The 144,179-nt window shown below is 41.4% G+C and overlaps 4 long non-coding RNA genes across 5 annotated transcripts; 2 read left to right on the top strand and 2 right to left on the bottom strand.

The window, feature by feature from the left end:
- Window positions 1-30,179: 30,179 nt before the first annotated feature.
- On the bottom strand, window positions 30,180-35,418 carry LOC134415061 (uncharacterized). The gene is made up of 3 exons (XR_010026912.1): window positions 35,337-35,418; window positions 33,889-33,994; window positions 30,180-30,392 (listed from the first exon to the last, which is right to left on the bottom strand). It is a non-coding gene; the product is annotated as an uncharacterized LOC134415061 (long non-coding RNA).
- A 15,400-nt stretch (window positions 35,419-50,818) lies between these two features.
- LOC134415059 (uncharacterized) lies at window positions 50,819-67,538 on the top strand. 2 transcript variants are annotated; one of them, XR_010026910.1, is made up of 3 exons: window positions 50,819-51,006; window positions 62,945-62,990; window positions 66,814-67,538. It is a non-coding gene; the product is annotated as an uncharacterized LOC134415059 (long non-coding RNA). The 2 variants fall into 2 exon arrangements; XR_010026909.1 differs by lacking the exons at window positions 62,945-62,990; window positions 66,814-67,538 and adding exons at window positions 54,732-54,922; window positions 59,918-60,048.
- Window positions 57,333-107,808, bottom strand: LOC134415060 (uncharacterized). The gene is made up of 3 exons (XR_010026911.1): window positions 107,647-107,808; window positions 106,687-106,794; window positions 57,333-57,441 (listed from the first exon to the last, which is right to left on the bottom strand). It is a non-coding gene; the product is annotated as an uncharacterized LOC134415060 (long non-coding RNA).
- A 14,190-nt stretch (window positions 107,809-121,998) lies between these two features.
- On the top strand, window positions 121,999-126,116 carry LOC134415058 (uncharacterized). The gene is made up of 3 exons (XR_010026908.1): window positions 121,999-122,309; window positions 122,999-123,125; window positions 126,050-126,116. It is a non-coding gene; the product is annotated as an uncharacterized LOC134415058 (long non-coding RNA).
- The last annotated feature ends 18,063 nt before the right edge of the window (window positions 126,117-144,179 follow it).

The following is a 144,179-nucleotide window of genomic DNA, read 5'->3' as shown; positions in this document are numbered from 1 at the left end:
TGCCTTTATCTGGTACCTTCCTTTTCAGGATCCTAAGGCATCATGAAAATGCTCAGGAATTCAAAAGCCCCAATACTGAGGAGTTTCAGAACTTTCCTCCTGCTTATAAGGTCTCAAGAAGACTAAAATATTCTCTCCAGGTCACACAGGAAGGCTTGGAGACTGAGGCAAGAATAGAGCTTCATGTCCTGGTTACCAGTCCTGTGCCCAACAAAAGGAGCAACTTCCTTGCTTTATGCTAAGAAGCATCAAAAAGTTCAACAGTCCTGCAGGTTTTAACTTAATAAAATGAATAGTGGTGGACAGGCATTTTCTGCAGGGATAGTAGAAAATTCTGAACCATTAAACCCATATTACACCGGAATTACGTGCAAACTTAAATTTTGAATAACATATTTAAAGGAATTTGGCCTAGTGTAGCATCTGCTCATGTTTCTTTTATCTGCTGCAGGAAACACACATGCACTGCCTGGAAAGAGATTTATTTCTAACATACACTTCCAAACTTTTCAAGACATTCAAAATTGGTACACTAACATTAATAAACTTCTCAGATTTAATTTGAACCAACATCCAGTTCTTAAAATTCAAGAAATTGCATCTCTAAGACATTTTGCTCATGGGACAGCATTCCATAATGTTGAGCAAAAGCCATCCTAAACATCTTTACTTACATGGATCACTTTTCAGCTGCCCTACTCTCCTACACTCTTGGGAAGAACTCAAACACAATTCTCATTCCAAGGCTCTCATTGCAACAAGTTCACCAATTATGTGGCAGCAAGCCCATTAATATTGAGATACAAAAGCATATCCCCAAGGCATTGTGGATGGAAGGAAAACACGAGGTGTAACACTGCAAAATCAGACACTGTCACTGGTCAATGCTGATGCTTTTTATTTTTAAATATGTTGGCTTCTTTGCAGAGCATTGGTAAGCACTTTTCTGGATTGTGACTTGCCAATTTCTAGGGTTTTTTCACCTTTTAAAAAAATTTCAATAGCATCTATTTGAGAGGGATGCTCTTTTGATCTGGTATTAGATGGATGATTTTCACTCTGCCAAAAAAATTTGCCCTTCAGTCAACTCAGAGCTGCTCCTACAGCAAGTCCTTACAGGAATAAGGAAATGCTCTTTAACAGCTAGAACAATCTGTACAGTTAAAAATATTTTTAGTCTTCAATCCCCCAGGAACCGTGAGTAGAACTGAACTGCAAAACAAATATTAAAAAAACCCCCATAATTTGTTGTTAGATATAATTAATATAGCCCAGCTCACCGGATTATTATAACTGATAGACTGTTTCAGTACAAATGACCATTAATGGTTTGATAATTTGTGGCAGGAAGAAAGAGGAGGAAAACCCACAAAATATTTATGGTAACTCTTCCAAAGATGGAAGAAGTTCTCTTTTTTAAAATTGCACGAAAAAAAAAAAAAAAACCAAGAAACCAATTAAAGAAATAAATGCTACGAACACTTCAAGTTTATCTACTTCAAAATATTTATCTTGAGTCTACATTACAGGAGAAATTCTGTGTTGACATAAACCAGTATGAGTGTGTCCACCAACCCAGCAACCTCCACCAGGGCACCCAGACTACTGAGTCACTACCTAAACACAAGTGTCCCAGAGAACAAACAGCATCCAATAAATTACTTCAGAGAAAACAATGGGAAAGATCACCACTGCTTCTACTTGGAAGTAGGTGGGGGAAAAAAAAGGGAAGAAAAGGAAACAAGAAGTCTGTAATCAGAGCAAAATTTCCAAGTGAAAGGAACTTAATCAGCATTTTGCTACTTGGACAAGAGGGAGAGGGGATGGGAAGAGGCAGGAGAGACTTGTGGAGTAGTAACAATCAGATTGGTAAAATGTTCAGTATGCACAAATGTCTCCAATCTACATTATGGCTGCAAGCAAGAATGAATGGAATTATATCTATCAGTGCAATGATAAGGTGACAATCAAGTGCAAAAGAAAAAATAACAAGAAATCAAAGGTGAAGGAAGTGTTCAGCTATCCAAGAATAACCCATCTGATCTCAGTATGCCAAAAGTGTGGTCAGATAATGTATACAAATTTATAGCTAGGAGCTTAGATATGTTTAGAGAGTTTTGATATTTGTTTTACCTCCAGTGAGTGAATTTATGTTCCACAGAGCAGTGGTGTTTACCACACTGCTGTTTACTTGTACCAGCAGAGTTGTGTAGACTGTGCAGTGAGCTACTCACAGACCTTTCAGTGCTACAGAGGAGCAGAACTTATTATCTCAGCCTTCTAAACTAAAAACCAGATTTTAGATGTGAATATAAATTAATTTTGTAAATCAAAAAATAAAGGACATTTAGAGGGCTAAATAGAGAACATTTTGAGGGCTAAATAAACAGATGCGGATGCAAGAGTAGTGAAGGTATTTTCCACCTTCTTTATTGTAAGAAATACCTCGAAGGAGGCATGTCAGCACATCTCCAAGATCACAAAATAGTTTAGGTTAGGAAAAACCCCTGGAGGCCATCTGGTCCAGCCCCTGTGCTCAAACAGGGGCACCTGCAGCCCATTGCCCAGGGCCACCTTCAGAGAGCTTTTGAACACCTCCAAGGACAGAGACTCTGCAGCCTCTCTGGGCAACCTCTGCTCCCTCACAATGTAAAAGTGATTCCCAACATCCAGATGCAGCCTCCCGTGCCTCGGTTTGGGGCCACTGCCTCTGTTCCTGTCCCTGTGCAATGCTGAGAAGAGCCTGGCTCTGTCTGCTTTGCAAGATCCCTTCAGGTATTTGAGCACATTTGTGCTCCTCCCTCAAAGCCTTCTTTTCTCCGGGCTCAACAGCCCCAGCTTGCTCAGCCTTTGCTCCAGACCCTTCACTCGAAGGCACACAAAACTTCCTCCATCCAAGTAGTTCCATCTCTCTTTTACTGGGGAATCCAAAACAGAACCCAGCATGGCAGATCATCAGGGGTGAGCAGAGAGGAAGGATCACCTCAGGATCACCCAGGGATTCCCTTAATAAACTTCTTTGGGCAGCCCTCCTCCTCACACAGCCTAGGATGCAATCAGTCCATTTCAGAGGGGCACACTGCTGGTTTCTGCCCAGCTTGGTATCCACCAGCCCCTGGGCCTTTTCTGGAGAGCTCCTTCCCAGCTGGGCACCCCTGGCTGGTCCTGGACTGTCCCTCCCCAGGGCAGGACTTGGTGCTTGCCTCTGAGATCCTCCAGGTGTGCAGGGCTTTGGGGAGAGGAAAAGTTATGAAACTTGGACTAAGGTGCACACTGCTTTCATTAACACCACTGTCACAGACATCTTTTATGAAAAATCCTTTTCCTCCTGAGAAGCTGACAGGCCTCAGGAACAAAATGTAAACAATGATTATCTGCTGCTGTGGAATGCAACAGGTGCATCTGGGATTGGTCTCATGTGGTTGTTTCTAATTAATGGCCAATCACAGTCAGCTGGCTCAGACTCTCTGAGACACAAACCTTTGTTATCATTCCTTCCTATTCTATTCTTAGCTAGCCTTCGGATGAAATCCTTTCTTCTATTCTTTTAGTATAGTTTTAATGTAATATATATCATAAAATAATAAATCAAGCCTTCTGAAACATGGAGTCAGATCCTCATCTCTTCCCTCATCCTAAGACCCCTATGAACACCATCACACACCATTATTTCTTACTTTCAGATACAGGCTGGGCTTCCTGAAACAGATTTTCTTTTCCTTCCATAGCCTCCCTGCCAAGGAATCCCTCAGCCTCACCATTCTCTTCCTCTCTCTCTCAAATACCAGGTATTCCCTGGAGTGAAAAAGGTAAGATTTTAGTGACGGTTCATTTCTGTTACCTTGACATTTTCTGCCTCTTTCACAGTTTTGCAGCATTTTGAGAGAGTGGGCTTAGAACAGAGAACTTAGGAAGGAAATATATGTAAAACATTTCCATAATTAATAGTAGTAAAGTCACTCAGGTATTTGTTTGCAGGATGCTCTCACGGCGTTTTTCAACAGAACTGAAGCAGCAAAAGCTCTCTGAGTTTGATGAACTGGTAGAGTCCCACTGCAGTCTCTGAAATGTCAAACTGTCATAGGAAGGACAGCAGAAAGTGTTTTCTTTTGGGTCTTCTTATCAGAAAATCTACTGCCAAAGTGGTAGCTACCAAACAAACAGCTCCTCTGACACAAATACAGCAACCACAAATTCTCTCCAGATTCCACAGGTGTGATTAATCTCTTCCAGTCCAGTTTTCTCTCCCCTGACCCCCTGCAGCCAATTCTCCAAACTCCAGAGGGCTCAGGATCTGCCCCAGGGCTGCTCACCCCATCCAAGGGCCTGGGACACCCTGCAGCACCCCAAAGAGCACTGCACAATGATGTGCAGGCACCAAAACCCACCCTAAGCACCCCAAATTACACTGTGACTCCTTTTCGTGCTCATATTGAATCCTTTGGGCAAGCTGTGTGTCCAAGACCCTAAATCTCTTTATCACATAAACGTATACATTGCCTGTCCCAAAGTAAGAGCAATTATGCTCAGCCATAAATCAGAAACTATTTGTAATTCAACAAGACACAGAGGAAAATCTAGGCCACCTCACCACAGCATAAAAAGGGAAACAAACTGGTTTGTTTCCAGAATAGGAGGGAAAGTGATTTTTGTTACAGCACAGAGTTCACTGAGAGCCCCTCAGATATTGGCAGCACCAAAAAAAATCAAAAAAAAAAATCAGCCAAAACAGAACAGACCCCTGTACCTCATATTCCCAATGAAACTTCATACACTCTGTCCCACAAAAATAATGACGCTGGATTTTCCTCACATCTTTTCCAGTGACTTCCATATTTTCAAATCCTTCTTTATACTCTGAAATATTTACAGAGCCATGATCTTTCTAATTAAGGGGAAAAAAAAAAGAAGAGGAAAGGTATCTTCAAATATTTCTTCTTTGCTATTAATACACTTCTGAAAACATTTAAAAGCTTCTCCAGATCAACATTTCTAAGAAAAGCATGAACTCAGTCACTTGGCCCAGAAAGGTGCAGGGATGTTGTAGCTCTCAACTGGCTCCTCAGGGACCAGCAGCAGTTTGAGTATATTGATATTTATTCAGAAGTGTATTGATATTTATTCAGCTTCCTCAGAGAGGCCAATAAAGCCAATCAAGGAACACAGCACCAATAATTACTCTCATTTCTACTGCCGTATTTTCAGGTGATGCAGCTTCAGGCTTTGGTGCTGACACCTTTTTTTTGATACACAACATTAATTTTGGGATTTTGCTGTGAATGGACACCCTTAAAGCCTCCTTTTGGGGCTCAATGGCTACAGTGACATGCTGTGAATAATCTCAAACAGGAGGGCTGGAACAGCTCCCTCATACCCGGACTGTTCCTGTACAAGTGAATTTTTGTCCCATGTATACAAAACCAGGAAGAATATTTATTCCATGTGTCTATAGAAACATCTGCTCAGTGTTTTTCAGCATATTTGTATCTTGTTACATCATCTCAAGCAATGATTGCACCCAAAATGAAGAGTCCTGCAGTGATTCCCAGTAAAAAAGAAGGGGGAAGATTTCAGGGCCTCCCATTCATTGTTATTTCCAGTTCTATCTCACTGGGATTATTCAGGACATCAAAAACTTATCAGCATAAACAAGGCTGATGATCAGTGATCAGCACCCTGCTCTCTGTTCTGCTCTACCAAACTGTTTTATAAACAATCATTGCTATAATTAATAAGCAGTGACATTCATCAACAAGAACTGCGCTTGCTTTCACTTATCAAAAATTAAGTATGTTACATTATATCAAAAAGATTCGTTTTAGGTTTTTTAATAATTTTAAATAGAGAAGAAATGAGAGTTGAAGTTCTCTGGGCTTTGAGAAACTGTCATTATCTTGTTCTGGTTAAAAAGATTTCAACAGCTTATTAAAAAAAATGTATCCTGTACAAATGTGAGGTATTAATTAAAATTCAAATAGCTTATTCACAGTTTTTATGGCTAGAAGCCTATTTCTTTTCTATAGCATGTCATTATTTAAATCAAGTCTTATTTAATTTGAGAACCATGGGAAAACAAAAGAAAGGAGAGGACCTTGGCAAACTGAATGAATGTCAGATTTCAAGGAAGAGTGGAGAGGAAGAACAGGACAGAGAGAAAGAAGAGGACTTTTCAAGTCCTAAAGAATGTTAAATTTGCTTAAGCAAGTCCTTAAATATAATGTCCATTGCACCTAAACAATAGGACTGAAAGCCATGATTTTGGAAGAAATTATCTCAATGACTTTCTGAATCTGTTTTTGTGAGCCAGATGTCGCACATGTGGGATTGCAAGGGACCAGCTTTTTACAACTTTTCTTAACTACTTATCTTAGGAAAACTTTATTGCTGAGTTACCATTCCCAGTTCCTTAATGCTTTCACAGAATCATTAAGGAGGTAAAAAGGCACACAGGTCTGTAAAGCATTAGTGCTTCTAACAATGTATGATGCACAAAAAGGTACCTGAAACGTTTGAGTGAAGTTGAGGACACAAAAGGCAGATGGGGCCAGACTGAAGGACCCTTGAGCACCTGCAAACCCATCTTGCTTTGTGTTTGCACAGACCACAATAAAAATCCTCAGGTATTATTCAAAACCTAGATTTCCTTCTTTTTTTTTTTTTTTTTTTTTCTAATATTTTTTTTTATTTTTGCACAGGTCAATCCCAGTCAGTGCACAAGATCATTGGCTGTTTGCTCAACAAGCAAAGGGATATTCCAGTTTACTCTGCCATTCAGCAGATGGCCACAGGCTTTCCTGCCATCTCCTATTCAACTCCAGCTTTGAGACTCCAAATTTCTTCCTGGGTTTATCACCACCATATGGATACTGGGAAAAGGAGTCTCATAACATTTGTAAGCACCACCCACCTATGATAAAAGGGGAGAAGAACTATTTTAATGGCACACCTGGGGAATTGAGGTGTAAAGAGAGCAAGGCTTGGATGACTGTGGTCATCCAACTTAAGTAGTAGCAAAGAAAATGAGAAATGGTGCCAGCTGCCTACAACAAGCTGAGAGCTGGTTCTGAAATATATAATAATAAACAATATTATTACATAATATATAATATATATATAATATAATATATATTATATAATACATATTATATAATATATATAATATATATAATATAACATAATATAATATAATATATATAATATAATATAATATACATTATATATATTATATATTATTATATATAATATAATATATAATATATAATATATATTTATTTTACAGTTATATAAAACATATAATATATATTTATTATAAAAATATATTTTTATATGTATATTTTATATATAATATAAAATATAAATATATTTATTTATAGTGGGTATAAATAAACACTAAAATGGTTCAACTGCTTCTAAACCCCCCCAGCCATGCCCACAGACTTGGGGACCCTATTTTTTACATATATATATATATATTTTTTTTTTTTATATATTACATATTATATAAAATATAAATATAGTTATTTATATTGTGTATAAATAAATACTGAAATGGCTCAGCTGCTTCCAAAGCATCCCAGCCATGCCCACAGCAAGACCCTCCCACAGACCTGGGGACCCTATTTTTTACACACACACATATATATATATATAAAATTTTATATATATTTTTTATATATATTATAAATATATATTATATATTTCTATATAATATAAATATAATTATTTATACTGTATATAAAATAAATACTGAAATGGTTCAGCTGCTTCCAAACCACTGCAGCCATGCCCACAGCAAGACCCTCCCACAGACCTAGCGACCCTATTTTTTACATATATATATATATTCATATATATTTAGTTATATTTTTATATATTTATATATGAATATATTATATATATAATAATAATATATTTATTTATAGTGTGTATAAATAAATACTGAAATGGTTCAGCTGCTTCCAAACCACCCCAGCCATGCCCACAGCAATAGACCCTCCCATAGACCTGGGCTGGGGCAACCATGTCTGAGTAAGGTGTCTCCAACCAGGAGCCAGAGACCTTCAAAATACAGCTGTCACCGACCTCTCTGAAGGACAGGAGGCTGTTCAGCAATGCCAACCACCAAGTTCTGAAAATGGGATAGAAGAGAGAGGAGCACAGCTTTCCAGCAGTGGTGGGGGACTGGACTGTCCCACAGACCTTGGGAGGGTCCCTGGGCAGCCCTCAGCTGTCCTTGAGGGAGTTGTTCTTGCTTTGCAAACTTCTCTCCTTCACAACACACCTTTCAGTACCCACAGCTGTCAAATTTCAATGTATCCCCATGCAAATGCACCTGAGCTAGTGAGTGCAAGAAGGAAGTCCTGTGGAATAAATATCATGTGAACATGTAATTAGACCCTCTAGCATGGCTAAATAATCAGAACTACAGTGAGCTAAGGAAGCACAGGAAAAAATTGATTCCAACTTTTCCAATATTTAGCACCTACCTGCTTATTTTACTATCTTATTATGCAATGTGTTTTTTATTCAGTATATTTTTTAAAACCCAAGGGGAAAAATGTAGAACAAATGCTCACAGGGAAATGGCCCAGTGTGGAACAGCTGAATCCACACTACATTTGTCTCTGTCATTTGTACTAATGGAGGGAATAATTACAGCAGTGAGATGCTCTCATCCATGCAAGCCATCGTTTTACAGTGGGTCAGCTACACAAGACATGCAGGAAAAGAAAAGGAGGCTCTGCTCAGAAATCTTTGGCTCTTCCCTGCAAGGAGCAGAGCACCTGAGTCACACACAGCTTTTGACCCATTTCCTCAGCCTTGACATTTTCTGCTTCTCTACTCTCCATTTTTTTCCTTCCAGGACTTGTTCTTCATCCACTCTTAAGCTTCCAAGCACTGGCCCTCATCATTATCCTGCTTTCCCACTGCCCCCAGCTCCTCATTTTGTTCCAGCATATAGTCCAGTTCTCCTTTGTCTCTTAAGACTTCTCTCTTAAATTCCCTGTTTTCCTGATAAAATAGCCATTCCTCACCACACCAGTTGACCTAATTATCCTTGCTTCTCCTTCATCTCAGATCTCTGTTCTGGACTCCTCAGGACCCTTGTCTCAGTGTTTTTATACAGAACAAGTCCAGCCCTGGTACAATCAGTGCCCATCAGGACCATTCCTTCCCCGCTCTAATCCACAATCTGTCTTATATGTCCACTGCAAAAAACCCAGGAATTTGCTGGAAAAGCTACAAAACTAACTTGAGGAGGGTCTTTGATCTCAGTTTCAATATCCAGGGTCTGCACTGCTATGTACAGCAGGTTATTTCCATGTTTAATTACACTTATCAAGAGCAAAATAAAAGGATGCTGCCTCACCCCCAAGTCTCAAATCCCTACCCACAGTACAGGCAAAATGGCACTAAAGCAACAGAAAACAGCCACAAACAGCTGAACATATTTCAGCTGACAATTTAATTCCTCCTCCTCAACTCCAACAAATTGTGCCCAAGGCAGAGATGTGATGAACAATTGATGTGCTGTGGTGGAGCCATGCTCTGAAGGAGAGCACAGACAAATTGTCCATTTATTCTCTTGCCATCCTTTCCTCCCCAGCACAATAAATTCTCCTCCGTGTCCCTGGACAAGGAATTAGGCTGGCACATGGTCCGTGGTGGGGTGCAGACCTTCAGCACAGTCACGGAGCTCAGGAGCTGCAGCTGGTTCCACCAAGCACACCCCAGTGAAGGGCAGCGGTGGCCTCGAGGAGCAGCTGGACAAGGCAGCATTGCAAGGCATGGATGTCAGAGTGAAGGACAAACCCAGCACAGCAGCCACAGAAACAACAAAACAAACCCCAAAAAGCAGAAAGCCTACTTCTCACATTTTCCCTTTTCCTGGTCCTGGAGCACAGATCTGTGCTGTCCTTCCCACCAGGTTCTCATGAAGTCACTGGTGAGTGATTCCTCCCTGTTCTCAACTCATGAGCCTTCCTTTAGAATTTCTCCCATCCAGCTGAGGAGGGGAGTGAGAGAGTGGCTCTGGTGCCACCTGGAACCCAGCCCAGCCCACCCCAGGGCCCAGCCCCACCTTTCCCAGCAGGGCAGCATGAGGTGGGCATGGCTCACACCATCAGACACAGCTCTGATTGTCAGCCTCAAACCCACGGGGGCCATCACAATCAAATCCTGCAGGACAAATGAAATCTGGATGCTTCCCAGATGAATTTTTTAGTTCAGATTTACAGCACCACTTAAAGCAGTTATAAAAATTATAACTTATTATAATTTTTATTGCATTTTGGAGTCACTTTATATCGCATATATCTCTTCCAAAACTCAGTTCTTTTATAGTTTTTAATGTTCTGAAAGCCTATTTTGAAAGTTTATATGAACCAAATTATTTGTGTATAATTACACTTTTATTGTTTTTAAAAGAACTCTTAATCTCCCTGACAAAAAAAATAATAATCTTTTTTGTTTTAAAAAACAAAGACACCGAGCCAAAATATGCAAGGTATTGTGCTGGCATTCCACTTCTAAAAAATAAAAGCTAAGGATACTTTTCTAACAAAGCTTTCACAAATTATTCCTCCTTTAATTAAATCCCTCTTTGCTGGAAACTAACAAAATGCCATTAAGAGCAGAAGACAGTTATTATCTTTCAGTCGTTTTCCCTTTGTATAATACATTATTACCTAAGTTTCAGTGATTCTTGCTGTGTTATCCACCTCTCCTTTAAAGAAAAGACTCTGTAACCATAGCAATACTTTCCCACCCTGGTATTATTTCCCGCTGGTTTGTTCTGGGCTTTTTGCACATAGCAACCACAGCAACCCTTGGTCCAGGCTGTCAACTTCTTCTTGGCAGCTCTTAGCAAAATTGGTGGATCTCTGAACCACCAAATATGCAGCTTCATGTTTTCAAAACAAGATCAGCACCTATCTTCTACATAAAGTGAATCTTTAAAATTGTATCTCTACTTTGTATGGTATTTCTAGTGCCACAAATGTGAGATTTTGATATTCTAGATGCTGTCTTCTAGTTCTATCACTTTCTGCAGAGCAGAAGGCTGTGGTATCTCGCTGTAATTCACCAAACTTGCAATAAAACTTTAGGGTCCTGCCTCAAACCTGCCCCATTTTTCATTGAATTCACCAGGTGTACCACCAGGTTCACAAAGGCATCACCACTATTTATGAGACATAAATACTTTGAATCCAACATCTAAACACTCAGAAACCACAGAACAGAGGGCAGATCTCAGCCACGTGCATCAATGTTTAACAGATTCCTTATATTATTTCACTGCTCATCATTTAATGCCGTTAAGGTTCTCAAGTCTTAGCAGACTATCAATGTACTTCTTGATCTCCCCTGTGGAGCTGAACTAAAGAGAAATTATTTCTTTCCTCTACAGAAGTAAAAGCACAAGAGAGAAAAAAGTGTTAAACCCCTCTCCCCATTTAAAACTGACCAAGTCTGATTTTGTTCAACAACTTTTTAATAGTATTTTAAGTTGCTGCCCAATAAGGATAACAAAAGCACTAGTAAATTCTGAGATTTAGCTGAATTTTGCTACTAGTTGAGTTAGTTTTCACAAGCTGCATAGTAAGGTAGAGTCAGTGAACTGTGGTGAAGCAACACAAATTATATTTGGGAACAACAAACAAAGTGATTTAAACCACTGGTGTTTTACTGTGACTCCTCTCATCCCACTGGAGTCAACAGGGCTTTTGTCATTAAATTCTCTGTCAAATTCTTACCCCCACTCGTAATTCTTTCCTATGAATCACCCAGGGATATTCCCTTCATGTGCTCTCCGGAGGGGGAGTTCCAGAAGTGGAACTAGATGTGCAGGACAACTTCATTTGCAAATCACCTGCTGAGAAAGGTGATTTTCTTCCTTTGAAACAAAAAAACCCCATTTGTCTCAGTCACAATGATAGAAACAACCAAAGGAAGTTGGATATGTATTAAATACATGTGTGTATATATATATATATGCACATATCCCCATATATTTTTATTTATGTATGTGTACAGCCCATATTTTTAATGTATATACAACCCCCTCCAATACTTTTATGTATATATACAAACATAAATAAAACAGAAGGGGTATTATTTATATATATATATATATCAAACAAAAATATACATATATCAAACAATTTGAATTTTTGTTTGATAGACATATATCAAACAAAAATTCAAATTACCAAACATATTTGTGAGAGCTAACAAAAAATAGAAATAAAAAAAGAAACTCACTAAGGCAGCATCAGCTAGCTAGGTTGGTTTGGGGTTTTTTTTTTAGAGTCTAAAATGCTACAGAAGAAAACTAGAGTGAAAAAAAAAATTATAAAACAATTATTCCAGGAAGGAGAGGAAAAACAAAAAATTACCCTACTGTTTTAAATGTTGCTGGGTTAAAGCACAGTCTTGTTTATATTCTAATTTATGGATGCACCAGATACCCATACACAGAAAATTTCTCTACAACCATGACCCAGCTGGGGCTGCACACCAGAAAAATACACACTAACCAGATGGGCCAAAGTAGGAATATAGAAACACATTCCTGATGAAAAAAATTTAAATCTTTACATCACTCTTGCCTGTGGGTTTTTGTCTTTTTGTAAATTTGAGTTAGACTTTTATGCATGCAGAAAGAGAACAAGAGCCCAGATATAGAAATTAAATGGAAACAAAGGTATGTCATAGCTTTCCAATAAAATCTAAAGAGAAGGACAAAAAGTTATATTTTGCTATTTTGCCTAGCAGAGACACATATTTATGAGTAACTTACATTAAATTTACTAAGGTTTTCTTTTTAAAGAAAAAGGAGGAAATTTGAAATTAGGGGTTCCTATGATTTAGCTGTGTTCACTGAAAGATAAGTATAAATACAGAAAATAGGAGTAATTGTGTCACCAGAGCACTTCAAAATTAAGACTTAAAACTAGCAAAGTGCCCTATCACTGTACACTAAAACAGTACTTTATATTTTATCAGCTGTTATGCTCAATTTGTAGGAGAATTTCCAGACAGAATCTTTCAATTGATAATCACAAATAAGAAAAAAAATAAAAGACATTTTCTTTTTCCATAAATGAAGGTGGTAATAGTTTTATTAAATTCTAATTCAAATTATGTTATTTTAACACGTTGATCAAATGCATCATGAAACTAAACATTATTTGCTTCGTTTGGTTTTATGAGGGCACAATGGGAAATGCCATTCTCTCCAATCACAGCTTGTCTGAATGCATCCACTTCACCAGTCTCTTAACAACAAATGCAATTACATTTTACTGTAAAATAATCAAATATTCACATCCTTGCACATAACAGCTATTTTGCTTTGGATGTAAACACTTTGGTTAAATTTTCTATTATTTAAAAGATGCTATTTTCTAGAAGGCAGCATCCCCACTTAGGAAACTCTGGCATTTTCTGACTCTTGATTTGACTTAAAGAGAGATCTAAAGGAAAAGGAATCACTGAGAATTATTTTAAATTTGAAATTATAATTCAATCCACAATGCTAAAGAAAATGTACTTTAAAAAAATTATTATTATTTCCTATAAACTAATGAAGGACTTACAACATTTAAAATAATATTTTGCCAAGGCGCTCTTGCCCAGAGTCACAGGAAACAACTCTGAAGACTTTTTCAGAAATTAAATGCAAAATGAAGTCAATATTTTTTCAATGAATTGTCAGGCTAAAACAACGTGTCTTTTAATTTAATTTCTGTTTATAATGGTTCAGGTTGACATGACTTTTAACAAGACTTCAAAAATCTGCTTAATGTTTTAGGTACATCTTGTGCCTCTTTTATAGACAGGTCCTTGATTGCATTCCTTATTCCCTTGCAAGAAGTTTACTTTTCTTGTTCTTACTTCATGTGTTTTGGAAACTTTTCATATTTATCCCTTCCTTTAAGAGGATAACTGTCCAAATTTCTACCTTCTGGAAGCTGTGAAAGTCTTAGCCTTAGTGTTTTTGTGGTTTTGTTTGGGTTTTTTACCTAGCAAATAGTGTCTTTTTTTAAATTGTAAAGGTCTCATTACAGTGACCTTCCAGACACAATTTACATATTTCTCCATAAATTAAGAATAAGCATTGTTTTAATGCTCGTCTACTTAAAGAATGTTTGGGTTTTTTCCCTTCCAATATCCTAAAGCCTCAGAACCATCTTTCAGAAAACCTTCTGCGACTGTATCTCATACAGGGACATCAAATGGTCCAATATCCACCAGAAAAGTAAAGAAATGTTAAAGGAATCAAAGCAGGAGTGAGGTCTGTGACAGACAGCAGGTATTGAATAGATTACGTGAGACTGGAATTTTGGGAAGTTAAAGAATATCCTTTGTTTATAAATCCATCACTACAAAAGAAAAAAAAAATCATTTTTATCCCATTCTTACTGGAAAAATGTGAACCTAACCCACAAATAAACCAGCTTTAAACTGCAACCCTGAATCTGGGCAGAAGGAAGAGCACAGCCCTGTTTGGGACATACACATTAAACATTGTGGATGCAGAGTTCCTATTAGAATATATTATCACACAGCATCCAAGTTTATCAATGCTGGCCTCAATTCAAATATGCCGTGAGATGCCTCACTAAGTGCTTCACTAAACTGAGCCTTTCATGCTATTTAAAACTAACTTAATATAGAAAAGAGCTATAGATTAACTGACACATCTATTGCCTTTTTTGTTCCAGTCACTTCTGTTTAAGTGCACTGCACTCTGGGGAACATAAAAACCTGGTGGGGGAAGGAGGGGAACCCCAGCAAGTTATGTTTGACCTGGAATTGAAAATTCAGCCACCAGACCATTCCAGACCTCAGGCTGTCTGATTCCTCCAGTCTCACGTAATCTATTCAATAGTTAAGCCTCACTCCCTATTACCCCTTAATAGTGGTTGTGCCTTTTATTGAATTCCTCAGAGCAAATCATCTAAAACTGGCTTTGAACGATCACGTGGCTCCTGGAGCTGGTTTGGAAACCCAGAAAACAAGACATGTACCAGGATCTGAGCAGCTGGCCACGAAACGACAGCCTCAGGCAGGAGCTCTGTGGTGCAGGCAGCAATGCCAGAGCCCAGCTCCCTCTCACACCACCTGATTCTTTAGCCAGGAGACCCTTCTGCGTCCTTGTGCCTTGTCAGCCAAACCTTCCCACTCTTGTGACAAGGGGAGATGCAGAGAAGAATCTCCAAGTACGGCACACGCACTATTAGAGGGATGTTGGCTACTATAAAGCTATAAATGAAGGCAGCCTGCAGAGCCCAGCTCCCCCTCACCTCACCTAATTCTTTAGCCAGGAGACTCCTCTGTGTCCCTGTGCCTTGCCAGCCAAATCTTCCCACTCTTGTGGCAAGGGGAGATGCAGAGATGAATCTCCGAGCATGGTACACGCACCATTAGTGGGATGTTGGCTACTTCAAAGCCATAAAGGAATGCAGCCTGCAGAGCCCAGCTTCCTCTCACATCACCTGATGCCTCAGCCAGGAGACCCCTCTGTGTCCTTGTGCCTTGCCAGCCAAACTTTCCCACTCTTGTGACAAGGGGAGATGCAGAGATGAGAAGTTCTCTGGGTACGGCACACGCACCATTAGTGGGGTGTTGGCTACTATAAAGCTATAAATGAACGCAGCCTGCAGAACTCGGCTCCCTCTCACACCACCTGATTCTTTAGCCAGAAGACCCCTCTGTGTCCTTGTGCCTTGCCAGCCACACCTTCCCACTCTTGTGACAAGAGGAAATGCAGAGATGAGAAGTTCTGAGTACGGCACACGCACCATTAGAGGGATGTTGGCTACTACAAAGCTTTAAATGAAGGCAGCCTGCAGAGCCCAGCATCTCCCCTGGACAAAGGCTCAAAGCAGGGAATCCTCTCCCTCCAGGGGTTTTCAGCAAGTCCCAGAGGCTGCTGCTGTCCCATGAGTAAGGTTTTCTGGCTGCTGCCATGAGTAAGAGGGGAGCTGCACACAGAGGCAGGTGGCAGGAACCCCTGGGAAGAGAAGATTGCCAAGGGCAAATGTCTGTCACAGCTTTGTGCAGAAAAATTCATCTCAGAAATATCTGTAGACATCTCATTAACTGCCTACCCCTGATTCACCCCATAGTTTATCACAGGTGTGTTTCTCCCAGGAAAAACAAACAAGCAAACAAGCAAAAAACCCAACAAAACCTCCAGTACTTACCATTTATTTGGATTTTGCTACAGCACACACATTCATGAAAACAGAATTAAAGTAACACGCGCAACCTTGATTTCAGCATTTCCCACTTCTGGTGGCCAGGATTTGTCACCTTAGCAAGCTTTTAAAAGTTCATGGTGCACATGCAAAGTTTCCTCAAATTTAGGGGAGACAAAAAAGTAATCAAATCAGGTAAAGTCCTTTTTTTTTTTTTTCTTTTGGGTCAACCTGTTGACAACTGCACACCTGAGAGACAGGGTGAGAGCATTAACACCCAGGGCTGTTGCTTGAGTCAAGCAAGAAGCTAAAACCAGAGTCTACCTTACATTGCAGTGCCCCAGGGTAGGAGAGAAAGCAGAACCCAGAAATCCTGTGCTTCAGGCAGTGTTCTGGGGAGCAGCAGCATCCAAGCTCCCCATGGTTGGTCCTCATCTTCCTCCATCTTGCCATCATCACCAGTCTGACTTAATATTTCCCTTTTCTGTGCTCACAGCAAGTCTGGCCCTGTTTCTTTCCTGCTTTGCAGCTTCTATTGCACATGAATCAGAACTGCTTCCCACCTTCATCCATCATCTTCCTCTGCTGCTTGGAGCTTTGCAGACTTGGTCTGCCTTATCCATCTGTCCCATCCTCCAACTGAATCAAATAAATCGGACATGGTAAATAAATGGGACTTGAGGTAAGATGTGCTAACACACAGAAATATCCCAAATACATTGGTATACCCAGTCCTTCTTCAGCCTCATGTTTTTCTACCTCTAAAGAGGCACAACTCCCTTCTTTTCACCCTATTTTCTGCCCCTCTCTGCCAATCAGAAGACATTTCCACAATCCATATTCCCCAACATGGAGCCTGGGTTTGTTTTGAGCCAGAACAAAAGGAATAACTTCTTCCAAGTGGTGCACAGTGCAGTTCTGGAGTCAAGGCAATTAGGCCTAAAACTGTCTAAAGAAAATGACTTCACATCCCAACTGAAGAGAGAGCATATGGAACAAAATGTAATGGAAGAATGACACAGCTGAAAACAAAACAAAGACGTGCCATATTTCATAACAATGCAGATGTTAAGATATTGAAAATATTTTTAGCATGTACCAGAGAACACAAAAAAGAAAAAACCCATTGGGAATAAGAGTTCAGATCTACATTGTTCCCCTGCTTTCATGACGTTTACAACAGTATTATTCCCCCCCACCCGCCACGAATTTAAACAGCTCCAAAACAAGCTCTTCATTTTGCCAAAAAAACATCAACATGTTCATTATTTTTAAGTCTATTCTAGTGAATACTACCTGAAGCAACCCATTCAACTCTCTGCAGCTGGTTTTCTGCCTTCAGAGGCATTTTCTCTACATGGACCTCACCTTAGTCACAATCACATTGGGCCTTTCAACTCCCCCTCCATTTTTAGTTTTGAGTTCTAGTATGCTGTACACTTAGGTCCCAGAAACTCAAACTTACTCAAAGGGCATATATTTTATTTCAAAGTCAATTTAACACTGTAGGAGTTGTTCATGTACACTCATTCCACTGTGTCTTATCATCCTTTTCCATCGCCCTCTCCTCTGGAAATTCAATTTTTTTCTTCAGCTGGGTAACCTACACATCCTTGAGCTGCTGGGAAAGGTAATTTCTCCTTTTCTTTTGCCCATGACCTGCCCTTCTGCAGGCACACAGATAAACCCTACAGTAAGAGGAAGAGCCAGCACACCATGGCAGAGCTGCTGTGGTCCCCAGGGTCACCTTGTGCCCTCCTTGGTGTCACTCTGGGCTGTCCCACCTGAACATCCCTGCTGGCCACTGGTCCTTGTGCCTCCCCAGCTCTCAATGACAAGACCAATTCCTTGCTTGGCACTCTGCTGCCTTTCTCCAAAGGGTGAAAACAAAGCCCAAATGCAGCCAGTGTGGGGGTTCTGAATTCCCCCACCCACCCAAAGAAATGGTTTGCTGGAGTAGGCAACTTGATGTCACAGGGGGACACAGAAGGGAGTCACAGTTTTGTCACTATAACTCAATTCTGCAGTTTCCAAGAACCAGCAGTTGTGGTGACCTCACAAACCGGACCAGCTGAGGAGCAAAAACTCCAAACCTTCAAAGCTCCACACCCAAAAAATGCCAAACACCACGAGGTTATACCTCCTTTCTCAGCCTCATGAACATCCTGTGAGATGTACAACACCCTGCATTTGCACTGAGGGCTCTGCACGTCCCAGCAGCACAAATTCCACAAGAACAACACAGCCAGTGCAAATCTTGGATGCTTTCTCAGACTTTCTGAACTTATGTTACACAATGTCGCAGACATCTTTTATGGAAAATCCTTTCCTTAGGATTTTTCCTCCTGAGAAGCTGAGAGGCCTCAGGAACAAAATGTAAACAATGGTTATCTGCTGCTGTGGAATGCAACAGGTGCATCTGTGATTGGTATCATGTGGTTGTTTCTAATTAATGGCCAATCACAGCCCAAATAGCTCGGACAGAGAGTCTGAGACACAAGCCTTTGTTATCATTCTTTCTTATTCTATTCTTAGCTAGCCTTCTGAGGAAATCTTTTCTTCTATTCTTTTTGTATAGTTTTAATGTAATATATATCATAAAATAATAAATCAGCCTTCTGAAACACGGAGTCAGATCCTCATCTCTTCCCTCATCCAAGAACCCCTGTGAACACCGTCCCAACACAACACAGTCTGAATCCTCCCCTGCCCCCTGGCATGGGAAGTCAATGGTCAGAAATGGCTAATTACTGCCTGGATAATTCACCCCACTCATAAGCAGCCTCACTTATCCCCCAGCAACAACTTAGATAAGGAAGGGAACCCAAAAACTGAATTTTGCTGGTGGTGACAACCCATGTGCAGAGGAGAAGTACAGAGGGTGACAACAGAGGGAAAACAGCAGCAGGCAACAGGGTGGAACTTCCATGGCCAGGGTCTGCACTGGGGAAGCCTTTGGGTAAGACCACATAAGGATTTCAGCAGCTGAGCAGCACAAATCTAGTTTATATTGGGCAGGAATAGAGAGGATGTTTTGAAAAAAGTCTTCAGGCTGAAGCTCTACAGTGCTTTTCCTGGTAGCTCACCTTGTTACAAGGAACCACCACACACCAGGAATTCCTGGTGGCTGGCAAAGCTGACCATTACTGAAACACATAAATGGGCAAAAAGGCTCATGTGAAGGCAGATGAACAGCTCTGTGCTGATCTTCACTTGCCAGCTGCCCAAAACAGATCAATAGCTCCAACTTTGTTCATGGAAAAGCCAACATTCCACTTCATTGTCAGGACAGAAATGCTTCTTGCTTCTCCCCTCCCAGATTTCCCAGGCAGCTCTGCCACCACAAGGACATGGCACAGTTTAGAGTCCCCAGGACCCATTTGCCTGCCACTGCCACCATCCATGGCACTGAGTCACAGGGTCACACCAGACTGTTTATGCAAGAGGAGCAGCTTTGGAAAGCCTGGTTTAGTCTGCCTGTCTTTAGCTACAAACTACCAGACACAGGTTTCAGAAAGATCTGCCAAGAAATTAAAACCTAGCTTGTCAGAAAGGCAGAAACACACTGCAGAAGGGCAAGCTGGAAACAGGGGAGTTCCCAAGAGGTCTTAGAGTTTGCTGAAAAAAAAAAAAAGTAAAATTTTTCTTGTTTTTCCCTACGTAAGAGGAAAGTACAGTTTGACTTAATTGCAAAGCATAATGATAAGCCAGCATATATGTACATGACTCATCTTCAAATAACCACAAAATGCAAGGAGATACAGAAGACACAATTTAGGACTTTTTTTTACTCTTAAGACTCACACAGTAGAATCAGGCCTACAGTAGTGTTACAAGACTAAGACAGCCTATAAAGCAGATTTATCTCCAGTTAGGCCTGGTATTTCCCCAAAATCCCACCTGCAGACACCAATCACACGCAATAAAGGCAAATAATGCTAATTCATGGCCATACTGCTCTGAGAGCACACAAAGCTGGTGCCTGTCTCAAACGTGGGACCACAGGCTGGACTGATGCAGGATCACTGGACCAATCACCCAACACGTGCCTGGCAGGCAGTGCTGTGGAAGAGAAGGATTAGGGCAGCCCTCAGACACCAGCTCACCAATCTTGCTCTTTCTCTGCATGGCGAGATCAATTCCAGCATGCACAGACGTCGGAAATGTACGCAGGAGGTGCTAAATAAAAGTGGGGAAGAAATAGAAGAAGCCCCAGGTGATTTAAGGGATGAAACCAAAGTGTCTTCAAGTGAGACTGGAGGGTTTAAGTCTGTGTAAATTATCAGTGAGGATAATTTGCTTGAACAGAGTACCAGGCTAAGTGATGGATTCTCTGTCATCCCCTGCAGTTTTTGCAAGATACTGAACGCAGCAGAATCACTGTAGAATATATTTCTGTGTCCTTTGGCATGCAGGATGTTTTAAAAGACAGCATGAGGATCTTTCTTGCATTGGAAACAAAATTCTGAGGGCTGTACTAAAGCTGAAGACTGAAATCTAAAGAAGATTTTTAATGTTTTAAACAAATAATGTGTTTCTCATTTAAATAAAACTACTTTCAGACAGTAAGCATTATGAGTGGGGAAAGCACAAGCATTTACAAATGCCAAGTCAGCTTGACAGAATTTTAAAGAAATAATTGAATTTCTATGAAATATTTTCTGTTCATTCTCTAATTGGGGAAAATTCATGCAAATGTCAGTCTCGCCTCCTACCAATCATGACCAAAATATTGCCTTTTACTTCCCATCAGTGACACCCCAAGTACTGGCATTTTTATTTCAAAATTTGTATGTGAGGACAAAGTTAACATATCAGTAAAAAGCTGTGGTTAGTTAGGTAAACTCCCCGTGGTAAATTTAGTTATTTCCTGATGTCACAACTTAGTAAGACAGGAAAGTCTTCTGCCAGTCTCCACCTTCTCAACATACAGCAACTCATTTCAGACCAAGAGGAGATACCAAAAGCTCCCCTTTTGCAATAAAGCAATTAATCACTGTCTGCTAACTTTCTTTCCTGCTTTTGTGCCACTTTTTAAAGGAATTCCCCACATTCTCCTCTCCTAGGCATAGCATTAAGCAAGTTATTAACATCAAATAAACCATTTAATTCTATGTCTCTCAGGATCATGGTTCTTTGCACATCTTCACATCCTTTTGTCATCCTCAATCCCCTCCCAGTAGGTGTAGAAAATGAAAATATAAAAAAAAAAAAAAAGAAAGAAAATGAAAATACATGTAGAAATGTGGCAGCAAAAAAATATGTAAAGGAAATGCAAGGTCAAGAGGGGCAAATATTAAACCCACTCACATTAAAAACTGAGAACTGCAATTAAGTTAATCTATCATTCAGGTTTTATCAATGGGTTTCAACTTGAGTTACATGAGGGACAAGTAAATATTACAAATTTGAGTTTGGAAATTAGCTTTAAAATACACAAATTATGCATTTGAGGGAATCTTTCTGAATGAGATTAGACAGTGAATATGATAAGCAAGAGAAAACAATGAATTAAGAGAGCAAAAGAATTCACAGCAAAGGCTTTGTCTGTTGTCTAGTGTCTTATTCTACAAAAAGCTGCCTGAGACCAGAGATGCCATTTACTCCTAAAGGTCCCAAAATCCATGCACAGTGAAGCATCATGGATATCCTCAGTGGCAAACATTAACTTTTGATTTAATACTTTAAACTAACTTACTTTAAATTAACTTTTAATTAATTAAATTAAACTTTTAACTAATACTTTAAATTAACTTTTTGATTTAATACTTTTGAGTCTGGAACCACTCAAAGGGATGAGGAGTAAGGCCCCCAAGATCTCAAAGCCAGCTTTGTCTCCATGGAAGTCTCATTTTTTCCAGAACAAGAACAGAAATAGAGACGTACTACAAGAACTGAATTTCTTGAGTTGTAATTAATTCATTAGTGACAACTTTGTAAAAGCACCACGTAATATTTTAACCATGTATCAGCTTCAAAAAAAATCTCCACAATCCAGGCAAGATAAAAAGCACAGATTTCTACATGGCAGAACAGGACAAGTTCCACAGAGCTGTGATGAAAATTAATGACTGTATTATGTAGCAAATGATACCAGCCACCAATTATTTGCAGCTCAAATAAATGAGAGGCACCCTGAGAAAATTCCAGCTAAGCTGTTTGGATTCTGCACTTTCCAAGTGGAAACACAACTCAAGCACTGAAGGGTACATTTTGTATCAGGTGTACACAGGTCAAGCCAACCCAGACCCTGCAACATAACAAAAAGGTGGAATTCCCAATCATTCATCTTATTTTTCTTTCCAGATGCACTGGGCTACCTTGGGCAGGGAGATCCATCAAACAGCCCTGCTGCAGCTGGAGGAGTCTCTGAATGGCAATTCAGAAAAAAAGCCCAACTTGGAAACTCAGAATTGCCCTGGAAACCCCAATAATTCTCCACAGCCAGGGAGGAAACACAGTCAGTGCTCCCTCCAGACTGGGGACAGCCTTTGGGAATGTCCCAAAGTGCCAAAGCTGACGCCCTCAAGCCAACACTCCAGCAGAAAACAATGCTGCCTGAAAGAGGGGAAGCCTTGCCTGACAAAGCAGGAGCATGAAATGGATTTATCAGAGTGGGAGGAAAAGGGTGATAATGAAGAACATTTCAGTGAGACCAGCTTGAGAGAGATTAACATTCAGTGTAAAAAAAAAATAGATGTAGAGAAAAAAAATCACAGTAAAGAGACTGCCTCGGGAGAGAAAAATGTGCAAGATCTTCAAGGTGCCATGTGGCCACATGTCTTTACCAGCAGAGCTGGTGGAAAACCCAAGTGACTAAAAGGTAACTGCAATTAGCTTGTAAAAGAGGAGAAACTTCTTCATAAGGGTCCCAGACTGAAACAGTGGAGATGGCAAAAGTAAAAGAGCATTTGAGACAATTGGAGCAGGCAACTAAACCATCTATGAACTTTAACAAGGAGGCAGAAGTATTTCTTTCCCCAGGTAACCAAGAAAACACACAGCTGCCACTCAAGGAAAGTCCTGCGCTATTTCAGAAACATTTGGTCCAAGAGATGAAACTTTTTATCTTCGATACACTTCTGCATAAAATACCAAATGTAAGGGTTGAAGATCTATAACATTTTCAGAATAAAATATTCCCCAGTTCAAATGTGGAAAATTAGATTTTGAACACATGACAACTGAGGAATAATTGTAAAATAATCTTCAGCAAGCAGGTAGCAGTCAAAATTCACATATAAAGCTGGAATCTTGTAACAAGACATTTGAAAAAATGATTTGTTAAATGGACTTTTTTAATAATACCTGTTTAGTTATTGAGCCTTTACATCTTTTGCCTGGCCTTGTTGTTTGGTTCTTTATTCCCTAAACTTTTTGTTAAATTTTTGTCCTAACCTCTGACTGCATTAAATGTGGAGAGCCTGATGGACATGAAATCTACACATTCCTCTTTTCCACTGAACAATTTCAACTCTTACTACTAATTATAAAATTCTGGCCTGAGTGCCACTGCTCACTAAGTTATTTAATGTCTGTGCTTTTTAGAACAGCTACATATTTTTCTAAAACTTCATTTTTTACACCACACTCCTCCCCAAAAACCTCACAGGTAAGTATGCTTCAATTCTAACTACCTAAGTATTTTCCATCTTCCCAGCTTTATATCATCCATAGGTTTGTCACCTCCTCACTGTGTTCCAAGGCATTAATTAATGAGACATAAAACACAAGGAAATTTCTGTGGGACAAAACTTTCTTCTATCTCAAATCATTAAAATGAAATAAAACCTGAAGTAATTGTTGAACCAGTCATAAATCAGCAATATGTTTAAATAAGTAATCCACCTGGCTCCAAATTCTTTTGAGTTTTCTAGGTTTTGCTGAATCAAAGGAGCTCCAGCAGACTTCTTGGAAGGACTGCTACCTTTTAAAGGTTTCAGAAGTCATTACAAGCACTACTTCCACTCTCCTCCATTCCCCAGCCTCAGGAATACAAAGCAATTCTATTTTAGGCTGGGATTTCTAGGTCTGTTTACAGGGGAGCAGGTTTGGGGGAGTGAAATGTTTCTTTCCACAGACTTTATTTAACAAAATATTTACAAGATATTTTTGCAAGAAATTAACAGAATCATAGAATTGTTTAGGCTGGAAAAACCTTTAAGGCCATCAAACACAACCATTAACCCAGCACTGCCAATTCCTCACTCAAACATGTCCCCGTGTCTCAAATACCTGCAGGGACAGTGACCCCACCACTTCCCTGGGCAGCTGTTCCAGTGCCTGATCACTCCTTCCACGACATTTTTTTCCTAATATGCAATCTAAACCTCCCCTGGTGCAATTTGAGGCCGTTTCCTCTTGTCTTGTCACTGCTGCCTGGGAGAAGAGACCAACCCCACCGGGCTACAATCTCCTTTCAGGGGGTTCTAGAAAGCAGTAAGGTCCCCCCAACCTTCCTTTTCTTTGGGAGCTAAAATTGAGAAAATCAGGGTTGATGAAGAAGATGAAGACTGATGAAGACTGATTCTTCTCCCATCTTTGAGAGAGATGAATGTCTTAGGCTAGGAGGAAACATCGCCCCAGAGCAGCTGCTGTGTCTGGATGCTGCAGCTCCTTGAAATTCCACAAACCCCCATCAAACAGATTCCACAAATTCCACCATCAAACAGAACCCCCTGCTCAAAAACATCTTCACCATGGCCAATAAAATCTTACACCTTTACAGACTGAAAAATTGAACAGCAAATACCCACATGGGAAAGAACTTGAGAAAACAGAGTTTAAGAAGTGGTCAGTTCTTGGCCTGTCTCTGTAAAGGATCATATGAATGTTTAGCTGGTGAGGAAATATATATTAAACTGAGTAACCCTCTCAAGGCATTTGTCACCAGCAAACTGGCACAACACACCACCTCTTAGGGTAGCCCAGCTTGCTCTGACTGAACAAACAAAAAAACTTCTTCAAACTTCATAAAATAACCCAATCTGGGTCAATGGGGAGAGCATTGTTATGTCTATGTGTTTGGTATGCTGCTAAATATTCATTCCAATTAGAAATTGTTTGTGCATGGGGTAAAGCAACCACAGAGATTATGTTTACATGTGTCAGGAAGCACCAAGATAGATCAAAATTTTAAAAAACTCCACCCATAAATTTGTTGATTAAAGGTAAAACTGCTGGGAAGCAAAGAAACAAAAATCAGAAAAACAAAACTAGAAAAGAAGGCATATCTAAAAATTGAAAAAGCAAATTGGCAATGGTTTCAGGGTCTGAAATTAGAGGAGCTGGAATTTCTGTGCATTCTCAGGAGGCAGCAGGACCCAAGGCTGTAGGAGGTGATGTCAGAAGTCGTCTGTGCCTCGCCACTGGCTCTAGAGAGACCTGATAAGCAATTTCTGATTTGCTTTGGGCCCTGGCTTCCATCTTATCAAAGGTTTCACAAGAGTTTACAACTTTCTTTGTGAGTAACACAGACTTCTTACAACCAAAATCTGAATCAAAGGCAGCATGTGACTTTCATTTTGACTTCAGAATTATTATTATTTGCATTATATAGTGCACAACCACCTCAATTATCAGGAACACTAAGAACTATCCAGATAAAAACTAACAAGTACAATCAACTATTTGTAAGGAAACAGAGAATAATTACAGTGCCTGACACCCTCCCCCCAAAAAAATGAAAAATACAAGTGTAGTTGATGATAAAAAGGAAAATAAAAAGTATGCATGCACAAGCTTTATAATACTGAAATAAACAACAACCTGTTTTCTCAGAGGATCTTGTATTAGAAAAATGTAACTGAAATAGTTTCCAAATAACTGATTCCACTCAATTAAAAAGAAAAACAAAAACACACAGCAGTGTCCACTTTCTAAGACAACACTGGAATAAATAATTGCTTGGGAAATATGCTATGGCTGGTGCATCCCCTTAACCACTTAAGGCCACACACTACAGTTTAAAGTATGATTTTAAATAGATATGAAAGCCCAAACCTCTGACTATGTTACCAGTGAAGTTCAGTTCCACAATGCCTGGTAACAAATTATTTTTAGAGAACAATCAAACCTTGCTGTTATCTGTGCTGACCCAAATCTCCTTCAGTGTCTGACTGCCACTGGTTCGGCTTCATTACCTCACTATATTAATTACTGGATAAAGAGAAAACCAAGATTTTTCCTATATTTCTTCTTTCCTTTAGTATAACATTCTACTATGGAAAATTAAAACGAAGAAATTATTCTAAGTCTGTTTTGCTATTGTTGAACAAATGGGAAAACCGAAGACCATTCAAGGGAATCATCAAAATAACTGAGCTAATGACAGGACTGATTCTTCTCCCATTCTTGAGAGAGATGAGTGTCTTAGGTGGTAAATAATTAGGTAAATAATTAAACCTTTCTTTCAAACAGACTCTACTGCCTTAATTTGGTAATTTACAAAAACTCCATATAATCTTTTTGCATGATTCTTCATTTTATTTCAGAAACATCTCTGATTTTAGTTTTTTTTTTTTTTTTCTTTTAAACAGAAGAATATTTTAGTGTCGTGTTTTAATATGGCTCTCAGCTCAATAGGTAACCATGGAAAACTCTGTGGGACAATCTCAACTTTAGTAGGAAACAGACACTAATCCATGAAACTCTTAAAAATGGGTTTAGCTGCTATTGTCTTTTCATGTATTTTTATCTTAGTATCACTGGGGGAAAAAAAGTGACCTACAAAAACCTCTAGAAAAATCAGATCTGACAGTAACATATAGGATGTGTATATTCAAAGGCCAGCTTTGACTGAGGGAGGCCAGTCTGCTTTGTTTCCTTGTCAGTCAGTGTGGACAGAGAAAAGCTCCTCCAGCAGGTAATTCAGAGCAGAAACCAGCTTGGGGTGCTCCTCATCACCCCCCGGGGAAGCTGAATTATTGTACAACCCCAGGAACCCAAGGAGACAAATATTCCTGGATTAACCCTTGTGTTCCCTGCTCCATCCACTCTGTGACTCCTTGTAGGGTGCAGCAGTGTTTGTGCTGATTCTGTTGTGTTCACACCAAGATTTTCCATTTGGAGACTCTTCTTTGATTTCATTTATTACTGGGTTGGAAGGCTACACAAGCCTGGCTTCATAATTTCTAAATACTTTTAATATTTAAACGCCATTCTCATGTCTAATGGTCAAGTTGTTGTTTATTCTGAATAACCTATTCTCTCCAAGTTCTTACTCAGTTCAAGTCTAACACAGTTTTAGTCCTTCTACATTTGGATAAGGAACAAGCCAAGGTGTAACCTCTCCATTTTTATAGGAAAGGAGATTTCATCTTCCATGTTCAAAACCTGTATTTTTCATTTTATGGTATCGATAAGCATTTTATCCTGAACCAAAATTCTCCAGTTTATTTTTGCATATAGGTTTTTAATTCAGTCCCTCTGAAGAGAAACTGCAAGGGATAACAAGGGTCCAACTTACTTTGAACAAGGACAGAAGTACAGCCAAATGCTGATACTCCAGAACTAAGAATATTAATTCCCTTATATAGGCATTAAACTCAACATATCACACAACCAAAAAGGCTGAAAAAGACCTCCAAGATCAGAGAGTCCAACCTTTGGCCAATCATCACCATATCAACTAAACCACAGCACTAAAAAGAATGTACCAGTGTTGACTATACCTCTACTATACTAAAGGTATAGTAAAGACTGGTACATTCTCCAAAATTGAACTTTTTTTGCTTTGGGAAGCCATCAGGCCCAAGAAAAAGAAAAAATCCATCCTTCTCAACATGTTTTCCTCACCAATATTTCTGTTATGCATCTGGAGTGGCATTTGGTCAGCATCTTCTGTACAAGATTGCAGTTTTTCTTCATTTCACATATTAATAACCACATCCAGTCAGGCCAAAGATACACCTGTCCTCACATTGTGTCTTCAGCAAAGGCTGAGAGCAGAGGTCTGGGAAGAGCACCAGGACAGGAAAAGCATGCAGGGATGGACTTTGGGATCCCTCTGCAGCCTCCAGGGACCGGGCTCTGTGTTCTAAGCAAGAGCTGGTGCTTTTGCACCGAGTCCACACCCAGATAATCCTGCAGCACATGCAGTGGCTCACCACTAAACTATGCACTATGAAAAAAATACCACCTCTTGTTCTGAATCTGTCACCTGATAATTTTATTTGATCCCCTCTGGGTCTTGTACTACAAGAGACACTTAATGAACATTCCCTGTACTTTTTTTTTCCCCATTACACTCCTATATAGATTTTTATCATTTTCATCTTTCTGTTTCTTTGCCAGTTTGAAGGTTCTCAATCTATTTAATTGCTCTTTATCATCACTGCCACCCATTTCTAGTTCTGTCATCTCCCCCTTTTTTTTTCCCCCCTCATTTTTCCTTTAAATCCAGGGCTCAGAAGAGCACTCTGAGGCCAAGACAAAAGCACAGGCAGTTTACAAACTGGCATAGCAGACTTCTGCTCTGTGAGCCATTTTTTCCTAATTTTTCTTTTTTTTTTTTTGACCAATCCCAAACACTTGATCAATGCTTGGATTTGGCATGATAAACTCTCTACAACATCACTTCCTTCCATGCTAATAACCTCAACAATGGCAGGATTGTTCTCCTCCACATGCATTAATTCATAGCACCAGCAGCAAGCTTCAGCCCCAGTTACCGAGCATGACAAGCTCCCACTTGGGTTCTTCATAATTGGCTTTCATTTATGCTGCTCTCATTAACTTAGAATCATTCTGCACTCTCCCTTCCAGATCACCAATGCATGCTGGTGTTAAACTTAGCACAGATCCATGAGTAACTCAATCCATCCCTTCTGTTGAACAGGACATTTATTCATCTTTTGGCCAGCAGTCTAGGACAAAAAAAAAAAAAAAAAAAAAAAAAAAAATTCCTCTTATGTCAGAGCAGTTTCATTTTGCTCAGCACCTTTGGTGAGTCGCTCTCACAAGGCTCCCTGAAACCCCAGTGTTGTGCATCAGCTAAATCACACTTACTCACAGCCTCAGTGAGCAGTGCCTTCAAAGAACTCCACCAGACCTGAGAGACTGTTCTGACTCTTTCCTGGTACACCAAACTGTCCATGAACGCTTCAGTTTTCTCCTCCATGGTATTTACCAGAAAACTGGCTGCTATGAATGCCAGTCAAACTTGTCCTGTTCTTTCCCACAGGCTTTCTGGAAGCCTTTTTTAAAAACTGGCATCACTTTTGGCACCCTCAGCTTCCCTGCTGCTGTGAACATTGTTATCTCACATGCCTTTAGCTAGAGGTGCAATATGCTTTGAGCTTTTTAGAGTTTAGTTATCTGTTGGACCATTGGCCATCCCATTTCTGATTGTTTTGAAAGAACTTACGACAAGTTCCTCTGCCTTTTACAAATCACATATCAAGCTTTAACTTGTTTTACTGTATATTTCATGCTTCTTTTGCATGAATTTCACCTTTTTAAATTTTTTAACGAGTTTTTGCAAAGTATCTTTCTGTTCCTTACATCTTGCTCAACCATGCTAAATATCCATCAAAACTTTTTTAAAGAGTCAGAGAAGCAGGTTTTAAGAAATAGGCATTTTTGGTTTTTTTTGTCTCTCCAGAATGGCTGCAAGTATTTTATTCTCTTGACAGGTCCTCTTACCAGGCTGTCCACAGGAACCTTAATCAATGTCCTGCTTGATACCTTCTCTATGGTAGATGTGGACTGTCAATAACTCACTGCAGAACTAAGCCATCAACCCTTCCATTTTACATTCCACTCTTCCAACATTTGCATAGAAACACTTCTATTCTGGTCTGCCTGCCTGTCATTCTGTGCTCCAGTCTAAACAGAGCCTAATTTTCCAGCATCTTGACTGTTCTCTAGGTGCCCTTCATCAGCTTCTGCCCCACACTCTTCAGCCACAGCCAGTGTCACCCTGACCTGTGTGCCTTTCCTCAAGCAGAACATTGGGATCACACTGCAGACTGATGCTGCACAGCTCTTTATTTATTCCTTTTACCCATGGAATTCAGGTGCTGCTTCCAGCACTCTTTTGGGAGCCTTTATGTCACCAGCACTTCTCCACCATGAGAAGACAGCCCAGACTCCTGTTGCTGTGTGCCACTTTGGCATGTGGTTGGGAGGTCACCAAGTGCTCCCTTCCAGCACTGGTTACAGCAGGAGTTGTCTCTCCATCACCTGGAACCAAGACCATACAATGGAATTTTTAGGGCAAAAGGACGCTTGGCCATCACCTGACAGCAAGGTCTCATCTACAGCATGAGATTTTTTGGATATAATTTCAGGCTCACTTCTCCTTTGCAGGATTGATGTCCTGCTGCATTACAGCTCCAGTGGCAGCCTCCCTGGAGACAGAGGTGGGAATACCTGCCTGGAGGTTTGCTTTACACATTTGCTAATTGAGAGTATTTTCCTCACAATTTGCATGTTGTGACTTTCACAAGAGTTCAGTTGCATTAATCTGCAATGAGCATCTTGCAGTGTCATAACTATCCCTCTGGTTTAACAGCTGCTTTAATACTGTTGAGGGCAAGTAAATGCTTCTTTTTATGCTTTTTTTTTGTTTTTTCTAACTGGAGATCTGATATCAATCTCTAGCCTGAGAAGCCAAAAGGTTTATGCTGAATGGCCTCATACACACTCCTTGTGTTTTAGGTTTATTCTCATTGAATTCCATTGAAATTTTCACTTTGTGTCTCTCCCTCCAGAGACTTCGATTCAGACTGTCCTCATCCTCCTGGAAGACACTGGTTTTGTAAAAATCTCAAACAATTCTAGTTATTTTCTTAAAATCCATCTTTAATACTGGACTGGTTGGTGCTTGTGAAAGTTTAAAGTATATTTATTTTGAGAAATGTTAATAACTTCTCTGCCTTCCATTCAGCATCTTTAATCCATTCCTCAAGCTCCCACAAACAATTTTCAAGACAATCCTACGAAAGTAAAGAGGGGTAAGAAAGTTTATTTTTACTTGTGTAACACTCTGGTATCATTAACAGCCATTTCCCATAACTGCTGGGCAATCATGCTTTATAATCTAACAGATCACAGCCACTTTATGGTAGCATGAAAGGACTGATTGTGCAAGCCCTTAAACACTGCTTCCCTAGGACACAACCAGCCACAACTTTTAGCTCAAAACAGAGGCACAGAATTAGTTGTTTTTAAGATGCAGCCTCTTCTGCACTGCTGAGGGGAGCTGTACTTACAAACACACCCTTCACCAAATCAAAGAGCATTCTACATAACCAAGACTTGCTGATTCAAAGTGGGACCTCACGTGCTTAGATTCCAAATTTAGATTTCTTACTATGAATTCTACTTTCAATTACCCCAAGTCTGCTGCATTTTGTTGGCTCTGATGTACACAGCTTTCGACACAAAAGAAGTCTTGAGAGCTTCCACACACACACACTGTCACTGCTGTATTTATAGGCAAGATGCTCAAACATTTGCATTTTATTGTAAGGGGTAAATTGTGCCATACAGTACAGAAAAAATTCAATACTGATTCACAAAACAGCCCTGATTTTTCAGCTGATAGGAAATGGTTCTAATTCCCTTTCCACCATCAAATCTAATTTAAAGTAACCCACTGTAGTGCAAATACATCAGATACTCAGTAATCTCCTGTAATGGCAGGGAAATTCATCACAAATTGCTGAATGTTATGAATCATCTTGTGAACACATAACTGCCATACACTGAAAAAGGCGCTTTAACAAGTGATTTCATTCATTTATGTCAATACTTCATAATTAGCACAGAGAAGTGTCTGTAAATGAACTCTTGAGCATCACACTGCTTAGTTACCATTTTTTTTAAATATTTTCAGCACTTGATGTAATGGAAGACCCCATTTAAATTTTGTGCCAATGACAAATGACATTTTTATTTTCTCTTCTAAATGTGTTAGCAGAAGCTAATGAACTGAACAATGTTCAACAAAGCCATAAGCATATGCTGACCTGTACTACATAAACAGTTCCACTGACTTTATCAGGGATATTAATGTGAGTTTTTGACGGGTATTCAAACCCTGTTGCTCAATAACATATAATAATAAAAGAACTATTGGTTTATATGGAAGTTAGTGCTGGTGCTCATTCAGAAGTAACAGCTGACAAGACAAACATTGACAGCCAGATGCTTAGAAGAGCTCTCTTCTGCACACCAGCCTGAAGACCCAGATTTAGCCACCTTTTCATTTGTAAGCGAAGAACTTTGAAAGCTTTGCAGGGTATTCTATCCAAGGCACACAGAATTTTGAAAGCATTATGATGTACCAAAAACCAGGGTCTCAAAATTCTCCAACAAAGACTCAGCTTTTCTACAGAGACCTAACAATTTTACAATTTCAGGGCTTGAGTGCCCAAAAGCCATACCTGGACTTTGGTTTTCTGGTCACTGCTTTAAGCACTGGGTGGAAATAATTAATAATTTCTACTTGGGCTCCATAATCTCAAGATGCCAAGTCACTAAAATTTAACAGCTTAGTGGTGACAGCTGGTTGGTTGTACCTGTGGGGCGCACAGCCTTGGCCCATTTTAACAGCAAAATAAATAATTCTCTCTGCAATTTCCTTTGCAATTGGGCATAACCCAAACCATGCCCAAGGCCAGTGCCTGCCCAGGGGCTGACACAAGGTGGCTTGGTCATCCATGGGAATCTGCAGTAGAACTTCATTCTCTCAGGAGCAGCTGGAAGGTTTAGGCAAACTGCTCTCCTAGGCCAGAGAAGGAAGTGCAAGACTATAAATATATCCATGATCACAGTGATAATTCCACTTTGACGCTTCTTACCAGGATAACTTCCCACTCATCAGTTCTAAAAAGTCCTCAAGCCCCAGCTTTGAGTTTGTCTCATCCTCCATGGCTCCCCAGGAATGCAGAGCCATGGACTAATTTGCACAGGCTGTGCACACCAAGGTAAACATGCAAGAAAAGCTTTGCCTTACTCTAATGTTGCTAATTAATGACCAAACAATTATTAAAATAATCTAATATTTCCCTGTGCTTTGAAATAGGAGACCTAATCTTGAGCCCTTATTACATACTGCTTATTTTTGCTTTTATTTCTTAATTGAAAACAGTGTTGCCTTTTTTTTTTAATTTCACAAGATTTAACCCTTAACAAGGTATACATATCTCCTCTGGACACTTATTTGAAATTACATGTAATGCTTAATTACATCTTCTTAACTCTGCAATTTTCCTCACACTTTCAGTCCTTCAGTGCTCATTAAAATCTTTACTGATAATACATCCAAAACAACCAGACATGCAAACTTTCTAAGGATATCCAGGCCTGTAACTGCTGCTAGGTTTATCAATACAAAATGCATTTATTTAAAGGGATAAAAAAAAAAAAAAAAAAAAAAAAAAAACAACAACAACAAAAACAACAACTTCAGGCTACTTAGTGTTCCAATTCTCAATAGTTACAATAACCCATAAAAAGTAGGAAAATCCCACCTCTCCTTCCATACCACCTTCAAAGTATTTTTTTCTCCTTTTAGTAGTCAAATACAGATTTTTCCATGACATTTTGATTAGGCTCTTACTGTGAACACATTAAGTGATAATTGGTCCAAAAATACTTATCGAGGCAGGAATATCAGCATACAGTAAATACCAGGAGCACCATAGGCAGCTGCATGAATCACTTCACATACCTGTGGTTTTCCAGGTTCCTGTGCTTAGTCATGAGTACACTCTTCATAGTCTCGTACACAGAGCACAATTTCTGCCAATTCTTGTTCTTGGCTTCTACACTGCCACCTGTAGTCACACAAGAGAAATTAGCAATATTTTATGCTGCAAATCCTATTAGCGCAATGTTTCAGCTCACTTGTTTTTCTAGACAAACATTCTAAAGCGTCCCCTTTTGTAAAAGGTGCATTTCAATATTCAAACCAAGTTATTTACATTTTTCTCTTTAATACGTTTGAAGAAAAACGAAAGAAGAATCACCACCAAGCAATCCCAATTCATTTTAAACCAAGAGGACACTTAAAACTCTCAGACTCTTTGCAGATTTTTATTTTATCCTCCTTGCTTGGTGGACACATCATAACCTTGACAGAGCAAAATGACTTCTGAAGTGGCAATGCAAAAACATCTGCACTTAATTACTTGGTAAATACAAAAAAACCTAATTGGATTTGTTCTTCCATCTGAAAAATGAACATAGTTTTACAGAAACATAATATCCATGCTCAGCTTGGTTACCTTATGTAGGTTATAAGGAAATGTAGGCAAATAAAAATTGCAAGTATTTGAAAGCAAATACTTCTCTTATATCTTAGAGAAATAACAGCGATCTTGAACTTTTTATACAACGAAAACCATTCAATTTATTCCAGGCTTACTGCACTTTGAGAAATATGCCACAGATAACAACTTACAACAAAATAAGACCTAAACACAGTACACCCAGAGACCTCACGTTAATCCTTCCCTGAAAATGTGAAAAAACCAGAAGATTCATGCCTTCCTAGAAAAACCGAAGCTTCCTGGTGCTCAGAGCACGGGTTTCACCGAATAGCGAAGTTTCGGAGTACGAGCTCTGGGGGGAAACCTGGCTTTTGCACGCACATGCCTTCTCCTTTCCTGCAGCTAAGTAAGAGCTGCTCACCATCCCTGGGAGCCCGAATGCTCCCTGGGAAAACGCTCCGGAGCCGGGAGCGGGCAAGAACAAACTCGGGAGGCTCCGGGCGCCCGCACCCTGCGCTGCCCTACGGTGAAACCGCGCACTGAATGGAACAGAAACCGAAATCAAACGCGATTTCCAAGAACAGGTTGGTCTTAGAAAAAGAAAAAAAAACCCCAAAAACACAACAAACAAAAAGCAAACCTGAAGATGATATAATAAAGAAATAAAATTCCCAAGCGCCGACGCACACGTCCAGGTAGCGCTCTCGCCTTCCCAGCAGCGCCGGCCACTCCCGGACGGGAGCGGCTCCCCCGGGACGCGGTCACCATCCCAGCCGGGCTGCGGCCGCTCAGGTGCGCCGGGCACCGCCCCGATGCCACCGAACCATGCCCACCCGAGCCCCCCGAGCCCCCCGGCCGCGCTGGGCTCCGGCGGTGCCCGGGCGGGGAGCGGGCGCTGCGCACCCACCTGCGCTGGCCGGGCCGGTGCCGCAGCGAGAGGCGGCGGCTGCTGCTGCTGGCAGCGCGGCTCCCCCGCTCGCTGCTCTCCGTGCCGCCGCCGTGCAGCCCCGCGGACGGAGCCGCGCGTCCCGGAGCCGCCGCGCCGCCCGGGATTCCTGCGGGAGGGCGGGCGGGAGGCAGCGAGGGAGGAGGCGGCTCACGGCTGGGCACAGCCTCCCGCTCCCCCGCCGGCTCTGCCTGCCTCCAGCCCCTCCAGGCAGGCACGTTCAGCCGCACGGCGCCCGGGCGGACCCGCAGCGCGCACCTCCGGCCCCTTCCCTTCCCTTTTTATCGCGGGGCCGCGGCTCCCGCCGCCGCTCCCGCCGCCGCCGCTGTCGTGCGGGGGGCTCGGCATCCGCGCCGGAGCCGCCTGCGCACGGCCGGTCCGCCCCCGCCGCCGCCGCCGCCGCGCTCGCACCGCCCGCACCGCCCGCACCGCCCGCCGCCCACCTGTCCGCGCCCCGGGCCCGCCGGAGCCGCCCCCGCTCCGGCCCCGCTCCCCGCAGCGGCCTCCGGCACCGCGGGGCTCTCTCTGCGGCTCCCCCGGCTCGGGGCTCTGCGCAGGAAGGGAGGGAGGGAGGAGGTGGCTGTGACGCTCCCGCGCTGCCACAGCGGGGCCGCGTCCCACCTGTGCCCGCAGCGCCCGGGATGCCCGCAGCCCCCGGGATGCTCACTCGCTGCCCGCGGGATGCCCGCAGCCCCTGCGATGCCCGCAGCCCCCGGGATGCTCACTCGCTGCCCGCGGGATGCCCGCAGCCCCTGCGATGCCCGCAGCCCCCGGGATGCTCACTCGCTGCCCCCGGGATGCCCGCAGCCCCCGGGATGCTCACTCGCTGCCCCCGGGATGCCCGCAGCCCCCGGGATGCTCACTCGCTGCCCCCACGCTGCAGGAGCTCCAGGTGCCTCCCCGCTCTGCCGCCCAAATAAACGAGGAGTCTTGGCCGCTCCAAAAGAATTGACGTGCTCAGGAACGTGCTGGAAGCCCAGTTGTTGATGGGTCTCTCTCTGGCAGCTGGCGTTGAGAGATAACCTAGAGGGAGGTGGTGGGCTTGTAAAAAATTTGAGTTGCAGTGCTTAAAAATTTCGAGGAAAGCAGCAGGTAAATAGAGGAAAGTGTTAGGAAAATGTCTGTGCTGTAACTAAAACTGCAGCTCAACTCGAGGTTGTGCATGTGCTGTCGGAGCTCTTGCATTGGTGGAAGAACAGCTCATCCTCATGAGCGGTTCTCTCATTCTCTTTTGTCGTGTGTATTTGCATCTTGGAAACATATGATGTATTTAAATTGTTGAATTTGTATCTTTTTGTTCAAATGGATGATGTTTGCATTGAAAGTGTGCCCAGCACAACCCAGTAAAGGAGCCTTGGGAGGAGTTGGGTGCATTGGTGCAGCGTCACACCAACTGATGCCATTTTCAAATTTGTGTAATAAAAATACACTGCGCTCATTCTTCCCACAGCAGTAGGTTCCACTTCGTTTAAGACAATCTTTACCTTTCCCAAATGTTTTATTCTAACCTAATATTTTGGGATCCAACCTTTTCAAGGTAAGCCAGAAATCCATACAGTCATGTTACAAACTGTGGTACCACCCTGTAGTCTAGACATGTTAAGAAGTAAGCTACAAAAATAAAACCGCTTTTCTTCATCTAGTCTTCTGCAGAATTAAGGTTATTTTCAGTTCCTCTTCTTACATCTCATAAGTGAGACACCAGACTACCTGAATATTTAATGAGTAGTAAACCAGAATTCTGTAAAAGTAGCAAATATAACACACATCTTTTGATAGCAACATACACAGGTATTTATCTGAGAAAAGTTTGTACAGTTTAATTCCACTAGATTAATAAACAGCAATTATATCTAATCATATTTGCAGCCATTCCTAATGTAAAAATATCAAAGCCAAGCAAAGCTTACACTAAAAAAAAGTATAAATTAACACAGTAAAGTTGAGGATAATAACTGATATAGGCATGTAGAAATTGTTTTTTAATGCACTTCATCCAAGAAAACATTCCTGGTCTTTGCTTTCAAAACCTAACAACCTAGTGGCATATTGGTGCAATAATTTAGAAAACAATGTGAATATTGAAAATGGTTGTGCCACAGCTCTGCTTAAAAAGGCATTTGTTAGACATACAGAACAAGCTTTTACAGCTGATAAGTAATAAAATTTATTTTATCTCTAGATTGTGTGTTTATCCTCTTTCTTTTGAGCTTATGATACATGAGACAAAATTGTTAAGTTTTTCAGTTTTACCTCCTCACCTAAATTTCTATTAAATGCAACTACCAATATACCAAGAGTTACCAACTGGTGAATATCATATGAAATTCCATAGTTATCTACAGTGAGGTCTGCCCATGACTTCCAGGGCTGTGTCTGTTCAAACAATACCTCAGCAACAAAAACAACATTGACATGCCTCCAGTGCAGAAGAATTCATTTTCCACTAAGGCCTTCATAAACATAATGTTTTGTCAACAGGTGTCTTTCCTGTAACTGTTACAAATGTATTAAATGCTGGTAGCAAGTTCTTGTCTTTTCACTGAAGCATGGCCAGTGCACAGACTGTTCCCTCTGCAAAAGAAGTCATTGTTCCTTTCAGTTCTTACACAACACTGCTGTTTAAATCCAGCCCATCACAGGAGAAATGCTCTCTCACATCTTATTTTCAAACCAAGAAAATAAGCATTTGGCCACTTAATAATGACTATTAATCAGACACTATCATGCTTGCCTTGAGTGTGTGAGATGAAGAAAATTAGATCAGTCATGCACAGACCCTTTCTTTCACCTCCTCTCCTCTCTACCACCCACCTCCCAAACAGATCTGTCTTTTTTTCTTTGGCAGTTCAGGCTTGGAAGAATAAATTCCATTGTAACAATGATTCAGAGACAAACTGAAAGCCAAGTGAAATATTGTTCTCCCAAATCTGACAGGAAAACTTATAGGATGGAAACACCCCGAAGATAAAACCCAGTTCTCTTATAATATGCTCCAGAAAGCATTACTTATCACTGTCCCCTCATTCCCAAAATATATACATCAACTAATGTGTTGCTGTAGTACTGAAAATTTCCAGTTTTCCAGATGATGAGCTGTGACTCAGTACTCCTACTGATCCATCTCAATGCACCATCCATTTATTTTATGTGCTGGTAAATCATCTCTCCCTCTCCTTCCACCAGAACTTGCTAAGAACCCTCCTGCAGGTTTAACCTGCCACACCATGTCCTGCCCTGCCCATCTGGGACCAGATCAGGTGAAATCTCTTCTGCTCCAGTATTTTTCTGGTCTAGCTCCTTGTTTCAGTTGCTCACAGCTCTAAGAACATGCAGGTCATAATCTTAAACTTTCCAGGCTGGACTACACCCTTGTCAATTGTCTCTGGAAATCTGAACAGTGGGCACAGAGATCTTTCACTTTCTGTCAAGCGAGTTTGTAGAAACTATTTTGGAGAAAATGTTTTGTTTTCTGTACAAGCAAAATCCCTTCTAAGAGTCAGTGAGGTGATGAAGCCAATTTTGATCCATTTATCATCAAAAGAATGACTTCGGTCTACTCTAAGGAAACCAGAATTTGGCATAATAAAGGCAACAGCTGGTTGAGGAAGAATAACAGTGTGGGCTCTTTGATATTCACAGATGAATGCAAACAATCAAAGACAGAGTTAGGATGGCACATGATGTTTCTGAGTAGTAGGAAGGAGTTAAAACTGTTTCATGAGCCCATATATCAAGAACCAATTTTCTTATAGGAAAACCATCCATTGCCCATAATAGCAGCAAAAAAATACCCTACAAAACATTTAGTATGCAAGAACAGTGTAGTAATGAGAAATCTGTGTTAAACAGTCCTTAGGAACTATGCAAAATGTAGTGCAAGCAGCTGGAAAGTTCTCCTAATTTCAGAGAGTCCTCTTGCCTCAATTTGTTATGTACACTGAACATCAGCATGGAGCAGTGAGGGTATTTTAATATCTTCAAATTCTGTCAAAGCTCTGCAACATTCCCCAATGGGCATCAGAGACAAAACCAGGCAGAGCGATAGAATAAAAAACCAGTTCTAGTTAAAACTATTGATTTAATTTTAACATCAGCTTAGAGACATTCATTAGCCAGTGAGCAATGAAATTTACACCAGAGAACTTCAGAGTTGGAGAGGAGATGAAATGCCCTGACATGGGATTCAGGAGAGCAAAGGAAATGAGCTGGCAGTGGGAAGGAATTGCTCATGGTGGTGGTGGGAGATGTGTGGCCACACTTCTGCAAGGCTAAGGAAATGTTATAATCCTGCACACTACATCTGAGCAAACACAACTACAAAGGCTCTGTCTCCAGCCAAGCCAGAAAATCCAGGAGGCAGCTGATCAGCTCCTCCAGAACAAGTTCTCCCTCGAAGAATCTGCTTCAGCTGAAATCATTGGGAATGATTAAGAGTTGCCTATAACAACAACCAATTTCCTCACGTTACATCTTTCCTCCCCAGTAAAAATATCATCCTTCTAATAATAGGATCATCAGGAGCCTTTTTCTCCTTCTTTGGAAAAGAATAGCTGAGAGTTACGTTCAGTCATAAGATGTTAACAAAACCTGGACACCATTTTAAGGCAATAGGCTGTTTCAATTTGATGGTGTTACAATAATTCCAAGCTCCTTGTTTTGGAGTTGAAAACTATCCAACCATCAGGATGAGAAAATGAGATTTTCCTTCACATCAATTTATTCGTTACCAACAATTTCTGGTCTCTCCTCAATGAATATGATAATGCCAGCAACCATCTAGCTTGAGCAAAGTAAGGCTTGAGTGTCAATTCCATGGAAACACAATCATTTAATGAAACCCTCCCACTTCATCTACTGAGCTTTAAAGTATTTCCCTTGCCATCTCTGCAGCAGGTTCATGATCACTGCTGCTTGTTAGCTAAACACATAGAGTAGAATCAGTCTTATTTCTTAGGATTGGTCTGCCCAAACCCTTGCCATGTTCTTCTCCAAGTGGATTTCAGTAGATCTCAATTCACTTTTTTCTCCCCTAAAGAATACATTCGTTTGCTGAAACCCTCTTCAAGGAGAAGCCAAAAAGCAATATAGTTTACATTTAGATTCAATACAGGTTAAAAAAAATGCAGTATTTTTCATCTAAAATAGAAGAGCTCTGTTCCAACAGACTGGGAAATCATTACAAGTTTTTATCTGCTTTTAAACAGATTGTAGCTAACATGGGCCTACAAATTAGATGTCCATGACCACATAACTCCCTGGGAAATATATTCCTTTTTGTCTACATCAACCATTGAAGCTGTTCATTAATCTGTTTTCTAATGCAACCATTTCCCTGGACCAAACCTATTTAGAGACACCACCGGTTATTAAAAGCATTTGCAATAAAACTGACATGCATTTCTAAGAACTGCTGTGTAAATCAATATAATTTCTTAATTGGTTAACCAAATAGCTGCCACGCTAATGAGTCACACAGAATCACAGAGAATCACTGGGTTGGGAGGGACCTTCAAGATCATGGAGTCCAATCCAGCCCCAACACCTCAACTAGGAAAGTAACTGCAATTCTCTGCAAACATCACTTTCTGCCTGATTACACTTCTTCCACCACTTCACAGCTGCGCAGGAGGAAAAGTTCCAGTGCCCCTTTTTCTGCTCTCTACAGTCATTTCAGCTCTTAACATTTGGTTTGGAAGGACAGGAGTCTGCTAAGGAAGGCAGGAGCCTCCCCTGAAATGGAGAATGTAAACTCTCCCCACCCCTCTGAATTGCTATAAATTTTAAATTAAGGTGCTCTCAGGCAAAAATATGGGAGCAGGAAATAACAGTTCTTTAATAGGGAAAAGGAAAAAAATAAAGAATAAAATAAACAATGCAGTACACTAGAATAACACTGACAGAGTCAGAACCCAACCTGACACCCTGTGGGTCAGATTTCAACATGTGGACTGTTCATTTTCCAGTAGTTTGGATCTCTTTATAATATATTCTTAAAATTCATTTGTAAGGGCTCTGTCTCTAACTACCCATACAACATATACATTTCTAAAGTGAGGGGTTTATAACAGCAATGAATAGGATAATCAGATGTCTGACTGCCTAAGGAAGAATTGTAGAACATCTCAGAGAGAAAGCACTGGAGAAATCACAAATTTTATATATGCAAGTGCCAAACTTAATTATGGGTCAATTTGATGTAAATAAACTCCAAGATCTTTCCATGATAATACTCTGAACTCGCAGGTTGTGAAATTGAGTTAACTCCAATGCAGTGTTATCACTTGTGTGACTACTAAACACTTACTGAAGAGACACCTTCCAAGATATGAGTATCTGATGCTCCTAAATGATAAGAATAAATATAAAACATTGAGCTAGACAATCTAATAGAACTCTTGCAGCTGGGGCTGCGTTTCAAATGATAAAATACAATTTCCTCACTGGCAATTGTTTCAGTTAGTGGAAACAGTTTTGTCAAATATATATTTTTTTGACAAAAAGAAAAGACACTGATACAGCTTCTATAGTTTCCTACTGGGTAATTTGCCACTGTTTGAGACAACACAGTATACATCTGAACTGTCTTTTCCCCTCTGACAATTCAACCTCATTTACTGGGATTTAAGTTTTAATGTTGCCCATTCAAGAAGGAAGAGTCAGACACGAAGTCCAGATTGTGACTTGGATCACAGCTTCCCCAGAGCCTGCTGAATGAGGTACCTTTGGTTTAGGATCCTCTTTGCCCTCCCTTTCTGCTATTCACAGCCAGGACAGGGCACAGAGGGAGGTGATAATTCCTATTTTGCTTCTGGTCGAACCAGAGTTGCATTGCAATTCCCTGCTTACTTTGAGAGCTGCATCCGTGAGGAAAATTGACAGAGCTGTGGAAAATTGTACAGCAATGCTACCTAAACACAAGCTGGACTTCAATTTTAAGAGGAGTGGCCCTTTGCCAGTCATGGATTTTTTCTTTGCTTCTCCATGATGAAGGGGTGGATCTCAAATCTGTTAATACAGAGTTTATTCTTCATGTGAGTCATTTCATCCCTAGGTCTAATACAGGGTTGGAGTTACTTTCCTGCCTACATTTAATCATGGGCTCATATGCCCCAATTACTTCACAGGTGCACAAAAATATCAGGATGAACAAAATTCCCTACACATGGTTCAGCATCTTTTTTCAACACTTCCACATGCTGAGTTTTCATTTGTTGTTAGCAATGGCTGATTTTTAAGCAGGCTACAGTATGAGATGGAACATTTTATTGCCAATTATAAGATGAATTAATGACTCCTGAAAGCAGGTTGGTGAAGTTAGGAGGCACTAACCAATAACCTTTTCATCAAATAAGAAAATTAATACACCAAAAAAAAAAAAAAAAGCCAAAAAAAAAAAAAGGCAAAAAAAAGCAAAAAAACCCCAAACAAACAAACTCAAAATAGCTCCCACAAAAAAAAAACCAAACAAAGCACAACCAAAAAACCCTGAAAAGAAAAGAACCCAACCCAAACCAAACCAAAACCAAACCAAACAAAAACAACACAGAAAGAGCAAGAACTTGCAATTGCTCTTGCAAATTGCAAGACTTAAAAATAAAATCTTCAGGCTCTGTCCCTCTCCTGAGATTAATTTTCATAAAGGTTAAATCAATACCATCAAGGGAAAAAAAATAAAAGCCAGACAAAGAATGAGACAAAGAATGCCATCACAATTTCTGTTCCTCACAGCTGCTGTGGATCATCCATTTGTTGTCCCAAGCAGTGCAGGAGAAGTGAAATTGTCATGGGAATGTCTGGGGGTCTGTTCTGGTCCCTCAGCACAAAAGGAAGCCATTCCCCAAGGCCCCTGAGATATTACTGCAGTGAACTTTATTAATAACAGCTAATAATGCACAAAGATGACCTGGTAAGGGACATGTACAAAGGAACTTAATCTCATCAGAATAAAGCATCATAACTGCCCCTTTTTGGTTTTATACTCCACGAGACAGTTCAGGATCTGATTTCCTGAGCTTGCTGCCATGCAGGGCCTTTGGAAAATGTTGGAAAATCAGCATTTACTCATAAGGATTTCCTGAGAGAATCTTCTCTGTGGTCAAAACTCTCTGTTTTCCCAGAGTCATGGAATGGTTGGGGTTGGAAGGCACATCTGGAGCTGCTGGTAACTCCATCCTATGGGTTATTTAAAAAAATTTCTTGGACACGAAGAAAAATGTTTATATTTACACTTAACAGATAAGAAGATTATGAAAAGAACTAACAACTTCAGCACAGGGAATTTTCAGGGAAATTAATGACTAGCCAAGGTTAATGGCCCTCAGCTTCACATTGGTCCATCAACTCTCCCAGTCAGTCATTAATTCCCAGGAAATGCCTTGTGCCTTGATTGTTATTGCTTTAATACATCAAATTCAACTTAAAGGCTTGACTTAATGTTTAGCCACTATAAAGTAAAATACAAGGAAATGTTCCCACTGGACATACTCACTGTCAAATATATTTTTGTTTACCTTTTTCTCCGTAGGCATTTAAATAAAGGAATTAAATACTCATTGACCAATTTGCTTTGGTTTTGCTACTCACAGTAGTACTCAAGAAATCCTCCAATCTTCTTTGTCATTTATTTTATATTTCATTAAAGATAGCTTATCTGAGTTCAAATCTGATTGAATGTGCCAAATATAAATTATTACATTTAATGATAAGATGAAGAAATTAAAATTTGATCAGAAGTAGTTCTGTTGTGGCTCATTAGTGCCATACTAATGAAAAAACTTGCAGAAAAAAAAAAAAAAAAGACACTATGGCTATTTACAATCTCCAGCAGAAAGTGAAAAATCAATTACTATTTTGGCCTCAAACCAATTGAAAGGTGGAAATGTGCTGGTGCCAGTTTTCCTTGTGTAATTTCTGGCATCATGACCTCCACCTCAGGGAAAAATGCTGTGGACGGGATGATGCCAATTGTCCTTGTGAAATTTCTGCCACCATGACCTTCCCCACAGGGAAAAATGCTGTGGACAGGAATTTTTTCTGCCATGTTCTGATAAACCTGAGTTGGATTTAAATTTTTTTTAAAAGCCAAATCAAAAATGTTCCACCACCTGGATTTAGCGTGAATTCTGGTCTGGAAGCATGACTCCCAGCAATGCTGAAAATGTCCTGGGTTTTGTTTTCTTGAGACATTTTACTGTTAAAATTTTGAATTTATTACTGGTTTTTTGCTGTTAAAATTTTAAAATATTTTACTTTTTTTTTACTGATAAAATTTTGAAATTCACACGTTTCCTGACATGTTACTCATCACATATGCTTGGCCACATATTTAAACACGTCCAGTTCATTTTCCTTCAACACGTGAAGAAAAAACTGATTTCTTCAACATCACACTCAGACTGTCAGTGCTTCTATTTCATTCACTGGCTTCTATTTCATTCATTTACTTCTTGCCATTGTGGAAAACTGGGCTGAAAAGGCTTTTCCTGAAACTTGCTTTAACATTTCACAGCCAAACCTGGTTCCTGGTGCTGCTCCATTGGAGCCAGCAGAGTTATGATGGGCATAAAGCTGAATTGTAATGTGCCTGTGTACTAAGGTGAGCTTTGATTTGATGTGCACATAAAAGCACATCAGAATCACCACTGGATTCCTGTATTAAGTTTTCAGGAGTCTGGGAAATGTCATGCAGTCACTGCCATGCATTGCTGAAGACAGTATTCACTTAAAAGTCCTTGGGATGTGGGATGATGCTAAGTCAGGCCAAAATATGAGACAAAAGCTGCTTGTAAAGGGATTCAGGCTATTTAGTCTCTGTTTTGACTGATTCTTGCTGGAAGAGTGACATTGCATAAGTCACCTTATCTCTGCATCAGTTTTGCCAGACTTAAAAATGAGAAATCTCATAAAATAAAATAAAAAAAAAAAGTTACTGTCACTTTTAATTTGATACTCCACACTAGCAAGGCTGCCAAGGCAATGCTTGTTGTGCAACTCTGGGCTTCAATCAATTCCCCCTTCCCTGGGATCAGGGGCTGGGAGGATGCAGGAACTGGAAGCAGAGGGTGGAGATATCCATGGTCATGTCATGGTCCCACTGCTCACCCATGGTCAGCTCTGAGCTGGAGTGAGGAGACCAGCCAGAGCCCCAGGGGTTCATGCTGGGCATCTCTTCACCCACAACGTGGATTGTTGACCTTGCACAAGAAGGAGCTGGCTGCAATGATAATGTGGTCAAATTTCCCCAAAGGCCCAAACCAGCACTGGTGAAAGGCACACAAAATCTGGGCAGTCTGTTCTCATCCCACCCCTGCAGAAGAGGAACTACAAAAGAAAAGCTACAGAGCAAGAAGAGCATCAGGCATCCTGAAGGAAGAGGTTTTGCAGCATCCTGAGACCTCTGCACAGCTCTGTCTGCAGGTTTGGGGAAATCCATCCATCCATCCATCCATCCATCCATCCATCCATCCATCCATCCATCATCCATCCATCCATCCATCCATCCATCCATCCATCCATCCATCCATCCATCCATCCATCATCCATCCATCCATCCATCCATCCATCCATCCATCCATCATCCATCCATCCATCCATCCATCCATCCATCCATCCATCCATCCATCCATCCATCATCCATCCATCCATCCATCCATCCATCCATCCATCCATCCATCATCCATCCATCATCCACCCATCCATCCACAATCCATCCATCCATCCATCCACCCATCCATCCATCCATCCATCCACCATCCATCCATCCATCATCCATCCATCCATGCATCCATCCATCCATCATCCATCCATCCATCCATCCACCATCCATCCATCATCCATCCATCCATCCATCCATCCATCCATCCATCCATCCATCCATCCATCCATCATCCATCCATCCATCCACCATCCATCCATCCATCATCCATCCATCATCCATCCATCCATCCATCCATCCATCCATCCATCCATCCATCCATCATCCATCCATCCATCCATCCATCCATCCATCCATCCATCCATCCATCCATCCACCATCCATCCATCATCCATCCATCCACCATCCATCCATCCATCCATCCATCCATCCATCCATCCATCCATCCATCCATCCATCATCCATCCATCCATCCATCCATCCACCCATCCATCCATCCATCCATCCATCCATCCATCCATCCATCCATCCATCCACCATCCATCCATCATCCATCCATCCACCATCCATCCATCCATCCATCCATCCATCCATCCATCCATCCATCCATCCATCCATCCATCATCCATCCATCCATCCATCCATCCATCCATCCATCCATCCATCCATCCACCATCCATCCATCATCCATCCATCCATCCATCCATCCATCATCCATCCATCCATCCATCCATCCATCCATCCATCCATCCATCCATCCACCATCCATCCATCCATCCATCCATCCATCCATCCACCATCCATCCATCATCCATCCATCCATCATCCATCCATCCATCATCCATCCATCATCCTTCCATCCATCCATGCATCCATCCATGCATCCATCCATGCATCCATCCACCATCCATCCATGCATCCATCCATCCATCCATCATCCATCCATCCATCCATCCATCCATCCATCCATCCATCCATCCATCATCCATCCATCCATCCATCCATCCATCCATCCATGCATCCATCCATCATCCATCCATCCATCCATCCATCCATCCATCCATCCATCCATCCATCCATCCATCCATCCATCCATCCATCCTCTGTGTGCACGAAACCTTCATATCTTCATTTAGAGCACTCAGCCTGGGTGTGAGTCAGGGAGTAACTCCAGAGATGATGCACAAACGTGAGGCACCCTACAAAAATCTGTGTTTGAGGTTGAATTATCTCCCCATACAGGACACAACTGCTCCATAATTTCCATTCTTGAAACCAGAGATTCTTGCCTTCTCCTGATGAAACCTTTGAGGTGTGTTGGGCAATCTGCCTGGCCATTGGCACTGCTGGTGTCAGCTTTACAAAACTGCCAGCTCTGCTTCGAATGTGCCACCTTCCCTCTCTCACCTGGCTGCTCTTCCCCCTCCTTCAGTGTCACCCTTGTCACCTGTGCCTTGCTCAACCAGGGGACATGGCCATGGAAATGCCAGGGTGGAACTGGGCAGGGGCAGTGGCTCAGGGCAAAAAAGAAACAGAAATTCCTGGCTGTGACAAAAATTCCTGTCTGTCTGTCTGTCACAGCCTCGGTCCCCTCGGCAGGTCCTGTACCAGAGCCAGCAGCCTCTCAGGGCTCTGAAGCAGGACAGGGCTCTGCTGTGGCCCATGTGCAACAAGATGTGGAAGAGAACGAGGTTTGGGAATGGAGAGTACAGGAGAGGAAGGGTGAGAAAGCTTACAGGGAGTGTGGGGCAGAAGTTGACAACAGGAGGACATGGGTCTCACCTCAACAAATGCAGCGAGTGCAAGCAGCCGTCACAGCTCTCAGCAGGTGAAACTGTTGAAATTGCCTTGCAGTGGGAAAAAGTGGGGCTGTCCTGGGCACTAAACCATCATTTCCTGCCTGTTTGGGGGTGGAAGCAACCTTGCAGACCCTGGGTGAGCAGGAGATCAGCACAGGGAGCTGTGCCCATCAGTTACAGCGTGGCTGTAAACTGATCCCATCCCTCTCAGTGGGGTGCTCAGGCTCAGGGCTAATGATGGTAATTGAAATGTCGACCTTAACAGTTTAATTGCACAGCAAACAAGTATCATCCAGCTCTACAGCAGTTTTACATTTATAGAAGGAAATTGTTTTAGCTACCATAGCAGATAGCTGAAGAGTGAACGAATTGCTAGAACTGCTACAGATTATCACCTCAAAACCATGTCTGAATCAAGGTATTGCTTAGTTTGTGTTTTAAAAATCCACAATTTTCCTATAGATATATAATATAAACATTTCATAGCTGCTAATATTGCTTGGTCTCCCCTCAGCCAGCTGCAGAAGTATCTACATTTAATATATTTTCAACAATTGGTCATTACTTATTAAAATATTATATAAGGAATTTTAATAATTTATCCTATAATAATTTACTTTATAATAATTTCTGCAACATATTGAAATTTTCCTCAGTACAAATAATGGTGTCAAGACAGAGACTGAAACACGGAGGGACTCTGAGGTAAGTTGCATTGAATCTAATAAAAGCTAATGACAATAATAAACAAACGGCACAGCTACTCTCTGAAGGCACTGGATTGTGTAAAGAACTATGAAAAAAAAGCCATGTATGAGGGCCTTTCTTGTGATTTTTCAGCTTCTCTTAATATCAGCCATGGCCAGTGTGTTGCCAGGTCTTTCAAACAATACTACTGTGCCTAATTAAAGCACGGTCCTGGCCCCAAAATGATCCTGGCTGATCCAAAACTATTTCTCAAATGATTTTTGAAAAAACTGTTTCTGAGATTACTTCTCAGGAGCCACAGGGCACCACGACCACTCAATCTCTGCCCATGGCAGGGAGGCTGGAACTGCAGGATCTTTAAGGTCCCTTCATCCCACATCATTCTGTGTTCATTTTCCTGCTTTGTGGGATCAAACTCCATGCCAGAGGTGTGAAACAATTCCAGGGCTTGTGGTGCTCACCAGTTTCGAAGCCAGGCCACTGTGATGCTCCCAAGGGTCTCATCTTCATCATTTCACCTGGGACTTCCACCCTGTACCCCTCTTATCCCAACAATTGATGTGATGGGAGCTGATGGGCTGCAGGTGGGATTGGCTTCTCCTCTGTCTTCCTTTAGCTCAGGAAGGATATCACCAGCATGCCAGTCCTTTTTGCAAACATTTTATTAATACAATTTGAAAACAACTACCACAACCCACTCATCCCTGCCCCCCTTCAGCAACACACCATCAGACACCTTTCACACACTCCCTCTCTTTTCATCCAGTCTAAGTTTTTCCAAAAGATCAAAAGCTGCTGAGACTGCTGGCCAAGTCATATTTTCCTCTTGTCAGCTAGTACTATTTTCTTAGCAGACACATAGGATTATAGCTGCCCCTTTATTTTTTGGTTTGGTTTTGTTTTTTTGATTTTTGGGAGTTTTTTTGTTTGTTTGTTTCAAATGAAATTTTGCTAAGCATGGGCTGCCATTGTAAATAACTTGCTGGAAAGCTATAGCAAGCAGTTCAAAAGAGCATGCTGGCAGTAAAATTATTTCTAACCAATTATATTCTCTGTCTCTGTCTCTCTCATCATTGCCACTGCTCTTTAAGCAATCTGCCTGTTACTTGATGTGGTCTCATGTGCTCCTTGCCTTCTAAGGACTCTGTGCAGGTTTGTCTCGTGCATCTCTCCTTGGGCTGGGTCACGCAACACCAGCGTGCTGCACAGCTCACCCAAAAGCCTAAAAAACATTTTTATGTAGTTTTAATTATGTTTTTTAGCCTGCAGCCCATTGTTGTCTGCCCTCCTTTCTTAATATTAGTAACCAACCAACATCTAGGCAAGGGCTTTCTGAGGGTGTCGATACAGCCATGGCGGAAATCCACCTTGACTGATCACTCTGAACAGAGAGTTTGTCCTCTAGGATTCATTAAATGAAGGAAAAAAATTATAACATGTGATATTTCTAGGTGTCCAATACTGTCTTTATTTATTTGGCTGGTTTATTTGGCCTCCTGAGCTTCTCCTCTGCCTGCAGCTTCCTCACGCTGTGCTGCACTTTGGCAAAACCCAGGTCTGACAGGGAAGCTCAGGCCACAGAGGCTGTGCATGGGGAGCCCACCTCCCTGCTGAAATTCAGTGCCATCCCCAACCTCCTTTCATATGTTCATATTCACACAAAGGCAGCCTTCATGCTCCTGACTCCGTTTAATCTCCCACATTTCCCCTCCAAACAGCTCAGCTCCTCTTTATTCAAACCCTCCCCAGATTCACTTCCATTGTGCATTGTAGATGCAGTCCCCTGGCGTAATGAACTCCCTCACAGCTGTAGCAACTATTGTTGAGTTGTCAGTTCTATTTAAAATGCCAGGATTAACTGTTACCCAGCTGGTCATCTGAGCAGGAGGAACATGGGCTCATTTGCTGCTGCCTGGTACATGGGAGACGTGAGAGATTTCTGCAGGGCAGCACCACGGCTTGGTGGGTTCAGAGTGAAAAACTCTGGTCTCTCTATTCCCTAATTAAATGCCACCTCTGCCCTACAAATATCTAACAGAGAAAACACAAGATTGAGTCTAATTATAATTTTCCATTAAGAAGTCATGGCCATGTTTTGTACAGAATAAAAAGTTCTTGCTTCAGTGCTGGAAATAGTTTGTTAATCAAAAAATGAAGTGGCTGAGGCTCTCGAGCCTCAGGATCTGTGTCTTTTCAAAACAAATATTGCAGTTTCACAATACTTGCAACACAGCCTGATCAATGCTAGCACCCAGCTCCATGGATGGATCACTGGTGCTGGAAGTGCTCTCCGTGGAAATTTTCATCCAGTTCTACTCAAAGTCCATAAAATCCATAGGGAATCAGAATTTTGAAACCAAATATTTCTGAAGCACAGACTTCTGGTTTGGATCCATACTCAGCCTAGAAACTTGCTCGAAGTGGATTGACTGATTTGACATTAAGATGTTACAGACTCTCTGAATAAGTAAGTTCTACAAATCCTATCATTTTATCCACTGTCAGTCTTGCTTTAACATTTCCTCTCCTAGACAAGAGATCATGGCTTTGAGACATTTGTCTCAATTAGTTTGCTTGCCGGTTTAAACACTTGTCCCAATTTAAGATAATTACGTATCATTTAAAAATAAATTCACATAAAAAGGTCTCATTAGAATTGTTTGCAATCAATTTAAATAATTAGCCAAAGATATTATAACATTTTAGACTGATGGTACTGCATATGAGATCAATTTATCATTTCTTGATCATGATTCAAAACACAGGTAAAATACAAAGAAATTGCAATACAACCTTGAAAGCATAAAATTGTTATTTTACAAACTGAACTGGAGAGAAGTGCTGGGATTTGACCGCCACCGCTGAATTTGTTCCTGGGAAAAATATCATCCAGAAACCATAGTTGGGAATTCAGATATTGCTTGCTTTCACTTATTTTATGGAACACAAGAGCACAGAACAGATATTAGTCTGATACAAATGTGGGAGAGTCTTAAAGTCAAGAAGCTTCCTGTGCTTCCAGTGAAAATATTTTTTATGATCCTCTGGGAAGAGCAGCACCAGGTTACATTCAGGAAACTGTCCAGAGAGGAATGTTGGGCTCAGACACCTCTGCAAATTACTAGAGACAATTTTGTATTTTGTAGGGCCAGGACAGCTTTTGCTGATACATTGCCTTTGTGAAGGAATATAAATATTAGACTAAATATAAAACTAAAGACTGAAGTGAAAGTTGCATATTTTTATACTTAAATAGAAATATAATTTCTTTGTGCATTCTTAAATGCATTCTGTTCCAATTGGTCTGAGAAGTGACATGGAGTAGATTACTAAAATAACTATTTTCATATATGCATATAAATTAGAAATTCTATTTAGTCTTCCCCTGTTTGTAAGACTTTACAGGCCTAATAGGAACTGTAACTTTTAGGGTGTTCCTTTTGTTGTCCTTCCAGTGTCATGTTCTGCTGGCTAGGAAGGAACACCCTTCACAATGGTGTTGGGATGCAGCAAATTCCATCATTTTTATGCAATATTGGAAGGGGACAAAGCACCCTGCATTGTAGGGTACCAAAGTGTCCTCTAAAAGATATTTTCCAGATGTTTCTCTTAAAACTTTTTTTGTTTTCAAAGCAAAACTTTCCAAGTTTGCTCTTGGATGTCTTTTGTTTTGTTTTAAGGAGAGTGAAAGTTGTCAGATGTATGCTCTCAACATCAGGTGTAGGAAAGTTCTGGTAAATCTTGTCCACAAGGTACATTTAAATTATAACCGGTCCTAATTTCCTGCATCTTTGGAACACCAGGAAAACACTGAAATTGACATTTTTCTATCACTTTCTTTCCTGATTCATCCAGTGACCTTCCAGACCAAGAGCAGGACCCCTGACACCCAGAAGTATAAAATTCCCTCAGTTTTGTACCTGGGTATTAATTTTGATTCACAGCTTCTCTCCTCTCTCTTCTTCTCGACAAAGAGGATTAAATTCTCCTTCCATTTCATCCAGTTGCAAAACACCTGCCAAGGTCAGCAGGGCCAGAATTTCACCCAGAAATTTCAATCCATGCTCACTCACTGTGTGACTCCTGCTGGTGATGGCACATTCCCAGCTGGAGCTGTGCTGCACTTCCAGAGCTCTGCAGGATCCCACTGGGATCACATCCAGGGCATGAAGGGCAGGGCATGACTCAGGGAGGTTTCTACAGCAATACCTATTGCAGCTTCCCTCTGCTTTCCTTTTCCTTAGCAAGGCAGACCTAAATACAGCTTTTGCTTTTATTATCATTATTATTATTATATCTGTTTATGATATATAAACATCAACATAACATATATAATATATACATAATCATATATATAATATAACATATGTATGTATATATAAATATGTATGTATATATATATATATATGTATGTATGTATATATATAATTTCACATGTGTCTGTTTATAATATACTTTTCCAAGTATAAAAATAGAGTACAAACACTTGCATATCTGCTCTGTCACATATTTAGGTGTCTTACTGCTCTTTAAGTAAAAAAGGGAGATGGACTAGTGTTCTTTAGTTTTTTACTGTAGGAAAGTGAAATTAAATATAACCGTACTGAAGAGTACAATACTGTTCTTTATACACTTATATGTATATTTCTAGCTATTCATACATGGAGATAAATAAATAAATAAATATACATATATACATATACATATATATATATATATATTTGTGTGTGTGTATGTATATGCATAAGTATATGTATATGTATAGACATATAAAGATATATACATGTGATTTGAGTTTGCCTGGCCAAATACTAAATTGCAGACTATCCCTCTAGAGATAAAGCTATTTTTTCTGACCTTTTTCAGCCTTCCCATGGCTGTTGAACTGAGGACACTGACACTGTAGCAGCAGTGTCAAGTCCGTGTCATGCCTCCATCATGGGACTTTGAGTGTCATCCAACCCACAAGAATAGCTCACTATATGCTCTACACAGAAAAAATAAATAAATATAAATGTGACTGTACTGAATCAGTGGATTTAAAAATCTTTGTGTGTCAAAAACTCACTTTTGATCTCAGTCCAGCCAAGTATATTCTCATGGTCATATGCCTCTCACAGTCAACTTCCACCTTGAGAGAGTCATGAATCCCTGCTGCAAATGAGACATTCTGTGGTTTAGGAATGCATTCAGAATTTAGGCTGAGCATTGTCAGAGCCATTATTTAGGATTTTTGAATTCTGAGAAAGCATCCATTCCCGTACACCTCCATTCATGCTTTGCCTGGGCACAGCAAAGTCTTTTCCAGGAGCATCCCTGTGGTCCAGAGCAATCTGGGCACCTGCACGGGGCAGCACTCGGGTGTAGAGATGGACTTGCCATGCCCTGAACTGTGCTCCTCTTTTAGCTCTCCTTTCATCCACCAAGAGAGAGTGAACTGTATTTACAAATACCAGAATTAGCTGCCCCATGTGATTAGTTAAGCCCTTTTTTAAAAACATGTGGGCTGGCCCCCTCTCCACCACAAGCCTTATTTATAACTTGCTTCCTGGCTCTTGTGTTGACAAACTGAGCTCCTTCCACCACCCCTGCCACCCCCACCTTCTCCCTTCACCAACACATGCTGCTTCTCCCAGGGCTTCAAAGTTTATTTATCGAGCATTTTTGAGGGGTGGGAGGTGAGCAGGAGGGAGGAAAGAGGAATCAGATTGTTCCAAAAATCAAAACCATCAATTAAAACCAAATCGTTTCTTATTGCATGGTGGGACACACGGGAACTGAGCCCCGACATATTTTGAAAGTAACACAAAGGTTAGCATAGAGTTGCTCAGGAAATCTTGAACTTCAGGAATCTGCAGGACTTTTCAGGTGGTACTGAGGGGACTGAAATCCACCCAGACACTTCCAGCCCTGTCCTGCTCATCTGGCTCAGTGATGCTCACTCCAACTCCCATTCCCAGGCTTAGCAATCTCACTTAAAGGCCAGCTAATGACTGGCCTCCTGAAAATCCCTCTCCAGTGCCAATGATCTGATCTTCAGGATATTAAAAATTCAAATATCCCCCAATTTAAATGCAAACCCCCTATTTTATGCTTGCACAAACATAAAATACCTTCCAGCAAGTGCTTCACCTCCAGTGTGTTAACGCACAGGGCTGAAGATTTTTTCTATTTTTTTTTTTTCTGTCACAGCCATCAAGATCCAGAAATAAGCAGCAAGAAGTTTCAAGTGACCCACCACAAGCATGTTAAATGCACAAACTCAGAGGCAAGGGGTTATCTCTGTCTCTTGCTTGGGAGTCTCCCAAATGCTGACTTGTTTTTTTACCTATACGAGGCGTCTGATGTCACTCCCGTGTGTGGGTGGAAAATGCTGTACAAAGGTTAAACAAGTTCTTTCATCCTTGCTCATGAAAGTAGGCTCATATTGCATTTCCAGTAACTCAGTGCATTACTATAACAGGTTGGGAATTTACTTTCTGCGTGCGTCTGTACCTCTGGTGACTAACTGGCCATGTGCTCTCCCCACTCATGATGATGTTGCTCAAATTATTGCTTAATCTCAATGCTCTGCTGGCCAGAGTTTAGAAAGGTACTGCAGCCAACATTTCCCGCTATCAGTGAGCAGCCTTTCAGGCACAGCACCACAGAACCTGCTCTGCAGGCTACAGAAATGAACTTTTTAGAAATAAAGTGTAAAGAACTGCATCCCATAAAACAGCTTGTTTCTTCAGCCAAGTACTCAAACAGAAAGATGTCGCTGAGTTTAACATAAGAGCACAGGAAAAATCCCACTGGTGGTAGCTAACTATTAAGCAGAAGTTTATGAATTTTGCTCAATGGAGGCCTGAAAGAATCTGGAATTACTAGAGTTACCTCAGTGGATGTTATGCAAAAAAGCATCTGATAAAGTCATTTTTTTTTCCCCAGAAAGGCTGTTGAACACATGGCAGCACAGGATGCTGGAATAAGCCTCCCCATGGCTGAAATAAGCAGGCCAAGCACAAGTTGGTGCAGCTAGAGGCTGAGGAGCTTGACATGAGTTATTTTTTGCCAGCGTAGCTCCCGTGCTGCAGGAGAGGAGGTGTACCAGCACAGGGGTGGTGTATCAGCACAGGGGTGTATCAGCACAGGGGTGGTGTATCAGCACAGGGGTGGTGTATCAGCACAGGGGTGTATCAGCACAGGGGTGGTGTATCAGCACAGGGGTGGTGTATCAACACAGGGGTGTACCAGCACAGAGGTGTACCAGCACAGAGGTGTATCAGCACATGGATGGTGTATCAGCACAGAGGTGTATCAGCACAGGGGTCGTGTATCAGCACAGGGGTGTATCAGCACAGGGGTGTATCAGCACAGAGGTGTATCAGCACAGGGGTGGTGTATCAGCACAGGGGTGTATCAGCACAGGGGTGGTGTATCAGCACAGGGGTTGTGTATCAGCACAGAGGTGTATCAGCACAGAGATGATGTATCAGCACAGAGGTGTATCAGCACAGGGGTGTATCAGCACAGGGTGTATCAGCACAGGGGTGTATCACCACAGAGGTGGTGTATCAGCACAGGGTGTATAAGCACAGGGTGTGTCAGCACAGAGGTGTATCAGCACAGAGGTGTATCAGCACAGGGGTGTATCAGCACAGGGGTGTATCAGCACAGGGGTGGTGTATCAGCACAGGGGTGTATCAGCACAGAGGTGTATCAGCACAGGGGTGGTGTATCAGCACAGGGGTGTATCAGCACAGAGGTGTATCAGCACAGGGGTGGTGTATCAGCACAGGGGTGTATCAGCACAGAGGTGTATCAGCACAGGGGTGGTGTATCAGCACAGGGGTGTATCAGCACAGAGGTGTATCAGCACAGGGGTGGTGTATCAGCACAGAGGTGTATCAGCACAGAGATCATCTCAGCACAGAGATCATCTCAGCTACCTCAGGGAGGCTCTGAGCCTCCCACACTCTGCCAGCTCCACCTGCGCCAGCCAGTTCAGAGGAGCTCAGTTGTGTCAGCACGAGCCCCATGAGCTGGAGCGCAGCACAGAGGTGTGAGGGGAAGAGTAAGAACATAAAACCCAGGTGGCCTGGCAGGAACTGAGCTGGGTTGTGTCTCGTGTCTTCTAGCAGGGCTACTGGTGGAAATGAACCTGAGAAAGGGATGTGTGATAATGTGGGAGCATCTGCAGAGCACACACACATGCAGAATCACAGAGCTGAGTTGGAAAAGGCATCGGTTTCAACTGCAGCACTTCCAGATCTACCACTAAACCATGTCCCTCAGAGCTCTCACATAAAAACAATAAATGTATTATACAGAAGACCAATTTTTGGTATTTTAAATACCTTCAGGGGTGTTGACTCCACCACTTCCCTGGGCAGCCTGTTTCAATGCCTGACAGCTGTTTCTGTGAAGACAAATTTCCTAATATCCAATCTAAACCTCCCCTTCCTTCTCTCATCCTCTAATTTTTTCTTGAGAGAAGAGGCCAATGCCTACTTGCTCAAAACCTCCTCTCCGGGAGTTTTACAGAGTGATAAGGTCCCACCTGAGCCTCTTTTTACCCAGCTAAACACCCTCATATCCCTCAGCCACTGATAATGAGATTTGTGCTCCATCCCCTTCCCCAGCTCCATTGCCCTTCTCTGGACACACTCCAGAGCCTCAAAGTCTTTATTGTTGTGAGAGGACCAGAACTGAACACATTATTGGCTGAAACTGAAGAAAAACATGGTGACAACCCTGACAATGCCAGGTGAATGGCAGCCCAGTACAAGCATTGACAATTAGTAAGAAGAATTTGGAAAGTCAGAGTCGCTTTATTGACTTATAAACTGCTACACTCTGGAAAAGGCTTGGTTCACTCCTGATGAGAGCTCTGCAGGAAAGCTTCTGTAGAGTGTGGAATCTGTGGGGAAAAAAAAGACAAATTGTGTATTATGAGGTGCAAGACAGGGTGGAAAACATTATAAACAGCATAATGTGATAGGTAAATGAATAATGCACTGCCAACAGGGACACTGTGTTCAGTTTTGGTCAGTGCTTTTAGAGGAGATAATACAACAACAGAGGGGATTCAGATAAAAATAATTAAAATAAATAGAGGAATGAGGAATTTTCTATGTGAAAAGATAAAAGGATTAGGTCCATTTAATTTAAAGACAAAATAAGAAGAAATATATTAGAGGTTTCAATATGATAAGTCTAATACAAATGAAATATCCTGTGCTCCTATTCAATGTTTCTCTCATTCAAAAAGGTGGAAACATTACATAATAAAAATCCATAAGGAGTGATAAAAGACTGCATTTTTTCTCACAACACCAATACAAAACTATTCTCTGAAATTCTTTGTTCTAGCAAAATTAAAATGGACTGAATGCATATGAAGAAAACTGGAATATGCAAATTCATGGAGTTCAAGAAATATTTTTCAAGAAGTTGTAAACACCAAACACATATCTGGATTAAACAGATCCTGCTCTGATATCATACCAATTCCAGCATACACTCAGGAGAGGGAACAGACAGAATGGGAGGGAGAGTGCTATGAAAATGATTCTTCTATAACAAATGGCGTTATGACTTTGGATATCTCATGCCCTGTTAATACTAAGTTGTTCATGGAAGCAAGATCCATCCTTTTCCAATGGCAAAGCTTCTGGCCCTATCCTTGCACTGCTGTAAGCCCATGAGCTTTAAACTCTGTATTTGTGAGTGTGGAAAACCCAAACCCGCTGCCAGTGCAGACCCAAATCATGCCTGCCCAGTGCCTCAGGCTGGGATAACACACAGGAGAAAATCCACTTCTGGTCTGAAAGGGAAAAAAATATTAGCCTGACAAATTATTTAAAAACAAATAATAATTCTGAGAGCTATTTGTAACTGGAAAAAAACTAACAAGTCCCAGCAGAGACAGACTGGCAGGCAGAGAGTGGAGAAAACATTGCAGAGCTAATTAATTTATTACATAAATCCATAGCTGAACAAGTGATTAACACTCAATATAAATGCCATAAGCAAAAAAAAAAAGGAACATTAGAGCTTTCAGGAGCATCAAGCAGCATCCTTTTGGGAGGGTAGGACCAGTCCTTCAGGAACGAGTGGTTCATGACACACTGCATGGAGTGGCCAGATTTTTCCAAAACCAGAAGCTCTTCCTTCCCCATAGCTTAAAAAGCCAACAAAACAAAACAAACCCCAAAAATCTCCAAGCCCACATGCAGTACAATCAGAGAGTAAGAGAAAAAAAAATTTAAACCCCCTGGTCTTCGTAACCCAGTTCCTCCTACATGCATTTCCCACAAACTGTCAACATCCCACAGGAATCTACCCACGTTACACATCACAGCACAATGCTCCCAACAAAGGCAGCTCAACCCATGATGTTCCAGGCAGCCTTTCAAACCGCCTTCAGTGCGAGCTCCCCAGCTCTGTAATTAGGTGTTAAGTTGGATCAATCCGGGGATTTTTGCAGGCAGAGGATTTTTGGCTGTTCTGGGTGATTTGTGCCTGCATGGTCTGGCTGGAAGGAACAAAGGTTTGTCCCATGAAGAGAATGAGACTTTCCATGCTTCTAGCGAAGCAATTAAACTTATGTTCATGTTCATTCCTATTTAAAACAGCCTTTAATCAGGCGTGGGGACCTCAGTGGTCCTGTCAGTTCCACGGAACTCAGGCAGGTGACTGCTCCCCCAAACAGGCTTTAATTTATAAACATCAATAATAATGTTAATAATCATCATCATAACAACATCTGCTCTGTTTGAAACACCAGACTCCAGGAGGGAACTATGATAAATTAAAAGCACAGGTTCTTGCCATAAACAGGGGAGACAAAACTGGGGATAACACTGATCCTTGCCAGTAGGTTTTTCTTTGGTACATGGCAGGGTGTTGCAGGGTTAAAATGAGCTTCAAAATGCTTCTTTGGTGTGTGATTAACTTTCAGCAAGTGAATATTCCTACTGACCCTGAGAACTGAAAGGTGTGTCATATGTTTTATTTTAGTCTCCAAAATCAGGGGTTAGGACAAAAGAAGGTGGAAAATATCACTTTAGGACACCAGGAGGTAAAAGACAAAATGTAAGAGAAACTTCTAGGGCCATGTAAGCAGCCAGCTCTCCAGAGAGCTGCACAGCCTGTGTCAGGTGTTTTACTAATCATTACATTGGTAGTGTTGAGGGAGTTGCTGCTAATGACTTTTCTCCTGCTCCAAACTCTCTGCCCAGAACGGGAATAACAACGAATTTGGCAATCAATTCTTGAAGTTTCAGCACCAATCATGTTTGGCACAACTCACTAATCTAAACATGCATCTGCCTCTGTTTTCACCACACATACCTTAATTACCACAAAGCCTGATTTACATTGTTATCTCTCAGGTGCATTCGATGTCTTCCTGCGGCCCCTTTCAGCTTCCAGATGAACTTTGGATACACCATCAGCCAGACAACACATTGTGGCTCTTTGATTTCCAGTGCTCTCTTACAACTGATACTCTGAAATTCCTTTTATTATTTTATTTTATTTTATTTTATTTTATTTTATTTTATTTTATTTTATTTTATTTTATTTTATTTTATTTTATTTTATTTTATTTTATTTTATTTTATTTTATTTTATTTCCTTCCTATAACTTTCAGTTAGCAATTATGAAAGCAGTATAGAGCTATGCAGAACTCAATGGTGTTCAGGGACAGCTGCCACACTGCAGGTGACTGTCTGACCACTATGATAAAAAACAACAGTTCTGCTTACTGTAGAAGAGTTTTCCAGATGAATTTTTGTTTTTACCAATCTAATCTTTATTCACATTTTCTTGTCTTTCTAAAAAAAATTACAGCATTTTATTACTGGTTAATTTTCTGAAGTAACTTTGCTTTTGCAGTTGCATGTGCTACAACCAAAGTCTTTGCATCTGCTATGTATATGAGCATGAATATAAATACAGATACATGCACAATAACACATGTGGAGGTATCTTGATTATGCTCATTTGGGGGGAATATTCAAAATTACAAAAGAGCAAATTCAATGGTCAAAAGACATATTTTAACTGGGACATGGTGCAATTCTTCCCTCTGATCTCTATTGTGACCTTATCCAAACCACATTATTTCAGGAAATGTTCTGATCTTTCTAGTCAATGATTGTGAAGCAACATTTCAAAGGAGAGTTTTCAGGCATATTACAGTTTCTTATTCCATGGAAATGCAAGGGAGGAGGAAAAGCATTCTTATCTTACGTAATCATTCAACACTTGTATTAATGATACATTCATACACCTAGGAACTTTCTGGGGTTTATTTTTGTCTTAATATTAATGAAAAACACACTGAAAGACAAATCATAAAAATGAGAAATTTAATGTCTGAATCATCACTGAAAGGACAGAGTGACAACATAGGGATGATCTATTAGATGGTCTTAAGCCTCTAAGCCTTGGGTCTGGCCTGAGTGGAGCATCAGACCTCTGAGTTCATTGTGATTTAAACATGAAACATCTGGGGTTTTAGACAATTGTGTCTAAAAAGTAAACCTGCAATTCTCTCAAATACAGTTATTTTTTAAAACATAATGATTTTTAATTCTTATAGTACTTCTGCAGTATCTTGAAATAAGAGAGATTGCAATGGACCTTTGCCCAGCAGACACACTTGGGAGGAGGGTTTGGGGCCAAACTGTTCTGTGTTGGCTCCTCATAACTTCCCAACACTCAGTGTCATGGATTCCCATCCACTGGGCCCTCTGACTTGGTCAGGTCAGTTTTTCACGCCCTGGTGAGCTGCTGTGCTTGAGGATGTGGCACAGGGGAGGAAGGGACAAGGTGGATGAGATCCAGTGTGGTTCACCCCCATGTTACACTGGAGAGATGCAGCAACAACTGACAGACAGACAGACAGACAGACAGACAGACAGACATGCTCAGCCCACACCTTTGCCATTGTGTAGCCAGAGCCCACAGGAACCAGGAGAGGAGGAGGGGACAGGCTGGGCAAAAAGCAAATGTGGGGATGCTGACCTTTTTGTTTGTTTTTGTTTGTTTGCCTTCTGTAAACCTCGTGGTGATAGAAAGCCAACATAAATTACAGTTACTTATCATATCTGCAATTATTAGGGAGAGCTGTTCCTAGTTTCAGTCCTAATTATGGTACTAGCAATTTCAGATGGTTTTTAAAATCAGAGTGAGGGACTGCAAAAAATCTCCCCATGAAAACAAGCAGTGACCATGAAGGTGTAAAATGAGAAAATTACAGCCTGAAACAAAGGAAAAAAATGTTGGTATTCAATTGCCTCAATGATAATTAAAACTTGCATCTGATGGCCTTAACTGAGGCATCTACTTAGGAACAGAAACCATTTTGTTCCTTGTTGGTCCCAATTTACATTCCTACAGCAGTGCTGGAATAAAAAGACAGGCCAGTGACCGACTGGAGGTGTCTGTACAGCCTTGAAGCAAAACCCTCAGGATTTAAATTCCCTTTACTGCAACATGAGCTTGGTTAGGGGTGATTGGCTCTTTGCTGTCATTCACAACAGAAACAGCCACGCTCAGGTTCAAGAGGCTTGAGAGTTCTGTCAAAAGGCTCTTCATGCCCACGTGCCTTTCTCTGACTCCGTGGTGTGAGAGCAGTGAGCTCCTCAGGCTCTCCAGAGCTGCTGCAGCACACCTGCGCCTGAAAACCTCCAGAGGGGAGGATGAACAGCAGAACTGCTCCCATTTTTCAGGTGGAAAATAACCCATTGTCGACAGACTGCTCCACAGAAAGCAAAGGAAGGAAGATCAGCAGAGCGCTGTAGGGTGGTGGAGCCCCCACCCACAGCAGGTACAGCATCTCTCTGAGCACCAGCAAGGGAACCTGAGCCTTCCCTTTTTTGCTTTCTCCTCAAAGTTGTGTTTGGAGGATGAAGCCCTCCAAGAACATCAAGGTGGGACCAGCCCATCCCAGCTGTGGGGACCCAACAGCCAGACCCCAGGTCTGTGCACCAGCTCCCAAAGGAAACTGTCAGGGCTGCACAACAAAGAATAAATAACACAAAAGGAGGGGGAAGAGCAGATATGAGAAACAACCTCCAAATGATCACATCTTGATGTATTTATTTACACTACTTTTCATAAATTCCACCAGCCACATCCTTAATCCCAAAGATTCTGAACTATGCAGCAGAGCCGTTATTTTCCCTGGACAAGGATACATTCATTTTCAAGTCGTTCCTTGGAAACCCTTCTACAATTAAGTCTTTATTAAAACCTTTCAGAATAAATAACAGGTAAACTTAGAACAGGCTCCCTCCATGTTTTGCCAGTAGAAATGAAAGTGCTCTGTGTCCCGAGGGACAAGTGATTTGTTGCCAATAACTTAACAAAGTGCTCCTAACAAAAATATTCTCTCTTCTTCCTTAATAAGGTCCATGTCCCAGGTGTCTGCTCATGCACATTCCTAAAGTGAACAGGTAAGAGGCTGGGCAATCTCTGCTTCTTCAGGATTTTCAAAATACCCTTTTAAACAAAAATTCTTTTAAAATTAATTCATGCCAAAAAGAAGGCAATACCTCCTCCTTTAATGCCCTTAACTCTGCAGGAAAACAAATGGTTCCACAGAACATTAGAGGCAATCAGAGGGCAAACCACCTATAGTTAATCAAAGCAAACATTACAGAGGGCACAAATTTGCTTTCTCTTACAGTAAATGGATGTATATAGATGTCTACTTGGGTAAATGGGCTTCTCAGAAGGTTGGGGTTTTTCTGGAGAACACCCATAAAACTTGGAATTTCTAAATAGATATTTTTGTGTCCTACTGTGTAGTCACTCATAAACTTCATGTACATTTACTGTAAAAGTACCATTGCCACTGATTACTACTGACTTATTGCAAGCCAAAAATTTCTTTGAAACAATATCATAAGGAATATGTTTCAGACATCTTTTATGAAAAATCCTTTCCTTAAGATTTTTCCTCCTGAGAAGCTGACAGGCCTCAGGAACAAAATGTAAACAATGATTATCTGCTGCTGTGGAATGCAACAGGTGCATCTGTGATTAGCCCATGTTAGTTGTTTCTAATTAATGGCCAATCAAAGGGAGCTGGCTCAGAGTCTGAGCCACAAACCTTTGTTACCATTCCTTTTTTCCTATTCTTAGCTAGCCTTCTGATGAAATCCTTTCTTCTATTTTTTAGTATAGTTTTAATATAATATATATAATAAAATAATAAATCAGCCTTCTGAAACATGGAGTCAGATCCTTGTCTCTTCCCTCACCCTAAGACCCCTGCAAACGCGGTCACAGGAATACATTTGCAATATTTTAAACAGCGAAAGTTAATGATCAGAGATGGGACTAAATGGAGCCATTACTTGAAAGCTCTGCTACCATGCAAGGTACTTTTCTCACAATATGCTCATCCCAGCCATGCTGACCCCCTTTCTGCAAATTCTTTTCCTGCATTGTTCTAGCCCAGCAGTGATTCTGAGCATATTGACGTTCCTGTGCAAATATACATGCTTAGAAATGAGGTTCCTTGGCATTTCCTGAACTTCAGAGTGTTTTCAAGTGCACTTCCTAATGCCTTTTACACTTGAGAAAGACTTGTGCAGTTTTAGAGAAGAAATATGAATTCTCATGGCATGAACACATGCTCTGTGATGAATATAGATTTTGCAATGTGTGCCGTGCTATCCACTCAGAGTGTGCTGCTGTTGTAAAGAGTCACATGCTCGTTTCTCTTGAATAGAATTATGCTGTGAATAAGTCACTGTGAATCAAAGTGTCTCCTAAACCAATAAAGTACTGTACAACCAGCTCAGTAACAACAGAACAGTGTTCAAAGGGTTGCAAGCATTAAATAAAACAGTGAGATGGAGGTGGTCAGACACACAAGGTGTGTGCTGAACTCCAGAGTCTTGAAGAAACTTTCAGCCTGGTTTAATTACTCAGGAAAGATATTTTAATGCTGCTTTGCAAGAGGTCTTTATCTTGCTGCATGTTATCTTCCCAATAAATTTCTCTTGCCCCTCAGGCCAAATCATTTCAGTACGAGTGCATTGATCAAGTAGTGTAACGATTCTCTTCCCCCGCACATGACATTTCTACCATTTCATTTTTACAGGTTTTTCTTTGATTTTCTCAATCATTAGCTGGTTTTATATCTGTGAGAGTATATGACAGAACAGAGGGGATGCATACTTAGGTTTATTCAGCACAGCTCTATCATCCTGGTTTTACACCAACATAAAATTGGTTTAACACAGTGATAAACCAGGCCTGTAACAGCCAGTCCTTCATGTCTCAGGAAGACAGAATTAATCTCTGGGTTTTGGGTACCCTTAACTACTACATAGTTGCTCTCATATTTGCTTTTTGTTTCATAATTAAGCTCACTGCTCTGTTTTGCCAGTCCCTCACATCTTGTGTGATATCCAGTGCACAGAAGCCTGAATGTGCTTAGTTTTGAGAATATTCATCAGACTGGGGGATTTGGGTTTGCAGATTCCCTGTCAAAGGTATCTCACAGCTGTGGCTTGATAAACTCAAAAGCCTGCGTTTGCTCATCATCCAGAAAGAGAGAAAACTGAATTGATACATGCAGCTCAAGAAGCAAGTTTTTATAAGGCAGCTGCAGAAAGACAGTTCTGGCTTCTGGGATGGCTGTGTGAGCAGGAAGGATACCTCCCATCATGTCAGGGTTTGATGAGTGCCACTGCACTGAGCCTGACTCTATTCCAGCGCTGTTTCAACATCCAGGCAGCCATCACTGGTGGAGCTGCAGTTTTGTGATAGCTGTCACAAGAATTTTGTTTTCAGTTGGCTTTGAGTGTTTTTAAATCCATCCACAGCTCCTGCCATAAGGAGACATTTGTGTAAGAGGAGAAAGATGTGCTGAGTGATGTGGGAAGAGGGACACTGTGAACACATCCAGAGGGGCTCTCAAGGATGCCAATCCCACAGCTACAGCTCATGATTTCTTCTGGATAGCTCAGAGGCCCTTCCAAAGCATCTCAAGCCATCTGTATCCTGTCTACCTGCTGTGGTTCTGTGTCCCTGCAATGCCTGCTCCCTCCTGTCAGTGTGCGTGGGCTCTTGCCTGCCTGCCCAGCAGTGAAATGCATTTCTGCCAGTGCAGAAATGAAACAAGGACTGTGAGGAAGCATCAGATTTTTGTCCAAGGCAGCTCCTGCTGCTGCTGGGACTGGAGCATGTGACAGGAGCAGGCAGGACATCAGCCTGCCAGTGAGCTTCATCTTCTGGTTATGGCATCACATCCCACTGAGTCCTGCCAAGGAAGAGAGAGGAGACCCTGCCCCTCATCCTCTCTCCTCCCCCAGCCACACTCTCCTGCCCCATTCCCTTGGGATGGTTCTGGTGATCAGGTAGCCCTGGGGCAAATCAATGCATAGAATTGACCTGGTGGAAATCCAACACCTCAGATAAATAAATATGCAAGTAAAAGAACAATTTACTGCCAGATATGTCAGCTTGTCAAGTGAGTGGGCTCGCCCTGAGGCCACACAATTTCCAAAGTCAATATGGGGAGGGAGAAGGGTGCCAGCAGCTGAGGAGAAAGGGCAGGGGAGATGGAGCAGGACCTTTCTTTTCACTGAAAGGTGGGCACTGACTTGGCAGGGCTGCTGTTGGTATAAACCCACTCCCTCTGGTTCTGTGCCACCTGTGCTTAGAATGGAAGGAGGCTTAGCAGGGGGCAAAATTCATAGAGAAACATTTTATTTGCTGGAGATTCATTTATCAGGGTTGATTGATTAATTAGCAGACAGAAATAGACTTCTCTGGGCAAGTGGTTATGTTATCTCTGTTGTGAGATTACCTTTTCTCAGTTATATCAGATGACTTTATCTCAGCTGGGATCATGGAAGGAGCCCAAAGACATCTACAACTGCCTGAGAGGAGGCTGCAGTGAGCTGGGGTCTCTCCTCTGCCTTGTCTCAAGTGAAAGGACACGAGGGGATGGCCTGAAGCGTCACCAGGGGAGGTTCAGACTAGGTACTAGTAAAGAAATTCACTGACACAGTGATCAGGCAGTGGAATAAATTGCCCAAGGACTTGGTGGAGTCTCTGGAAGTGCTCAAGAACCATCCTGGATGTGGCACTGGGGACATGGTTTAGGGGTGATTATGGTGGTGCTGGGTTGCCAGTGGGACTGGATGATCCTGCAGGTCTCTTCCAAGCTTGATGATTCTGTAATTACACCCTCCAGGGACAAGGCTGCTCTGTGGAAATCTGTAATAGTGATGATGATTTTTGTCTCGTCCATCACAGACCCCTGGAATTCTCTGTTGGAGGGCTGAAGGGTGACCCACGGGATGTGGGCTGGCTGCCTCACCTCCTGTCAGCCCTGGAGATGTCACCTGTGTGCTCAGAAGCTCCTGACCCCACAGAACCAGGAACTCAATTCCCTCTGCACAGCCAAGGCAGCAGAAATGAGGAGGGGGCAATAACAGCACTCTGCTATTGCTGCCACTGAAGTAAAGGTAAGTAGTTAACAAAAGTGTTGTTCTTCTTTATTTTTCAATGTGTGTATTTAAAAACAAAAATTGTTTGTATTTCAATAAAATTACCCATGTTTTGTACTGCATGCTCATGATGCTCACCTTGCATTTTCCCCATGAAAACCTGTATGGTTTATCCTGACAAACCAATAGCCCCAGTAAGAGCAGACCCAAATCTTTGGCAGGAAATTATGCTATGTATTTTAAAGCTATTTTATACTAAGTGTGTATATTTTCAGTCTAATGCAAGGTAGAAGAAAAACCCCCACTGTTTTTCCTAAATGGATAGGATCTTGCTAACTTAAGAAAACAAAAATAAAATTTCAGAACATCTGATATGAAAATTAAAATTCAAATAAAGGTAAAAACCCACACTTTTTAAACATTCTGGAAAGAAATTGCTGTATTTTGCTGTTGAGGAATTTCACCAGGACTCACTGAGCTCTTTTCAATTCTCATTTTTTCTATTTCCAGCTCTTTGTCCTCTAGCTTGCACTGATCTAAATTTACAGGGTTTGCTGCCACCTTTTTCAGTTACTGAATGCAGGAATATTCCTCTTTAAGCAATCTTACCTGGTCTAAGCACATTTTGAAATCATTTAACTGCCTATTAGTTAAACTAATAACTTCAGCATGGCCTTGCATGTGCAGTATGTCAACAGGTCCAGTTCTCTATCCTTAATAAATATACCAAATAAAGTTGCTGAATATTTTGTGTCTCTGTGTGCATAGAAGAAAATGAGCTCCAAAACTGATGACATTTGGAGAGGGAAAAAAATATGGGTTTTTTTCTGCTTTGTGAAATTCTAAGGTTTCAGCAGTTATACACAGGGTGCATATGGTCTGTCAGTATAATTTACCTGAGTTCATTCACCATTTTAGTCAGTGGAAAGCTCACCACCTGTGCTAGATGCTAAAATATTGATAAATAATATATGTGGAAATTAGTTAGTGTTAATGTATAAGATGTTGCTATATTAATAGGCTCTATCTAGGCAGAAGGAATTTGTATAATTAAGATCATTTATCTGTAAAATGTGAGTGTTTGAAGTTGCCAATGATATGTATCACAACATTATCAGAAATTATTAAAAAATCCACACTGAAAAAAAGGGAAGGGAGCAGTTCTCTACAAAGGCAAGACAATGGAACTTTTCAGCTTCTGAATATTTTTAAATACTAGACACTCATATAAAATGTTTTGTTTATTCAGGATTTGTTATTCAACTCAAATAAAATGCTTTGTTTGTTTATTTAGATTTGCTATTCAATGTAAGTATGAAGACTGACAAGAATGTTATGTAAATAACTCAGTGGAACTTGCAGGACCAAACATCATCTTATTTACGTGGTTTAAAATCTCTGCTCAATGCCATCAGCATACAGGAGCTGTGCTTTGTTTAAAGTTCTGATGGATAATTCAGGGCAAGTAATTCCATCTCCCTGTGTCTTCATTTTTTCACCCTCATCTCTGTGCTGGAGGATACTGGGATGTAGTGTTGGAAATATTAAGGGTTTAATTATCTCTTTCTGAGCATCACTGCTCTTACCTCAGGACAGCACAGAAGAGAAATGATAAATACACACAGTCTTACAGGTTTCTTTGACCCTCCTTAGAAGAGAAAAAAGTTAAAAGATGTTTCCACTGACACACTCGGGTGAAATTCTAGTTCCATTAAAGATGTGGGTTTGCCACCATCCTCAACAGGGTTAGGTTTCATTTGTCTTTGATGGGATTTTGCACACTGCCCCATTTCAAATTACACTTATTACATGTTTCACTAATATCTCTAATGTTTCATGTTTCACTAATTTTCACTAATATCTCTAACATTTCTCATGTTTCACTAATTTCACTAATATTCCCTTACAAATTAAATTTGTAATGGAAAACATCTCAACCTGTAAAGGAAAACCTCTCCTCTGGAGGAATGTTATGCATGAAGAAGGTGACAAGGAGCAGCCATTTCATCCAGAAAGCTCTAGCTGTGAGAGCCGGGCTTTGAATTTATCACAGAAGAAATAAAATAGCCACCTAAACTGTGGGCATTGTTTTGACTCTAAAATATGCACCTTTGTTCCATGCCTTGGCTGCCATCAGGTATCAGATGTTGGAGGTGCTGCCCACGATGAACAGGCTGGTTTATTGCTGCTCCCTGCTTCTGTTTTTCCTGAGCTGCAGCAACAAAACAAACAAGGAAAGTCATTTCTACAAGGTGGAGCAGATATCTGTTAACATGCCTGCTGATTTTATGGTGCAGGAGAAGGAACAGACCTGTAGCTGCTCGCTGTAGAACACTCCTAAACTTGCATTTATTTACATAGCATCTATGGCATTTAGCCCACTGAAGAGAATTGATTAGCAAGGAGGCTGTTAAACAGCAGTGCCATAGCAGGCACTGCACCGAGGATTAGAGGTTTATTTCACTAATTGCCCTCCTGGAGTCTTTATGAGTCAATTCTAAAAAAATAAAGGAGCGCTCCAAACTGTGTTTGGAATAAAAGCAGAGTGATGCTTTTCACAGCACAGAAATCCCATAGATGAGCTCTTTTAGAAATGGGTTTAGGATTTTGCAGCCAAATTTTTCCTCTCTGCTGAACTCTTGCTGTATCCCTGCTATGCTGTTTAACCCACGGCATACTGAAAACCAGACCTGCAGCAGGCACATTAAAGATGGAGTTGTCTTAGGATGCTGCCTTGTCCACCACAGCTGCCTGAGATGTAGGAGCCACACACCTTTGTTCTGAAGAATTTTTTACCAGGGAAAGCAAAAATAAAGCCCTCACCTCTGTGGTTTACAAAGCTCATCAGGAAAAAGGAGATGGGCACGCTGCACCCTTAAGAGCAGTCTTGGTACTCACATGAAAGCTGCCCTGCTCCAGCTGCCTCCCGGAGGTTCCCAGGGCATGGACAGCACCACTAGAGGGCTCACAAAGTATTTAAAGGGTTATTACATGTGCTACATGAAAAACACTCTCATTTTACTTTCTGTTCCCCCATTTGTACAAGTACAAATTTCAGAATTGAACCTGCTAAAGAGTGACTTCGTTTTAAAGTCACCTCCATGCAGTGCCACAGGTTCACCTCCACATGGGGACACTTCCACCTCCTGACCTCTCCTGGGCAAACAGGTCTTCCATGGAAAACAGTTTTGGCCTGATAATGCTGCAGACACAGCCAGAGGCAGCTGTTCTGCAAAGCAGCACCTGCCCTTGCCAGCGCTTCCAGGGCAATGGAGGAGTTCAGGCCATCACATACAGCAATACAGCAAAATTGAGGTACTTTATGTGGCAGTGCTTCAAGAAAAAAAATAAACAAAACACCCACCATAAATTTATTTCCCTTCCTTTTCTTATAAATTCAGGGATAAGAGACTTTCAGGCACATGAAGATTTTGTTATATTGTTCATGGGGTCAGGGAGGTTGGCCACCCCTACAATTAGATATGAAAGCTATTGTGGCTACAAATAAATAATGTTAACTACCTCTGTGTAAAAATGTGTAAAAACACATTTCCTCTTAAGAATCAAGATCTATCTTTGTTGATAGGGGAGAATACCAAACTAAAATAACAAGTTTTCTTTTTTGTCTTAGCCCTGAAGACCTTGTTACAACATTTGGTGCTGAGAGTAGAAATGTTCTAATACATAGCCCCAAACTAAAAAATGTGAAGGCAATAATCACAGGAGTATTTCAACGCTAACTGAAATTAATTTCCTTTTTTTTTTCCTCTCTCTCTTTCTTTTCCCTTTCCTCTCTGAAACAGACTGCCAAGGGAATTATTATGATTACTCTGCATGTTTTGCAGATGGTTGGCTGCTGCACAGGGTTCTCAAGAGAGGTCAACATCCTATAGGATCCAGCTTGGATGCTGCCCTACAGACCAGCTGAGCTGTGGAAGCCCTGAGTCAGCAAAGCTTTTGCTGACATGACTAATTAAAGCCTCTGGTACGTGTCACCACCTCAAAGCTCAGACTGAAGCCCTTTCATGGGCTGATTTTACTCTCCTATTAAACCCAGTGGATGTACTCTGTTTGTAAGGAATGGAAGCTGAATTAGACTTTTACCTTTTAAAAATATTTATATGTACATATGCAAATAAACAGATATACACATAAAAGCTATAACTCTGACATGTTCAGAAGCTGTGTTCAAGGATGTTTTCAGGAGCTTCAGCTAAACCTCAAAAGGTTTTTTTTAGGGATACTAGAGTAAAGGACATTGGTTATATCATGTCACTGCTGTGAGGACAGGAATTTTCCTGCTTTTTGGCTTTGCTATATGGCATTCAGTCAAACAGGGCAGAGAGACCATGGGGACAGGCTGATGGGAGACAGCAGGCTGTGTGTTTATTTAATCTGTAGCTTTTTGGGACATAATTGATGGATTCACCTTTCTGGTACAGTGAAGTGGAAGAGAAAAAGGGGCAATATTGACATAATCCTACAGTGCCCACCTGAAGGGTCCTCTGCAGTAATGTAAAACACTCTGCTTCCATGATTACACTGATTAAACATCAAATTAGGAATAGCAGCTGCCCCAAAGGGTCTGTTTGATTAGGTTGCTCACATCTGCTCCTCCTTTCAAAAATGAGAACGGTACAACAAACCCAGATTTCAGACCCAAAGAAGGGCAAAGGATGAGCCGCCTCAGGTTGACTTGGAGACAACCAGCCCTGCTGACTGAACAAAAATTGCTGCTTGTACTGAGAGTTTGCTCCTGCCCATGGCATCAGCTCCAGCTGTGCAGACCTTGGGGAAGGTCTCCAGGGCTTTTACCCTTAGAGGGAGACAAAGAATTCTCTGCCATCTGAGGCCTTCAGAAGACCACTCCATTCTACCCCATGTGCATCCTGAAAGAAAACTGCTGGAATTCTGTCTTCATTACAGCAGCACCATCCTTCAGGACAGGAACATGTTTCCCTGACACATCCATTTCACAGGGACAAATGCATGGAGGTGATAATGATGAATAAACACTCTAAGATTTTCAAAGCCGCCTTGAGTAAAAACTGGATTTTCACATCCTTTAGGAAATTAGAACCTCTGCCATCATTGTCTGAACTTCATCCACCCCAGCAGTCCCTGAAAATGTGGCATTATGCAAGTTTGAGTTTCAGATTTATTGTTTAAAAGTATTTTGGAACCAGTGACTGACACAGACACATCTCCTCATCTATGTTAACAAGCCATAGTTCTTATAATTTGGGGTTGCAGGCATCTTGGATTTCTAAAATACAAACTATATATTTATGTTAGATATTGATGTGTTTATTATATTTCAAGGTGGGCTTTTTCATTTTGACCAGTTTTCACAAAGTTGCATACCACTATTTATGTATGATGAGGCTGTATAGACCAATAAAAGCAAAGAAATTACAAGGTGATGTTGATGATAAATTGATGATACATTCCTAACTCATGCTGTTGTGTCTAGTTCTTGCAGGACTGATAACCACTTCATGATAATTACATACTGCAGAGAGGGAGAGGAATCTGTGATGGGGGGGAAATCACTGGTTTGAGTTCATGTTACTTTCTCTGAACTTTATTGGCATGTTTGATTAATATCTCTTTTTTATGTTTTGAGCTCACGAGGCCTGCAAACTGAAATGCAAACCTCTTGATGGGTCAGGAAGAACAAGGCTGGTTTTGACTCTTGTCAAAAACACAGCAACAATCTTAATTATAGAATAAGAGACTGTTAGAATTGTTTGGGTTAGAAGGAACCTTAAAGATCATCCCATTCCAACCCCCCTGCCATGTGCAGAGACACGTTCCACTAAACCAGGTTGCTCAGAGCCCCATCCAACCTGGCCTTGAACACTTCCAGGGCTGGAGAATCCACAACCTCTTGGGGCAGCCTGTCCCAGTGTCTCACCACCCTCACAGTAAAGAATTTTTTCTTAACACCTAATCTAAGTCTGCCCTGTTTCAGTTTAAGACATTATCGTTTGTCCTGTCACTGCCTGCCCTTGTAGAAAGTCTTGATTCCATTTTTACCACAAAAACATGCAGTTCTTGCTTCTCTTTGCTAACCATTCTTGACCAAGGTCATTATTTCCAGAAGAGACCCCAGCCAGTCTTGTTTCTGTTTGTGAGAGAAGCAGGGGCTATGGAGAGCACAGGGAAGGTGCTGTTACACACAGGGACCACAGGTTTCTGTTGGTCTCTGTCTTTACTACTTCTTAGAGTTCAAAACCAAACATGTCTATTCATTTCTCACTGGATATGAATGTAGTTTCAATCCCAGAGCAGTGGTGGCTAGAGAGGAGTTTAGTCATTTTTGCTCTCTCATTTTACACTCTTATGTCCTTAATTCAATTTAAATGGTCAGAGCACTCTGAGCCAGCGATTTTTGTTCACTCAATTCGCACATGGTCCCCAGCACTACAGGGTCCCACTCCAATGAAAACATTAAGTGCATCTCTGCTAGAAATGCTAAATAATTCATCACAAATCCCTAAATCATACAAAGCAATGCAATTTCTTCTCCCAGATTTTCTTACACTGTTATTTATATCAGCTTACGGTATTGATAAAAGAAATTTGTAATGAAGTCCCAGAGATGCTTTGATTTAATGTGGTTACAGAGACTATCATTGCAAGTGGGAACAAATAGCCCTAATGGATTTTCTAGTACCTTGTTTTCATCATTGATAATAGACTTTCATCTGGGCTGGTCGGAACTGTAGGATGCCCGTGTGTTCTGCACCCAGACTTTAACAGATCTATATTTTATGGCCCTACAGTAAAAGTAATTGCAGGTTTTATAATGCTTATGTACTGTTCCGACTGAAAGCAATCCATTTAGAGACTTCTGGAAAGTTGAGTTGTTTCAGTTACAAGGGCATGAGCTGAGACGAGTTCCAGCCATGCAGCCAGCCAGTTACCTGCCTCTTTTTTAATGAGGCCACATTCCAGAGATCTAACTTTCTTTTCCTTTCCCTGTACCAAAAATAGAATAAGTTTTTTGAACATGAGGGGTTTGAGCTGAAAGGATCCTGCCCCTGAGTTCCATCGGTTCAGAGGGAGTGCAGGAAGGTGGAGGCCAGCACAGAGGATGCTGGCAGCTGGAAGCAGCAGTGAGGGCAGGATGCCAGCGTGGATGCTCACCCTCTTCCCAAATCAGACCCTTCAGCTGCAGCTCACACTTGACAAAAATCAAGAATTGATTTTGATTCACTGTCTGACCTCAAATTAAGCTTTCAAAAGCCGTGCAATGGTTCTTGGCAATCTCACCTTAGGAAAGCAGGAACTAAGGCAACCAGAAAAACAAAAATCACTTCCTTCTTTCTTTTTTATTTTCTGTTGGGTTTTTTTGTTAGGTTTTGTTTTGTTTTTAATGCTAAATGACAGGTTAATCATACTCCCTACCTAACATTGGAGGGTTCTGCCAAACATTTGTACCTACACAGCCCTGCACAGAGCTGCCTCCTGCCCCCATGGTAACAGCCAGCCCTGCAGCAAGAATCTGCCCCAAGAAAGGGAGAAGGTAACAGGGGAATGTGGCTTTTTAAAGGCACAAATGCCCTCTAAATGCCAGTTCTGCCATTTGCACCTCTCATGATCAAGAATAACTCAGTCTGAATGTTAACAGTGCCTTTTTCACTGTATGTGATGAATGGATTAATCCTGCTGTTATCAGAATAATTAATCTAGCTTGACACTCCAGGTGAAAAATCCAATATGCTGGATTCCACAGACATGGCAGTGCTCCATAATATTTCATTATTTTTTCAATGTATAATTAATAAGGAGAGTAGGGAATCCAGAAGAATCAGCCAGCATTAAAATAAGCAGAAAAAGGTCGAGGTATCTGGAGTTGAGTCTCAGCTATTTCAATGACAGCATCAATTGAAAAGAAACTCCACAACTGAGAGACAGACAAGATCCAGCTGCAGCTGGCTACAACATAGATGCCACTTCCTAAACTACCCAAACTATTTTATGTCATGACATGAATTATTTCTCTCAGTGATTATTCTAATTTTAAAATGTTACTATTTTCACAATATATTCCTTGACTGATACATCCAGATGTATCAACTGGAGAGAAAAGGGTAGGCAGACTTTGGCATTGTCAATCTCCCAAAAGCAGCACTCAGCACAAAAATTTGTGCATGGCTTAGTAGGGAAAAAAGCATTCTTTAGTCTTATGGGTAGACAATTAGAGAATGCTCATGGATGCTCATCATACATAATAATGCAATTTTATATTTTCAGACTGGGTCCCCAAAGACTTTCCTTGACTTCTAACAATACACATCCTTCTTCCAGCTCTAGAAAACCATATGAATCAAAACGTTATTTCCAAACACCAAATTTTTTGGCTTAAAAATGACCTCCCCTCCCAACACTCCCACATTATCTTCTTTTGTGCTTTTCTCCCCCAGGTTAAATACTCATTCTGAGGCTGCAGAGATGACCATGCAATATTTGCATTTTACCGAATATAAGCAATATTTTGCTTATTTTACCAGGTAGGAAGGTGAACCAAACCAATTGTTTGGTTCGCCTTCCTACCTGGTAAATAAGCAATAGCATCCTTGGAGCTCCTGCATGGACCACTGGGGGCTGACTGATGCAATCTTCACCTGGCACAGACAGCACTGACCTGCTGTAGCTCAGAACTTGTCCTGAGAGACAGAAAAACTTTTATTTCTATTTTCAGGAGGAAAAAAGTGTCCCTTCAGAGGGAGAGGCTAAATGACATCTTCACTCTGCAACATCCCCAGCTGAAGGTGCCACAGAGCCGTTCTGTGTCACTCCAAGCTGCTCATGGGGAACTGGTGTGCTGGTGCACACACCTGATCGTGGGACTTTGGAAATTTGGCAATGAGAAGAATTTGCCTCAGTTTTTAATCAGAGAAGAAAACAGTCCATGGGACAGATACTCGGTTGTGATCACTTTCCATGGACTTCAGCTGAACAGCTTTATGTAGCAGCAGCAGCAAGGTCTGGCCTGTGAAGGGAGGTGGGAGGAAGAAGCCGCAGTCACAGGGAAAAACAGCGTTTACTCAGAAGTTCTGTGTGTTCTTGGATCAATGTGAAAGGGTTTTATACTGTTCAGAGATGTGAAAATGTATTCTTGACCCACAAATCAAATCTCCCCTCAGCCACCATGATGGCACTTCATTCTTGATGGAGCACTCATGGAAATATATAAAGCAGAATTGCTGCTGCCCATTCAGTGCTTCCCTAAAATCAAATGCATTTTTCAGCCACAAGACCTATTAAACATCTGGCAGAGGTTAGACACTTACATGTCATGATTGGAGGTGATCCACTGGAAGGTGTTCCTGTTTCGCTGAGGGAAGTTGGACTAGATGATCTTTAAGGTCCTTTCCAACCCAAACCATTCTAAGATTCTTTGGACTGGGATTTTGAGGCAAGGTTTTGGAAGCTGGGGGACTGCAGGATAAATTGATGATACATTCCTAACTCATGCTGTTGTGCCTAGTTTCTTCTGTGAGAAGCTGCTGGAAGCTTCCCCTATATCTGACCCCAAACTAGAACAGGGGAAAGGTGTGAGGAGTCCTCCTCTTCCCTGAGGAGGAAGGAGCAGCAGAGATGAGTGACTGCAGCCCCTATTCCCTGTCCCCTTGTGCTGCTAAGGGGGAGGAGGTGGAGAAATGTGGGTGAAGTTGAGCCCAGGAGGAAGGGAAAGGCAGAGGGAAGGTATTTGAAGGTAGGCTTTTCATTTCTCATTATGCTACTCTGCTTTTATTGGCAATAAATTAATCTGATTTTCTCACATCAAGTCTGCTCTGCCTATGATGGTATTGGGTGAGCGATCTCTCTCTGTCCTTATCTCAACCCATGAACCTTGTGTTGTATTTTCTTTCCCCTGTCAAGCTGAGGATGGCAGTGATTGGGTGCCTTTGGTGTGCACCTGGCATCCAGCCAGAATCAACCCACCACAACTCATCAGACTTTTCCTAGAGGAAAATTCATCAGCACTAAGAGACAAACCAGACCCCCAGAAAGTGTTAGTCATCCATGGAGCTAAAGCAAAGCTCCTGCAGCTCTTGGTCTAATTGAGATCAAGCTTTGCAGCGGAGAGACTGGAAATTTCTGGAACCTTTATTTTAATGGGATCTTGTGGGTTCTCAAGCTCAGGATTGAAGGTGCTTGAGAAAGTAGTTCATGTTTGGACTCGGGTGTTTATTATTTCTTATCAGTGAAACAGCCTCACTACCATGAGTTCAGCAGCTTTTCATTAGAAGGCACAAAATGGTTAACTATCCCTTGTTACAAGGTCTTTTAAGACTAAACTCTCCAATTAAGAAAGGACACAGATTATTTTCCCTTTTAACCCAATACCTGATCCCTCGAAGCCCACACTGAGGACTTTTCTGCCCAATTACAAAACATCACCCAAACCCATGTTGAAGAAGGAAGAAGATAAAGAACAACCAGCCTCCACCCTAAAACCTCCATCTTGTTTCATATTTATTTCTATATTCTAAACCCCCAAACTCTTAGTTTCACACCCTGTGATGTTACACACTTCTAACCAACTACACACCCATAATCCCAGTGCTATCAATCAATTTTTAAAGTCTTCTCCACAGCCTCAGGTCAAATGCAGTGCTCTTTTGCAAGTCTGTGCCTTTCAGCACAGAAAGTTTCAAATTCTCAGCATCCAGAATCCAACAGGATCTCTTTGGGCGATCCAGTGCTTTCCTGTGGGACCAAAGCTGGATTCTGGAAATCCTTTCTGGAGCAATGGACGTGCTGTCTGAGCCAGCTGCTCTGAGGCCCAGCACACTCTCAATCCTGCCATGAAGCAGTTTCCAAAAGTGCAGTGCCAGAGAAGGACAGGATGGGAGCACAACCACCAGCTGCAGAAACAGACTCATCCTTCAGCAGCAAGGACCATGAGATGCAAGCCCAGGTTTGTTAGTACCCTATTTTAATCCCTCTGCAAACACTTTTTCTTTCAGTTCCTTCACCACCTCAAAACCTTTGCTTCTGTTTGGCCCACAAATATGGTGTAAAGTTTATGTTTAGTTTTTTTTTAAGGAGCCTTTTACAATTTAGAAATCCTATGTTTTCAGCTGAGGCAGTTGCAGACTAACCCCACCGCTGATGGCTAAAATATTATCTTGGTTTTTTGCACTCATTTTAGTGTCTCTAGCTGGTATTTCTCATTGTGCTGTTCATTTTATAACAGGACTACCCTTCAGCATATTTGTGTGCAGGGCTAACCACAATAGGGCCCTGTTTCATAATTATGTTGAGGTAATACCCAAGGCTCTCAGCAAGAATAATAATAAATGACATGACACAACTGTGCTGACTCACACCTTTTTAAAGCCCAGCTCTTTTTGGGGGACACAAGAGCATAGATGAAAACAGCCACAGGCAGCAAAGAGCCCCTTCTGAACAGCTCCGGGTAACTCATTCAAGTCAGTGGTCATAAACAACAATAGCACAGCTGTTAGATAAATGGGATGCTTACAACTGCACACAGAAAACCTAAAAATTTCAGCAACAAACCCATTAGCTTTTACTACATGAGTGGTACAGGACCTGCTGTTTCAGTAGTGTTCTGCTGGGTCATATAAAACCTGTTGAGAAAGCACAGAGGAGTCTGGCACCCATCCATTGCTCCATCTGTCTGAGGGCAGCTGGGAAACTGCCCCAGCCCATCCTCAGACTCTGGGATTCTCCCATGTGGCAGCCACTGCCAGGGTATCAGAACTGTGACCAACGTGTTCACAAACCTCAGTTTGCTGTAAATGCCCTTTATCATCTCTCACTTTGCAGTAAACGCCCTTTATCATTTATCATCTCTCCTCAACACTTAAAATAAAAGCGTCATTTTTTGCAGCTGTTCCAGTCAGCCCCACTCCTGGGATGTATATTTTCAAAGCAGTGAAATCACAGACATTCAGCACCTCTTGTGGGTCATCTCACTAGCCTATGACCATATCCAGCACAGTTCTCTTCACCAGAAATTTTAAAACTAATTTCTACCACATCCTATTAACATCTGTAACCCACGGCTCCATGCACAACAGCAGAGAGCACATTCTGAAAAATTCATTATGTATATTAAAGGGACAAGAGTAGGGACACAAGGCAAAGACAGCATGAGCCAGGGTCTGTTGTTTTGTTTCTTAGGGGATTTTGGGCTAAAGTGTTTTTCCTTTATTTCCTTGCACTACATAGTCTTCCTAATTTGTTATGACTCTAAAAGAACAATAACAAGGATGAAGGAATTAGATTAAGTCCTTCCACTTAGTTAATTTCCATGATCTAATATTTCCCTCATGTTCCAACATAACACTGTGCTCTGCTGACGACACCAGGGCTGAGGAAGTCTCTTAGAAGTCGGATTCAAATCAAGGGCAAGGCAGACCAGAGACCACTTAGTTCCCCAGACAAAGTATTCTTGGTTTAGTGTGCTTGTAGGTGAGCCAGAAGCTGTAATGAAAATGCTTAGGAAACCAAGTCCCCTTGGATATAGAAGATCAATAATGTTCTCAACAAAGCTGAAAACAATTCAGAACACAGTGTCTCACCAACTTGTACTGTAATGCTTTACTAGTTTCTGTGGATCTCATTTTTTGACAATATCTTGGAACAGCAATCAATACTTGCCCAGGGTATGCCTCCCCTCCCATTTATTCTATTTTCCAGCCAGTGGCAACAATTATTTAAGGACAACTAAGCAATGATATGTTGCTAATGCTGAGTATTTGCTGTATGAGTAACAAGGATCAAGACCCTTCCATGCAGGATACTACAGAAGAAAAGATCCCCAGATACCCATGCTGGAGCATCTGAGGAATTTCTGCAAAAAATAAACAGCAATAGAAAATCACCAGTGGGTTTCCTACCCTTTCATCCAGCAAATAAAAATGTTACCACAAAGACAGTAGACACTAAAAAGGAATGGACTATCTATCAAGGGGGCTGAGCTTGTGTGTAAGAAGGAAGAGAAGGAATTCTTTTAACAATATGGGGATAAGGGTTTGTGGCAGCAAAGTAAAAAAAAAAAAAAAAGTTGGGTTTGTGAGACTCATTTCTGGTATGTGCTACTTTTGTTTTTCTATTGGTCTGTATTTTATGTTTGCCAGAAATGTCAAAGTGTGAGATGGAACATTTTGGTTTATGCCCATATATTATGAAGTAAAGCAAAGCAATCCATCAGCCCCGTAGCTGGTGTTTAATCTCCTTTCTTCCTTAGGCCTTCTTCTCCTGCTCTTCCAAGAGGATGGGAACTGTCTCATTCCCAGAAAGTATAAAAAACCCTCGACTACAGAAACAAAAACTCTTATTGAGCCTTTGGGAAATGCTCTGAACAACACTGTCCATCTCCTCCTGGGACAAAACATTGCAGCAGAGACAGTGTTGGTGGAAATGAGTGGCAGAGGAATATTGCAAAATAAATGTGACTGTAGAGCCCAGTATGGCTGTCTGAGGGAGCTGAGCACAGGGACACACTGGGGAAAGTGAACACGGGGACACACTGGGAAAAGCTCTACAAACTGCTGGATGTGATGGCATCACTTAATACTGAGCAGCAGCAAGAACAAGGCATACACAGCAGGAGGAAAATAAATGTATCACCTGAAATAATTAAAGCAAGTCATACATTCAGTGCTTTTAGGTAACTGCAAGACATGAGTAAGGAGCAATGCTATCCTTGTGCCCAAAACCAGCTCAAGTTTTTGGTTTCCAGATTCTTCTTCATAGAGTTGTCAAAAGAACTTTCTTGTAAGCAAACTGTGGATGTTGTCTACATTTGCTTTTCCATCTCAGGCTTCCCATCTTAGTACAAGTGTACCAGCAGGAGCAGCACTTTCAGAGTGAGCATGGAAAAGCCCCCTGGGATGGTGACACCCTCACCAAACCACCACTTCCATCTGCTGGTGTAGCCCCACGTTTCTCTTCACAGAGGAAAGCAAGGCACAATTCTTCCCAAGAATATTTCTGGGTTTCACATTCTCTGAACATCAGAGAAAGAAAACACAATTCTTATCTCATTTGCTGTGCCTGTGTTTGTGCCAAAGCAGAATGCAATATGGAGATTGTTTTCCCAAAGTGATGGTGTTTTGTTTCCTTGGCCTATCAGGGCCAAGAGTGTGTGTGTTGGGACTGTTGGGTGACATCACGAGATTCAGAGCATTGTGTGCAGGGTTGAGTGCTTGGCAGGTTCAGTTTTAGATGTATAGAATAATATAGTATAACAAAGTAATTAATTAACCTTCTGATATCAATGGAGTCCTCCTCATCATTGTCTCTGCTCGTCAGGGCCATCACAGCATTGCAATATGCTGGGAACGGGACAAGGCACCTCCATTGCCACATCCTCACCAACAACCCTCAGCAGTCACAGCCTGGGGGATTTCCTTTGGTTTATGAACTGATCTCCAGCCCACAGCCAAACTGAAACATCAGGGTTACAGATGAGGGAAGGAAAAACGCTCTTTTTCTCTCTTTGCATCCCTCCTTCTTCCCATCTCGCAGCCTCCCCCCTTACCTGAATCAATCCAAAGCTGCAGGAGTAGAATCACAAGTTAAAGAGCAAAAAATAGGGAATATGGAAAAAGCTTGTCATAAAAAAGGGTTACTCATACCATCATGAGGAAGCAGGGTGATTATACACACTTTACACAGAGTGATAGAAACAATAGGATTACTCACACCATTTCAAACCCTAATGAAGTGCATCAGTTACACTCCCACAGCAACCTGGAGAAGGAAGAAGAGGAAAGTCTGCTGGTGTAGCCTAATAAGGACTTTGAGAGAGAATCACAGTTAACATGTGTCCCTTATGGTTTGCCACAGGCCTGCTGGGGTCTGTGGTCTGGAATTTCTGTATGTGCTCAGCAACCCAGTAGGGGGATGTGTGTAATTTTTGTATCTTTTACACAAATGTGTGTAATTTTTGTATTTTTCCAGCCTCCTCCTCTTCCAGAGTCATCCTTAACATAATCAGTTCAGGAGGGACAGAGTAGGTAGAAGGAAGGTAGGAACAAAATCAAAGGAGGAAGTTCATCAACAGCTATTTTGAAACTTTGAAGAATATGCTTTGTATTTCATTTTAAATCACTAGTGACACACCAGAAAGAGAGAGGAATGGGACAGAGCTTCTTGAGTGCAATTCTACAGACAGACCTCCTGGAAAGAGCAAGAGCTGGATCTACTTTGTGCCTGTGACTGTGAAGGCAGGACCTACAAATGGAACCAATGAAAGGAAACACATCCTCTGCAATTTGATGATTTCTCTCCTGAGACCTCCTTATGGGAAAGTCCAAGGCTTCAGAATCTGTAATCCTTGACTTTGTGTGAGATTGAAATAATTCAAAGTTAATTACTCACTTCATGCTTACAAAAATACTTCACTGCTGCTTCATATAATTTTGACCTTTCTATTATAATGTTACAAAAAAAAAGATAAATCTAAATGTAAGCATAAAAATAGAACTTAAATTGAACACAATGCATTTCAAATGTATTGAAATAAAGCAAAACTTTTCATAAAGATGTTGGTGAAATCATTGTGTTTTGTGTTGAATCAGCGCTTTCTAAGCCTCCATCTAGCTCAACAATTTGTATGCTCTGAACATCTATTCCTTTTCAGCAGAAAAGCTTTCCCAGTGTTTTTGATGGCACCCTGATAACTTCTTCATAACATTTCTGCTTAAAATTCCCTTTGCTCACATTGAAAAAATAATCACGTAGCTTTATTTTTTTTTTCTTTCACTTCTTGCCACTAGAGCACCGTCAGCTTCATAAGAAGCTTGGAGCTATTCAGTTTGAATAATCCCAAGCAAAATTGTGCAGAAGGCTCCTCAGTTTGCATTACCCCTTCCCTGAGTGTCTGAGCTCTCCAAAGGCAGAACTGGGACCCCAACATCAACCCAAACTTTTTGCAGCAACCCCTTGGTCTTTCTGTTTATTATCATGCCTGATGTTACAATACACCCTCCCTTAAGAAAGGCAGTGTTTAATTGACCAAACAAGAAAAACAAATGCTTCCCCAAGGCATAAATTCCATGAACTGTTTGGATGTTTTCTATGAAGCTAACAAACCCTTCTGTCAGTATTTGAAAGACTTGGACACTGGTTTTTGAATGGACTGAAGCAAAGAAGAGAGAGCATTAATTGGATTTTACAGTTTCAACAAGTTTAAAGACATTCCAGGGTAAATACTACTTGTTTTATAACACTGCTCATAAATAATGAAGTTTTTAAGATAGACTTTATACTCTGATTAAAATTAATTTTTTGCTTACATTAATACTGCTAGAATTACAGAAAAAATGTGTGGCTATATTCCAGATTTACAGGGAAGAGTGTTAGGCCTGCTCTTGAAACCTTCTTTTTAATATATTTGTATTTAATGTATCCTTGCAATCACACTACATGTGGAAACACTAAATGCAGCTTTATGGACTTTTGGGGGCTCAGTGCAGCTGCAGGGTTATAATCCACAGATGATCCAAACACTGGAAAATAAATGGGTTCAGTATTTAATACCAACCTCATTTACTGACTTCATGCTGGTGTGGTATAGGTGAACACAAGACTATAGAGAGGAGAACTAATTCTTGTTCTTTCCAAACAAATGAAAAATATTAAACAAGCGTTTTCACTGTCAGAAAAGAGAAAACAAAACAAAACGAAACAAAACAAAGCGAAAAAAAACAACCCAAAAACCTAACAAAAAACCCCACAAGAAGAAGAAGAAAAAAAAAAAACAACTCTTCAATTTTCCATGGTTTTAGAATTGAAAAAAGCACTGGCAAGCTGGAACTCAGGCTCCAAAGCCATTAAATTCCTGAGGATGTCTCAGCATTGTCCTTAGGATCAATGAATCAAAGGCATACCACTGTCTCACTGGCAAGTTCCCTGTTTTTTCCCCCTTGCTCTTCCCCCTAAGGGGGAGCATTCCAGGAAGGATGTTGACTTTTACCTAGAAACATGATACAGTGGGCCTGGAAGGAAGAGATACCTGACTGGGACAGGTTTGGGTTACCCAAGAGCTGGTGTTTTTCTCTTCATATCTGAAATGATCTGTGAGTGCTCTGATGTGCATGATTGCCTGCAAACTGAATGCTTAATGCACACAGTCAAAATGTGAAACATGTAGATGCAAATTCAGCTTGATCAAACCCAGGGAATAAAGTTCCTAATGCAGGACTTAATTCAAATATTATTCAGACCATATTCAGAAAATAAATACAGAATAGCAATCCATGTTGTCCAATCTGTACAGTGCCAGACAGAGTTGATCCTAATTAATTATTTTGAATCCTGATTTCCCTAGCATGATTTAATTATTTCAGTTTATCAATTGCTTTTAAGCTCCAAGCCATATTCTACCAAGGTGGAGTTGTGGCATGAGGTTCAGTGGCATAAACTCTTGGATACTTTGGACATCTGCAACCAGCTGTGATAATAGTTCTTAAAAACATAGGACTGCTGCAATCCAGGCCTGTTGTGAACAGGTGAACATCTCCAGTTCAACCACAAGGCTTTGAGCCCTTCTCTACCTCAAATATGTCCTATTTGCCTGAATTTTTGGATGAGAAAAGAACTTTACTTCTTGGCCTGTAGGTGGGTATCTACTAGAAAATCTGATAAGCCAGCTAGTCTTCATTATGGAGAGGCTACTGAGCATATTTCCTTAGAAGATGATCAGTTTAAGCAACATTCCTTTAAATTGCCTGGGTTTAAACCCACAGACCTGAAAACTGCATTATACTTCTTGACTGTACTGTGAACTTCTCAGCTGTGCCTGAGTAATTTAGGTTTCCCAATACTGCTCATTTTTGACAGTGCTAGAAAATACAGTCTTCTCACCTGGGTTTTGGTTTTGAACAAAATCAAATTTTGAGGTCAGGTTTTGCCCTTGACCGTTTTCATTTGCAGTTGAGTTTCATGCTTCTACATAGATTCACCTTGGAGAAGAAAGTAATCTTCAGAATTCTGAACAGAATTTGAGGGGCAAAAAGCTACTCATAATAAAGTCAAGAAAACACTCCTTCACAAACCTTTACTAAGGAGTTAACTCATAATAAACATCCAGAATTTATAAAATGTAGAAAAAAGAAATATTGAATAATTAGAGTTTCTACTTATTGGTTACTAACTAGAAATTAGCAATGCTATTAAAATGCCACTTGGTTTTCCATGAAGGATTGGCACATTAAAAAAAAGAAATTCCTTGTATTTTTATTACAGATTACGAGAGAATTGTGTTATTTACTACCCCAGCTATTCAGAAGCACAAATTAGATTTTATGTATTACCAGGACACCCAGAGTTTTACAAATTTTAGTTCAAAGGACTAAAGCTGTATCATAAAATTCAAAGCCAAAATTGCTCTGCTAAGAATTTTCCTGTTTTAAAAGTATCAAGCAATCCAAATGAAGAAACCCAATCCTATGCAATCTGTATGACCAGCTGGCACAGGTATGCAAACACATGAAGAACAGAAAGCCAAAGCTAATAATTCAAACCAAATGTAATTAATTATTGAATAATTAACCTTGATACTAATAGTATCAATACCAAGAGACTCTTCTGCTCTATTTGTAACAGATGGTAAATTCTGGGGTTTTATAGGACATGAGTTTGGGTCATGTAGCTTGGAGTGTTCTCCAGGTCAGCATGTTTGGCTTCAGAGTTTTGTGGTATGAAAACAAAAACAATTGCAAAAGTTGCAATCTAATGCAATTTTGAGCTCAGATCACATCTTCCAGAGGCTATATGTGTTCAGATTAACCAAGTTTTTGGCTGTAATCTATATGGAGTTAGAAAACAAGCAAGTGAAAAAACACTCTGTAACCCAGCTGCATGAAGTTTCCCAAAAGAGTTTTGAGCTTTAAGAGAAAATCCATTTAATCAATATGGCAAATCTTTCAAAAATCTTTCTTTTTTTCAAAGGATGAGAAAAAAATAAAGACTGTTGCTGTGTCATGAACAGGATGTTGAACAAGGATGTTTTAGTGGTAGTAGTGGTGTACATCTCCCACCATATCTATTTTGTAGTTATGCTTAGGCAGCAATAAAAATGAGGGCTGGATCATTATTGATTGTGGAATGAAGGCCAGACTGGAGTCTGAGCAGTTGGAGTAATCTGAACTCTGTGGACTGCTGGATGCTCCTCTGTGGCACAGAGTGCAAGCTCCGAGTTTAATGGAAGGAGTAACTATAAATAACATTTCTTCTGCTTCATCTCAGGCTGAATAAGCGCAGCCACCACAGCAAACCAGCACTATATCCACCTGAAAATGCTGACAAGATAAATACTGCAAGTTACTCGAGGTATCTTTTTAAAAATTTGTAGTTCCAGCTTATTTGGCACTGGCAAAATTTGACACAGGCACACAAAAATGCTATAATTACTTTCACATCTGATTTTAATAGAAAATAAGAGTCACTGAATCTGCATTACATTCTTTCCCAAATACTCTCTATATCTCTTTCCCTTGCATCAGGAAGATTTTACTCCTGTTGTTATCAGATTCAAAGATAATAATTAGCTTTGCTGTATCATCTACTGCACGAATCAGTTTGAAGTCATGTCTTTATTTAATTAAATGTGCATGTATCACTATCAAAGGACTTTTTGTGTCTATGAGCAAATCCTGACTGAGACATCTGTGTGCTTCTGCAGTCCCACAACCAGGAGAGATACATGCAGGAAAAATAGGTATTTCTCCAGAAAAGTCTGTGTCTCTTAAATAATGCCAGTTTGTTTTTACACAATTTAAGCTGCACATTAGTCAGAGTGCAGCCTGCAGAAAATTATTATGAATTTAAGAAAAAAGCTTGTGATGTCATTTCTATACCCTGAAGTGTCTGAAAATCTCTTTTCATCTCTCCCTCTTTCACCTGAGCATTGAGAATATAGAGGAGTTTTAAAATTCTCAGCAAAGGACCTTTTTATTAATAATGCAGACTTACTAGGCTTATGGAGACAGTTACAGGCATTTAGTTAACTACAGCATTATGACTAAACATCCAGAATATGAAAGCTGAAGTGTGGTGCTCATATAATTGTGCTACTGGCTGCAGACTTGATATTAATCCGAGATGTTTCACCTGCCAAGGGCCAAAAGGATATCTAAAGACACAGTTCAATCTCATCCCACAGCAAGACACAAATAAATAATGTGTCTCATAAAGTCAAATAAAGTGAGGCTGAATACCATAACTGGCTGCATGTTCCTTCCTTCACTCATATTTTAATTATGTAATCAATAATAACATGCTTAAATCAATAATTTTGAAGCTGTGCGTTCAAAGTCAGTGCCAGAGGAGGAGGTTCTGCAGACTGGGCAGTGCCAGAGGTGCATTTTCATAATATTTGTGTCCTGCATTTAGTGCATGAATTTGTAGATCAAAACCTTTTGAGAGAAAATCCACAGGATTTTCCCATGCACCAAAATCCCTTTTCTATTCCTTTGGATTCAACTGCTTTTCTGTCTTAACTGAATCCCTTTACAGGGCATGAACCTGCTCAAGGGAAAAAAAAAAAAAAAAAAACTTCAAACTTCACAAAGATACTTCAATCTAGAAATAATTCAGAGAGAGCTGGGCTCTCAAAGCTCTCCTAGCTCAGTGTTGTTCCCTTCCCCTACCCTACAATGATTTCCACGCACAGAGCATTGAAATTCTTGTTAATGAAAGCAGTTGCAGAGGAGAGGAGCAGGGTGTGCGCAGACTGAGCTGGGTGAGGACAGCTGGAAGCAAAGGGCTCGGAGATCAGTCCCTGCCCCAGCAGCATCCCTGGGCTGGCTGTACCCCCATGGTCCGGGTGAGGGCAGAGGCTGCAGCCCCCTGAGAACTTTTCACAGCCCCAATCCGAGGGAGCAGCTCCTTTGTCAAGCACCACACGAGTCAGGCTGCTGCTGAAGGAAATCGTTTTGTTTACAGCAACGGGGAAGGGAATTGCTAGGGCAATTAAAATAATTTCTTGTTTCATAATACAAGCCATACCAAGAATGCCTGTTAGCTGCATTTCAGTGTCAGGTACTTAAAAAACAAACAAACAATCAATCAGGAAAAGTAGGTGCTAATTTCACAGAGAGTTGTTAGTAAAAAGCAATCTTTATTTTAATGCCCTCAAAACTTCCATGCTGCTGTACCCAGTCCACGTTTCCTGGAGGCAGTGGACCAGGATAATTCCAGGGATTACTGACCTTTGCTGCCCACCTGAGGCTTTACCTGCTGCTGAAGGCTGTGGATCAGGGGGTGTGCAGGTATTTGAGAGGGAAAAGAGTGAAACTTGGAGTTGTCATCCACTCCTTACCAAGGCTGTCATTGGCAGGGAACTCTCAAACCTCTCATGGCCGTGATGCTGCAGGTGCCCAGGGCCAGCCTGGCTCCAGTAGAGTTCATCCATTTCAAGATTTGTTCATGGATTTCACCACCAAACACAAGATTTGCAACAACAGTGTCTCATGGAAGCCCTGACTGACTCAAGAAGGGGAGATTTGTTTTGTTTTGTTTCAATTTTTTGAATTTTCCAACTGTGTGTCTGCATGGCAGAGCTGAAGCCCAAATACATTCCACCTGCTGATAGAACCTGCCAAATCCAGAAAGAATACCAACATGATGATCCATCACAGTTAATATTTCTCAAGACCCAAATATTTGCAGGGAATTTGCCAAGAAATTGGTTGAGAAGGAATAATAACCCTCCTTTCTCACGTACACACACAAATGCACAGCTCTGTGCAGCAATTCTGAAGAGCCACATTAAATAATGTATGTGCTGCTCGTGGACATTTTGCAGCAGGGGGAAGTGAAATCCACAGTGTTACATATTTCATTATTTGTTCAGCCCTATTGCTTGTTAACTCTTTAGAGAGGTAAAGCAATCTCCCCCAAAACTCTTTGATGTGTCCTGGGGTGAATTTCGGGGAGAAATACAATATCCTTTGGGGTAGAGTGGCACAGCAGGAGGAAACCTTCATCCTGGCAGATTCCTAAACTGAGCAGATCTGATTCACCTGCAATTCTGAGTAAACAGACAGGTAGGTTTTGTTGTGGTTGTTTTAAGGCAATGATAACAATTGATAGAAATGCTGATAATTAGCATTTATCAGTTGCAGAGGATTGTGATGGATTCTCTATCACTGGAAAATATTTAAATCACAACCAGATTTATTTTTTTTCCCCCTAAAGATTCATTGCAATTCAAACAAGGTCTGTTCAGTCTTCAGAGATTTGTTGCTACAGGAATCCCAAACAGATTGCCACAACGGCCTTTTGGTATAATTGTTTGTGTCATCAAGACTTCATTGGGAAAGACAACCCTGCCGTGGGCACAATGTCAGAAGCAAAGGTTGGTCTGTGTCTGAAGGGGTTTTCAGTGTAAGACTGAGATAAGGAACAACAGAAGGATGCAGGAAAACAGGACAAACTGATCTACACCAATGCCAGGACAAAATTCTGAATCTGTAGGTGTTTTTAAGACACTGCCAACCTCTGCAGCCTCGGGAAGTTTTAAATACTTTTTGAATAAAATATATCAATATTAACTTCCCAATGTTTTCTTTCTGGGGGAATAAAAAGTTACTATTACATAGTAACTTTCCAATTCAGTTCAGACTGGCTGCACCAATCAAACATTTCAGGCAGCAGCAGCAGCAGCTGCAGAACTTCTGTTTTCTTTAGAACCAATACGGACTATGGCCAGAATTGTGTCAGATCTCACAGTCCAGGTAGGGCCAGGGCTGGACAGCACTTGGAACAAACATGCATGATCTCTTTGATCTTCTGGAGGGATCCACACCCTTCTTGATTTCTTTACAGAAGACTTTAACCATGCTGAAAGACTGCTAACAACTACCCATCAATGCATTTCTTGTGCCCTGTCAGGTTAATTATAAAAAAAAAAATCCCACAATGTCCCTATGAATCTGCAGAATATGTTTTATATCTGCTTTAAAGAAGATGAAATTAAATTAGATGTTAGCTTATGTTCTCAAATGTAAATTATGTAGCATGATTTCAATTTAACTACAAAAATATTAGATATAACTGAATCTAAAGAAAATAAAATAGTTTAAATGAAACATATCCCCCAGTATTATTTTTTATTTATAAATGCTTATGCAACTATGAATCCCTGAAACTAGTTTTAATTGATAAATATTGCATAAGATCTGTCTTAAATCTGTTTTTTAGAGATGATTTGCATTTTAAAATGGACTCTAAATCTATAGTGAGGGCTTATTTATAATAAATATTTAAGCAGACTTGTATCTTCAAGAATTAAACATTATTAATGGTAATTAAAAGGACACAGCTTGTGAAATGTATTTGGAAATGTATTCCATTTGGCAAAAACATCAGGCAGGGGGAAGAGGGCGATGATACTCAGCCTTGAGCACTGCAGCCTGAATTCCCAGTATTTTATCATGAATGTTGGGCACACTGTGGTCTGTACTTAAGGTTTTTGGAGACCAGCATTACACTTGTTACTCTGCAACAGGGGCAAATCCTAAGAGTTTCATCACCTCTGGCTCCCCACCTGTTAAAAAACATCTGCAGTGTTTGTTCCTGCACCTCTGGGTCTCGCAGGTGCAGCTCTAACCCAGGAGAGCCTAGATTTGCCTATTTGACAGTGTGGATGTGTAAAGGGAGAAGTTAACTTGTTAAAAGACAGGCTTAGCTCTTGTTCCAGCCTTGGAAAGCATTTGGGGATCATTTAATTCGTCCCTTTATTTCCCATTGCAGATCTGACTGTTTCTAAGTGCTGTTGGAGCCCTATGGCCTTTTGTATCTCTCTGAGTACAAATTCTCTTCATAATGAAAGAGGCAATTAACAAATTGCAAAGGAAATATTCTGTCATGGGAAATAGAATTCTACATGTATATTATAGAAAAAAAAAGGAACAGAAATCTGATCTTGACTGTGGTCACCTAAGTTAATAATACAATTTCCATACATTGCACTAATTACTTGCTTCATATAGTTGCTGGATTGATGCCTACAACCAAAGGAAAGATTTAAATTAGAAGGAGTGGTGGGAAGAAAAATTAGCAGAGAGAAAACGAAAAATAGTGTATTATTTCCTCAGATATTCATTGCTTTCCTTCCTTTCTTCTTGCCTTTTTCTTTCACTCATTCTCTATTTAGATTTTTTTCCTTATAGTCACCAATTTAATCCACTAGTTTTGTAATCCTTATCTTTAAAGTATGGAATTTTCTTTCTATCTACACCCCCACCAACTAGAACAAGAGGGACTAAAAAACATTTCTTTGCCTCAAAGGGCAGCATTGCTGCGAGGAATTGACTTTGTAAAAGTGAAATCCTCTCACAGAACAAAATCGATGCTTTTTGCACTAGGGGACATTCAAGTTATTTTTTTGGAGAGCAACATACTGTTTCACTGGGTGTTTGCAGGAGGGAGCTGGTGTGGCTGAAGGAGCAAGAGCACACTTCTCCTTCATCTTGTGGCTCATTAACAGGGCCACTTGTCCGGCCTCACAGGGTGACATTGGCTGCTGACTCTGAAAGGCACTGACAGTGCCACCACCACACAGGGGAGATGAAGAAGTAGCAGGACCAGAGCAGATCACAAAATCACAGAATCACAGAATATGCTGAGTTGGACCCACAAGGATCATCAATCCCATTCCTGGCCCAGCACCATCCCCAAGGGTCACACCATGTGCCTGAGAGCGTTGTTCAAACCCTTCCTGAGCTCTGCCAGGCTGGTGTTGTGACCGCTGCCCTGGAGAGCTTGTTTAGTGCCAATCCACCCCTCTGGAGGAAGAACCTTTTCCTACCACCCAACCTAAACCTGCCCTGACACAACTTCAGGCCATTCCCTCGGGTCCTGTCACTGTCCCCACAGAGCAGAGATCAGTGCCTGCCCCTCCTGTTCCCCTCACAAGGAAGCTGTGACTGCACTGAGGTCTCCCCTCACTCTTCTCCTCCAGGCCGAACAGACCAAACACCCTCAGCTGCTCCTCACACAGCTTCCCCTCAAGGCCTTGGCCATCTTTGTTGCCCTCCTTTGGTTAACTCTCCAAAAGCTTCACATCTTTTTTTCCATTGTGGTGCCCAAAACTGCCCCCAGCACTCTAGGTGAGGTTGCCCCAGCCCAGAGCAGGACAATCCCCTCTCTTGCTCTGCTGGCCTGATGTCCCTGAGGACAGGGATGTCCCTCCTGGCTGCCAGGTCACTGCTGGCTCACACTGAGCTCTCCACTGAGCAGGAGCCTTTTCTGTGGCACTGCCCTCCAGCCTCTCATTGCCCACTTGTCCAACGCTGGACTGGAGGTGGCTCCTGGTGGTGGAGGCCAGGAAGCGACTCAGGACATGGAGAGACTGGGCAACTTCCAAATCACATCACATGGCATGAGATGGCTTGCTGTCACCAGAGATGTGATCCCTTTCCTCCAAGGTAAGAGGAATGCAGGCAATGGATTTCTACAGCAATCTTCAATCCCTGGTCTGATTTAATCTGTGTTTACTGCCTGTGATGACAGACAGGATGCAAAATCTCAACTTCCCTCAGAGACTATGATAAAACTGAAAGGTCTGGCAGGCAGTCACACAGCATTTTAAATGGTGAACCAAAGCTCTTTATATAGAAACCATTAAAACCATCAACATGAAACTCCACAGCACTGTTTTTACAGTCACCTTTCAGAGGGAGCAACAATCTAAAGTTAAACCTTTTTGTAAGGAGGAGTTTTATGACTCCTGGACTTCAGTCTGTTTAGTTTATCCCCAGAAACATAGAAAATGATCTGAACATGGTCTGTAAATACCTCTGATAGCAAAGGGCTTTTTAAACTAATGGATTAGGGTAGAGCAAGATCCAACATCTGGCAACTATGCTAACTGCATTCAGGAGCAAAGGCATGCATTCCTAACAGCCAAGATCTCCAACCAAATCACTTGCTCAAGGGTACACTGGATTCCTTCTCAGGTGAAGCCTTGAAATTGAACCTGTGTGCCCTACCAAGGGTTAGAGGCTCAAAAGAGGAACCAGTTTGATAAAAATGCATGGCTTTAGTCAGGCAAGATGATCATAATTAGGCTTTTCTGGCATTAAAATTATATTCCTAGCATTCAATTGAAGTGGCATAAAGGGAGGAGTATTTAATTTAGAAATTCTTCAATGAAGTGCCTCTCTTTTACTCTCTTTCTCAAAACATGCCTGTTCAGGATAAAAAGTGATATGGCCACAGTGTTCACTCACTCAGTTCAAATTCCTACTCTACTCTTCCCCAGAACACTTAGTACGTGTTGGGGATCCACACTTTGACAGAATATTCAATGCAGAGAAAAAAGAAATTAGAAAGAATAATTATAAAGGTGTGTGAAACTTTTTGATATTGGGTAAAAATAGCTCAGGTCAACATAATTGTTCACTTTCCCTGCCCTCTCACAGGAACACTCACTGACTTCTGAGGTCATGTGCAAACATCTATGGCCTGAACCTCAGACTCCTATAGAAATTCCACAGTTTGTATGGAAAAGTAATTTCTGAGATATTTCAAACTCCTGGGATCTCTCTGAAAAGTCTTGGAACTAAAACTGTTTTCATAGCCTGCCATTAGAAATCATCTTGATGACAGAGATGTAGTGCCAAATATGGATCAATTTTTCTCCAGGTTCCTATGACTTCTAGCAACTCCATAAGCAACCAGGCACTATCTTTTTCAATATCTTAGGTTTGTGTACTGGATTCTTTGTGCAAGTTTTGTGCTCTGGGAGAGTCCAACACTATCAGTATCTCACATACCAGTTACGTGGGTGTTGTGGTAAATGGTTTACATTAGAATTAATAATCTATAAAGATGTCTTGGTTGTATTACACAGATAACAGCAGCCTTACAACATTGATATCCCTACATCATTATGACAGATTAATTCAGAAAACAGATGAAATTTCTTAGTCAGGATTACAAGAAGCTTCTGTAAGTGTGACCAGCACAGAAATATGTGGATTGACAGCCTGAAAAGCATGGCACATAAACAAAATCTGCCTTTTCCTGCTCTTCTTCACCATCCTTTTCCTGCTTTTTGACTTCTTTGGGAATGGATAAAAGTTTCCCTGTGGACAGGAGGATGCTGAACAAGTGTGTGCAGCTTGGTCACTTTGCAAGCTGCAATCCTCCACATGGCAAGGAATTCCATAGCAGCCATTTTCACTTTTGCAAGCTGCTCTTCCTGCAGACGGACCTGGGGCTGGGGAAGACAGACATCCACGTGCACAAAAAGCTTTCCGTGAGCTTTCTCCCAAAGAAAACTCATTCAGTGAGCAGCCCATACACCTAGGAGCGGTGTTTCAGGCAGCCCAAGCCCAGAGTTTATTCCACTTTAGACTGCAAATTGTGCAAACCACAGTCAGCCTTCTGAGCAGCAGCTCAGCACTAAGCCTCACGTTCACCCTCCTGCAGAATGGAGTGCTAATTATTCATAGGGAATAATAGCTTTCACATGAAGTAATGCATTGACTGTCCTCCAAAATCTAGCCTGGAATTTAAAAGATTATGAACAGTGCCAACAAAACTACTCCAGGGGAAAACAACCCTGAATCTTCAAGTTTAGACAAGAGCTTTACTATAAACAAACAAAAGTGTGATATTGTTAAAATTGGTCTTTGAAATTGTCGGTGGGAGATCCACTTTTTTTTCTTTTTTTCATGAAACCCTTCAAACAGGAGGGGAACTTTTACCTTCATATGGCAAAGTTAACTTCCAAACACTACCCAGGGAGCATTTCATAAAGCATGTTATGATATACAACATGTTCTGTTGCAGAGATATTGAAACAATCACTGCAAGCTCTTTTCTGTAATTACTACTTAAGTCTTAAGGATGTCCTTGAGGCCAAAGAGATCTGGCTACAGAGAACCCAGAATTTAATTCCATCTTTCACTGGGTTGCCTTTGAACAAATCATTCCTTTGGTCACCAAAGCCAAGCTTTCACTTTTTGAGGACAAATAATTTTAACATAGAGAGTATTCTTCCCCCATGCACTCTATAGCAGGAAGGAACACTTAAGGAGCTTTAAGGAACATTTTGTTCATACCAAAAGCTCATGAAAGTTCTCTTTGCACAAGTCTTCCATGTAGGAAACACCTGATGCTGATAGCTGAGATTCTCAAGCACCTGGTACTACAGCTGCCAAAAAAAAAATCAGAATATAAATATATCTGTATATAAATATATCTGTATATGTGTATATATATATATATGGTTTTTTGGTTTTTTTTTTAAAGATACAGAGGTTGCTGAATGTCCTGGCTGTATACAGCTGAAAATCAGACTAAGAAAGGAAGGAACACAAAAACTTTTGACCTTCTCCTGTTTTGCATCCATGAAACTGTGAGAAGTTCAGAGATGCTTACACAATCACGGTGAGTTGCAATCACCACTCAGTTCTTTTCAAAATACAAATTTTACTGTGGCACTCTGTGTCTCACTGACTCAGATTGTCTCAGCTATGGGCATCTGCAAATAACAAGCAAGTAAAATGATGCTGCAGTCCAGAAAACATCACCTCCTTGTCACAGAAGGATGCTTCAAGGTGGCACCATCTCCAGTTTCACCTGTTTTTTCTCACCAAGTTGCAGTCATTTTCAAGTTCTAAGACGCTGAACTTGGCAGCTATGAGTCATAGTTAGGCTACAATACTTGACTGCTTCAAAATAAATGTTCTTTAGCTATTTTACCTTGAGATTACTCAGAAATTTCTGCAGTATAAACAGTAGCTTCACTTTTCACCTCATCTCTTACAAGAACTAAGACAATTTTTTCAAGCCTCACTGGCTTCAAGTTAAGATCAAGACAAGAAAATCACAAAATAAGTGGCTCAATGCTGCACATATTCATGTATTTCATTGCATGCATGGAGGCTGTTCCACTGACACCCACAAAACTGCTCATGCCTCACTGCACATCTAAAGCTTTTGTAGGAGAGAGAGGCACAAGGAATTTGGTTTCCAAAGAGGTTCAGTGCATGTAGCTCCCACTGCTCCAAACGCCTCTGGCCATGGAGCTACTTGAGTAGGTACCAGTCTGAAAATCTGAAAGTCTTGACCCCAAGAGTTCATTTTATGTTAAAGCTGGGATTTTGCATGAAAGCTACACACCAATATACAGCTGCACCATCCTGGAAAGGCAGCATTCTACATAACCAGCAGTAGAAGGATGCTTGGATTCAGACCCTCAGATGATATAAAATGTGAGTACTTTACCAAACACACTGAAACTACAGCCTTGCAGGAAAAGGTGTGGGGAGTTCCTCTGTTTCTAAAAAAACAGCAGTAATAGTAATAATAATAATAATTGTAAAAATATGTCTTTTGAGATCTCTTTCCAAATAAAGAGCAGTTTACCTACAGAAACCTGCTGGTTGCTGTAAGCTGTGTTACCAAGGAAAAGGACAAGGCCTGATTCCAGCCTCAGGATACAGAAGAATATCAAGGAATAACCAAAACCTGCCAGATTTCCCGGGCATTCAGAGCATGTGGATCAGTCTGATGTCAGATACCATACCAGGAGGAACATGTCATTTTTGCAACTCAGAAAAACAGAGAAGAAAAAACAGGGAGTTACAACCTGATGGTTGGAATGGAGCAATTTCACATGACATATTTCTTTTGAAAGAATATTAGCATGCAATTTGTTTCACTGTTTTTCTTTAACCATGAGTTTTTCTAAAGGAAAAATTCTGTCTCTCCATGCCTACTCAAAAACCTCTTAGGAAAGCAGTACCTACATGTTGTATGTATCTTTAGTGTGTCTGGCATTCCTAGATACCCTCAAGTGAGAATCACTTTATCAGTTTCATTGCATGTTTTAAAAATACCATTAAACCATCCATTATAATTTTAACTTGAAAAGCAGCTTATGGGAAAGTCTTTTAGACTAAACACAAAATTTCCAGATACCCATGTCCAAAATTTCTCTACTCCTCACTGACTGCAAGTGAAATTTTTTGCTTTATGGATGTCAAAACCTCTTCAATTTTTCACAACTATTCATGTGTATACATCACTCAAGAGCATATTTAAACCTTCTTTACTTATTCACCTTTTCCTGAACCCAAGAAATACTTTGTGGACCATGAAGTGTTCATAGACAAAATGCTGAGAACCATGGCACTAGAGGAACGGGTCATAGCCCAACAAAACTTCTGTTAAAAAAGTGAAAAAGGCATTTTTTCAGGAATTATAGTGGAAATTTTCCACATTCAAATTTTGTGGTTTAAGAAAATTTCCTCCTTCTTTATTATTTATGTTAATTGGCCCCCTCATTCCTAGTGACAGTAGCAAAGGCAAAGGGATGATGAATTTTTTCTCCTTTTTAAATATAGGGTTAAGTATAACCAATGTCCTGAGCATTTCCATAGCTGAAAACTGGACTCACCACACCATTATCTATCCTCATCATCAGAATCCAATTAATCAAGAAAATCCTCCCTTGGGAGAGCAATACAGACAAATACAGATAAATACAAAGCAACTTTGCAGACAAGGAAACACTCATCCTCTCTGAACTCCTTACTTGGCTTTGGAAGGCAGAAACCAATCACTGGTGGATAACTTTGCAATTTCCCATGATGGTGGAAATGGACAGACAAACAAACAATGAGTTACATTTTAGCTCTCTGATCTAACTTGATGGGTCTCATCAGGAAAATACCTAAAACCTACAACTGTATTTTTAAAAACTCACTGTCTCCTCATGGAGCATTTGGAAGGGGAAAGCAGTGTGTTACCGTGTAGGATATACACTGTTAAAGAAACACCATGTTTTATCCTTCTCCTTCTCCTTCTCCTTCTCCTTCTCCTTCTCCTTCTCCTTCTCCTTCTCCTTCTCCGTCTCCTCCTTCCTTCCCTCATTTCCTTATTGTCCCAATCCATTTTGCAAGATCACAATTGGTGGCTGTGGAAAATGACTCCCAGCTCATTTAGCAAATTATTAGGACATCCTAAGTGGAATACTCTAAGTAAGCAGCTCTTTCCCTTCCCTTCCTCATGAGGAGTTTGTATACATACAATATCAGAAGGACATGCAAAACACATTAACCTAAATTACCTCCAAAAACTACTAAAGATGTATTTTCCTAGTTAAAAAAAAATCAAAATTGAATCTTTCATAATTATTTCCCCTTGAGAAAATAACCAAAATGACACATTATTATAGGACATATCCTTTCTTGATCATAACTTTAAAATAGATTTTCAGAATTGATTCTTTAAAAAAAGAAAGTTGTGTATTATCTCTTATTGTTGCATCATTCTAATTTTTGGAATATGTTTAATCTTGGCTGTTTATAAGTGTTTTGCAGGCCAAATGAAATTTTAAAATGAGCATTCAAATTTTTCAAAATACCATTTTCAAAATGTTTTTTTGTAGGAAATTGTAGAATGAAAAGTTTGCAATTCCTGATTTTTCTGTGGAATTGCAATGCAATTCCAAGTTTGGACAAGCATACCTGCTTCATCTGGGAAGGAGAGACTGATGCTATCAGGGATCCCTGGTAAACTGAGTTGGCTTTGAACTGATGACATAGTAATGAAGGTTTTAAATTCCTAAGCCATCCAACTGTCTATTAACAGCTCTTTAAACTTACTGCATACACACTGATACCGATCTGCTTATTACTGCAGAAATTCTAAACATAAACATTATTATGAAATCTTGTTTTAGCCACCAAGAACGAAGAGAGAGTGAAACACTAGACAGCTTTTCTTTGTCTTTTATGCCACGTGTGAGATTGGAGTTAGACATAACAGCCCTATAACCTGCTCTGGGAGAAAAAGAAGACTTTATAGGACAAAATGACCAGCATTATTCAAACAATATGGCCTGAAAGGCTTAGGAAAATATAGGTGCAACATAGGGAGGGAGAGATATCACAGCTGAGAAGTATAAAGTACAGAAAAGTGTGGCAAGGACACAGATGTGTGTGCTTTTGTCAAGAAAAGGGACATTTTTTTAAAGGTTAATTAATGTGATAATGCTTTTGTAATGCATGTCGCCTCCCTCAGCCAGAAAAGGGTTGCCCAAATGGACAACCCCTTCATACTGTGGGAAAGAAGGCAAACCCCTCTGAATGTAAGCAATTTTGCACCATCAGGCGCTCCTTTCGGGCTCTCCTTCCTACGTTGTCAGAAGCAAAGGACAATTACACCGTCTGTGTGGAACAAATGCCCTCTTCCCCTGGCTTGTTCAGACCGCTAAATGTGGCTGCCTTTCCTCTTTCAGGTTTTGTCTCTGCACTGATTGTGCTCTGCAGCCTGATTTCCACTTGAGTCCACTCAGGACTAGGATGCTGAAACACGATTGTTTCCACTCCTGGAGGCTGCAGGGTTTAGTGCCACACACTGCCTTAATGAGCTTCACCCCGAGCACGCGACCCAGCTGGCAGTGAAAAACAGGAAGCATTTTGGCACACATTTTCCCTTTGTGGGGTGAGAGAGGAAGCAGACGTGAGCCCTGGCTAACACTGACACAATTAAAATGGAAACAGAGAGCTGCCTTGCCCCTGGTGCAGTGTGAGATGAACCCTGGGTCACCCCTTTGGGCTGTGTCCCTGCCAAGACCCCTGGGTTGGATTGGAGTCGTGCGAGGAACATCCACGTTAAAATGCACATACAAGTGGTCTCTGGGGGCCTGAGGCAGCAAAGTCAAAGGGAAGTCTGTCTTTCCATCCCCACAAAATCTGGATCAAGACCTATCTCTTCCCTTCTATGGAGCAAGGAACCTTTGAATTAATTGGTTAGAAAAGTTTGTTAGGTGAAGGTTGCTGCTGTATTTGGGGCACCAAGAGTCTTCTGACACTACAGCATTAAAGAAATGATGGCATTTGTATTTTCACTAAGGCACCTGTATACTGTGTAATTTACAAGTGCAGGTATTCTGGACTTGACAAAATATGGTGACTTTTGGTGGCAATTCCTCCAAATATTCCCATTTCAGCTGTTGACAAACAGAGGATTTCATTCTCCCAGCTCTCTTGGAACTTCCCAAGCCCTTCTCATAGGTGTGTCCAAATGTGCTTAATGTTAATTCATCTTCATCTTTGCTTCATTTCTTCATTTGGGTATTTTGTAACAGCAGCAACCATAGAGGAGGGGGTGAAGGGGTGGGGAAAACCTTCTCACCTTCGTTTCTTTCTTTGGTAAATAACATTCAAAGCAGCTTGGAAGCTCTGTAGTTGTAAGAAAAATATATGATCCCATTCCACACCTTGGGACATGTTTTCTTGATGTAAACTTAGCAAATGTGCATGAGAGAACATTTTAGCATGAAAGCATTAATCTGTGTTTTATTATGTCTGTCAGAACAGGATTCTGTGCTGAGTTGAAGCATTTTCCTTTAACTCAAGTAGGACATTTCTGAAAGATGCCAAGGTGATATTTGTCTCATCTTCATTAAAAGCCAAATCCTACAGTCCTTATCAATGGCCAAACAAAATTTCAGAACAAGTGCTACAGGGACCCTTAGAAAAGATAGCAAAATGCAAACTAATATTGGTGCTCAGCACAGTCAGGGTGGCATCTCTTTCTTTTTCAAAAGGGATACACTTTTTGTCATTGTGTCATGGACAGTGCTTACCCAAAGCAGTGTCATTCCAGTAGCCAATTATTCCCACTTAGTGAGCAGAATCTACATAATGAGATGTGATGGCTTTTCCTGAGATGCAGAGGAAGAAGTAATTTAAAAAATCCCACTGGCAACGCTCCCTCAGTTTCTACACATTTTTCAGATGAACTGCAAAATTTTGTGGAAAACTTCACCCCCTCATCCCAGTGGTCAACATTCATCTGCTCTAAATACAAGGGCTGAACACTCATCAAGAACTATTTAGTGCTTTCTTGGTGTAAATTAAAAAATAAAAAGTATTTTTTACAGTAAAAACCTTTGTCATCTGTAGAACTCCAAGTAATTTACACGGAAGTCAATATCTCCATCTTGCAGATGGAGAGCAGAGGATCAGTGATGAGCTGGTCTACCCATGGTCATGCAGAAACAAAGCCTGGAGAGCCCTAAAATCTTGACCCCTAAAATAGGGTCTGCATTCACAAACCCAGATGCAGAAGGGGGAATTTTAGGGAATATAATCCAGCTGTGCTTTCAATACTGTAGCAGCTCTCTCCTCAAAAAGAAAATGACTGATAGATACAAAATCAGGCAGCTGGATGAATGGTGGAAAGATGACATTTGATCACCTTAAATGGAAAATACAAGCAATGTAGACAGTCTGCTCATAAGTCATTCACAGGTATGAGTCCATACAAGCCAGTTTTGCAAGAGTTTGTAGATCTTTTTTATGATTGTGTTTCAGCTTCAAATCTTATTGGCATCTACCCACAAACTTGTCATCTCTGGAAACCCCAGCTTATGCTAAGTGTAGGCCCTCTGAGGGCTCTGAAAACACATGGAATACAAAGAAAAGGACAGAAAAGAACTGGGAATGGAGAGGAAGCAGAAGGAAAAGCATAAAGAGTAAAGAAAAAAGAGTAAATTTGAAAGGAAGGAAGCAGGAGAATGAAGAAGATTAAGAGAAGGGAAGAGTCATAAGAAGAAATGTAAGAGGAGAGATAGGGAAATTTGGTTTTAATTATGTTTATTGTAGTTCTTCATGCACAAAATTACAAAGTGAAAACAACATAAACAGCTCTGCTGCAGGCATGCTAGGAAACAATCCATAAAGCAAGGAGCTTGGAGTGACTTACTGCATTATTCACTATGTAGTAATTGCCCAAAATAAATTAATGGGACTTTTTTTAATTAGTTTGGCAGATAGCTGGAAAGACTTATAGGATTCTTTGCTGTAGATTCTTTACCTAAATAGCAGATAAAAGATAACCAAGACCTTTAGAAGCTAGTTGTAAAATAAAAAGTTAGATGTGCTTTGGCGCAGGAGAAGCACCCCTGCCCAGAGCAGGACTCCTCATACCAGAAGCAGAATATGTTACTATAGCAAGAGACAATCCCTGCTCAGAGAACTTAAAGCAAACATTGGAATGAAGAGACAAGCTGTGGTGGAAAACACAAAAATAAACAATTTTGCAAGTCCAGACCCCAAACCCCAACAAATTCCCAAATCCCAACAAATTCCCAAATCCACCAATAAAGCTGGGCCAGCTTTCATCTACTCAAATATTGCAAGGGACAAGCATAACAGGAATAGTTAAGTAATTTAGGAGTGACAAGTTTTGGCAGGGTAAAGTCATTCTCCTCCAAAGAACTGCATTCTCCTCCCCTCTGATTAAGGCCAACAGGGACCCAAATACCACAACATTTCCAAGTATTCCCATTTGTATTCCACATTCCACATTCCCCCTGTATTCCTAAATCTATGCTCATTTTACTTTCTCTCTTCAAAGAAAGAAACTTCAGAAAATCCTTTGACCTGAAGGGCTGAATGGAGAGTACCTCCTATCCATAGCAGATTTCTTCATTTCCCCCTAGAGTTTGGATGATGATCACAAAGATTTTTCCTTTCATTTCCTTATTACCCATTTCTACCTTTGAACCTTTCTAATTTAAAAATCCATGATTCTTCATCTTCTTCATCTCAGACCTCTACCTCTTCCCTGGTAGCAGCTAACACGGCTGGGATCATTAACCAAACAATCAAGGAGAAAATCTAGCTACATGTTAATAGGAGGATATTCTTTCTCGTTATAGCACTGACAATGTATCTTAAAGTTTCCTGTCAAAATGTCCTTGAAATCTGCTGAGTGTTATCCTTGCCAAACACATTGTCACAAGAATTCTGCCTGCTTCTAACATAAGCCTCTGAGCTGCTTGGTACAATTTTTGACTAAAAAAGTTAAAAATCAGGAAGTTATGCACCCAAAACCAATTCAACATTGTAACGAAGTGTCGTTGTAACCATGTGCACAGGAGTGACTGTGTCCTGCATGGTGTGACTCCACACCTGAGTGTCAGGATCTCTAGCTTGTCAGAGTGAGCCCAAGAAGAGTTGGAAAATCTCTTTTCCCAGCCCAGAACTTGAAGAAGGAGTCAGAGCTCTTCATTTCTCAGTCTCAAGGTTGTTCATCATTTCTTATCTATAAAAAATTTTCTCCTGCCCTGCCAAGGTCCATCCAGCAGGACAGTCAGAGGCACTCTGCCTGCCCCCAGGGCAGTGTTATGTCTTTATACTAAAAACTACATGTACAATGTTTACAATTACTTTCCAATACCTATCACCTATGTTAGACAGTGAGCTTCTACTCTAAACCAATCCAAAAGTGCCAACATCACAGCAGAAGATGGAGGCCAAGAAGAAGAAGAAGGAGAAAGGCAGGACATGCCCAGTTCCCTCCATCTTGTCTCCTTAACCCCCATTCCAAAAACCCCAAAATCTAGTTTTCCACCCCATGATAACTTCACTATTATTCTACCTAAACTGTCATGGCTTGCTGATCTTCACATAAGGTTGGTAATTTGCTCCATGGGTCATAATCAAACCCACAGGTGTTTTGGGCTCTGTGCCAGGGTCTCTGAGCCCCCTGGCTGGGGTCCTGGTGTCCTGGACAGCCAGAGGGATGTTCTGGGTTCCCACACCTGAGCTCTGAGCATGTGGCACAGCTGCAGTGCCAGGAGTGCAGCCCATTGTCACACCAGTGGTGACAAACAAGCTCAGCATGCTGGCAAAACTCGGGCAGCCCCTGACTGCAGGGATGGGCACGTTGCACAGCCTTCATCCTGCCAGCTCCCTCCAGCTCCCATCACACCTTCCTGCCCCACTGGTCAGGCGAACACAACTCTCTGGAACAGCCCATCCTCTCTTATGTCCTTAACCTGCTCCACTCATGCTGCATTTCTTTCTCAGAGCCTCCTAACAGAGCAGAAGTGTGTCCATGGAAACCTTCCTTGCTTTGCACTAGCTGCGCAGTCTGTTGCTACACTTTAGCATCGAATTTGTTACTGCTGCTTATTCACTTGGACTGAAATGGTAAACTTGTCTGGAGATGTCCTGAATTATTCATAGGCAGCACGTACCAAGATAAGTCAGGGCATGAGATGCACCTCGGTGCTGAAGTCAGCGTGGTGTGCGAGAGTGAGTGATGTTGTGTGGCTTTGTGGGGGAGCTGCTCTCAGCCACTGGGAATGATAAGGGATTGGGTAATGACCATTAGGACCTGAAAGCCAATTTGCCTCTGACAATGGAAGCTGGGGGGAGTTTTTTGATACAGCAGCTGCCTTTGCCTCACTTTGATTGTGAACACAGTGTTATGGCCTGGAGCTCCTCCCAAATTTGTGCTTTGACTTTCACAGGAGCAGTTTTGTGGGCACATAGGGGCAAGTATATCTGATAGAGCTTAGGCAGCTAATTACTTCGTTATGCCTCTCCAGGAAGTAGTTAGATGACTACATATTGACTGTGGCTCTGGAGCTACAGCTGGAAAACTGTCCATGGAAGTTGGATAAATCAGCCAATCTGTCATCCACCAGCAGCTTTGAGCTCATCTTTCACACAGTGAAAGAGTATTTACTATAAAGTATTTGTGCTTTACAAACAGTTTCTACCTTCCTCTGAATTCTGATACCAAAAGAGCCGGAGGCCAGTGTGTGTGAGGTATGAGGGGACCTGGTTTGAAAATTCTGGGTCCAGTTCTTGTTCCACACCACTCCAGTATGTATTGTGTGACTTCCATCTCTAGTCTGAGTCTGAAGGACAGAAACGGGCCTGTTGATAAAGCCATCACTTAATCAGGTACTTATGCTTTTCTAAAAAAAGGTGCACTTCTATTACTCTGAGAAAAAAGGAGACAAAGCGATTCCATACTGAAAACACTTCTGAAAGCCCTGGATTAAATGTTCACTTAAGCGCTCATGTTCATCCTTGTCTAAAATGGGAAATTTTTTGGAAACACAGAATCTTTTAGAGAAGAAAACTTTGCTATGGCCCTTAACAGACTTGGGAAGTGTCCTGATTTCAAGATATAACTCACAAAAGCAAGGTGCCACATGCCAAAGCACAAGCTAATGGATTTAAAAATAAGAGAGCTACCTTCACAAACCACTGTTGGTTGACCGGTTTGACCATTGGAAAGAGATTTCTCTTTGTAAATGGCATGCTCCTATTTAAATTAACTCAAACTTCTCTTTGTGCTATCTTTATTTTAAAATCAGATTTATACCAGTTAGTAATTTTTCCCTAAAGCACTTTACAGATCTATGCCATCACAGTTGGTGTCTGACTTTCAGCTGTCAGTAATGTAGTACTGCAAGATGTTTTTAACTTAAATTTTATATATATATATATATCTTATATTTAAATTACTTCAGAGTTGTGTACAGAGCCCTGTTTTTAAACACTTGTTCTCTTTCTGGAGATCATGTACACGTGCAGAATTTGTTAGGAATCCAAGAATTTTCTGACTCTAATACTCCTACAGAACATGACTAAATATTCAGCAATGCTTCAAATTAAGTTAATGCCCCACCCGAGCAGATCAGCTCTTCAAACAGCCTGCATTCCTTCACCTGGGAGTGGAAGGAAGTAATGAAAAAAAGTAAATAAAGGAGTGAGATGGAAAGCATTTTTGCTGCGCAATTATCCTGATTTTCAACTTGCACTCCCTGAGAAAAAAGAAGGAAGGGCAACCCTTGAAATGTCCCTTGGTCGTGGCAGGGAAAAATTGCTTGTGGATCAGTTCTACCATCTATACTCACTTTAAGCAGTATCTTACTCTGACAGGACACTGAATTTGGAGAGAGATCTCCATGCCTTATGTTTTATGAGCAAAGCAGGTACGAGTGAGATGCCCCCCTCACAGCAGGACTTGTGCTCAGCTCTCACTGGAGGCTGGAGCAGAGAGGAGGAAGAGTACTCAGAACCTCTTCCCTTCCATTTTGCAGCATAACATTCTTTTTACTCAGCCAATTTTCCCCCAGTCTACTCCATAGGGTAGCACTGAGCTTGAGTTCCTGGCTCACAATGTAACTTTCACACATAACCAACCTGTCTGGGTGGAAAGGCTGGGGAGGAGCATATTTCCACACATATACTTGTTTGAGAGTACACTCATCCACCTCAACTGATCATTTCAGAGTTATTAGGCAAATATCACGATGACACCAGACCTTCCTCCCAAGCCATCTGGAGGGAATAACTCAGAACTTTTGCAAGACTTTTCCTTTCTTCCCACTGCCATGATTTCATTGCCATAAACCAGCCTGCTAGCAGACAAACCAGGGAATTATGCACTGTGCTGAGCAAAGCCTTGGTGCAGGCTCCATATTTTGCCATTTAGCTCACGACAAGACTCACATGTTTATCAGTCATACTTGGGAGCAATGCTGCTCTTCAGCAGGATTTTTGCCTTCTGAGGAGGTGGTTTGTGTTCCATGCACCCTCTGAATCACATTCTGCCTTTTAGATTTTAGTACGCAACGATGACACGGCAAATTACACCCTTGTAATATGAAAACATAATATTTTTCTAGCAACAGTTCATAATGCTGTGACCAGCTGGTCCAAAATGGTCAGCAATGACACATTCTCAAATTCTCAAAGGCATGCTGGTAATGCAGCTCCTCAAGTTTCTTAGGTTTAGGATGAAATGAATGGAGCATCTCACATGAAGGCATTCCACTCTGGATAATACAGTAGTGGGAGTTTCAGAAGAGTTGAAGCCTTCTTGAATTTAAGCAGCTCACCTAATTTCTGGTGTCTTGTTCTCATGATGAGACAACATCTTTGATGTCATGTCTGTATGCATGCTGATGGTACAGGAAGATAAGGTCACCCCTAAATTCTCTGCATCCCTGAAAATGAGAGAAATGTGAGCAAGGGAAAGTCCATGGCACAGCATGTGCTGCTGCTTACTTACTTTGAGTTGACATTGATGGATGCATTCAAGTATTTACAAGCTGCCTGATGAGATGACTCAGAGAAAGTTTGAAAGAAACAGCACGGCTGACACCCCTGCTTGAAGGGGGAGGAAGTGGGAGGGAAAGATTGCCTTGAGATCAGAGTTTGTGGTTTTTTAAAATGCTGCTGCTTCACAAGCCCACTCTTTGTGCTGGAGTAATTATGTGGGTGTACTAGGAAAAAAAAACTAAGCAGTTTGAGAAAGGTCTGGCTGTGGGGAAACCCAAATTTAAAGATCTTGAAGAAGCAGAGCAGCTCAGTAGTCCTGGAGGAGGACGTGCAAGCCACGTTTGCAAGAGCCAAGAGCAGTTACTGGGCCAGTCCTGGGAAGTTTGGGGTGCAGGTCAGCCATCCATGGTCAACATCCCACCTTTCCATCACCCTCCTGTAAAGCTCCTCCCTGCTGGGGTTGTCCCCAGTCAATTCCACAAGACCTAGATCAGCACATTTCTCCCAGAACTCGAAGACCACTTTAGTCAAAGGTTTCTCTGACCATATGGGGATGTAAATAGGATTAGGGACTAGAGGGTCAAAAGGCCACTCAAGGCTCTTCCTTCTGCCCCTACAATGTGTGGCTGGGCCCTTCAAATGTGTCCTGGTACTCACCAGCACCAAGTTCTCTTGCTTGGGGAAGGCCAGAGCCATGGCAAGGCACAGAAAAGCCACTCTGGAGATCATGTCTGTCATCGCTGATTTTTTAATGAGCAGAGAGCGGAAAGAAATGTGCATCCAATTCCATGAATTACCATTTTTGAGCCGTCAGGCAGGAAATACCTGCACCAAGCTTGGAAGGCACTCCCAAAAGCCATCACATTTAACTCTTTGCATTTTTCTAACAGCTTGTGCAGGTCACAGAGCAACAGTGTAGAAAAAACCCCACAGAATCCAACGGTCTCCACAGGTCCATATGGGAGTGATGCACCTCCACCTGTTTTTATAACTCCTCCCCATGGCCCAGGGAGGGGAGGTGCTCTTGAGAAGCCAGTGTTGCAAGGGAAGAGTGTGGTTAAACTTTTAATTCATTCCCATCCTTAAGACAGTCTTCAACAAGAAATCCTCATCCTGTAACCAGCATGGTAAGAAGGACAAATTCCCCGAGCAACCAGTTGGCATAGTTCTTCAGCAGAAAGGAAGAGGAGGAAAAAGACCATTTCACCTGCAGAGTCCTACCAGGGGTTTTGTAACTTACCTTTGTACAAAGAAACCAAGGATCTCAAAAATGTGAGCTATTTCTTGTATGCATGGTTGCTTCAACTCATCAGATAAACTCCTTTCTGAGTCCATTTCAGACAGGTCTAAAAACAATGCAGGGATGTCTGAGCATCCTTTGTCTGCAGCTCACACCCAGCTGAGCTCCACACCAGCTGTGGGGGCCTGGGTGGAAGTGGGACTTTGGTGTGGATCCGCCACATCAGCAATCATCAGCTGCTGTAGCAGAGGTGCCCCCTAAATTGCAAAAGGAATGTGATGCACAAGAATTATTCTCCACCCAAGGAAATATCACATGCTACTATTCATATCCTCTAGGGGCCTGGATAATTCTGGATGCTTCCAGTTCCATCAAATAAATTTTTTTAAAACTTTAAATAGGGGAGAGAGATTAAGAAACTAATGGAAAATCATAAAACAGCTGTCTTTTTTTCTGAAGAAATCAGAGTATTTCCCTCAAAAGATTTTTGCAAAAATCTCTAATTGCATTACACAATATTTTATTTCCTTGGAATTTTGTTTTTCTGTCAGCCTTTGCTGAAAGGGATATTTTTCTTGTCAAATCTTGTGTAATTACAACAGTAAAGGCACATTTTGCACTATGGTAGTGAAATTTCATTTGGAATGAAAGACATTAAAGAAATGTAGGTGTATTAATGTTGTTGAAAATAGCATTATGTAACAGACATTTGATGGACTTGCAGGTCTTTACTGGAGGTCAGATGCAGGTATTACTCATTCCCCAGTGCTCACAGAACTTGATGCCCCTTCTAACACCAATGAAAAGACTCTAATGCACTGCAAAAGGAACTGTTTTGGGACCCTGGTACAGCAACTTAATTCCTCCTTTCTTTTGGGAGTGTAAAGGAGCAACGTCTGACTGGCAGAGTGCAGCAAGGAAATTTGCTTAATTGTTAGAGCAATAATGCTTAATACAAATCATGACACACAAATAAAAGAACAGGAGAAAGGAGCCTCTAGCTGCACAAGGAAAAAGCTCGATGAGATTTTAAAATGTTCCCTTGCATGCATATATGCAGTGTTTTGTACAGTAACCATAAAAATGACATGTTTTATACCTTTCAAGCACAAGCAACCTGTTTTGACTTTGTAACACTTGGTGAGTCATTAGAGAAACTGATCTTACTAAAAGCTTTGCTATTTCTCTTGTTCTAACTGAGATCCCTGAAAATAAAGGCTTGGGTAAGATACAAGCTGCAAAAACAAAATAATGTCCATTCTCATTGTCTCCTCATCTTCGCAATGTGCAGACTTGGGCATCCAGCTTGCCCTTCCTTTGCCATCCAGGACAAATCCAGGCTCCAGAGCTGCTCATCTGAGGTGGAGCCCCACTGTACACAGATTAAGCTTCCTCCTTTCCTGCAAGTGCATGTGCAGGGGAAATGAGGGTATCTTTTTGCTTATAGACTCAGACAATGGGTGATCTGGTGTAGCTGGTGTCTGTGATGACACCTGGCTGAGCTCACTCCACCTGCCCACCCACCACGTCTGGCCCATGACACTCCTGGCCACACTAAGCCTCTGGAGCTGGAGCTGCAGATCCAGGCACCACGCCTATCACAGGTCCCTTGGCTCATCCCCTGCCTGGGACCTGCCTGCTGGCCCCTTGTGCCCCTGGTTTGTGCCACTCTGAGCCCTGGACACTACCACAGCTGATGCAGAACTTCCCTTTGCAGCTGAGCTCGGCAGGGGAACAGAAGAAATTAGAGCAAGAAGACAGAGACACCAGAAAGCCTTTCACAGCATTGCTCTCCATAAGAATCAACCAACAGAAGTGAAGGCAATTTACAGGAGGAAAAGCAACAACTAACCCATAAATAAAGTACTGCAATCCTTCTCAATGTATTTTCCCCCCAAGCAATCAATTAATGTTTCTGCAACAAAGAGATTATCAGCTCCTGTGAGTGGGAAAGGAGGGGTCTGATGTGAGAGTGAGGGGGCTCTGCTGCACATGACACACTGCAGAAAGAAGCACCTCTCCTGCAAGATGCAGCACATTGCATCCAACAAATGGGAGACAATCCTGCACTGAGGAATCTTCTTACCTCTGAATCCAAACATCTTTGAGTTTTATTTACTTGTTTTTGAAGTCTGAACAAGCAGCTATGTGTGCAAAGAGGCTGCAGGGTATTCATCTGCTTTGTTGTTCATGCCTTCAATCTTCCTCTGGCTGGTTGTGAACAGTATTTTGCTGCTAAGTATCAGTGGACTCTTTCATGGTGTCTGAAAGCTTGTCAATAAAAATAACTGCAACAAGAAAAGAACAGCTTTCCTATCGTGCAGCACTTTCAAGTTATCTCTTGATAGCGAGCGGTCAGATGTCGCCACTATAAAACCACAGATTTCTGGGATAATGTATAACCCGAACAATAAATCCAGTATTGTATTCCTAGTCTTTCACATCAGATATGCAGGGCCTGGTGTCACTGCTTTTCCCTTCAGTTTAACCAGGGTTGGTCTGTCTGCTTAAGCTGAATGTTCTTCTGACTCCTACTCCTTTCTAAAACTAACCCACTTCATCTGCTGCCTGAATAAAAAGCTTCGCGTTAGTCACGACATCTTCCTGCACTGTTTTATTCACAAAGTTTGACAGAAAAATACACGTTATGAAACCAACTTTTAATGCTTGATGGAAATAGGTCCGAACCTGCCTGGGCAGCTGTCCTTGAAAGCTGAAGGCAGCATTAAGAGCAGCATTTTCACCTGCTTGATGTGTTGGCAGGCTTGGGTCACCCACTGATCAGACCAAAGATGTTCATGATGGGTGGGCCAGAGATCCTTCAAAACCAGCACCTGACCTTTGACAGTGGTCAGTAGTAGGTGTCTCAGGGCAGAGGAGGACAAATAAGTTGTGGTGGGAATCACGTTGGTTCCTCAACCTGCTGCCTCAAGCCAGATGTTGTGCTCACAGTTTTAGCAGCTCAGCAAACATTTTTCATTTTGTGTTTTGGTCATTGCTTCATAAAGCAATTCAGACTTTCCACTCCATAGCATCCTATGAGTAAAACATATCCAATGATCTGATTTATTCATTGATCCCCTTTCTTAATTTCCTTCAGATCTTTAGTCTGATAACACTAGAAGATGCTGCCCAGAGAGGCTGTAGGATCTGCATCCTACATTCAAAACCAAGGAAGACAAATCCTGAGCTAAGCTGGAGGTGCTTAGAGAGAGGTTGTGACCAGATTATGTCCAGGCATTCCTTTCAACCTTAATCATCCTGCCTTTGTAACTTGTCAGGGTGTTCACCCCCCTTTTTTAGCAAGTAATACTGAAACACTTCTTTCTTCACTTTCTTCTTACCCATCAACCACATCATTGATGATCCCATGAAGGACCAAAAACCAAGAGCCCCTCTCTGCCCTTGCCAGGTCTATTTTCCAGACTCCAGGGTGATTATTCTGTTTTGCCTCTCCCCTTAGAAAAAGTTGAGGTGCCCTGTACCTTCCCTCATCCTTGCTGCCCTTCTCTCAATCTTTATTAATTCAACTTCTTCCTTTCTAAGGGAGGGAGGAAGGACCAGGACTCCTTGCAGAGTTTAAGAGGCGAGCAAATCCTGCTTTTTCTACTGTGGGAAAATGGTATATCCAGACTACTATAAACTTCTTGTGAAAACCCCAGTCTGGTCAACTTTGCAGAGCCATGAAACAGCATTTTCCCCATGGTACTTTCAGACTCCTATTTCTCTCTTCTAAAGTAATTCTTGATCGTAGTCCCATCTTACAGCACCCTCACTCCTCTCCTTTCTCCTCTTCATTCTTGCATTTCCCCAGCAGTCAGGGCAACCCTGGTGTTTGTGGGGCTCTAGGGAAGCCAGGCAGTCTCAGCAAGAGCTTCCATCACACCAGGAAGCTCTGGCTTGAAGGGAAAGGCTGTGGCTCCTTGGCAGCCTCAGTCACTGTGTCTTCTGGCCACCACAGCCACTTCTGCTGTCCTGTCCACCATCCTGCCCCTCTCCTGCAGCACCGTGGGACACCATGAATGTCCTACCACATTTCAGAACCCTCCTTATCTCCACAAACAAAAGTCACAGGAAGCTTTCTTCCATGTTAACACCTTAAAATGGCTCCACAAAGGAGCAGAGAACATCCAGGCCAGTGCAGGGGATGGAGGGAATAGAGTGGGGCTGAAGGAGAGGGGCAGATGATGGCACTGCACTGCAGAGGAAGCTGTTCCATCAGCTGAGGCTGCTGTGGGACAGCAGCTGTGCTCACACTGCTCAGAGAGGAGCCCCTGGAAGCTCAGAGCCTGAGGAAGGAAGCTGCTAATGACCATCTTTCCTTCTTCCCTTTCTCACATGCCAAAGTACAATTCTTTTAATGGCAAAAGATAATAACTATGAGATGTTATGATTACACCACACGTTATTTTCCCCCAGCAAATCTTTGCTGGCTTTACATAAAGTCTGTCCTCACAAGGCTGTGTGAGGTATCTAACACTGAAAGCAGAAGGCTGTCTTACAGACAAATAAGGTGAAGTTCAGGGATGTAAAACTGTGGGGTTGAGTTCATGAGATCTATTAGGAGCAGTCAAGAAACAAGACTTAAAGGTCTGTCTCAGACTTATTAATGTTTTTAACCACTAGAAAAGTTCTTGTACAGAAGGAAGCATTTTTTCCATGCAATACTGCTGGGGAAGAGATTGAGGAAAAGCCTGATGCATGTCTGAAGGAGATTCATAATTTCTTTTCATGTTTTTCAAGTATCTTATCAATAGCCTTATCTTTTAGTATCCAGAGCCTTACTTTAACTTTCTCATCCCTAAGTAGGATGACTCAAGTTAGATGCCCTCACACAGACTGGAAAGACAATTTTCTGTCTGGGTCAGACTATTCCTCTTTTACATATCACATTTTACATCCCTTTTACATATCTTCTGAAATCCCTCCAGACTTCTCTTCAGAAATCTGAAAAAGATAAGCCCTGCTCTTGTAATATATAGTGATGGGACATCCTCCTCCTAGCCAAGGTTCTCTGCTCTCCAGCTATGGCCCCTGCTAGCAATCTTCATGAGCTTGAGTGAGGAAAGCTTTTCAAAATTTTAGTACTTCTGTCCCTGTTCAGGAAAGCACTGCAGACAGGAACATTTGAACTCACTTGCAAACCCTCCGTACTCTCAGTGAGCTGTTGTAGAAAATGAGTGTCATACCCACAAGGGCAACAAAGCAGAGGAAGAGCAACATAACTGGTAGGACTTCCATGTTTTATGAGGTTTTCAATGGTTGATATTTTTATATCATATGACTTCAAAAATTATATTTGTTCATGTAATTAGAGACTGTACTGTCCCAAAGCAGACAAATTGAGACTCTGTGTGCAACACAAAATTGTTGTTTCCTTGTATTTGCTTACAATACATTCCTAATGCATTCTTTTATAGGTTTATTTTACCCATCTTATTCAATATTCCAACATATTTTAAAAGGTAAAAAAAAAAAAAAAGTTAAGAGAGGAAAATATAAAGCTAAATTTCTAACAACTATGGCAATGACAATCCTACATATCTTGAAGAAGGTTTTTCTGCATGCTCTGGAAGTTACAATCACAAGACAACATCAGCAACAACCATTTCTAGCTTTGCAGAACCTGTTCACTGTCTGAACTGCCATGCCATCAGGAACTTGGACTGTCCCACCAAACACTTCCCACCAGTCAATCTCCAAGTGAATTAAGAAGATAGGCAATTCTTACTGAACCATTTCACAGTCACACAAATATACTAGTTCCCCAAAAATTGGAAGGAGATACCTTGAGGAGAGAGGTCAGGAGCACGAAAGTCATGGAACAGCACAAGGCTCACTTAAACCTCAAATGATGGTGATGGTTCCCATTACTCCTCCAAAAGGAGCAGACAATGACAAATCAGATTTCAGTTCCATTTTGATTTCAGGCTGTCCTCCACGAGACTGCATATTACACCTCCTGTAAGAAAAAGCAAGAGGTTCCCTCAGGCTGTCCCAGGAAGGCCTTGTCCTGAAGCTGCTGCAGGGAAGACAGCTGTAGAAATTGTTTTTCTGTGACAAGAACATGATGTGCAGAGCAGCAAGCTTGGCTCCAGAACCCAGTGAAAAGGCAGGATGCGGGAATTGCCTCCCACTCTGGCCATGAACCCAGAACCACATCCTCTCTCTTGGGAATGACCCACTGTTTTTCCTCTGTTGCTTACTACAGACCATGGGGATGGCTGACATCCCACTGGAGCTTGTAGGGAATTGTTTACCCTGTCATGAATACCATGCCTAGGCAAAATGGGACTTTATAGCAGTCCACAACTAGTGAAATCCCAGCCTCTGTAGCCTGAGTGCAGAGATGCACTCCTGCTCTTCCCATCCTGCTGCAGTGCTCTGCTTCTGGTAGCTCAATCCTGTGCTCTCCAAAACAAAGAAATACTACTGCAACCACTTCCCTGACACTCTTAACAATGGTCTTTTCATATCCCCCATATTAAATCTGATGAGATGGCTTTGCTTAAACCTGTACACTCATATACATATTTTCATGCTGAGATAACGTTTAATAAGCTCAATCCTGCCTAGCTGAACAATTTCTATCCAGCAGGCATTGCTCAGGTAGGTTCACAAACCTTGAAAGGGGTTACCTGGATACCTTTCATTATTATGGCAGCATCCCTAGTCAATAGGGAATCACTGTTGGAATTCTAACAGTGCTATGATCATTCCCATCTTCCCATATCAGCAATCCCACTAAAGCCCAGAGTGAATCTGCCCTAAGGTGTGGACCTGGTGAGCATTCAATACCATCAGCATTCAGTGAGCAGCTTGAGCAAGCTCTGGGGGAGCTCAGTTTCTACAGTGAGCACTGCTCCCCCTAAAACAGGACAAAACTCCATGAAGAACAAGCCTTTTACAGCTGTGATGCAGTTGTGCTCTCAGCTACTCTAGCAAAAGGATGAAGGCCAGAACAGTCATAGTTGACAGTATAAATTAATCCCTCTTAATATTTGCCTTGCAGGTTAATCGCAAATGCCACTAACCTACATATGTTTGAAAACAATCAACTGGTGTCTATTTCAATAGTGGTTGTGTATGCTCTAGAATCAATTTTCCCTATTTGTACTCTCTTCCATGCCTTCATGAGTTTAATCACCTTATTAAAAATGTGCAAGAACTATAAATAAGAGAAAAAGCAAACCTTTCAGCCATGAGGCTGAGTGGAGACATGTATATCAGTGAACACATTTCCTGAGTAATAGCACACTACACAGTTTGTAAAATGCAATTATGCTGTAGCAACTCTTATCAGGAAACATATTTACACTGATTTCTTGTGGCAATAGATCAAAGAACTTATTTTACAGACTTATATCTGTATTTAGTTGTACAGCAGTTTCTTACATAAATAAGCAAATTGTCTTCCTTTTTCTGAATAATTTCCTACTAATGGACAGCAGTTTTCCTGACATAGATGCTTTGCAAAGATTAATTTTTGAAGGCTAAAACTGGTGTTTGAATTTAAAATAACTCATGGTTGGAAAATTGCAGATGTGTGGAACATTGGCTGTCTGTAGAGGAAAAGAGAAGCAGTACACACAATGAGGCCACCATCCTGAGAAGACATGAGCAGGTGGCCTTGTCACAGAAATAGAGATTTTTTTTCTCCCGTCTATTTTCTCCTTTGTCTCAACCTACCCACAAAACTGCCTAGAAAAGTAGAAATAATATTCATCCAGAAGAGGAGGACCAAGGAGCATGTAAGGCAGACAATTCCTGGCTCCTATTCCCTTAGTAACCAGAGGTGTGTGGAATTTACTTCCCAACCATCCAATCAGACTTCCATCGAGACAGGGCCTCCAGTACAGATGAGCAGCTGATGGTGACTCCTTTGTGGGAGATTTTAAATATTTTGCTTCCATTCTGCTTTTAAAAACCATTACTAGCTGTATAAGGGCACCACACATGGGACAGGTCACTTCTGGGCTGCTGGCCTCTGTGCAGCCCTGCTCATTTAGGGGCCCTGACTTGTTTGGCAGCCTCAGCACAGACAGGAATACCGGCAAGAACATTTGCAGGTCTTAGCAGCATGTTCCAGGCAGCATCAGCTGCGGTGTTCTATGATTAGTTGTGCCAAGACCAGCCGGGATGAAAAGTGGAGACAAAGGATTGAAGTTTTTTTGAGGGCTGACTGAGAGGGTCCACAGAGCTGCCCAAAGAACCAGTCCTTTGACCTCCTATTCTCTAGAGCTGCTATGGAAATTTTAACAAAAGACCCTTTTATTTATTTTTTTTTTACAAAATGTGGGCTTGCTAAAAAACAGAGAATCTTATGGAAATATAGATGTTAAAACAAAATTTCTGGCATAAAAACCAGCTTGTGTCACTTTAGGAGACAATATGTGTCAAGGCTGCAGGAGCTGATGTAGGGATTTCAATTTCAGGTTTAGGTGTTTTCCTTACCAGTGTTGTTTGATATAAATGAAAAAGCATCTTCTCCAAGCCCACCCACTGGAGAAGTTTCCACTTTTTATAAATAAAAAATACTTGGCTCAGGAGCAAGCATCTGAGTGCCCCTCATCCTAGAGCAGTGCTCAAACCCACACAGACAACATCTCTTGGAGAAGCACAAGCAACTTCTATGGCCAGACCCATTTAAGGAGAGCCATCACAGAGCAGCTGATGGAGTGGTGTCAGGGGAATCTCTCCTGGTGTGAGAAACCCAGATCAAGCCAAGGAAGGGTTTAAATCTGTTTCTCCAATAACCCCAATGTGAAAAACAAGCACCAGGCTACCACCTGGTCCAGAACAAACTTGCTCTTTTCCCTATTTGGAGAAGACTTTTAGAGTTCAGCTTCATGCCAGAGAAGCATGGAAACATTACCCAGCCAACTCTGCTGCCTAAATTTGTTCTTGAAAATGGCAACTAGTTACAATTAGATTTCCTTAGATGAGTTTGAAACCAGGTGGGCAAAATGATAAATCTTGCATTATCTTGCAATAATTACAGCTAATTCATTATAGGTAACCCCAAAATGCAGGTCATTTATTTGTGATAGCTCCTCTTTTGGGCAAGGAGTTTTCTATGTCTGGGACAGTTTTCATTTAGGTGGAAAAATAAGTTGCTTAACTTGCTTAAATTAATAACATGGAGAAAGAGAGTAATCAGTGCAAGTCCACATTGGGAAGGAACCCTGTGGAACTAAAAGAGTTTTAGATGCCAGGATAACCAAAAGATCACCTGCAAGCTTCACAAACCCCTAAACTCAACTAGTCTGTGAGTATTATGGGGAAAGACATGATACATTTATTACCGAATTGCTTGTGGAGGCTGATCTGTGTCAGCAGACACTGCCATGTGGCTGGCTGCCCTGTCGTTTCCTACAGAGGTGCTCACAAGTCTCTGAATGACACTGAGGGAATTGTTCAGGAGCATCACACATGTCCCATTAATTCCAGGAGGAGATGTGTCACTGCACTGCACTCTTATAGAAATTTTCCATCATTACTTACGTTGTCTAAGTATTTTGCATTTTCAATGATTGATGAGAACAGAAGTAGAATAAAAACTGATTATGGTTAATATCTGATCTTGCAGAATGTTTTAAGATGTCAGTTTTACTTGAAAGAAGGAAAGAAGCTGCCAAAGGCAAGCATGGTTTGGATGAAGAGTAGGTTATGTCTGTACCTACCCATACCCGGTGAAATTCCCTTCTAGCATTGCTCTGGGAGGAAGGTTGGTTTAAGAGGTTGGTTTATTGACTGATTGTTTCCTCTAGCCTGGGAAATTTCAATATTTGCATGATGGACCCAGAAACCTATACCCTGGAGGAACAGGAGTAATTTCCTAGTTCAAGGGTTCTGCAGCCACAGAGAAACACTGAAGAACAGTTCAAATCATTGGACTCAATTTCTCTGAGAATAAGGAAAGGCAAATATGGGCCAGTGGATTTAAGTAAGTGGAAAACAATGAAAACTTGGTTTACAGACTTGGTTTAGACTTGGTTTACAAACATTTGCCAAGTTGTTTTGGTTTAAAAACAAAAAGCAGTCACTTTAGCTCATTATCATGTCTGGCCATGCTCCCTTCATGCAACATCTCACACTAGACTTTACTGTTGTTATTATTAACTTGACTAAAGATATTTTTTGGGAAAAATACTCCCAACTACCAAAACATTTTAAAAAGTATTAGGTACTGCTTTTGATAAAAAAGTGATGTTTAAAGGAACTGTTAATCCATATGTGCTTTGAAATATGTTAATATGATTTAACGAATGTATTTTGAAAGTACCACCATTTATTTTCTCAGTCCACCTATGCTCTGTGGGAATTAATGAAAAAGAAAGGTAGAATGCCAAGATACTGAAATATAAGCCAATGGATGCTGATGGATCTAGTGGTCCCTAAGAGGCCTCTGCTGACCACACTGGCTCCAGTCCTTTTACATTGAGACTGTGGTGAAAAACAGGGTCTTTGATGTGCTGAGCTAAATAATGTCAGGGAAACTGCAGCCTTTTTTGGAGACCAGCACTCAGCATTTGTAGTAACCAGGTCGCTCATTTTACATGTACTGGCTTACTAAGTAAAGTAAATTAAAGGCTGAGGTGGCAACAACGATAAGCAGCAAATTTGTTTGTTCAGTAGGGAGCTGAAACGTGTCGGCTCATGCTTTGATGAAGTTAAATTGAGAGGTTTCAAAGTACACACAGGAAATGCTCCAACAGATTAACTTTGTCCCTGGAGGTTCGTCCCAGTCACTTTTCAGCCTTCTGCACTCTGTTATCTGTTTCAGCAATTCTGTAACTTTAACCTCAGAGAATCGACAGAGAAAAGTGACAGTGTTAAAGGTCAAGGGTTGACTTCTAGCGTGATGGGCATAATGTCTTGGTCTTAAGAGACAGGCTATTGGGCAGTTTTTGGTTCTTAACAAAAAGGAAGGGGGAAAAAAGGAGAGAAAATGGAAAATTTAGTGGTTTTTAAAATCATTTGCTTTAAATGCAGTAAAGGTGGTAAATCATTACTGCAAACCAGTATCCCCACATGCTGTGGAGATCAGTACATTGAAGCCTGGCTGCTGAAAGACCAGAGCCTCAAACTAAATTGTCTGCAGTTGAAGGAAGGAAACAGCTTTCCCCGAAATGCTCCCCATGGACAGGTGTCTATAAATAAACACTTTTCCTAAAAGTGGGTTTTCCTCTGTCTGAAATGGTGCCTGTTCACACTGCAGCCAACCTCTCTATGAGCAGGTTATTTTCACAAAGCTTGTAGGAACTTGATTTTCTTTGAGAGATCAATGGGTTGAAATTTGTCAATAGGTTCAAAAGATTTCGGGGGTGTGGAAGTGACGAAGATACAAGCGCACGCAGCAGGATTGCATAAGCCTCATTTCTGCAGGAATCAGGGAAAAAAGTTGCAGCAATATTAAAAAAAATCTGAGCAGGCATAATTCCTAAAAAAATGCCAGTAGCTAGCCAAGACTTCATTTTTGCTGAGGGCAAAAGGAAAGGGGAGAGCTGTCATTTTCCGCAGTACTTAAGTATTTTAGCCTGTGACATCTTTTTTTGAGAAGTGAGGACATTTCACAGATAAAAACCACTTCTTTCTGAAATAAGGAATGTGGAATCTTCTTATCCTATCGGGGAACAATAAAATCTCCTGAAATTGGTAGATGAGATAGCTTTTTTTTTTTCTGTTGCTAATAATGCTGTTCAGCAACAGATCTGTTCATGGAACTCAGTGCTGCTTGTGCTGGCTCTCCTTCACCATACACAGTGTTTAAAGCTGGCAAGTTATTTCACTGTTAGGGGTATCAGTGCAAACACAACTACACAAACCACAGAGGAACCTACATCTGCATGATGAAATAGTCTCTATGGCTATAAGACTTCTGAGTGTCCAAGCCTGACCCTAAAGGGACCTAACTGGCAAAATCCCACTCTAGTTAATAAACCAGAATTAGCACGGTTAGTACACAGCATCTCAAGGGGAATTCAGAAGATAATGTCTATAAAACCACTTACAAAAAAAGTCAGCTGAGATGGGTTTCTAATATATTTGAAAAAATTCTGGTATATTTGAAAAATAGCATAATACTCTAAGAATATTAAAGGCAGAAATTTTGCAGTATTGAAGAACATAAGAATTTCTTATTTTATTGATGACCTATGGCACCACAGAAGCCAAAAGTTATTTTCTCATCAATACAGGACCAGCTAGAAAATCCTGCTGCTTGGCAGAGCACAACCCTTAACCCAGGGAAGTGACCTATTGACTGAAAAACAACAGTAAATCTAAGTGGTCTGCTAACCCAGTTAATTTGTTCTATTTCCCTGTTGTTGAAGTTAAATGTTAGAAACTTCAAGCATAATCTCAAAATCCAAATTTTAAGGATAATCTCAAAATCCCAAAAATATTTGCTTCTCTGCATTTTCAGTTCAGCTTTGTGTTTAAACAGAATTGTCTTCCTATGTATCTTCTAGACTTTAAATCCTGTCACTTGTAAGGTATTTCCCTTTAAAGAAGAACACTTGAACAAACAAGAAATTTCCCCTCTCTGTGACAACTTGGGACACTGACCATGGGTGCTGCTCATTGCTGTGCCCAGGGTGATGTGCTGTGGCATGAAGAGCTTGGTTAAAATTCAAGAGTTGCTGCACATTTCCCCTCCTCTTTAATATCTTTATTTGCACTCCTCTCTGCACAGCCTTCTGGACAATCCCTTTGTGCTTACGATTTTCCTGACCCCTTCATTATCCTACATTAACTTCTTGTTAAAGACCTTCCTGCTGGGAAACCTAGAAACTTTCTTCCTTCCCCCAGTGAGATCTTAACTTAGAAAGAACAGTTATAGCAATAATCCAATTTAGGGAAGAAAAAATAAGACAGCTGCTCAGCCATGCTATTCAACACTGAAATTTTTTTTCTTTTCAACCTTCTTAAGTTTTTCACTTTTTTTAGGAATGGAAGCAGTGTGGAGCAGAAATTTTGTTCTCATTTTTGTTGAAAATACATAATACTAGTTATTCATGCAAAAGCAGTTCTAAATTTAAGCAAAAATAAACCATAACCTGAAATCCATTTTTATCTTTTAGAGCTAGCAATCACTCCAGACAATTCAGCGCAATTTTGACTGAAGTGCACCAGCTTAGCTTTTTACTTGAGATGGATCAAAAATACTCCCCAAATAAACTTTCCTACAGTATTTCCAGCACAGCCTTCAAAAGAGCCAGAGACAAAAAAGAATCTTGGAAGTCTGCTGCACTGAGGCAGGAGGTCAAAGTGCTCACACAAATTGGTAAAGAAGTCATGTTTTATCAGTGACACTGCAATTACGGACGTTTGATTTCTGTTTGTAGGACAAGGTCCTCTCATTGATGGAGAAGCCACCGGGCATGCAAAGAAAGGGATCTTTGTGTGAGGAGCAGCAGCACATGACAGACATCCTTGTGACCGGCTGGCTGACGCAGCCCAGGCTGCCCAGGCTCAGGCTCTCCCTGCTCTCGCTTGTTCCACCCCCATGGCTGGAGTAAGAAACCAGAAAATAAACCCAAAAAACCCACCCCAAACCAAAAACCAAACCCACAGCCTTTGAAAGAGGTGGCTGTGCTCGCGGTTAAAATAAATAGATTAGGAAAGAACAAACTGCAGCCCCCTGGGCAGTGCTTGGCCTGGCTGTTCTCTGAACAAGCCTGTTTCTAGATTGCAGCAGGTATCTTTCCCAGAGCTGAAGGGTTCTCCAAGGGAGTGATTTCCCTTTTTTTTTTTTTCCCTCAGGCATTTCAATAGGAAAGTTAAAAATAAATGAAACGAATCAATGCCTTTTGGCTGCCGCTGTTTCAGCTGATGCCTCCTGTAGCAAAACACAGGCTTGATATGGTGCCTGAGAGCTCTTCACAAGAGAAAATGGGCTTTTCTACACAAGATTTTACAACTGCAGCTTTCCATCCTTATGACTTTGAGTAATGTTTTGCTTCTGAATGTTTATGCTTTCCAGCTATGAGTGAATACATGAAATAGCTCTTCTGTGCAGTGGGAAGCAACCTAACGAGCCTGAGCTGCACTGAGGGCACTGGAGGAGTTTACAAATGTGTGGAGAGCATGTGCTGAGCAACCCAGGGGAAACCACTCAAGGGAGTCCTCTGACAGAGCTGGGGACAGCACTGTGCCTGGAGCAGAACAGAAAATCAACCTAAGCAAAAAAAGAGGCATCTCAATCTCCAGTTGAATGTAGGTACCTAAATCTCTGGTCTATATTGTAGTCTTGTAGGTCTGAGGGAAAATCTATAGGCAAAAGAAGGCAAGCTGGGCTGATCTGGGTTTTACAGGGCCAGTGTCTTACCTTAATTAGGCAGCACAGGAAGTGGATGAGTAGAGGAATAAATAACATGTTCAGCCAATACAGAGCTGGGGAAGAAAAAGTCTCCCTGGGGTTAAAATTTTATGAAATTCTTGCTTTTATCTGCTGAGAGAGGCACTTATTGGTTGGGGGCAAAACAACATTGGTGGAGACTGAAGGGGCTGATGATGAGTTTTTGGGAACAGGGTTCAACCCCAACAGTCTCTCCCAACAAATTCCATTCAGCTCTTGGAGGGAGTGAAAGTTTAGTTCTACCTCTAAGGCAGAAGCTAAAAGAGAGGCTGAATTGGTCCATTAGGTACAGAGACTGAAGGAAAAGCTGCATGTGCATGAACTGAACAGCCACTAGGGAATGTCAGGGTGAATGTCACATTTAACAGTGATCCTGAAAAAAGCAAATAATTATCTGAAGAAAGCAAATGGCAGCACAATGTTTGAAAGTCCTGTCATACTAAATATTTTCCTGTGGTTTTGCAAGAATGGAGTGGCACAAGCACCATTAAGAAAAGGCTGCCTACCATCAGAGATCACATAAAGATCAATTCAATTCTGCCCTCAGGCATTTCACAGGAAGCCAGAACATGTTTTGGATGGCAAAATGGGATAAGAGGATTTACATACTGGCCACTGCAGTAAAAAGAGACTCAGAAGAAGAGTACAGCCAGTCTGCTGCTCCACTGGTCAAGGTAAGGGTACAAAGTTCTGCATTCCACAAAATCTATCTCACTGGCCAAAATCTAGTCTGAGAGCACTCAAGAGCAGTCTGTGAGTGGACTGTGCAGGGATAACACTCCACCAAGGATGCAGCCCTTAGCAGCCTGCCTGCCAAACAGGAGCAGACGATGAGAGCAGGGCAGGGAACACAGCTCAGCATGCAAGAGATCGAGTACAGGGACTGGGTAGGGAACAACTCTGCCCTGTGGCCTCCAAGCCTGGTGCACCAGTGCCACAGTGACACAATGCCAGCACAGCACGCCTCCACATGGACACCAAAGCTGTGCAGCCTTCCTGGCATGAGAGGATCACAGAATTGGTTCAGAAGAGGGGACATTTGGCTACTGCTCTCTCTAGGAAGACCAGGGCCAGTGGGATCCACTGGAGGAGGCACTTGAGGTTGGTGAGGGGAGGCACCAGGACTAACACCGAAGGGGCTGTAGTCACCATGAACAGCCTCCAGACTGGATGTCCCTCAAAGGGTTTTAGCTTCCCTCTGAGTTCATGTCTGTTGGCCACAGAGGAAAGGAAGTTGTGCCCAGTGGTGCCCTGGCCATGCTGGTCAGACATGGGTGCTGGGACACCCTGCTTGACCATCCTCAGGTGGCCACTGTCTCCTTCTGCTTCAGCACTGCCTGCCCAGATTTCCAATCCCGGGGCTTAGCCAGGCAGTGCCCAGGGCATGGGGCCAGCCTGTCTTCTGTCATCAATACCCAGCTGTGGGGTGTTCCTCCACCTCCTTCCAAAACCCCACAGCGGTCTAGCAGACAGGGAAAGCAGCATGAGGCTGGCTAGCCCCGGGCTCCCTGGCCCTTCAAGAGGAAGGCGGCAGGCACTCTTACACCATCTTTCAATAATTTACTAGACAGGCACTAACAGCTTCCCCCTCTGTTGCAACAAGCAAGTCAAAAACAGTAGAGCAGAAGCATCCATCTCTGACATTCCTGCAGGTTTTCTGTAATGGATCACTTTTGATTAATTAGCGAAACAAGTTTGAAACAGCCTGCAGGATACTTGGTGTGTGCTTGTGTCTCAAACTGGAAGAGGAAACCAAATTTCTCTCTATAAAACATGAGCATAAAAACTCTGCCCTTATTGTTTCCACTGTCACAGGGGTCCTCCTTTCTTTGCTATCCATGTAGAAAGGAAAAAAATATCTAAAGCATCTTTGCTATTGGACTAGAATTAAAAATGAAAAAAAATTTGTTTTGCTCACCTTTTCCTCTCTCACCTGTGAGCACACAGCCATTGCTTTACAAAATGTAGCACAAACACACAGCATGGCATTTCTCCTGCAGGTTTGCTGTCTAGAGTTTCCTCAGTTAAGCCAGGGACTGGTTTCCTACAGCTGGCTACCAGTTCAACACTTGAAGCACAGCTCATCTTTGACAAACTCCCAAGATGCTGAATGTGGTACCAATATCAGCCTGCATGGGCAACACCAGCTCTAGAGTCTCTTGAACAGCAGCACACACTGTGAAGAATATGCTTCAAGATGTTGCTCACTCAGAGAATTTTTGTTAATTTTATTATATATTGCCCAAACTACCATTAAAAAAAAAAAAACTGTTTAAGGACAGCAACTTTCTCCTTTTTTTTTTTTTTTCCTGAGGAATTAGTCTGAGGCCTTGCACGCTTTCCCACGCTCGCAGATTGCGGGTTATAAATGCGTGGGAGTAATGCAGTTTCGATCAGTCAGGTAGGCTGGGTTTCTGTTAGCTGCCTGCATACCTTTGAGCCCTATCAGCACACAGTGATCAGTGGAATTCCTGGCATTTTTGTCATAGCATCAGAGGCAGTACTTTACAGAGTAAATACCAATGACCTGCTGTTCTGTCAGGGCTCTGTACTTACCTTTTATTTTCAAGTCAAAGGTTAGGCCTATTTATGTAAATCCTCAGCCATGGGCCAAGTAATCTGACCTCCTGGTTTTCATTCTCCTAATTGTTTCAGGTATTTTTCTTGAAAAGTTTGGTCAGTTAAAGCTTGGGATCTTTTTTTAAGGCGCCTTTGAAGGGCTCTAGGGGCTTTCATAGCCCACCCAGTTTGCAAAGTGGAAACATCAGTGACCTGATGCCCTGGGCACTTATTTAAAATTCATTACCAGGAAATAAGGTTTTGATATATAGCCCCTCTATGGTGAAGAATATCTTAGGGAACATATGCATGCCATTTTTTACTTTGGATTATGTGATCTCTGAAGCCACATAGAGAGGCAATAATAAATTATATTCCTGTTTGCCCTTCATTTCCAATAAGAACGTTTTCAGCTGTAGATAGTTTTGACTTCCCACATGCTGGCCACTGCTTACAATTCCTTTGTTACTTCACGCTTGGCCGTGCCATTTTATTCATAAAAGGGTGTCCAAAGCAGTATAACAAGAAAAAGACATTTACTGGGTTTTTTTCAAGCCTTTTCTCTGAGATTCAGCCATGCTTATATTCTAAGATTAAAAAGCAAGATGAATATCCTCTGAATAAGAAAGAAATACAGCCAGTTTACTCATATATAGTAGAGTACAACTACTCTAGATTTTGTCCCATCACCCCTGGGCACAGAAGATACATATTTCCATATGACCAAAACCAGCCATAGATAGCTTCATAGTGGGAGTAATTCTCTCACTTCTTCAGGTAAATTAAAACTAGAAACACTTATCAGGTCACTGTTTTCATTTCTGACCATGGGTAAATCGCATAAAATGTATGCTATCACATTTCAGTATTTATTTCTTCCCTAGTCTTCCTCCTGTTAGGTGTCACTTTGAGACATGCAATGGAAAAGAATAATTAATATAATAATAATAATATGTTCTTTAACTAGTGCTGATACCAGAGCTCATGCTACCATCTGAAAGCAGCAGCTCTAAACTGGAATTTGCCTTCTGCATTTTAGATCTGTGGACACCAAAAGCACAATCAGAGAGCTGAAGTTTCAGCATCTGGGGCACTCGTTATGCAGCTTATTCTCCAGGTATATTCCTTTTAATTATTGGAATAGTCACTTGTCTGCTCTTGGTGAAAAAAAACAGGCTAAGTGAAAAGCACCACTTACTTTATTCACTGCTATGTGCTACTGCCTTGAAATACAATGTTCATTTTTTCAGCCTTCAGGTAACTACAGCCTCATTCTGGGGGGAAAAATTCCTGCATTCTATACCCAGCAACAGAGGAACACCAAGGAAACATTAAGGAAATCATTGGAAATTAAAACACATAAGCTGTGTTATGTGTTTTAACATAACATGGATAGAGTTAGCAGAAATTGCTATGGCAAACAGATGAGCAAAAAGGGCACAAAATAATGACAATGGCTGGCAAATGGAAGTAAAGTCAAACTGTCAGAAAAGGTGAAATTTGAGAAGTCCTGAGTCAGGGTCTGGAAAATGTGGAACCCACACTCAAGAGAGAAATTGTACATTGGGACTTTTCCCCACCTCTCCTGATTTCACAGGCTACTTCCCACACTGACCCACAATTGCTGAATATCTCTGCAGCAACTGCAACTGTTACTTACAAAGCAAATTTTGAAAATACTTTTACTTCCTTTGAACTGAAGGAGACATTGTTTGGTAAGGCAATTCCCAGAGGACACCAGTTGAGACCATGCTCTGAAACTCTGACCTCTACCAGTTCTATCAAAGTGCAGATTTCTGTTGATACTTGTGGGCCCTATAAAGAAAATTGCCATCCTGAGGTCTACTTCTTTTCATGCATAGATTCCTTCTAACATTAAATGGATGTGACTTCAGACCCTGCCTATGCCCAGAGGATGAGTGATGATCTTAAGATTCACCAGCATTGGATGAAGCCAAGACATTGGCACCAACCCATTTTTCTTCCCAAGATGTGCCCAAAACAAGTCAGCAATAACTCAATTACATGGCAGGGAGTCTTTGTACCTCTCCATATGCCCCCGTTGTTTTGACCTGAGAAGGAGACATGAGGGTGGTGAGATTTAAGCCTTCCAAGCTGGGAACTCAACAGCATTTCACAGACCCAAATGGGCACATGCTGATGAGTGCAGGAGTCCAGTTAAAGAGTCTACAGGTGGGTAAATGTGGATATAAAATATCCAAGGGGACTGAAGGTCTATGAGTGGATGCAGTGGAGCAGGAGAAAGGAGGAATTGCTGTAAGTTGAAGTTCCCCAAGAGCTCAACCAATCCAAGTCCTGTAATTTCCTTCTCACCCCAGCCACAAATTCCAGCAAGATGTTGTGTGCCAGTACCAGGCCTTGCTATGATCTTACTATGAGCTGGTTCAGGGAGTCAAATCAGGTAAAAAGTAACTCTGCAGAAAAAGCTGAGGCCTGTAAGAAGTTTAGTTCCCTGAACTGGCTCATGACATGACCATGCAAATATCAGTGCTGGCAAGAAGAGAGGGAGCAAGGTGCAAGACCAAAGCTCTGACTTGGACCTGAATCAATTTGGACATGAGCCCTTAAATGAAGAGCTAAACTAGTCTGTGTAACGTCACAAGCGTGAAAAAATTCCCCCAACTGCTGCTCACATTCCTATTTACACAGCAATCCACTGCTTCAGAAGAGTGCACAAGGACACATCTTTCTGAGGCAACAAACGTTTTTCTTCCATGCAGAATAAACCCATTCCACACATTGCTCAAACACAACCAGTCTGACCCTTAATTTCTCTACTTGGCCCCTAACCAGATATAAAAACTGAACTCTGAGGGCTCTTCAGCAGGGCTTGAACAGCTGACCAGATCTCTGCCAGCCTTTACAGGCTTTTTGAGAGACAAAAAGAGCATTCCAGTTCAACTCAGTTGGGCTTGCTAAACCACAGCATTCCCAACCAATTCCAGCAGGTTTTGACTCAGCACTATTGTTCTTAAGCACATGGTAGACACAACTTACTTGCTTCCCATTTTGTTGTTTTGTTTTGTTCTAAAGAATTGCCTCACATTCCTCTCTAACTCCCGGTGGTGTTTCATGGGATTTTGTGCTTTAAACACACCGCTGTCAGAATCAACAATTCTTCTACAGATATTTCCCCTCTGTAGCTGTTGCTTTTCTCTTTAGAGACAGCATGATCCTATATCACTTTTGACTAAAAGATATGTGATCCTTGACAGCATCTTGGCCTTACTCCATAAAAGCATGCTGGTTTATTTACTGTCCATGTAAGCCTGCCTGGGAGTTATAGATAGAGATATAAGGCATTTTTTTATTGCTATTTCATTTAGCATTAAACAATTTTAATGTACTTCCCTCAAATGTCCACTTTCATTCTACAAGTCAACTGATGCTTCCCTACTTACTCTTTCTGATTTTGTGGTTTGCAAAGCCAGCTGTGCAAGTGGTGCATGCACCACCTACCTCCCCACTGAATGGGTTATCCTGTTTAAAACACCATTTTGACTCTTGGTGCTTCACATGGTGGGTATTTTGACAGCAGCAGTTTCGTCTTCTTGTCCAAAGACACAGAAAGACATACCCCACATCCTGCTGCGGCCATTTTGCGCGTTTCCCAAGCAATATTTTGTATGCTTCCCAAACCAAGATCAGATCCCACAGTTAGAGAATATAGCCTTGGGATCCTCATTGCTGCAACCCAAAGAGCTCAGCAGGGCTCAGCCCAGCTGCCTCAGAGTCCAGCAGGGCTCAGAGGAGATGCAGGCCTGGTCCCCAGCATGGCCCCCAGCCAGGCCCTGCAAGCCCTGCTCGCACAGTCATCCCAGCCAGTGTTTGCTGCCCCACAGCTCCTTCTCTGTCTGTTCCCTTTTCCAGGGTACACCTGGCACTGTGCAAACTGGCATGTCCACACAAGCAGACGTGGCCAGGGGCTGTGTGTGTGTGTGGTGCATGGCAAAGTACAAACAGCCCTTGTGTCCAGGACAAAAACCTCCCCTCAGAGAAGGTGTGAGGACAGCGCGAATGGAAATACCTGTGCAAGCTTGCATAGCTGCCTTAATCCTGTGACACAGCCTCTCTCAGTTCTTGGTCTGAACACCCTCCCTACATCCACATGCCTTTCCTCTCTTTCACTCTCTGCCAGTGGCCTCAACAACCAGTCTGGGCTCCGAGCAGAAGTTCACACACAGGAGAACTGGAATGGTTTCCAGCCCTGTCTTCACACTGCTTGGCTGGGGTGTGAAATGAGGCTTCATTCTCAGGGGAGAAATTTGGGTCACAGTCAGGGATGGAGTGACCTACTTCAGTATCCTTGGGAATTACTTTTACTCTCCATTTCTGACTCAAGAGCCATGCCCAGACAGATGTATTACCACAATATTGCAACTGTCCTAATGAAACCTGCCAGCCCTGACTGATCTTGGCATCCCTCCTAATACCCCTGGAAGCATTCACCCCTCCTGGCTGGTCTGCTGGCATGGGAATAGACAGAGCATCTCGGCAAACCTCACCAGGCCATCCTTGCCCTTTGGATCAGCCCATTACAGAGGGATGTTTCAGCATATGCAATGCTATTACGTCAATATCAAGACACAGTGGATTTCTCTCCAACACAATTTCATCAAATCAAGAAAAATGTCCTAATTCCTACAGCAAGTTCTCTCCCTTCCCCCTCAGATACGGCATTAACCTTCTCTACTCAGCAACCCACTCACAGGATTGCTGATAGCTACTAATTAAAAAGGTTTTTAACTGACTGCAAAACTGGACTGAGTAAAATGATGAATATCACTGCTGTAGATATGAATTTTAATTTGGATTTCTGAAATAGGCAATTACAGTTTATATATATAAATATATACACAAATGCATACATATATACACAGACATCCTTACTCATATGTTTTTGGATATTACACAGAGCATGGCCCTCCCGTGCATGGGTATGAAGAAAAATACAAAGCTTGTGGGTTCAAATTTCATATGCCAAGTAGAAAATGAAGAATATTTAATCCCTTAAAAATGCTCTTTCCACAGAATAGGAAGAAGTCCATTTTCCAGGATTTGCCCAACTCTGCCAAAGGGCAATTTCTTCTATCCTGTCCTCTATTGACAAGATCACAGCTCTGGACCCTCTCAGCTGAGACATCATAGTTGAAAGGAGTTGTAGTTTTGAAGCTCAGAGCCAGAGGTAATATGTCTCTGAAAAGAGACCAGTGTTAACTCTCACTGGATGATTCAGGACATTTCAGCTTTCTCCTGAAGAGCTTTGGATTTAATCTGCACATGTTTTCACACCCAGAAATGAAGCAGATTCAGCAGCTGAAGTCTGGTCTGGATGGCTGCAAAAAATGATTGAAATGCAACTTGAGTGAACCCTAGAGGCTCATTATACAGAAGATACCCTCTTCAGTAGCAACTGGAAATATCATGCTTCTGTTACAAAAAATACACAGCCCTTCTTCTTTGAAGCCAATTTCCAAAACAGTTTTTCAAATACAAAAAGAGAAATTTAGTGAAAAGAAAAGAAACTGCAGTTCACTGGCACCTGGCAGAACTGATGGCAGCACTGCACAGACATAATCCATCCTGTTTATAAAGAGACAAAATGTCTCTTCAAAAAACCTTCCTCCATTCATTTGTACACGAGCATGGTTTACACCCCCACTCTAAGGACTGAGCTTCATTTTCATAAGATGTTTTTTTGCCTCCTCACAATGGAAGTCCTTCCATTTATTGCCCCCTTAAACAAACAAATATATCAAAAAGGTATATTTTTTTATATATTTGTTTTCTATCTGTTTATGAATTAATTTGTTTAAACTGGTAGGCCAGAAGCAGATTTTTGGTTTTCTAAAATCTTATCACTCAAATCTCAGTCAATGCAAAATGAGCAAGAGAAGTCAACTGTGCCTCATCATCAGGGTTTTTAGGGAGGAGAGAGAAGTTTGAGATTGCTTTCTGAAATCTGGTTTTGATTTGTCCCAGAGGCAAATTAGCTTTCTTTCCTTCCAGCAAAGCAAGGTGTAGAACCATTCCATCACTGGTCTCTTTTTAACAGGATTTCAACAAGAGATATGAACTGCGTCTTCATTTTCAATCTATAGAAGAGTTGCGGAAGTGTTTCTTTAAAGGAAAGAGGCGTTAAGAAATGTTATTGAAATGTGGGAAAATAAATAACTTTTATCCCTCATGATCAATATCAGCAAAGGTGAGGAGACTGTCAGAGGCCTAAATCTGAGGCAGAGCTGAAACTCCCCCTGTTGGCATCTGGTGGGCTGTGCCTGAAAACCATCTTTCCTCTGTCTCCACAAACCTTTGGGGATTAATTTCCAATGGAAAGGTACAAACCCTCAGTTATTTGCTCCTTAATGCCAGCCAGGAGAGAAATTAGCCAGATCCTCTGAAATCTGTGCTGCTGCTCCTCCCTGTGCCTCACACTTGTCGAGCTGTGATATCTGAAAGTGGAATAAACCTACGTAATGGAGCAGACTGGTGATGAGAAGCTGCAAAGTAGGAAGGAAAATTACCCACACGGTGCAGCTCAGTGAAAAATAAAACATTAAAGGAAAAGGTGCCTCCAGCCATCCTGAGAGTTGGGGAGAAAGGAGCAGTGCCTGCTCACTAGAGATGACAGGTATCAGGCAGTGCTTTTGCTAACAGCCCATGAATTTATCCTTGGGTTCACAAGGCGGTGATGGCACTATCAGTTGGTTCATCCATCATCAGAAAAAAAAACAAAACTCACCACAAATAAACAAATTGATCTATGGAGCTGGCCCCTATCCAATGGCAGAAAAAAAATTAGAAAGAGGAAGAATTACACATGTTAGTCTGGCTATGGGTAGCAAATGAATCTATCATCAAATCCAGCTAATAAGCCCACTCACTTTGTGTCAGGGAAGCTACATATCCTGGAGGGATTCTTCAGGGACTGAGTTTTAGTCATCCTGCCAACTGCACTTGCTGTCATTTGGAGCAAATTCCTACAGCCCTTTCTTTCTTTCTTTTTTTTTTTTTTTTTTTTTTGCCTGTCATAATTAACTTCCCAGACCATCTTTATGCACATGGATCGGGGTTAGCACAGGCAGTGCTGTTCGCCTGCAGACTGAACATATGCTGTGGGTCTTCTTGTTCCCTCCTTTGTACCTAATGGCTCTTGTAACTCTCAAAATTCAGAGTAATGCATCTGACGATGCCAAGGACAAGAGCTAACAAGACTTTTAGCACTCCAGAGCCAATACAACTGTGAGGAAACAAATCAGCACCTATTCTTCTCTGTGGACCACAACCACCTATATCTGCTAACCTGCTGAGAGTAGAAATATTACTTTTAACATTGATGTCAAAACCATAGAGCTATTGTTTGATGGTTGAGTGTTTCTAGCATCGTTTGCCATACAGAAGTGTTTGCTGTTCCAAACGTGTTGTAGAAATTGTTGTATTAAATTCTGCTTTATATAAAATAATATCTCCATGACACGGCTGAGTGAGGAATTTATGTGACTGTGGAAAGGGCTGGACAGCACAGATTCAAAACATGCAAGATCTGTGAGGAGACATCTCAGCCCTCTCACAAAAGGCAGCAGACACCCATGCCTTAAGCCATGCCTGGTTTATTCTTTGCAAGGGAAAGAGTATTTTGCAGTTTGAGTCAAACTCTGCTCCTCAACACAGAGTGTGTCCTTTCCTTTACACAGCCCTGCTGACCCAAGTGCAGACTCTCAAGGAGTGGAGCGCTACCCACAATGAGTACAGCTGGCAGGATCTCATTCTGCTGTATTGACCCTGCAATTCTGCAGTTCCTGCTCTATCTGTGCTGCGCTAGCAGGAGGTCTGCTCTGATCTTTCTCTTCTTGTGAAATCATTATCCCAAGAAAAGCTAGCTAGTTATTAAATATTAATTGAAATTAAACTCATACACGCAGTTGTTCTGACAACTCATTTTAGTGACACCAGAATTTTGCTCCTGCTTTTCACATGAAAATGTGAAGAGACTACAAGCACTGCACAAAAAAAATGCAAATATCATTTCTGTCTGTTCACCCATGACAGGAAGAGTTAACCACAGGCACGCTGCTCCACAATGTACCACATCATGAGCAGGAAGCCAGCTTCAAGCATCCTTTACACCATCACTGAATTCAGCAACACAGAGTTTGTCACCTCTGTGCAATGGCCCTGTGGCCTCCCCTCTTCTCAATTCATGTTTGTGACTCAAGTGGAGCACACACATGCTACAGGCACCTGGCAGAGCCCTAAGGAGCTCACTCATCACTCCCCTCCTACAGCATTTCTGAACTGCACAAATCCCCATATGGACCTTGCCCATAATGGAAATCATATTTAAAACAGTCTTTTAATGATAAATCATTTGTGGGTGTGCTTGAAGCTCTTCCTAAGCCCTCAGCAAGCACAGGGAAAGAGCAGTGGATGTCAGCAGGGAGTCAGTGTCACAAGTGGGACCACCAGGGGCTGCCTGGGACAGGAGGTCCCTGCAGAACAGCCTTGGCAGCTGGAAGTCCTGAGTTTCCTACTGGAGATCACCTAAGAGAGACGCACTATCCAACACCTGTAGAAGCATCTGTGAAGTGACCCTGGTTCAGCTCAGAGGCATCACTGAGATGATGAGTGCCAGAGGGATGCCATCCACAGCCCTGTGCATCCCCAGTGCCACAAAGAAAAAGACTTAGACAGTACACCAAGGGGAGCAAGGCAGTGGACAGCACTTACAGCAGGCCCTCAGGAGGCTGCTGGTCAGGAGTTTCCTTTCTGGGCATCATCTGCAGCTCAGCACATTGATCCAAAACTCACTCAGATGTGCTTGCTCCAGCAGCCCCATGATGCTGCTTCCCCAAGAGCAGAAGCTCCAGCAGTTTGGTGTGCTGTGATGGTGAAGCTCTTCTCTGAGCACAAGCACTTCATGCCAGGAGGGGAGCAGTCACAAAAAGTTTGAAAGTGGTTTCATGCTCTTTCATGAGCTACACACAGTGACAAATTTCCTTTGAGCATCCCTTGCATCCCTACCAAGCTACCCCTGGTCTGGCTTTAAGACCAACTGAGCATCCAACTCTCTTTTCTCAAATGCATTTTCATCAAAATACCTACTTTTGCTTTAGGATTGCTTTGAATGCTAATGCCTTCATCTTTATTTCTTCAGAACAAACTGTTCGTAATTTCACAGGTTTTGTTCTTTTCTGAACGTGCTATCTGCAAATGGATTAGCTTTACTTTCAGCCTCAAGTGCTTCTGTGCAGGCATTTCAAAGTGAAAGAACTTTGGAAAAACAATTTTCTGGAGTGCTTCAAGAAAAACAAAAAATCACATGAACTAACTTTGAGTTATTGCTTTGTATTAAATGACTTAAATGCTTAAAGCTGGAATTTTTAAAGGTTCTTCTAACTGTTGAGAGAGAGAAATACATAAAATAATACATCTTAATGCTTTCACTTGTTCTTTAGTCTCAAATCAAGTTCTCTAAATACTCACAATGGCATGCTTTATTCATAAAAGGTGAAATTCATTCATTCTGCATAAATCCTTACTCATCAATCAGGGCAACAAGTAAGAAATGGAGGGAAGATAAACTGCACCGTTCAAAATAAGTGGACTAGCAGCATGATTCAGAGCATTTAAAACTAGGCTCCTCTTCTGAATCATCCTCTAGAGAAGTCTCTCCTTCTCCAATAAATACAGGGGAGTTTAGGAGGCAAGTCTCCTTTGGCTAAAATAAGCCACTGTGAACTAACCCTTTCACTCAGACCATCAGAAATCCATAATGTTCAGCTTCTGGATCCTCTCTTTCCATAGCTTCACTGTGGGGTTAAGTCATCCTCCTTTAAAGAGACTTCTTATTTTCCTGAATTTTGCAGTCATCCTTGAAAGATGTAGAATACAATCAGCAGGGGAAAAAAAATGAAAACTAAGGAAAAAGTGAGAAGAACTGAATAAACAATAAAAATATCAGTGCCAAAGGACATTAGTCTTTGTTGTCTGGGGCAGCACAACACATGAGGTCTTTCCCTTGTTCTTATTGCAATAAGATATGAAGAAAACTTGCCTGCAAATATTTATTTCTATTTAAAATACGTTAGTTTGGCCATATTTGTAGTCAGTATGTATCCACTTTACTTGATCGTTCCAGCACCCACATTCCACTGAGCTGTATATTTAACAGTAAAATTCACAATTTGCACTGCTTGGTGTGCTACAGAAGCCATTCAATCAGAGAACAGAAATGATTTGACCGCAAATTTGCAACTGTAAATATTTATATCTAAGCGTTTGTAAATGATGTGCAGTACAAGAATAATTGCCAAATCAATTCAAAAGGCAAAACTGAATAAATTAATGCATCTATGAATTATTCATGAATTTTACCTTCTCATATAGCAAGTTCATTATTTCTCTATGTAACAGTAAGCAGCTAATATGTCTGAGTGCATTTAAAATATCGATTAGTCTTCTGGATACACTATTCAGAGCTTTTAATCAACAGATTTCAATAAATATTAAACTTTCATTTAGGGAAAATATGAGAAATCTTAGTTCCAGGGATAATGCATGCTTATTCCAGAGTATAAGGAAAAAGGATTTGCAATTTATCCAAAATATCAAGAGAATTTTCCATAGCTATTTTAGCTCAGATGAGTGTAATAATAAAGTGTTCAAGTACTAATTGGCCAGGAATCTTTCAGATTTGATTAATCTTGGGAAGATCAATCCAAAAGACAGAGCCTGACTGTTCCAAACAGTTACACACTGTGGAGAGAAACCCTAATTTTCTCTAAAGAAAATCTCACGCTTCTCTTGCAAGGAAGAAAAGCCCAAGACACACCTCTTATACCTTGGCAAATCTGGGAAACCATGTGAATGGTTTGGAGACAGGAAACGGGAGCAGCTCCTGGAGGGTTTGCTGTTGCATTGTGAGATGGGGCTCAAGGACTGGCAAGGAATGTTGGCCTCACCTCAGCTCCTTGCTCCAGAACTGGGCGTGGGTTTCATGGCACAGCCCATGGACCCAACACATCTCAAGAGCCACCACTGCTGCCTCTGACCTTCCTTGGGGACTGTGCATTACTCTCAGGTTGCTGTTGATAATTGCTGCCCTGGGATGTGCAGGATGTCTCTGCTTTGGCCCACGCAACTGAAGAACGAGTCTGGACTCTTCACTTTTCTTTCTTGAGGTTGTTTATACATTCTTATCTATAAAATTTTCTTTCTGCCCAGCTGAGGTCTGCTCAGCAGGGCAGCCACAGGCACTCTGTGTTGTCCTTTTATACTACAAACTACGTATAACATATTTACACTTAATTCCCAATACCTATCACCTATGTTAGACAGTGTACTTCTACTCTAAACCAATCCCAAAGTGCCAACATCACTGCAGAAAATGGAGAACAAGAAAAAGAAGAAAGGCTGGGACACGCCCAAGTTCCTCCATCTTGTCCCATAACCCTCATACCAAAAATCCTGAAATCTACATTTTCACCCTGTGATAATTTTATTGTTATACTATTCAAACCTCTGTGACTTTCAGGTCCTCATACAAAGCTGGCAACTTGCTCCAGGTGCTTTGGGCTGCATGCCAGGGTCTCTGAGCCCCTCAGCGGGGTCCTCAGTAACTCTGGACACCCAGAGGGATGTACTGAGTTCCGGCACATTACATTCTGTTTCTGACTTCAGGCAAGAGCTTGGAACAGCAGTGCTCTAGGTCTGTGTAACTTGGGCACTGCTGGCTGGAAAACCAAGAGCAATATTCTTTCTGGGAGGCATCCTCCTGGTTACTCAGGTACAAACACCAGGAACAAGATTTAGAGTGATGGGGGTTTGTCAGCCAAGTCAGTCAGAAATGCTTTTAAAGCTTTGCAGGAGCTGAGGCTGTTGATACAGATTCTATATTAGATTGGTTTATCCCAATTATTTTCACCTGTTTTCTTGTGTTTTTTTTAGCTGTGTATGTGTTTGCATGGGAGAGAAAGAAGGAAAAAAAAAGGAAAACATTGCCAGGCACATTTGGCTACCGCTGCAGAGAAGGTCCAGTCTCTGATCTTATCTTCAGAGGGAGATGGCACTCTACAGTTAACCCATAGAGAAACTTCAAAAAGCAGACTGTTGATGACAGAGTCTGGTTTATGAGACCAGATAGTCCAACCTCACAGGTTACTCTGGAGTATGAGGAGGTGTGTGCATCTGTTCTGCTTAGAAGTTTCAAGCACAGAGATATTTCCAGATAAGACCAACTTATCTCTGCAAACTAAGCAGTGAGCAGAGGCTGCAGTACAGAGGGGATCTGCAGACAGACAAGATGTAGTATCTTCTAGATTTTGAGAGCCCTATTCAGCTATCCTACTTCTCTTTGCTTCATTTTGGTGGTGCCCTCAGGGAGGCAAAGGAAACAATTTTCAGGGTGCGCTTACCTACAAGCAGTTTGAAGTCATACAGCATTATGCAAGATATGAAGAGGTCATAGAAATTAAAGGCCATTTCTAGGCTGCCATCTAGCACAGGCCTTCTTTCATGAGTCAAGGGTAAATATTAATAGGTTATATGTAAAAGAATTTTCTGAAACTCCTAAAGGAAGAGGGTAGTATTGAGAGGGTGCTGACTCCACTCTTTTATCATACAGTCTGTTCTGCCTCCACTGAAAACCACCTGAAATTTCCTTTTGCTGTAAAGCTTTAAACCAAGCTCTGAGCAGCCAAGATGGATAGCTGAACTATTGTCAAATTTGTGCAATACATGACACACAGGTGAGAAGCTCTTTCTGTTTAAGTGTGTATTGGCTAAATTGTTAGGTAGAGAAAAGGAAAGCATAGGGAAACTAAGGAAGATATCTGTATTTCTGTATTGCTTGTGCTTTAAGAAGAGAGAAAATCAGATCCAGTGTGCAAGATCACTTTTAGCTTGGTCCCCACTGCTTTTAATAAAATGCAGAATTCAGATTAATTCTATATAGGAATCATGTGTTCATCATCAATCCATGTCAGCCAAGTCATATGAATGGATAAAGCCACAAAATGTTACCTTAGCCTGGGTGGATTTCCTTAGATTCCTCCAGAAAATGGGAGCCCCAGGAAGGCTCCCTGGGATGTCCTCTGCAGCACCTTGTCTCTCTCCACAGAAAAATTCTCTCTCACAAAGCAAGTCCAAGAAGAGGAGGCACCCCATGCTGCACGTGGGCTTTGAGTGCTGCTACACTGTGCCTGTATCAATTAATTCAAAACAAAATTGGAGATGTCTTTAGGCTGACTTTCATCAGCCAACCTTCCCAGCTGAATGCTTCATTTTTACTAAGAGCTAGCTGTAATGAATGAGTTGGCTTTGCAGAAATAAATGGAGCATCTACACAGAGGATAAATGGCCATCAGACCTAAATGAGGCATTTATCACAGAAGTACTGGTAAAGAACTTTTAAGACTACCAAACTATTTAAAATTCAACTTCAGCCTAGGGTGAAATTCCCATTTTTTTTCAATACCATGCTGCTGACTAAAAGAGTGTTGCTCCACTCTCATCTCTGAACCTTCCTCTCCCATACTGCTGCTTAGCAGACAGTACCCACCTGGCATTTGTACTCTCCTTCCTAAATGTCACAGTTGGTACATTGAACATCCTTTTGCTTATTCACCTATTCATCTCTCTGACAAGTTCTCTATTCATCTGTCTGTCTGACCAAGTTCATTTTGAACTCTGATTGTGTCCTTCAGAACATCTCGCAACTCCACCAGCTGAAGTGTCAAATTTTAAAAGCATCTCTTCCATCAGTCAAATTGTTTGTAAAAAAGATAGGTATTTTTGCATCTTATTGTACATCAGAAGTAGCACGAGATATATTAGAAACCTTCCATCTTGATATCACTGACTTTGAGGATAATTTCTAGTCATTTGTGAAACTGGCTGACAGTGATTATCATTTGACATCCCCCTGGGCAAAATTAAAAAAACATGGTCATATGGAGTGCAGACCAGTCGTATTTTTCATGGAGTCTGGAGACCATTCAGGGCAGGAATGTGAGGAATCCCCTGACTGAACTTGATTTGTGAATGTGTTTGAGTTTGCAAATCCGCATTTAAAAAATGGGCCACATTCTGTCATCACTGGCTCAGGGAGGAGCTCTGTCATGGCAAGTGTGAGGAATGGCCAGAGCCAAATGTTTTGCACATTCACTTGAGAGGGAAACAGAAAAAAACCATTCAGCTGTTTATTTGAAACTATAAAAGCCCTGCACAGTCACAGAAACAAGACTTCAGGTTACCTTTCAATCACTGGAAATGCATGCTAATGACAAACCACAAATGTAGCATCACTACAGACCCTTCACTGCATTTTTCCAGCCAAGAACATTTTATCCAGGTGACCTTGCCAGGGGGATTAATCACAGTGCAGGCTTCTCCCCCTCATCTTCAGTGTATAAAGCCAAGTGGGAGGCCAGAACCCCAGAGAAGTATTTGAGAAGTGTGAATATTTGTTAAACCTTTTTAAGCTTCATTTTTGTTCAAGGGCAAATTACAGCACAGCAAATCTCTGGAGTACTTCTTCATTTTGTTCAGCCTGAGCACAGAAATACACAGTTTCTGGAAACCTGCAGTTCCTGATGAATACCAGGGAGATTTTCAAGTTTCCTATCAGACATGTATTAATATGATTCAGCCCAAGTTTGGGGAAAAGTCTCAAGCTAGAAGAAAAGGAGCTTTGGCAGTCACACACTGATTTTCCCCACTAGCATGTCCCACACTCTGGGCTAACCCAGGTTCTTGCTGGTCCCATTGGCATAATGCTCCATGTCATTCTTTGTGTGGGGTGGACAACCAAAGTTTTCCCATTCCACAGCTGTCAAAACTGAGAATATTTCTCACTTGCTTTCCAAGGTTTTTCCTCTGCACACCCTGCTGTACCTCCTGCATTCCTCGCTCCTTTCCTCTGAAACATTCACATGGGGACACCCTGCCTTTATAATCTCTCTTCTCCCTATTGTCACATCTTTAAGTTTGGGGTTTTTTACCCAAAATTTTCCAGAAAAGATCTGATGATAGACAAACCCTAACTATCTTTCCAAGAGCAAATTGCTGTAAGAGAGATATCTACTGAAGCAAGTATTCCTCTGATTTATCACCCCACTCCCTCATTCCTATTGCTCACTCCTACTACTGAGGCTGTATGGACCCAGTAATCCCCACAAAGAAAGAGCTTGACCTTTATATTTCCCAATAAAGGATGTAGAAAACTTTGGTGCAATTTCATCAGATTTTCTTCAAATAGATTATCCTATCCCTACAGACACAACACAAGAACTGAAACTACAATGAAAGGCTTTGCTGCTGGAGGTAGATTGCTACTTAATAATGGGTGCATGCACATAGATAGCAGAGCCAAAACTGAGATTTTTTGATTAACCATTAATTTTCAGAGTTGCTGGAAAGCAGTTTCAAAATCACTAAGAATCACAACACTGATTTGAAAAGGAATCAGAACAAAAGTCTTGCTATCACCATGGATACAACAGATGGGGACCCAGCATCTAAGCAAAAACCCTGGAACTTCATACTTACACTGTTGGGCAAAATAGATCACTTAATATTAATACTGAGAACATGTCCTGCTTATGAATAAAATGGCAATCAATATACAAAGCAAATCTTGATCTGTTTTTTGTTGGAGTGCAAGCATTCATTATTAGTCTTTTAATTTTTTTGCTTGTGTACTGCCTATGACATCAACACAATGCAAAACAAAATTGAGGTAAGCTGATAGTGGTGTTTCAAATGCAAAGTAACTATATGATACTTTAAACTATTTGAAAATAACTATAATTTTCCTGTATCCCCATAAAGCCTGAATCAGCCAAACCAACAGTCTGATTTAACACAAACATTTTTTATTAACTTTGTTAGGATCCAGGTTATAAAAATATTCAGACACTTTACTCACAGAGATTTTGGTGAGCTTTAGGTATTTGAATGCCTTTATTAATGTGGATCCCTGACTTTGGGTTATTGTCAGTGATGGATCAAAACCAGTGGAATGCTGATGGGAATTTGGTCTTGTTCCAGCCTCAGCACTCCTCATGACTCTATTATCATTTTTCCTTCACTGACACCTCCAGAGCTTTGTGGAAGATCTCATCTGCAAGAGCCAGTGCAGTTACAGACACACAGTGCTAATTGCAGAGAGCAGGCACAGCTGAAGGGGCAGGAAGGATTTTTTCTGTTGCCTTCATGCAAAATTTCTTTAATATATTATAAAACACCCCAGACTGAACTAAGTATTCATTAGCCCAGAGTTCTGTCTTGGACAGTGACCACACAGCCAGAAAAAGGTGTAAGGACAAGGTAAAGATGGCATGGATTTAATTCAACACACTTTCCCAGTTTCTAGTGATTTCTTAAACTAGAAACAGCTTTTGCTGATACTTCTTGACAAGATCTTCTATGATGTCTCTATGTACCTTCTGAGCATTGAATTAACACTGTGCCCTGTGACAGGGAGTGTCACACTTCATCATGACATGGAATTCAAATCCTTATGAAAATACTGGGCTTAAATGATGTTTGTATTTCCCTCAGGTTGATGGCTCTTGCAATTCCAACACCATTTTTCATAACCAGATACATCAAAAACATATAGACTTCATAGAGCCACAGGATGGTTTGCCTTGGTTGGTTTTTCAAGATCATCCAGTCCAGCCCCCTTTCAATCCTCTTTCAAATGCCTTTCAATTTAGACACCTGAAATCAAGGGCTAAGTCCATCAGCCCAGATGTGTTCAGGCAATTGCAAGCAATTCTAGCCCAGAAGCCGTGGTAGCTGCATTTGTTCAGCACAGTATTACAGATAAAAAGTCCTTCTTTGCCTCCTTTGCTCCCCGTAAAATTTCACCTGGGACCCAAAAATAACTTTCTGGATAACAGAAATTGGTACATTGCCACAAAAATGTTTCCACCTCAGAAAGTTGGCATTTCTGGCAAAAAACAACCTCAAACCTATTTAGTGAGGAATTTCAAAGAAGCTGAAATGAATTACTTAACTAGGCTCCCCAGGCCTTGCTCGTGGTTCAGTAAATGTGCTGATCTCTGCCTGATGGCACTTGGCTTACTTTTTGTATCCCTGAAAAATAAACAGGAGGTTTGCCAGTGGCTTTGGTGAGAACAGATTGAGGCTATAAAGAAATCAAGACAATTTCCTTCTGGAAACCGGTAGCTTTCTGCTAATAGAGGAATCCAGAGGAAGAGAAAGCAGCATGACCTGTGGAAAGATTTCATTATCTCAAAACATCCAGCCTTTTGAAAAGGAGGACGTGTAATTAAAACGCAGAGATTGAAAAAAAAAAAAAAATAAATCTCTGAGTGTGCATAGTAGCAGCCCTGGAAGCAGCTTCTGTGGGCCAGGAGAGGAAGGCAGGGAAATGGCAATGGGCACTGAGCCACAAAAGTCCTCTCAAAGGTGGAAAGTGAGGGCTGAGCTGTGCACTCTGCCTGGAGTCCAGCAGGATCAGTGTCCAGCACCAGCTGGGCTCACACACACTGGCTGCTGTGCATTTTCTGGGGAGAGTCTGATGAGGATATGAGAAAAAAAGGATATGTTTTTCTAAAGTCCTCTGCATCTCTTTTCCATGAAAAAAGGAAGCAAGAAAACCTGCAGCTGCTGAATGTCAGATGCACCAAATCCAGGGCTGATGGTACAGCTTTTTGCAACTTCTTTCTAGCCTAATTTTGCACTAAAAATACATGATGCCATTTCCTAAAAGGTTTCACGAATGCTTCTAGTGCACCAGGAAGTGAATAATTCTCTTTATCCTGACCAAAAATGTCTCAGTTCCTCATTAACCTTTTCACAGGATGTAATCTCCTGTAGTTCTGCAGAAGAGATGTTGCCTAGCTGGGGTGTTCTTGCTTCCTGTTATTTCATAGCCCTACGGGGAAATAAACAGAGTTTCGAAGAAAAAGAAAGGAAGTGAAAATGGCAAGGGAACAACAGAAGAATCTCTATTATTTTTCTACACCAGGTTATCTCTAGATTGCTGTGCCATTGCCTCAGGTTTAAAGAAACCCAAGGAGAAATCAAGCAATTCACACACAGTCCCAACTGCTGCATGAGATTGTATCTGCATCAGATGGCATTTAAAGCCCATTGTAGACAGAGTGTGATCACACAGGCTCAGGCATCCATATCATTTATGCAGCAACATGAGAGGGACCACGATATCAGATAATTCAGGACCCCCAATGCAGGGAGAAATTATGAGGAGGACTCCATGATCTCAGAAGGCTAATCAGTTACTATATTATTCTATACTATATTACACTACATCTAAACTGAAACTGCACAAGCACTCAAAATCTCCTGACTGTCTCCTGACCAACAGTCAGGACACAGTTTGCAGATTGGTCAAGAGAACAAAACACTCACAACCAGAATCCAGTCAAGAAAGTTCCTTCAGGTAAATAATCTCCCAACATATTCCATGTGTTCCAAAACACAGGAGCAGCAAATGAGGTAAGAATTGTTTTGATCTCTGTGCTCCTCCAGGAAAAACCTGAGAGAGAGAGAGAGAGAGAACCTGTTCAGAGAATGTGAATGCCACACCCTGAGCCCACTGAGAGCAGGAGGACAGCAAGGTGACCTCAGTGCAGCATCACAGAGCTCCAGGAAGGGCAGCTGGCCCGACCACAAGGCAGAGCTGCACAGGGGAACTCCCTCCTCCTCCTCACAGATCCTTCACCATCTCAACACTTCAGGACCCCTGAGAAGAGCTCAAGTCTGTCAAGTTCTCCTGTTCAGCCCATGGCCTGCACATAAACCAGATAAATGTTGTGATTCTGTTACTTGTAGTCTCCTCAGTCTGTTCTCTTCCACAAACACACCTCCAGCACCTACTGAGATCCCCTTATTCAGCTGCAAGGGGCTCTCAGCTCATTTTCAGGACTCTCTTGCCCTCCCAGGGACATTTTACTGTCTGTCTCCCACATCTATGAGCCCCAGGAGATATACCCATGCCTGACAGAGATGGCCTTCCACCTCCACTACTCATCCTCAGCTATTCACTCACTCCTGCAGCTCAGAGTCACTTGGCTTCCTCCTTCCAGCAACCAAAACAGCTTCCTAAGCCTATGCCATGAGTGAATTCTTCCTACAAATAATTTTGGGAATTATTT

This window comes from Melospiza melodia, chromosome 2 (assembly GCF_035770615.1).
Source record: "Melospiza melodia melodia isolate bMelMel2 chromosome 2, bMelMel2.pri, whole genome shotgun sequence".
In the NCBI taxonomy this organism is placed as follows: Eukaryota; Metazoa; Chordata; class Aves; order Passeriformes; family Passerellidae; genus Melospiza; species Melospiza melodia.
Note: the sequence above shows the minus strand (reverse complement) of the source record. Positions and strands in the feature narration are given on the sequence as shown.